A 144,179-nucleotide genomic window follows, 5' to 3' on the forward strand; every position below is an offset into this window, starting at 1 on the left:
GTAGGAAAAAGGCACAAAGGATCACAAGGAAACTTTTGGTGATGATGGATATGTTCATTAACTTGATTTTGGTGATAATTTCACAGGTGTATACATATGTCAAAATCAATCATATATATTTTAAGTGTGTGCGCTTTTTTATGTTAATTATACCTCAAAAAAGTAATAAAAATAAATTAAAATTTTTTTAATTGACCTAAAATTATCCCTGCCTTCATGGATCTTTTAGCCTACATGGGAGAGACTGACAATAAACTAGTAAGTCAACAAACATGATATTTTTAGACAGTGCTTATGCTGTGAAGTTAAAATAAACAAGATAATGGGATAGAGAATAGGGTGGGGCAGGGAGAAAGGGGTAACTATAGATAGGATGGTCAAGGAAGGCCTCTGGGGAAGTGGCATTTGAACTTAGACCTGAATGATGAGAAGGAAACAGCCATGAGAAGAAGTAGAGGAAGAACATTCCAGGTAGAGGAAACGGAACATGCAAAGGCTCTGAGGCAGGAAAGAGTTTGATGTGTTCAAGGAACAGCAAGAAGACTAGCATAATTTGAGTTTAGTGAGCAAGAGGGAAGAGTATCAGGAGATGAGGTTTAGAGAAGTCGGCAAGAGTCACATCATGCAAGGTCTTGTAGACCATGGTAAGGAGTTCAGGATATATTCTGACTGTATGGGTAATCCAATGGAGGGCCTTAGGTACAGATGGGACATGATCTGCTTTATGCTTTAATATTACTCTGGCTGTTGTGTAAAGAACTGACTGCAGGGGGTAAGTGTAAAGGCAGGAAGACCAGTCAGGAAGTGTTATGTTAGTCCAGGTAAGAAACGATGGGAGAGTATACCAGGGTGGTAAAAGTGGAAATCATGAGAAGTGGTCATATGTGGAATTCCTTTTGAAAGTAGAATTGAAAGGACTTTTCTCCTAAATTGAATGTGGAAAGGCGAGGGAAAGAGCAGAATCAATATGGCTCCTGTTTTGGCATAAGCAACTGGATGGGTGGTGGTAGTACCATTTACAAAAAAATAGGTGGGGGGGAGATTAATGTGTCAATGCCTTCCAGCCAAAGACCACCAGGAACAAATCTGTAGTTGAACAAGTTGGATTTATTGGTCATAGCAGCAAGGGAGAATTCACATCATGGGGAACCATGGGTGTCTAAGTAAAAGGTGTTAGAGAGGACTTATTATTTGGTTGGAGCTTATGTTAGGTGATTGTAGGGAGGGTCCAAGGAAGCAAGTGTTCACTCTGGATTGGATGCTATTAGGATTAGGTATCTTAATAAATCTTATCTAGAATGAAGGAAAGCTAGAGTCAGGCTAAAGCTGTGATGAGTAGAGAAATAGCAGTCACTCAGATTAGCTGGGAAAGGAAGATGTTTGGTATTTTGTGAGTTTCACAATAACCTTATTTTTGTCTGTACTTAGATAACATTATAAAATGGTCTTGTTTTGTCTCACTCCATCAGGATCACAGAGACGTGTCTTGTCTTGTCTTGTCATTAGACTAATCTGATGTTGGTGTTCTGTGAGATGGTTTATGTCCAACAGGAGAATAACATGGCCTACCTGTGAACACCAGGCCAGCTTCGAACCGACAGTAAGGCCTAGACGTAAACAACAGACCAGCTCCCAGATGGAAGGGGTTGCTTTTTCTTGCTCAAGTGGAAGAGCAAATTTTGGAGGAAGAGACTCAAAAGCTCTGATTTGGACACATTAACCTCAAGACAGGTTTATATACCCAAGCAGAGATGTTAAGAAGGCAGTCAGATATGCAAGTCCTCATAGAAAATGAGGACTGATAATTGAGCAATAGATTTGACAACATGAAGCTCACTGGTGACTATGTTCATAGCAGGTTCATTGGTGTGGTGTAGATAACAACTCTATTGCTATGGATTGGGGCAAGATTGGAAGCTACCATTACTAAATATTTACCCTGAGCCGAGCACTGTGTTAACTACTCCATCTTCATAACAACCATGGAAGGTAGGTACTATTTCTTACATTCATTTCACAGATGGGGAAAGGAAGTTTGGAAAAGGTTAAGTAATGTTCCTGACATTACTCAGCTGGTGAAAGGCAGACCATAGATTTGGACCCAAGCTGTCTGGCTCTAGAACCCATGCCCTAGGTACTACACTATTCTGCTTGGGTGGATGGTGGAGAAAGTCAAAATGTGGGGGCTCTTGAACTGACCAGCCCCCTGGACTTGCTAGAGGGAAAGCCCAAACCTCTGAGGGATGGTACTAGTTACTTGGGACATGGGATGGAGACTAACCCAGCTGACTCCAGAGCAGCCTCCTCCAAGCAGGGCTTATCATTTGGCTATGGCCTTGGTTTGGTACAGATATATAGGGAGATGGCAGGAAAATGATAGGAATTCCAACCTTACAGTCCTCAGGGGATCCATCCTAGTATTTCTTCCTTCACTCACCTCAGCCATTCCTGGTGTCCTGTTTGCTAATTTAGCCTTCCAGTGGACAGAGGCCTAACTGGGGAGCAGGCCAAGGGCTTCTGTCCCCTCCCACCTGCCCCCATTAATCACATCCCCACCCACATCCCACCCCCCATCCTAGGAAACTCACATGGAAATGCAGGTGCCCTCCCTACATGGCTAAAAGTTGCATTCTTCCAAACACCCCCAGAAGTAGGGGGGATAAAGAAAAAGCCAAAGTTCTGTTCTTGAGCTTACCACAATGGTGTGACTGCCAGAGCAGCCTTACCCATATCAAATTTGAAAGTCCTAGGACAAGCCACGCTTCATACCTCTCTCCCTCACCCAGTGTTTGAAAGCTACCATTAAAGATGCATTCCTTGGATCGTCACTGGAATGAATAGCAGACTAGATGTAAATGAATAAGATCACTAGAGCCGGGCAGCAGGGAAGGAACAGCTTTGGAGGACTGGGACTGAGGATGGCAGGGGGAAGCTTGGAACAGGAAGGGAGAAAATGAGGTAAATACCAATCCCATAGTTTTGCCAAGGGCTGGTCATGACCACAGTGACCCTAGAGGAGAAGCCCCGCGAGAAGAGGAGCGAAATTAATGTGCCCTTTGTCTCCATTCCTTCTCTTCCAGGCCTGCTGGGGCAGCAACCCTAACTAGATCACATCCAGATCATAAAAAGAGCTAAGGGGAGGCCTCCTGTCCTTCCAGGGACTGAAGTGTTTTCATGAATGAACATTTTGTAGGTCAGGTATGTGGGAATTTGGCAAATTCATACTGAAATCCAGTCATTCATGGCTCCCCTAATCCTCCCCAGGGTTCCAAGAGCATCTGACAGTAAGAGTAGGATGTGACTTTAGAAGCTGTGGGAAGTTCAGTACACTCTTCCCCCAAGCACCTTCCCCAACACACATAAACATTTCAAGATATCTCTCCTTCTAAATTCCACTGAAATCCACAACTAGAGATTCTTTCCTTGGGTTTCTCCTTTACTTTGTCCTGAGTGATCTATTAGAAAATGTGAATACCCCTGAAGAGGGAGTCATCTGAAGCAATGATTAAGCCCTGCCACTTCTATATAAAGTAATTTGGCTGCTTGCCTTTTTCTCTCACTTAAAGGGGCACTGTGGCACAACAACGTGAATGTACTTAACACTACTGAACTGTACACTTCTAAAAACGGCTGAGATGGTAAATTTTATGTTATGTGTATTTTAGCACAATTTTTTTAGAAAAATGTTTCTGAGGTATCCCCCTGTCTGCTCTGACTGTACCCTCTTCAGAGAAAGAGGCCCAGGCCACAGCTTTTACCAAGACCCTGCCCTCCCTCAAAACACAGCTGATGGGGGACTGGTGGGGTCACTTGGTCCCATGCTCTGAGGTCTACCACAGCAAGAAGAGTTGGATTAATCACGTTATTTGTCTTCCTGGACAGGCTACAGGTTGTGTTAAGTAACCAAAGAGGCTGAAAAGTGACTTCCCATCCAACTTCTTCTCCCAAAGCCCTTTTGATGGGTGGTTCAAGTTCACCTAGGGTTGGCTCTTGACCACTCTAATCTATTCACTCTTGGTGGTCCTCAGTCATGCACCCTTACCTTCACAGAACATTCTAGATAGCTCTTCCTCCTATCTCCCTCATGAAGCCCACAGCCCGTGATTCTTTCCCTTCATTCTCTTCTCTTATACACGCTCTCAATCCTTGACCTCTGTCTTCAAAGTCTAGACTCTAGTCCTGGTGGATCTCTGAAAATATAGTATTATTGTCATATTTTCTTAAAGGGCACTACAAGCCCTTTACAAGGTAAAGGGTAGTAGAGTAGGATAGTGAGAAAGTTATGCACAGATTCCTAGTCATCCAAAATTTTGAGAATGGGGGAGACAGGCTCAGAAATCTGGGAGCTAGTGGCCAAGTCTCTGCAATCCTCTTCTTTGAGCAATAAGAATAGACTCTACATAGTAGAGAATTTTCTCTTCCCCTCTTCCCCCACACAATTGCCCAAGGGTACTCCCCCAAGGAAGGAAAAGGAAAATATAAATTTAACGCCTTATACTTCTAGAGCTGCTGTCCTTCTCCTAGCCCTTTCCCATATGTTAGCTCACTTGATCCTCAAATCCCCACAGCTGTGGAGACAGGCCCAGAGAGGTTAAGCAGCTCACCCTGAGAAACAAAGCCGGGTTAATTGGCAAAGCCAGGGCTGGACCGAGTTCTCTTGATTCTGGTCCTGTGCTCTGCCCACAACACCACAGTGCGTTTGCTTTAGCCGTCAGGCAAGATTGATTGGAAAGCGGCCCAATCCCTTCTCTTTGTTGATACAAACCATGTGCAGATCTTTGGTGTCTGAAAGAGACGGCAAATTGAAAAGAAGATGGACACTACAAACAAATGAAAGACCTCATTTGTATCCCTCTAGAAAAGTGAATCAACAACACAATTACGTCTGTCATGGAAGGAAAGCTTCCGTTTATTTTTGCACTGTCGATGAACACTTCCAGACATTGGAACTCAAAACATCTCTGAGCCCCACTTTTTTGAAAGCCTCAAGTTACAAGTAAGGAAGCGTGGGTCTTCTTCCTCATTATTATTATGGAGCAAAGATCTGAGCCCGAACCGAAACAGGATCTGTTTACACAGAAGGGAGAAATAGGCCGCTGGGTGGGTTGAAAAAAGAATCACTCTAATTTATTAGAATCACATTAAGGAGAAGGCTAACATTTTCCCAATTTGTACAGTCAGCTGGTGCTATTCAGGAATAGATGATCAAAACTGAGGGTTGGACGAGCCCCTAGTTTTTCTTTTTTCTGTCTTTTGCTGGCCACAATCTGATCGGTTCGATGCTGTAGACACTCCCACTGGTTGGTAGTGTCCAGACTTCTGGGAAACTTCATTATCTGGGACACAGTTGCAACCCTGAAAGTTTTGAAAAAAGCAACTGGGCAGTAAAGCAAATTGCTTTCCCCAGGCCAGTTCACTTTTCTCACTGGGAGAGTTCTGTAGCTACTCTTGCTATATGTTCTTAATGGGTACCCTAATCATCATAAAAAGGTTAAAATGTTTTTAACAGCAGGAATATTTTGTCAATGGGATTTGTTTCCCACAGCTGGCACATTAATGTTTATCGTGGGCATTGTCCCAACTGCTCGCAGCTTTCTTTTTTTTCTTTATTTTTCTGGCAATATATTTTTTTAAATGTCTATGAAAAAATGGTACAAATGTTTATAAAGTTTCAACATCTAAAGCAGTGATTACGCTGCATTATCAAAACAACCTTGTGTCCCCAGTTATGCCAGATAAATGAGAGACATTGTTATACTTGAAATACAAGGCTGGGGACTGGCTCCCCACATACCCCTGGCATGGCTTGATATCTGTGCCTTCCCTCCACATCCCACTCATGCCACCCTGCCTGACACTGAGATGGCTCTCACAGCATCCCCTCTCTTCCTGTCACTGTCTTGGACTGCTGTCCAATCCCTGGCCCCACCTGCAAGGAGGGGGGTGACCTTAGGGCTGAAACTAGGACTGGAGAGGAGCCAATGGGGCTAGGCCAGCATATCTTCAAGGAGTGAATCCTGGGAATGAAAGTAAGTTCATTTAACTTATTAATAGCTCCAGTAAAATACCAGAAGGGCTACAAGGTCAAAACCAATGCCTTGAATGAAACTTGTGTATTATCAATGCATTTAAGTGATCCATAATATCTTTGTCCTGCAATTACTGAGAAACCAGCTGGCATTAAGCAAGTTGGCTTAATGATAAGAGATGATTTTATGTGTGTTTCATGAAGCCCAAAGAGCCATCATCAGGTATAAGCTTTTAAGCCCTAAGCAGGCAAGTTTCTCACGACCTTTTTGAGACAAGGAGAATAAATCAATAAACATACACCTCTAACTTGACCCACCGTTGGTTAAGATTGCTTAATTCAAGCATATTCCCTCTGACGTAAGATTTACACTATTTGGTGGCTTTTTCTCTTTTAATAAGCTACTTCTTTGAGAGAGTTACGAAGGTGGCTTCTAAAAATTAACTTTGATAATAGCTAACAGTGATGGGTATGAGAGGTTTTTATTTTAAGTGTATCCTGAAAAACGGCAAAAGGAAAGTGGGAAATCCTTATTTAGCATTATGATATTTGAAAGTGCTTCAGAATTAAGGAAAAAGGAGAAGAGAAGTAATAAAACAGTTACAACTTTTGAAACACTTGAAAAAACAATCCATTTAGCCATATAAACCTTGTCTTCACCCACAATGACATCTACTGCATTGGAACTGGTTGTATAGATATCACCACAACCTAACTCCCAAATCTAAACAGCATTTCCAAGAGCAAAAAGGATTCCTTCTCTATATAGTCCTGGGTCTCAAGGCTGGGATCTTTGAGAAAAGAGTCTTAGGTTTTTGTTTAAACAAACTTTATTACCTGCCTCTGACATTCCCCAGGTTACAGAGCAGGCGACGTCTGAGCCTCATGTTCCATGAATGAAGCAGACAGCTGCCTTAACAACTGAACCAGTACAGGAGAGGCATTTGGAAGCATTGGGGTGATGCACCCAGCAATGTTTACCCATGGCAGAAGATGGCAAAGCTACTAAAAATCAGGCAAGTTACCTTTGGGATGACAACTGGATGCAAGAAAACCATACAGAAGGGGTCATAGGTCTTCCCTCCTCTTTGAGCCCCCTCCCTCTCCAGTCCCCATTAAGTCGGTTCTATCCCACAGACTGGTCCTAGTCTCCTGCTAGTTCCCTTCTGAAAGAGGGAGGGAAGGAAGAGATGTCTGAGGTCTCTTCATTTTCTTTGTCTCTGTCCCTAAGGCGCCCGGAAGCTGGAGCTGCTGCAGCCGGCCTGGCAGAGATGGCAAGCCCATTGGCTCTGCGGAGTGAGCAGTCCCTGGCAGTCCCTGGAACAGCTGCCGGTTAGACGGCCCCGAGTTCTGATAGACTTCATTGCTTCAGTTCAATGCCAAGTGTTGGATGTGTTGGATTCAGTTCCCAGAGTGCTGGAGCGTGGTGTCAGGGCTGTCTGCAGACAAGAGAGCAGAGGCAGTTTAGTGCAGTTGGATGTGCGGGGTGGGGGTGGAGGCATGAGGGGAGAGGAGGGAGAAACTGGCGGGGAATGCGTAGGGTTGTACTTCTTCCAGGGCCTTCCAGACAAGGTCTCCTGGCCTCTCATCATTGTCTGGGCCTCAGGTGAGGCGAAGCCTGGAAGGGGAGGAAAGGAAAAGGCGGGCGCCGTGCCCAGGGACAAGCGAGATGAGGCGGGTGCCAGCGAGCAAGCTGGGGCAGTGGTTCTAGACCCCCACGGTGCCCTGGGCGAGGGCGGGCAGCCCCCCGGGGGCGAGGCGGCGCCCCTCGGCCGGCGAGCCGGCGGCAGTCTCGGCGTCGGTGGCGGCCGGTGCGCCACCCGGGGCCCACTCGTGCTCGGTGCAGGCCTGGGACGGCTCGTCCTTGGCCTCGACGAGCTTGCGGGAGCGGGTGTAGGCCAGGATGAGGCCTCCGGCCAGGCAGGCGTAGAAGATCATGATGAGCAGGATGTAGAGATAGGCGTCGTCGCCCTTGGCGCTGGTCACCTCGCGGCCCACGAAGGGGTCAGGCACGACCCCCATGCCCATGCTCGGGTCGGGGCCAGCGCCCAGGCCGCTAGCGTTGCCCCGGTGGTGCAGCTCGAGCAGCAGGCGGCTCAGGAGGGTTCGCAGCCGCTGGCTCTCGCTGCAGTTCATGGCTGTCGGGGAGTGACACGGCGGCTCCAGGACGCTGCTGACCTTTCCCCTGAGCGAGGGGAAGCAAGTGAGCGATGGCGGCGGCAGCCAGCGCTCGGGCGGGCGGCGCGGTGGCTGGGGGCGCCGCCGCCCGGGCCTCCTTATCCCCTCACCCCCGCCCCCCTCCCCTTCCCCACCACGCCCCCTCCGGCCCGAGGCCGCCTCTTCCCAGGCTCCGGCTGTCTGCTGCTCCGGGGAAAGGGGACAGCTGGTGGGGAGAGGAGAAGGGGACAAGGGAGGGGGCGAGGCCGGGAGAGGGGCGGAGGGGGCGGGGGCGCGGAATGCGCGAGGCCCCAGGCAGCAGAGGCTGGCAGGGCGGCTTGCTGGGGCCAAGCCTGGACCCTGGGCTGCGGAAGAGAATTCCTTCCAAGTTCTGGCCACCTGCCCTGCAGGCCGGGCTTTGGCCCAGATACAGCATCTGGCCCCCCAATGCAGGCCCTGCCCCGGGGTTCCCTAAGCTCTTCAGTAACAAGGCAGCCGAGACCGCTTGTCCACATCTTATGGCAATTACTCTCACGGACAAGGACCCTGGCCTATCTTTCTAGCCCTCATTCCTTCGCCCTCCTGAGAAGAGCTTCTTGTTCAGAGGATGCTCAGGCCAAATTTGGTGACTGAATGGTCTGCCACTTAAAAGAAGACCAAAGCAGAGTAGCCTTCCAAAAAGGTTTCTGATAGTATCAGCCTCCTTGGAAGTACCCCTGTTCTGATCTCCTATCACTTTTTTAGAGGTGTCCACATATCTTAGCATGTGAGTGTACCATCCATAATGTGACTCTGTTTCCTCTAGGTAAGCCAACTTCCCAGAAATGAGACCAAGTTCTTCCATTAAAAGGGGCAGGGACCTTAAAAAGGCCCTTTGGCTATACTCTCTAGATGTCTCAGGATCTGAAAAGTGCCAGTTCTAGAAAATATGCTCACCAGCCCCCCTGCCCCCGTGCAACATCCAGTTAGGCCAGAACCCAGCTCTGTACCTCTCCAGGGCTTGGTAACAATCTAGGCCCTGCTGGCTTGTGGGACAGCCATTTTTTCCCAGAGGGTATTTTCTTTTAGGGGAAAACAAGATGCTAAGACAAAGATCAATCCAAAGTATGTTACACTGGACACAGATTGGGCTTCACAAAGGAAAAGTGCTCAAAGGACTGATTTGTAGACAGTGAGTAGAAAAAAAATGAAGTAGTACGGGTCAGGTCTGGTTGTATATGGTTGCCAAGTGAGAATAGAAGGAATGAAAGAAAAGCATATGCCCTTAGGCACACCTTGAAAATCAAGCTGCCTGTTTAAGGCCATTCAGTCCAGGGGCCATTCAGTCTGCAGGTGTTATGGGTTAAAAAAGAAAGGTTTTCTGGTACCTCTGCCCCAGCCACCCTTCAGCCCACCATCCACTCAGGGGCGGCAGCCTTTTATGTGTTAGGGTGAGGTTGGCACCAAACTATGTCCAGGGTCTCAAAAAGAGCCTTGCTTTAACAGCCTCTACACAGGTCTCAGAGACTTTCCATGCAACCCTGACCACTGGCTCCCTGTGAATCACTTTGCCTCAATGGCCTCACCTCAGAGAGGGTGAGGGAAGAATTGTTCAAGTGACTTGGCGTGACTAATGCCAGAGGACACAGCTAGGGAATTCTCAAAGCAATACCAACCTAGGGACAATACTGTTAAGCTAAAAGACTCCTCTTATCTGTTAAAACATGCCCAGAAATCTCTAGGGTTTTTTTTGGGGGGGAGGAGAAGCCCCTTCACCATAGCATAAAAATAATCACTTAAACTTGTACTTTCAACAGTCTTACGAGCTAGTAGGATTATTCCTGTTTTCAGAAGAGAAAACAAGTTCAAGTGGTTAAGTGACAGGACTAGAATGATAAAGTTTGACCTTGTTCTTCTCAGTCCTGACAATTACTCTTTTCACATGGGTGGTATCCATGAGCTACCTCCACTTCCCCATGTCTCCCTTCCCTGGAACCTTCTAGAGTCCAGTGTTTTCTGCCAAAACTGCTCTCTGTAAGTAAGTTCACCAACGACCTCCCGGCCAAATTCAAGGGTCTCTGCTCAGTTTGCATCTTTGACCTCGAGGATGAATTTGATACCATCAACCACCCACTCCTTCCTGTAACCGTCCTGCCCTTGGCCCTGCCCTTGGCTCTCGTGGCATTGCATTCTCAAGTTTCTCTTCTTATCTGTCTGACCCATCATTTTCTGTCTCCTTTGTTGGCTCCTCTTCTTTCCTCCTCCCATTAACCGTTGGAGTCCCTGAAGACTCAGTCATCCTCAGCTATTCTCTCTTAACATCCATTTCCTTGGAAAGTGTCTCCTTACATGGTTTCACCTACAACCTGGCATATATTTGGCCAAATTTGAATCTCTAGTTCTGATTCTTTGTTGATAACGTCTCTCAGATCCATTCACTCTTTCCTTTCTTGTTTTATTACCACAAGCATAATCCAAGCTCTCATTACCTCAGGTCACATATGCAAACTGCAGAGTCTCCTGGCAGATCTCCCTGCCTACAGCCCAATCCACCCTGCTTTGGCTAGAATAATCTCCTTTAGCACCACTTCCATCAATTCACACCTATGTTCAGAAACCCAGAGTTGTTCCCATTGCTTCTTTACTGCAGTCCAATCTTCTTTGGGGAGCCTTAAGTCCTCACCACGAATAGACACCATCTCCTCTCCTTTGCACTTGAAAAACAGCATATTCCCAGAGTTCCTCTCCAATACTCTGTGCCTTTCACCTTCCTCAAAATCCACTGACTGAAGGAAGCCTTGCTTGATACCTGGGTTTGTGCTCTCAGAATCTTTACAACGCACCCCTTCTGGTGGTGCCCTAACTTGACTGCAGCATTCAATACAGGAAATTTGTAAAACACAGAAAAACATCAAGAAAAAAATTACCAATAGCACACACACGTGCTAAACACACACACACACACACACACACACACCCCACATCATTGTTTGGTTGCCTATCTTTTTCACTTAACAACATTTTGTGAATTTTTCCTATGTCAATTATTATTTTTTATAACATTGTTTTATTACCTACACAGTATTCCAAACTATGGATCTACCATTATATATTTAAATTAGCTCTTAATGTAAGATTTCTGGTTATTTCCAGGTTTTTGCCATTAAAAGTGTTTTAGTGAATACATACAAGGCTAATTCTAATTCTGTTAAACGAAATAATTGCCAGAGAGAAAGTGAATGACTAATTTACAGAAGACTGGCATGGGACGCAGGAGATGTGTAGAAGGGGTGGAAACAGGAATGGAGAATAGTCATACAATTTAAAAAGGCCCAACCCTAAGAAAAAAACAACAGGTGTGTGTGGGGGGATTCTGGCTTTCTTTTCAGTCAAGGGGCTGCTGGACATCCCTTCAAATCCCAGTCCCAGGCCAGCCCTGGATGGCTGAGATGCCAACCCCCTATCCCCACTACACTTAATGAAACTGCCAATCCATCAGACAAGGATTAGGTCTCATTCTTCCTCACCCATCCACCCCCGCTTTAACACCTGCCCCTACCTGTCAAATAATCATCTGTTTATCCATTGTCCAGAACTCAGTTATTTCCTGAGTGGTAATCAAGTGTGTGGACAAGGGAAGTAATTTATAATCATGTGTTTAGACTTTCAAAAAGTCTTGGAAAAGGTTCTGTTCCATGCCAAGGTTGTTTTAAAAGTACAATGGAGGCGCCATGGGCTAGGAAATGCTTTCGCCATTCCTTGAGACTGTGAGTGCTTCCTGCCAATAGTGCGGCTCCATGGAAGTTGGATGAATTGAACTGAGTTGAGTTTGGCTAGTTACCAAAGGACGGGCACAGATGGTAAGCGCTGTTGGAGTCCAGGAGGCTGGCAAAGCCACAATGGGCTCTGAGGGAGGGGAGGAAAGAAGGCTTCATAAAGCACCAACTACAGACTGAGAAAGAATCATTCATTCATTCATTTATTCAACAAATATTTATTACATGTTACACTGTGTAAGACACTGTGCTGGGTCCTAGAGACACATAGGTGAACAAGTCACATTGGCGAACTATCTGTAGTTTCATAATTCTCACATCCACTTCTTTGTGAACTGGGGAAAAGCAGGGAACCCCAGAATCTGGAGTAGGATGAGCAGTGGATATGAAGGCCAGCCAGAATCCTGGTTTGGAGTGAATTTTGACTCTGAATCCAAGCTTTAGGCACTACAGTCCAAAGCCTTGTTTGAAAAAGGAGGATCCCAGGCGGTCTGAGCTCACTATTATTGCAACCTGCCCTCCCTGCTCCTAGCAGCACCATCTTGAGGGTGTGGCCTGCCATGAGCCACCAGAGTAGCTCCATACTTAAAAGATGGAGGAGAATAAATGGGACAGTTGCTGGGTCCAAGTGGGGCTCCTCAGTTGTTCCATGGGAATATGTGCAGTATTTGAGGGGGACTGGGGTTTGATAAAGGTCACAATATTTGTGGGTTGAAAGGACCTCAGGGGCTTCAAGTGCCTACCTTACAGACTTCTTGGGGGTCTTGGTGGGCTTATGCTAAGGTAACCCTATATCCAGGCCACATACTGGAGCATCAAATATGGTCCCTGATCTCATTTATCGAATGCCAAGCATGTGCTAGGGATATTACATACGTTATATTAATTAATCTTACAACAACCCTGTGAGGTGGGTAGAGGTGATATTAAAAACATTTAATGGCAGTATGTCTTGGGCACTGACTAGTCAGAATGGACAAACAAACAATCAGAATAGATGCTGACTATAAACAACCAGTATAGCCTTACAGAACCACAACAGCATGGGGCAAAGAAGTAGGTGAGGGGCACAGACTAAACAGCTTCCCATTTCCCAGAAGATGAAACCAAGATCTCATCTCCTTGGGCTTCAGAGCTATCCTGGGTCATTCTAAACGTCCCTCCTCCCTATGGCTGCTTCTACCTGCTCTCTGTGTTCATTGCAGGTATGTGAAAAGCTCTCTTGCCTGCCAACCCCTCTAAAGCAATGGTATCTATTGCAGCTGCCCCTGTCTCCCAGCAATTTCCTAAGGATGTCACTTGTTGGCTTAAAATTCTTGAATGGGCCCCATAGGATTGACAAATTATCACCTTAGTGTGGCCTTCAAGACTCTCTCTTCTCTGGCTTGAAGATGCCTCCCAATCATATTTGCAGCAATAACTACCCAACATGTCTTCAATGCCAGACACTTTTTTTCTTTTTTATTATTATTTTATTGAAATATATTTGACATATAACATTGTGTAAGTTTAAGGGATACAATGTGTTGATTTGACACATTTATATATTTGCAATATGATTACCACCATAGTCATATCTAACACTTCTATCATGTCATATAATTACCATTTCTTTTTTGTGGTGAGAACAATTAAGATACTTTTTCAACTAGATGAAATTGCACTCTCCCTAGCAACCCCACAGTGTAGGATAACAGTGATGTGTATGCTTGTCGGATGGTCCCTATAATCCTTTGAGGGCAAGTGCTGTATTCTTCCTCTTTGTATCCCTCACTTAGCCAGGCACAGTGCCTGGCATATAGTAGGTGTTCAGGAAATATTCACCTAGGTCTGAGGTCTGCCTTCTTCCAATAAAGCCTTTTAAGTTTGAAAAAAATTCGCTCCCTGCCAGGTATGGAACATTGTGGTTATGTTCTTTCCAAAAAATTTTATTATGCAAAATTTCAAATATGCAGTAAATTTGAAAAAAATTTACAGTGGATACCTTGTTACTTACCAGCTAGATTCTACCCCTAATGTTTTCCTATACTGGCTTTGCGCATCCCTCACCTATCCATCTCTCCATCTGTCTATCTATCCATCATCTTTTTTTCTTTTTGAAGTTGCAGACATCAGTACACTTCACTCCTAAGCACTTTCCACATACCCATCCCTAACTAGAGTTCAATATTGGCTTATTATCCTTTTTTTCCTTTTGAGGTAAAATATACATACGATGAAATACATAAACATTAATTGTACATTTGCTCAGTTTTGACAAATGTAATTGTGTAACTTAACTCACTGCTAAGATATAGAACATTACCACCACTCAGGAAGGTTTCCTCTCGTCCCTTCCCAGGCAATCCCCTCACTTCACTCCCAGAGACAACCACTGTTCTGATTTTTTCCCATCGTTGATTAGTCTTGCCTGTTATAGAACTTCATGTAAATGGAATCATATGGCATGAACTCTTTTGTATACAACTTCTTTTACTCAGCCTGATGTTTTTGGGAATCATCCATGCCATTCTGTGTATGAGTCCTTCGTTCCTTTTTACTGCTCTGTAGTACTCCATTGGATGATGCTACCACAGTTTGTTTATCCATTATCCATTCTCCTCCTGGTGGATACTGGGCTGTTTCCAGTTTCTGGCTATTAAAAGTGAAGCTGCTATGAATGTTATCCTACAAATCCTTTTGTGGACATATGTTTTCCTTTTTCCTGGGTAAATACCCAGGAGTGGAAATGGTGGGTCATAGGGAAGACGCAGTTTCCCTTTATAAGAAACTGCCAGACCTTTTCCCAGAGTGGTTGTATCTTTTTACACTCCCACCAACAATGTATGAGGATTTCAATTGTTTGTGGTTACTTTTGCAGCTCTGGGCTTCAGTTGCATACTTAGCCTTGTCGTGTACCCATGAAATGCATTTACCCTTATCGTTACAAAAGGGCCAAGCCTGACTGTTCGTAGTCTATTACTAAAAGCCTCCTCTCTATTTTGCTGACTACTAGATGTACATCCAAATTCTAGATAAAATTGCTAAAATGTGAGTGTCAGCTGTATGTGATAATAGCTTTTACTGAAAGCATGTATGTGCCAAGCACTGTATTAAGCACTTTATATGCATTATCTCACTTAATCCTTACAAGAATCCTGTGAGATAGTTACAGTATCATTCCCATTATACAGATGAGGAAATTGTGGCCCAGAGAGGTTAAGTAACTTGTCCAAAGTCACATAGCTTGTAGGTGGCCAAGCTGAGGCTTGAATCAGAGTCTGTAATCTTTATTACCACCATGCTGCTGTATACTATCCTTTGTAGAGAGGCTAACAGAAAAAAAAAAACGAAAACAGCTTCTGTGTTGGAAGGCTCATCTAACACATTTTTCAGCTGAGAATACGGAGGTCCAGAGAGGAGAAGGGACTTGCCTGATGTCCCCATTGGTTAATAGCAGAGCCATCAGAATCCAAGTCTCCTGGCTCCCAGTCAGGAAACCTTTCCACTCCACTGCACAATCTTCTTCAATGCTTTGGGCAATTCAGATTTTATTTATATCTTTTTCATTGTGACAAGAGTCTGAAAACTCTTGAGATCTTTGAAAGAATTGCATGAATCTGAAAGGGTGGAGTAAGGTCAACCTTCCCTTTGGGGCCAAAACATAAGATCAAAATTAAATTGTCAAATTTGTGTCAATTCACGCCTAAACATTATCTTGAAAATGTTTCTCCCACCTACTCAGTCTTCTCTGGAAAGGGAAAAAAAACGATGTGAAAGTTGGGGTATTCTGTGGAACAGAAGAGTCGCCAAGGCACTTTTCTCTTGGACTCCCACAGCACCATCTGGTGGACGCCTGAGGTTTTCGTTTCTCTTCATTCAGAATGTTTTTCAACTTTGACGTTTATTGCCTGTTTCTTTGCCAGGCCCCGCATTAGGCGCGGGGGATCCAGGTGAGACTTGCTTCCTGCCCTCATGGAGCTAACGTTCTAGGGGGTGGGGGCTACCCAGTCCACGACAACGCAGTGTGAGAAAGGCCCTGTTAGAGGCAAAAAGAACATGGTGCTCAAGAGCAGCTGCTCCAGCCTCAGACAACCCTGCATTTGAGTTGTGGCTTAGCCACCTACCAGCTGTGTTACCTTGAGCAAAGTCACTCAGCTTCTCTGTGCTCCAGTTTCCTCTTCTGTAAAATGAAGACAATAGTGAAAGTGCTTACCTGAAACTGATAGGATATTGTATGTCAATCATCCTTCAATAAAAAAATAATAAAAGTGCTTACTATAGGATTTTGTGGCAAGGATTGAAAGATAATGCTTGTAAAGCACTTAGCATAGTGCCTTGAACATATTAAACGCTCAGTAATGTCAGCTGTGGTTATTTTGTCATTAACAATAAGCATACAGTGCTGCGGAACCAAGAAGAGGGGCATTTAACTCAACCTTACAGAGCTCAGAGTAGACGTCACTAAGGATGTGACACTTGAGATGTTTTGAGTAGGAAATAGCCACTCGGACCCTTTCTCCAGGTGGAAAGCAATATCCGCAACATATGGGTAAAGAAAACAACAGGGTTCACCTCCCCTCACCCCTATGTCATGAGGGATGGCACAGCATCCTTTACCAGAGGTTTCAGGGCCTCTGAAGCTGGAAGATGATATAGGAACATTTAGGAGTTATTGGAATCGGGACCCAGACCAAGTGAGAAATTGGTTCCCACAGTGGGTGGGCAGAGCTTTACTTGAATTTAGAGGCTAAGAGAAAAATCAAGACTAAGAGAAAAATCAAGACCAGTTGTGTCAACTACCATGTGTTTGTTTTAATTTTGACATTGTTTTTGGGCAAGAATGCTTCAATGGCTCTTTATTCATCCACGTTATGTTAAATAGGCATGATGGGGCCTGTTAATTTCCCACTGCCTCAAAACATAAACAGTTCTGGGCCCCTCGGCTGCTCTCCGAATTGTGCCTGGCACACACCATGATCATATCTGACTCTATTCATATTGTCTTCCCTGCAAACCCTTAGCCCTTCCACATTATCCAAATTTTACTCATCCTTCAAAGTCTAGACTTTCTCATTCATTAATTCACAAAATATTTTCTTTTTTTAATTGAGTTATAATAAATATATATCATATTAGTTTCATGTGTACAACATAATGATTTGATATTTGCATACAGTCATGCATTGCTTAACGATGGGGATACGTTCTGAGAAATGCGTCGTTAGGTGATTTTGTCGTTGTGTGAACAACATAGGGTGTACTTACACAAATCTATATGGTATAGCCTACTACACACCTAGGATATATGGTACTAATCTTATGGGATCATCCTCATATATACAGTCCGTCTTTGACCGAAATGTCATTATGCAGTACATGACTGTATATTGTGAAATGATCACAATTTAAGTGTAGTTAATATCCATCACCATACATAGTTACAAAATTTTTTTTTCTTTTGTTGAAAACTTTTAAGATCTACCCCCTTAGCAATTTTCAAATATGCAATATGGTATTATTAACTGTAGTCACCACGCTATATATTACATCCCCATGACTTATTTATTTTATAACTGGAAGTTTGTACCTTTTGACCCCCTTCACTCATTTTGCTCACCTCTGCCATCCAGCAACCACAATCTGTTCTCTGTATCTATGAGCTCAGTTTTTCTTTTCTTTAGATTCCACATATAAGTGAGATTATACAGTATTTGTCTTTCTCTCTCTCTTATTTCACTTAGCATAATGTCCTCAAGGTCCACCCATGCTGTCAAAAATGGCAAGATTCCCCTCTTTTTATGGCTGAATATTATTCCATTGTATATATATGCCACATTTTCTTTGTCCATTCATCCATCAATGGACACTTAGGTTGTTTCCATATCTTGGCTATGGTAAATAATGCTGCAATGAACATGGGGATGCATACATCTTTTTGAGTTAGTGTTTTCATTTTCTTCAGATAAATACCCAGAAGTGGAATTGCTGGATCATATGGTAGTTCTATTTTTAACCTTTTGAGGAAGCTCCATACTGTTTCCCATAGTGGCTGCACCAATTTACATTCCCATCCAACAGTGCACAAGGGTTCCCTTTGCTCCACATCCTCGCCAACGCTTGTTATCTCTTGTCCTTTTGATGATGGCCATCCCAACAGGTGTGAGGTGATATCTCATTGTGGTTTTGACTTGAATGAAATATTTTCTGAAAACGTACTGTGTGCTAGACACAGGGGCAGGCACTGGAGATATAGCAGTGAATGAGACAGACAGTCTGTCTACCTTCACAGAACCGATGGTCTGCCTGGGACTACAGACATGAAAACAAAGCTTTGTGACCATGTGTTACCAGTGCTTTCCAAGAAGAGGGATGTATCTGGAATTGTGCTTTCCAATAGTTTTCACCACATAGCACACATAGATAACATATATGACCCCCTGGGATAAATAGATAAGAAAGTAACCTGCCAGGGAGCTCTGGCCACCCCAAGGGCAGAGGGCATCAATATCTCAGGCACATCTTGAATCTCTGGGAGATCTCTGGTCCAGAATCTCAAGCTATGGCCCATGAGATTGCTGTTGCTCTCACCCCACTTTGTCCTTGCAGGCTGATCAGCACAAAAAGGATACTGCTGCAGATGAATACACACTCTTTGTTACTAGCTAGAAGTTGGTAAGAGTTAACTCGCTTCTTCAGCATGGGCTCAGACTGGAGACTCCAAGGAAGCCTTCCCAGAAAACCGGAGCCTAAAAGGATTTCTATCTTTTCCAAATTCCTACATACTAAAGTCTTCAGCTCACAGTTCAGTTTCTAATGCACCCCCATAGTCTGATATTGTGTGCTGACAGCACAAGACCTTCCTTTGTCTCCCCTGTAGCACCTAGCAACACTAAACAAGAGAGGGCCCAGAAGTACATCTTATTAAGCGTCATGTTTTAAGACAAAAGAAATCTTATTGGAACTTAAGAGGGCATTAAAACAGAAATGGCTTTTGCTATCTAAGGAAAGTCCAGTGTCCAATCCATCTTTGAAGACTTTAAAGAGAGAAAGTCCCAAAGTTGCGAGAGAATGAAGTCATACAGCCTTCCTTCTGAAGACAGGATGCTGAATCCCCCCAGCTCCAGGCCGGTTTGGAGTTTTTCTTCTCTGAGCAAAACCAAAGGCCAACAAAGATATCCCACAACCCCAGGAGATGGGGTCGAGAGAGCTGTTGTTTATATCATAAGCAAAAGGGAAGAATTCACAAGCAAAGAGAGCCCAAGGGGCCTCTCTTGCAGAGAAAACAAAGACTCCTGCTGAAATGAAACAGAAGACTCCATATCCTTTCCTTCACTTGGACTCGCTGAGAAAGGTTAATTCTCTCACCATCATGAATCCTGATAGCTAATGAAATGCAGAGCTGGTTTAGAAATGATGCAACCTCGAGGAAGACTAGGAATCAAATTTGACAGATTTTAACTCATCTCACTGCGCTGCTCCCTCAAATAATTCATGTTTCAGACAGTCACTGTCTAGGCAGGAAGGCTTCCCTCTCTGGCCCTGTCCCTCACCCACTCTTGGGGAGCTGCATTGCTACTTTCCTTTGTTGACACGTGCTATTCACCATCCCAAAGCGAATGTGGGCACTGGAGTGCCCTATCCTAAGGAATGCCGAAGATACCAGCTAAAGCAGAACTTTTGGCCATAAAGAAGAAAATATATGTGGACATGTCTGTAATATATATGTATGTATATGTATATCTGATTCTGAGCTCCTTGTAACTCCATGGGCTAGCAAAGAACTGGGAACAAGGGGAAATATCTGACTTCAAAAGAATCATTTTCAGATTTCTGCTGCAAAATCACTCTGAAGAGACATATGGGTGGATTTCAACACATTCTCTCTTCCTTTCCCTTTTCCTTTGTCCCTAGGAGTCTCCTGACGCTTTTTGTTTGATTGATTCCTTACAACTCCAAGGCAAAAATACAAATTAGGCAAAGTTGATGTTTAGCACTTCCAAGTGGCCCCACCACTAGAGCCCATTTCTGATTCTCGATACCCTTAGGAGTGTCCTCCAAGAAACATCCTGCTTCTATATCTCATTCTCTCAGAATCTCTTGGGTTTTCAAGTATCGAAGGAAATAGCTCATCTGCCAAAGCAAAAGAAAAATCAATCTCATACAAACAGGAATGGGTTAGGGGAGCCAACAGTTTAGCAGGAGCCTCCTTCCTTGGTAACGTGAAGACCGCCCTCTCTTCTGTGAATTATTTTGTGGTTTAATCCTAAACAGAGGTGCTAATAAAGGAATTTACACATCTAGAATGAAGGCCACTGTTGGCCAGTGAAAGAGGATGAGGCATGGGCACTGGTTTTTGTTTGTTTTGGTTTTGGTTGTTATTATTGTTGTTAACCTTCCCATAAGATTCCTAAGTGCGGCCAGAGTGAAGAACCACTTGGAGGGATGAGCTTGGCATACTAGACAACACAGAGGTGAAATAGAATTGAGGGTTCCTGTTGGAGAGATAAGGTAAGACAGGTAAAGAGAGATCTTTTTTTTTGTGTGTGTGAGGAGATCAGCCCTGTGCTAACATCCGCCAATCCTCCTCTTTTTTTTTTTTGCTGAGGAAGATGGCCCTGGGCTAACATCCGTGCCCATCTTCCTCCACTTTATATGGGACGCCGCCACAGCATGGCTTGCCAAGCAGTGCGTCAGTGCGCGCCCGGATCCGAACCAGCGAACCCCGGGCCGCCGCAGCGGAGCGCGCGCACTTAACCGCTTGCGCCACCGGGCCGGCCCCAAGAGAGATCTTTTGATTCAGGGACTTGAATACCAAGCTGACATTTTGATTTGATAAGAATATCGTCAACAAGCTGGTATTTTAGGAAGGTAAGTTTGGCAGGTTTACGAACAAGATGGAATATATTGGCAGGGATGGAAAGAAAAGACATGTGAAGAAACTAGTTAGGAGGTCGGTATAATAGTTCTAGGTGAAAGGGGTGAAGGTCTGATCTATGGTGGTAATAGTGGGAAGAGAGTAAGAGATGAGCTTTATATACATGAAGATGTCATGTCTCTCAAAAACTAAGCCCAACTGAGACTACAAGTGGGTACAAACACTGAATACTGACCTACATTTGGGTATTTTAAGTTCACCCAAGTTGCCTGAGCCCCTTCACAGCTGCATAGGTCAGCTTTCTCCCAATCAGGCCCACAAAGATACCCCTCATCAGATGAGCCTTTCACACTCTCCCGCACCCTTAACTAAACACACTTGTTCCAAAGACATCAGTTTGAGGATTAGCACATGCTGGACAGAATATGATGAACCTGATTGGTTCATCTTCTTCTCCCCCAACACACTGAAATACACTCATCCTTCGATTTCTTCTCTGTGCCACCAATCTTACCTGCCCAGGCAGACATGTCTCATCCTGCCCAGGATGCTCCCATGAACAAGATATAGGACATTTCCAGCATGCCAGAAGGCTCTCTCATGCCCCTTTCCAGGCAATAACCACCCTTTTCAAAGAAGACCATTATTGCGGATTATATCACCATAGATCTATTTTGCCTGTTCTTGAACTTCATATAAATGGAATCATAATGTACTCTTTTGTGACTAGCTTCTTTCGTGCAACATAATTGTATGTGAGATTTATGCATGTTTTTACACGTAGCAGCAGTTAATTCTTTTTGCTATGTATTAGTTCCTTGTATGGATATACCACAGTTGATCCATTCTCCTGTTGGTGGGCATTTTTACTTGTTTTTCGATCTTTATGAATAGTGCTGCTATGACCATTCTTGTATTGGACAGAAGTACTTATTTCTCTTGGGCATATACCTGGGAGTAGGATTGCTAGGTCATTGGTTAAATGTATGTTTAGCTTTATGCATGAATAGTCAAACAGCTTTCCAAAATGATTGTACCAATTTCCACTCCCTCCAGCAATGTATGAGAGTTCACATACTTTATTCCACATTCTCACCATCACTTAGTATTGTCAGTTTTTCTGAATTTATTTTGGTGCATAGCTAAGCACCTCTTAATAACTTAGATACAGACCTCATCATATTTGATAAAGAAACCTTGGGGTGATTTCTAGGTAAAGAACAAAGAGTTCCAGAAAGAAAGAAAACCCACTAAAACTACAGTAAATAAAAAATTTTTAAGGGGTAAACCCACAAGGACAGAGGAAATAGAAATGACAACAGTGCCAATATTTTGGAAGCCAGAAGGCTGATGGAAAATCATATCTTAACAGAATACTAAGTGGGCAGTGTGGAAAACAGAACCAACCTTTTTACATTGTGTGGAACGTCCAAAAGGCTCGGGAAATGGCGGCACCAGATACTTCTAAAAGTGGAGGTAAAGGGGCTAAAGCCAAAATAAAGACTGGTTGAAAACTGTTGTTATGGACTGTGCCCCCCACCCAAATGCATATGTTGAAATCCTAAACCCTAAGGTGATGGTATTAGGAGAGGGAGCTTTTGGGAGGTAATTAGGTCATGAGGGTGGAGCCCTCAAGAATGGGTTTAGTGCCCTTATTAGAGACACAAGACCTTGCTCTCTCTGCTCTCTGCCATGTGAAGATACAGCAAGAGAATGGCTGTCTGTAAACCAGGAAGGGGGCAGCTCTCACCAAGAACCCAACGATACTTGCACCCTGATCTTGGACTTCCAGCCTCCAGAACTGTGAGAAATAAATGTTGTTTAAGCCACATAGTCTGTGGTATTCTGTTATAGCAGCCCAAAGACTGAGATGACTGCTTAAAAAAAACACAGATCTGTCACCCACTTCCCTCATCTTTACCACTGGGGTGATGACTGGCCCCCCTCTCACCCCAGCAGAAGACTGAAGCAGGAAAACTGAGGGGACATTGGGCACAGGACAGGGGTACTATACAGAAAACAGGGCAATTAAGCAATTGTACACATGATGAATACAGAAACAACCCCCACCCAGCCTTCTTCTTGCACATGATTCCCCAGAACACAGGTAGTTCAAAATTTATCCTCCATATAAGAGATTAGAAGAGACTTCTCAGGAGAATCCAATTGGCCCTAGAGGGAAAATCTAAAGATATGGACGTGGGGTTTGCCAAACGGGCCAGCCAAAATCACCTTATAGCGAAGCTCTTTTAACAAGTTCCACCTACACTCTTTGACCATCTAGTCAGCTTTCTAGAACTTTCATCTTAAATGAGCAGGCAAGGATTACCAAACCTTCGAAGAACAGAGATAAAAGAAAGCAGAAAAAAGTAAATTGGAATAACTAGGCTCTGCAGGTTTAAGAAAGCTTAAAAAGAAAAACTTAAAAAAAAAAAAACTACCATGAAACAAGAAAGAACAGAAAGGTGCAAAAAAAGGAATATAAAGAGAACCAAAAAACAGCTGTTAGAAATTATAATCATGATAGCAGAAATGAAAAATTCAAGAGAACAGTTGAAATAGAAAGTAGAGGAAATCTCCCAGAGAGCAGAATTTTTTTAAAGTTGAAAAATAGGAACAAAAAGATCAGAGTATTAAAGGATCAGTCCAGGTGATTCATCATTTGAATAACAGAAGTTCTAGAGAGAGAGAACAAAGAAAATGGAGGGGAAGCAACCAACTAAATAATTCAAGAAAATTTCCCAGAGCAGATGTACATGAGTTTCTGGATTGAAATGTCCAAGCACAATGAATAAAAACATACTCACACCAAAGCACATCATTATGAAATTTCAGAGAACACAGAGAAGATTTTATGAACTTCTGCAAGGAAAAACAAGTCTCATAGAAGTGATGGGAGACATCAGAATGGCTTTGAACTGCCAAAAGTAACACTGAAGCTTAATGTCAATGGAATAATGCTTTCAACATGGAGGGGAAATTTTCAATCGAGAATTCTACACTCAACCAAATTATCAATTGAGGTCTCAAATGTACCTCCCATATATGCCTTCTCAGTAAGCTACTATAGGATGTGTTCCATCAAAAAGAGGGAATAATCCAAGTAAGAAAAAGACATGGCATAGAGGAAACAGGAGATCCAACACAGGATAAAGTGAAGGGACCACTCAGGAAGACGGTGAAGGTAAATCCTAAGATAATGGCCCTGTACCCGGTAAAGGAGGGTGAATGATCTAGATCGGAGCAGGTCAGAGGTTCAAGAAGATATTTCCTTCTGAAGGTGAAATTGTTAGAATTCTTGTTATCAGCAAGTCTTGAGAGAAGACATAGACAATTGGTGGAGAGTCTGGGGTTGAATTCTTAGTGACAAGTATACAGAAAACCAAGCAAATGCAAGAGACACAATTATTAGTTCCATGGGGTTAAAAGTGCAGGAAAGGAAAATTAATCAGTTTTCCTACTACATGTTTCAACGCTGAATAGCATAGTTATTATAATTTAAACACTTATTGATCTCTAACTACACATCTATATTGGGAGGATGGGAAGTGTGCCTCTGTACAGTGAGAGGTCAACAAATAATGACAAAACTGAGAAGTAGTAATACAAGCACATTATTTAGATACATGACAGTAAATACCAAAACTATCCACTAAATATTGAAAATGGTTGCCTCTGAGGTGGAGGAAGTGAGGAGGATGAGGGCAGGGGATAGTTTTCTCCCACAGCCTTTGTATGATAGCTGACTTTAAACCTGTGCTTTCCAAACTGTGCCTTGCAAACTCTCTTGAGATGTACTGTCCAACATGGAAATGAAATTAAAAATTCAATGCCTCAGTGACTTTTACCACATTTCAAATACTCGATAGCCACATGTGGCTAGTGGCTACTGTAATAGATAGCACAGATATAGAACATTTCCAACTTCACAGAAAGTTTTAGTGGACAGCACTATTTTGCAGGGTCATGAAATCAATCTAGTGGGTCACAATGAGTATTTAAATAAATGAAATAGACTATAAAGTCAGTGAGCATCTCTTAGCATTGTTTTTTCACAGAAACATTGTCATAAAATATTGTTTTATATACACATAAGTGTTGTGCACAGCATTGTGGATCACAGTAAAAAAAAAGAAGTTTGAAAGCACTGCTTTAAACTGTGTGTGCACAACCCTGATTTTTAGAAAAAGAGACAGAACATGAGAGTGACATAGACTCTTTGTACCTAGGAGAATCCTCACTTCTTGCTTGTGATGGCATCATCCACAGCCTTATATCCCTATAGGAAATTTGGGACCTAGGGCATCATTAAAAAAAAAAAAAAAAAACACCTTGTGACAGCAAAGTCACAATAGGAAAGCTAGAACTGATGGATTTGGGGGACTGTTACACTCCTGATTTCTTCTATCATTCATCTTTCCCTTTTTCCAAAGGGCCTTTTTTTAAAGTCTATTCTTTTTTCTTTTTAAATATGGGAAGAAGCAGGTAAAGCTAAGAGGGTCTTAGGAGATTTGTCCACGGTTACAAAGCTAGTGATAGAATGAGGCCAGGTCTCCTCACCTCGACATCCAGAATTCTTTCCACAAAGTCTTTCGGCCAGGCAATCCTTTAAGGTCTTGAGTGTGCTAGCCAATATGTTAAACAATCTGACTGATGAATATTTTCTGGATACAATAATGATGATGATAGTTAACATAAATAAGCTTACTATGTTCTAAACACTTTACATGAATTAACTCATTTTAACTCGCACAACCACCCTATGAGGTAGATCCTATTATCAACCAACTCCCTTTTGCCAGATGGAGAAAGGCAGCTAAGGGATGTTAGTTACCTCGCCCAAAGTCACAAAGCTGGTGAGTGGCAAAGCCAGGAAACAAATTGAGGCAGTCTGGTTCCAGAGTTCTAACACTGTTTTATATACACCTTCATGTAAGTCAGATAAACTAATTTCTCCCTAATTTTTTTTTTTTTGTGCGGAAGATCAGCCCTGAGCTAACATCCATGCCAATCCTCCTCTTTTTGCTGAGGAAGACCGGCCCTGAGCTAACATCTATTGTCAATACTCCTCCTTTTTTTTTTCCCTTTTTCTCCCCAAAGCCCCAGTAGACAGCTGTATATCATAGCTGCACATCCTTCTAGTTGCTGTATGTGGGACGCTGCCTCAGCATGGCTGGACAAGCGGTGCATCGGTGTGCGCCCAGATCCGAACTGGGCCGCCAGTAGCAGAGCGCGCGCACTTAACCGCTAAGCCACGGGGCCGGCTCCCTCCCTAAATTTTAATTAGCCTAAAGGTAACAGTTATCATTTCTTAGCACCTATGAAGAATCCACACAACATGACTATGTTTCACCCCACAATATCAGTGTTACAAAGGGGTTCTACTCTATTAACCGCATCAAAGTAATAGCTTTGGGCTCAAATACTCCGAACTAATAGATGGGTCTTATACAAGTCAGGTTAACTGCTTAAAGTGATTCCATAAACCTAGAGATGAATACTTTAAAAATACGTGTTTAAACGTTTGTGTAATATTCTCCAAACTTGTGGATTTTATCTCGACGCATAATTAAGCACAAATTGGCTTGATAACATGGGTGAATTTATTTCTTACGATTCGAGTACAAACGTAAAAACAGGAAAAAACAAAGCTTTTCATCAAGAATAAACACAAAAATCTAAGTAACAATCCTGTAATCGTGCATTTTAACAGAAAGCACAGATATGAATACATTCTAATTTGTTTAACTACATTTAAAAATTAAAATATTTCTCTCCAAATCCCAAATACCACAATCTTTAACCTGTTCTCATCTTGTTACCTCAGAAACATTTGTCATATGCTACCAGCAAAATATAGGCAAGGATTATTAATCAGTCTTTATGACCAAAGAAACATTACTCTTTAACTTCTGACTTTTTGAATCATTTATCTGTATTTCAGTTCTTAAAAGCCATATAATTATACCTCCACGTTAGAAAAAAAAAGAACACAAATATCAAGGAGGCAAGATATTTTCATGTAATTAAAGCAAAAGTCACAAGTGTTTGACTTAGAAATGTACATAACTGTAGTAAATTTTTTAAGTACAATTCCATTTGATGGCTGATAATAATAACAGTGAACAATTTAAATAGGTATAAAAATGTAGGATCAAAATCTTGAGGCTCAAATACTTGAAAAGTCACTATGAACATGGAAAGATCTGTTTACAGAAACATGTATTGTTTAGATGAAAAATCAGGGGGTAGTGGCATCTCCTTGGTCCCTTAACAATATTTGGATTTTTGCAAAGAATTAGCAGCACCCAACCTTAAGTGTTAATTACGTGTTTCTAAAGGACCTATACAACAGATTAGTTGGCAGTGTTCTAGCTTTCAGGAGATGGGGAAGGGTCGGGGTGTAAATACCCGAGTATGCATGCACTCACGCATTTAAAATCACCACTCCAAATGGGGAAAAAAATCACACATTGAAAAAGTCTAAGGAAATCATCCTTAAAGGATCAACAGTGGGCCAGGAACAGTAGAAGCTGAACAGTAGTCTACCTGATAATAATGGTTTTTCAATCTTCAAGGGCAAGTTGAGAAGAATGAGAATAGTCACATACACAGACCTTCAGGGAGAACTTGCCTCGAATTTTACATCGCAAAACACCGAACAGAAATCTTTACAAAAACCTTCATTCTTGCTTATATAAGACCAGATGATTTTATCCTTTTCACCACCATATACATAACATTTAAATATCTTCTTTATAAATATTTTAGAGCAAAAAGAATGTATTTCATTGCAGTGGTGGCCCACACCTGTACAAAGCAATATAAGCAACATATATATATATATATGTATATATATAAAATGATTAAGAAAAAAGTGCAAAGAATAACAATATTAAGAATTTTTGCTCTTTACAGTAACTATGGTTCAAGTGTGAATATCTATGAGGGATATATAATCCCAGATTTTAATTAAAGATTCAAAAAGAAGCCCACATGCCAAGTTACTGCACAAATATCAGTCCCTTGAGTAACTTCCCTTCTCCCAAATCCAGCATTTCCAGTTTCTAAACTCTTCTCATCAACAGAAAAAAGTGGTAACAGTGTGTTCTTCCCTTTAACTTCCCAAAATTCATCCAAGTTAATTAACCATTCATAGATTCAAACAAGATATTGGAGAAGTCATTCATCATAACCCGCTTTGCTAAAATTAAAGCAAAATGAAAGGCTTTCTGACATACAAACTACTGATCAAGAATCAAATCAACAGACCTTAAATTACAAGTGTAATTTAATACGAGTACATTTTAAAATCAATCCCTGTTATCAAAGCTAAATTCAGAGTCTAAATCCTTTCCCAGGTTCAGTGCTATGCAAGGGTCATAATTTGAAATACTTATGATTTCATCACCTTTTCTAACAGAGAAAATGCTTCCTGTTAAAATTTGATTAACTTTCTATCATTTTACTCTTGCTCTCAGTCTTCTGCTGGGAACAAACATAGAAAGGCAATTTTCAGCAGTTTTAACATGTACTTTACTCTTAAGTCACTCAAATAATTACAGTTACTGATTTTAGACCTCCAAGTTTCAAAAAAGCAGTTCAATTTCCCTTTAAATATATTTCTAGATATTTTTTTTGGTGTGTTTATGTTGTTTTATTCTTACTTCAGGCACTGTAATTATTCACAATATTACAATGATTCTATGTCTAACCTAGGCAACAATTATGAATCCTAAAACGGTTTCCAAGGTATTGATTCCGTATATTATATTACGATTGAATTTTCCCTTCAAGATAAATGGTTGGGAGAGAATTTTAAAGCCCTGCACCACTTCTGCCTTGAGTAGTGTTAATACATATTGTTGGTCATGCTGAATATTTAAGTTTTTCCTGTACTAGGAAGACAACAGACATTGGAAGCTGCAAATTTCCTCAAACTACATTCTAATCCAACTGCAATTTATTTTGTTCAACACCAAATATTTTTCTTTAAGAAAACAAGTATATCTTAGGCTACTTTTTAAAAACAGAATTTTTGCTCTAAAACTAATAACACAGCTAAAGGGAAACAACTTTTCAATTTCAGCGTCACTAGAACTATGCAAAACTAAGTTAAAGTAGACTCGACAACTATTTTAATCACTTTTGGTTTTTTTTATTACCATTTCTTTAGAATGACATACCTTACATTTTAACAGACAGTTCAACAAGGCTTAAAACTCCAGAACCGAAAAACCACCAGGCCTCCTGCACAACTGTAACTAAGAGAGCAGCATTCTATTTGCCGCCATACATTCGCTCAATGTCTTTGAGGTAATGGTTCTTCAGTTCCTTCCTTTTCAGTTTGAAAGCATCAGTGACCAAACCAGTTTCAGGGGTCCACGGCTCTGGGCTTAAGCGAACCTTGATTGGAATTTCAAATCGCTCCAATTTCACTGAAATGAAAATGGGGAGGTAGGAGAAAGGGAGAGAAAGGGGGAAAAAGGGGGGAGGGTTGGGAGGGTTGGGAGAGTGGGGGAGAGTGGGGGAGAGAGAAGCAATTAATAAAACATGAATTTTGAAGGATTTACCTAGATGATGCAGGCGATGAGGCAAACATTTAATGGCATGTTAGTCAATTAATGATACCACCATCTTACAATTTCATTTTATATTTCTCAAAGTCTACATACATTGTTTCAGTTTGGGTCTGCGGAGTTTTTATTCTAATATATGTATAGACACCCTTCTCTTCAGTCTTGCTATTTGTTGCTCCCTCTGGCTGGGATGGTCTTCCCCTTTATAGCCGCATGGCTCTCTTCCTTACTTCATTCAGGTGTCTGCTCAAATGCCACCTCCTCAGAGAGGACTTCTCTGACCACTCACAACAAAACAGAAACCCCTTTATCTCTCTCTACGCTCTTACACTATGTAGTCTTCAAAATACTAATCACCATCCAACATATTACACATTTGTCTCACCCACGAGAACGTAAGCTCCGTGAAAGCAGAGGCTCTGTTTTGTTCACTGCTATCCATAGTGCTACATTGAGAGTCCTTGATAAATACATACATATTTAGTAATTCACTCGACAGAAAATTAAGCCTCTAGACAACTGCTCTTCATAGGCTTTATTATACATTCAAATAAGAATCAAAAAGGGGATTGTGGGGGCTGGCCCGGTGGCGCAAGCGGTTAGGTGCGCGCGCTCCGCTGCGGCGGCCCGGGGTTCGCTGGTTCGGATCCCAGGCGTGCACCGACGCACTGCTTGGTAAGCCATGCTGTGGCGGCGTCCCATATAAGGTAGAGGAAGATGGGCACCGATGTTGGCCCAGGGCCATCTTCCTCAGCAAAAAAAAAAAAAGAGGAGGATTGGCGGATGTTGGCTCAGGGCTGATCTCCTCACAAAAAAAAAAAAAAAAAAGAAAAGGGGATTGTGAATTTCATCCTTTTAAATAGTATAAAAATTGGCACAGCACACATTGTATTTGAGTTAGACAACTCAATACACGTTGAAAGAAATGTAAGAAAATAAGGACATAGAAGCAATCAATACAGTTTTCAATAATTTTAAATTCAATAAACTCTATTTCATCAAGTTACTTAATATTCATACAAGGTCACCTTTAAAATTCTGAAGGCCCACTAACAGTAAGGTTAATCTACAGATGAGTTTTATTTTATAGGCAATTACTTAAAACAATTTCAAAGAAGCAAATATCTGCATGTTTAAAAACTACTGCTCAACAGCCAAAGTTACTTGAGAAACAACTTGATTTCAGTGACAAGCATCAAGAATTCAAATTCATGCAAGCTTTTGTTCTAATACTAGTCTGAGTTTTATGAAAGCTTGGTTGAATTAGCGAGTTTCTCATTAAAATGAGAGAAAAATATAAAGCTGAATGTCAAAAATAATCTTTCAAATTACTTATTTATTTTTTTTTTGGTGAGGGAGATTGTCCCTGAGCTAACATCCATTGCCAATCTTTCTCTTTTTGCTGAGGAAAATTGGCCCTGAGCTAACATCTGTGACCATATTCCTCTATTTTATATATGGGAAGCCACCATAGCATGGCTTGATGAGTGGCACATAGGCCCGCACCCAGGATCCGAACCTGTGAACCCTGGGCCACCGAAGTGGAGTGCGCAAACCCAACCACTACACCACCGGGCTGGTCCCTCTTTCAAATTACTTAGAATCAATTTCCTAAAAGTAACGCCTGAACAGGTAATAAAAGCACATAAAACTTGCTCAAATTAACCATGTCTACTCTGTTGATACATTACGGCTCAGTTACACAGAGGTGCCCAAAATAAACCCATCTGTTCCCAAGGTCACATCTGGATCTCAAGCAAACAGCTGAATTCTCAACTATAGATTTGGCTCTAAAACCTTTTATTTCATATTACTTTCCCGAGTTAGACAGGTCCTAGTCTAGAAAGACTGAAAAAACTGGGACAAGGCAGGGACATTATTTCAGTCGCACACTAGCAAATTAAGCATCTTCATAAAAGTCCCTATATTTAACCTTTATTAACTAAATTCCTGTTCAAAGCAAAAAAAAAAAAAAAAAAAAGGCTGCATAAGAGGTTTCATTTTGGGAACTCTCAAACACTATCTAGTACCACAAGCTATAGAGAGCACTGGGCAATCCTCTAAGCAGGATAAATTGCCAACAAGTGAGAAAGATGAGGGGAAGAAAAAACAAAAACTATCTCACACATGGCATTTTATCTGAATAACCTAGAACATTATGAAATGTGACCCGCAGGTGGCAGCAAATTTCAATTTTTCTAGCCATTGGTAGTTGTCAAACCATCCCCAAACAATTCCTTTGCGTTCTTCTACTACCTATACTTCGCACTTATATTTAACACAGGAAGGGGCCTGCCAGGAACGAGGTTAGATTTCAGACAGATTTAGCGGAATGCAATCAAGAGTATTCTATACTTTTTTGCATAAGTCTCTGAAATTACAATTTGAAGCAAAAGGTCGGCAAGATAAATCTTTTGTGGCACAGAAAAGCTTATGATTTATACATTTAGCTCATGATTAGTGTTCATTATCCAAATCAGGAATTGTTCAATTACATGTCTCAATCCAAGCACAGGAAATTTATGGGAGCCTACGGGATCCTAGAATTTTATTCCATTTTCCACCTAATTTGTGATCCAGCTTGACTTTCCCCATTACTGTTTTTACACAGTTAAATATGCAATGACAAATTATTCAAGTCACATTCTACTCCATTAGCACATCCAGAGAGTGACTAAGAATAACAGCCTATCGGCCAAAATACTTTTTGAAATACTACATTTAAAGAAAAAACATCAGGATTTGTATCAAAGAAAATTCTGGTAGTCTGGGGACATTAATATAAAAAGTGTGATATTCAATAATACTATAATTAACAAAACCATCTTTAAGAAAAAAACATTAAGTCACTGTCTTTATGGTTATAAAGTAACCTACTATTCAATCTGATTATGTTAATAGGCAACTGTTCTTTAAAACTTTATAGTGTCCAGAGTTAACTATAAGAATGTTCTTCTTGGAGAAAAATTGTTTTTCAACATCGACTTGCTAACTAATATTACCAACTACAGTTTTAAACCAAAATAGAACCTATGTAGTTAATTTTAAAAATAAATAATAGTAGCCTAGTTAGGGAAAAAGGTGTGCTTGTGATCTCTGATAGGAGTATGAACTAGTCCAGTTTTTCTGGGGGAAGAGGGAGTTATTTGGCAACATAGGAAGGAAAAAAGCCTTTAAAATACACATTTTCTTTGACTCAAATTCCATTTCTAGGGATTCATACTAAGAAAATAATTACATAAGAAAATCATTGAGTATACAAGATATGTGTTATACTTGTTTCCAGTGGAGGGAAAAAAGTGCAACTCATCCTGAACGTCCAACAACAGGGACTTAAGTGGATACTCCTATCCTGGAATACTATTTAGCTATTAAAAATGTAATGCAATTTGAGATCTACTGACTTAGAAAAACATTGATGGTGTTGATAGGTTAAGTACATATACCAGAATGTAATGTCACCTCCCCAAGATAACTATTATCAAGTGATTTTTACATTATCCTTTATAATTTTCTGTATTGTCCAATACTTTATAATGAATATACAACCTATTATCAGAAAAATAGTTATTTTCATTTTTTAGGAGGGAAAGCAACAGGTTAAAACTAGGTTAATAGTTCCCAACTGAACATGAAGAGTACACAGTTTTTGTCTGCTCCCCTGGAAAATAATTTAAACAGTTTAAAATAATTTTAAATATTAAGAAGAATTAACTACTTGGAAAAAACTAAAATGACAGAAAGAGGCCACTGGATGAGAGAGTTCAACAAAATTTTAGAAGGCAAAAAGCAAGGACTAGCAGTAACTGGTTGGGAGCCTAGAGAGAGTTAAAAACTACCAACAGAGAAGGATGCCAATGAGAAGCAAACCGAGCTCCTGACCCCGTGCCTCTGAAGACACAGATGAGAGGTACGTGGAAAACAGGAGGGCTGGCCCCCAGCCTGTTCAGAGGACAGTTCTCCCTCATCCTGCTCTTTCTCAACCAGGCTGGAGACAGGTTTACTTTTTGGAAAAACTGAACTAGAGAGACTCTGGACTCAAAGACACTAGAGTGTCTTTCAGGGAGGAAGTAAAAGTGAAAACGGAAGGATTCAGTGAAAGTAAGACCCACCCACCACACCCCTCAGCCCCTTTCCAATTTCCTGTTTTTGGCTACCAGAATACCGGCAGTCAAGCTAATATCTCCCAGGCAAGAGACTGGAGAAGTCTTCTTGGGAGAAATGAAATGACCCAAGACACTAACATTTCAGAGAAGCCCAGTAAGCTTTCCAGTTGCCTAGTACCTCATTCTCAAATCTGAATGGAAAGACAAAGATCAGCAGATGTATGAAAAAGGCTCTGACTAAAGCAAGCAGAAAGTGGAACTTGGAGGAAAGAGAGACAATAAAAGCAGAAGAAAACTTCATACAAGGAATCCCTTTAACAGCCTCAGAGGAGTAAGACACAACACATTGACCGCATCCATGAAAGGTCAACAAGATGCTATTAAAAGAACACTGAGAAAGCAGGAAAGAGCTCTTAAAAAGCAAAATTCTGATATTAAAAATTGGAAATTCAATAGAGAGAAGAGATGATAAAGTTGAGGGACTCTGCCAGAATATAAAACAAAAAGGACGAGATGGACAACAAAAGAAACAAAGATAATCAAATTGGAAGATGAAAGCAGGAGGTCCAACAGCCACGTAAAAGTAGTCCCAGATAAAAACACACACACAAAACTTGGAAGAGAAAAACTGAAAGAAGAGTAAACAACGAAAGAAACAAAGATAAACAGATATTTCCCAGAACTGAAGGGCAGAGATCTCTAGATTGAAAGGCCCACATCAAGTAAGCAGACACAATGATAAACAACAAGAGATCCACACCAAGGCCCATCACTATGAACTATGAACAAAGACTGACCATTCCAAACACAGGCTAGATGACCACTTGGCAGGGAGGTTGTAACATGCAATAAAGAACTAGATAGGTTATTCTACTATATGACACTTAAGGATCCTCCCAATATGGAAATTCATTATATATATTTAAGAGGCAGGTTTTAAAAACTCTGTATGTTATTATTAAAACAAACAAACAGACATCTTGAAGAGCCTAATGCACAAGACATCATTAAACAACTTTTAGGGACTTCAACAGACAAGCAACTTCTTACTTACTGGCATTTGCAGCTTCTCTAATTTCTTTCAGTATTTCAGCTTCCATGGCAGGGTTGTTGCAGATATCAACCCAAGTTCCTTCCACACCCTTCTGCTGTGCCAAAAGTGTCAACCTCTTCTGATTAGGAACCACAAAACTGATCACATAGGACTGGTCACTAAAAAATTAGAAAAGAAAACAAAATAGAAATTAAAACATTAAGAACAATATTCATGAATTATTAAATGAAACAGCACAGATAATTCCAAATATATATTTCTCTTATTTGTTACTGTTTCATTAAAAAGTAACAAGGCCCATAGTATTGGCATAAAGACAGACATATAGACTAACGGAACAGAATAGAGAGCCCAGAAATAAACCCTCACATATATGGTCAAATGATCTTTAACAAAGGAGCTATGACCATTCAATAGGGAAACGACAGTCTCATCAACAAATGGTGCTTGGAAAACTAGATGCCCACATGCAAAATAATAGAGTTATACCCTTTCCTTACATCATATGTAAAAATTTACTCAAAATGGATTAAAGATCTAAACATAAGACCTAAAACTATCAAAATCCTAGAAGCAAACATGAGAGGAAAGCTTCATGACATTGTATTTGACAATGCTTTCTTGGATATGACACCAAAGCATAGGCAACAAAAGAAAAAAATAGATAAATAAGAGTACAACAAAAATAAAAAATTTCTGTGTATCAAAGGACATGATGAACAGAGTGTGAAAAGGCAATCTATGGAATTGCAGAAATTGTTTGTGAATCATACATCTGATAAGGGGTTAATATCTAGAATATATAAAGAACCCCGACAACTCAATAACAAAAAAACAAATAACCCAATTAAAAAATGAGCAAAGAACTGAAACTATACAAACTATTTTCCTAAAAGAAAATGTAGGGGATAAGCTCCTTGACATTGGTCTTGACAATGATCTTTTGGATTGGACACCAAAAGCAAAGGCAACACAAGCAGAAATAAACAAGTGGGACTATATCAAACTAAAAAGCTTCTGCATAGCAAAGGAAACCATCAACTAAATGAAAAAGCAACCTACAGAACGGAAGAAAATATCTGAAAATCATGTATCTGATAAGGGGTTAATATCTAAAATATATAAAGAACTCATACAACTCAATAGCAAAAAAAAAAAAAAACAATCCAATTAAAAAACGTCTGAATAGACATTTTTCCAAAGAAGATATACAGATGGCCAAGAGGCACATGACAGGGTGCTCAACACCACTAATCATCAGGGAAATAAATGGAAATCAACACCACAATGAGATTTCACCTCACATCTGTTAGATTAGCTATTATCAAAAAGACAAGAGATAACGTGTTGGCAAGGATGTAGAGAAAAGGGAACCCTTGTATAGCGCTGCTGGGAATGCAAATCGGTTCAGCCACTATGGAAAAGAGTACAGAGGTTCCTGAAAAAATTTAAAATAGAACTACCATATGATCCAGCAATTCAACTTCTGGGTATATATGCAAAGGAAAGGAAAACATGATATCAAAGAGATATCTGCACCTCCATGCTCACTGCAGCATTATTCACAATAGCCAAGATATAGAAACAACCTAAGCATCCATCAATGGATGAATGGATAAAGATGTGGTATACATATACACACACACACACACACACACACACACACACAATGGAATATTATTCAGCCATGAGAAAGAAGGACATTCTGCCATTTGCGACAACATGGGTGAACTTTGAGGGCATTATGGTAAGTGAAATAAACCAAAGACAGACAAATACTGCATGGTATCACTTATATGTGGAATCAAAAAAAAAAGTCAAACTCATAGAGATAGAGAGTAGAAAAGTGGTTTCTAGGGGATGGGGAAATAGGGAAAGGTTGGTAAAAGGGTACAAACTTTCAGCTATAAGATGAATAGGGTCTGAGGATCTAATGTAAAACATGGTGACTATAGCTCATAACACTATATTGTACAATTGAAAATCAGAGAAAAAAATTTAATGGGCAAAGGACTTGACTAAACATTTCACCAGAGGTGATATACAAATGGCCAACAAGCATATGAAAAGATGCTCAACATCACTAATCATTAGGGGTGAGATATCCTCTCACACCCATTATGATGCTTACTATCAAAAAAATAGAAACAAGTGTTGGTGAGGACGTGGAGAAATTAGAACCCTGCACATTGTTGGTGGGAATGTAAAAATGATGCTGCTCCTATGGAAAACAGTATGGCAGTTCCTCAAAAAATAAAAATGGAACTACCATATGATCCAGCAATTGCGCATCTGGATATATATCCAAAAGACCTGAAAGCAGGATCTTGAAGAGATACTTGCATATCCATGTTTGTAGCAGTATTATTCACAATAGTCAAGAGGTGGAAGCAACTCAAGTTGTCCATTGATGGAGGAATGGATAAACAAAATGTGGTCTACACATACAATGGAATATTAGCCTCAAAAAGGAAGGAAATTCTGACTCATGCTACAGTATAGATGAACCTTGAGGACATTATGCTAAGTGAAATAAGCCAGTCACAAAAAGACAAATACTGCGTGATTCCACTTATATGAGGCATCGGGAGTAGTAAAATTCACAGAAACAGAAAGAAGAATGGTGGTGGCCAGGGGCTGGGGGGAGGGGAAAATGGGGAGTTGTTTCATGGATACAGAGTTTCAGTTTTGCAAGATGATTAGTTCTGGAAATTGGTTGCATAACAATGTGAACGTACTTAACATTAGTGAACTATACACTTAAAAATGGTTATGATGGTAACTTTTACATTTTGGTTTTGGTTTTTTTTACAATTAAATTTTTTTAAAAGGAAGTAATAAAGCCCATGAAAATAAACTATATTAACATATAAAGAAAATGGTTCAATCTCTCAGGTTTTTGATTTAGAAAACTTGTACTAGCTGTGTTACCTTCTTGGGAAAATTACTTATGCTAAATCTCAGTTGTTATGGATGTTAAATGAAATAACTTTTGTGGCATAGCTAAGTTATTTAGCAAGACACAGCAGGTATCCCATAAATAGTTAAAATGTCTGGATTATCTCAAATGATCTTCTAGCTGTTGAATTCAAGAACTTTCAGAAATGTGTAACATTCCCCAACTCTGATGAAAGTTGGATGGTTCCCTTATGATTATATATAATCAAATTCTTTTCTGATTATCCTTTTATTGTAAGAATATGAAACAAATGCAACTTTTAAAAGTTACCTTTTGGCGAAAGCACAGATGTTGTCAATAAGTGGACAGTTCTTCAGTGCAGCTTCTACTTTCCCAAGAGATACATATTCTCCAGCTTGTAACTTCACCAGATCTTTCTTACGATCTATAAGTCATGAAGAATGTTAAGTTACACATAATCCATTTTATTAAGGTATGTACAATTCTGATTTTCTTTCAATCTCATTGCCTTAATCTTTATTCACAAACATACTTCTTTTAAAACTTTGTTATATATAATACTTGCCCATACATATCAGTTAAAAAGAAATCGCCTAGTTAAAGAAGTACTGGCTAAAATGTATTACCCTATACCAAAAGCTTTAATATCTTATTATAATCTTAAACATTATAATAAAGTAATAGAAGGAACAAGGACTTTGGACCATTAGATTTGAACGGTAGCTCTGCCCGTTACTAGCTATGTGATCCTAGGCATGTCAGCTGACCTCTCCAACCCTCAATTTTATCAGGGATAATGATGCCCACCTCATAAAGGCATGTAGCACAATGTCTGGCATACAGAACACGGTCAATAAATGTTAATTTCCCATTTTCCATATTTGACATTATCTTGTTAAAATGACACTGCTCTAAGAATGTGCTGGCACAGAATGGCACAGCTTGAATAATCATCAGGTTGCCTTACAACCTTCGTGTGAGTGCTGACTTGCCTACCCACTGCCTGGGAACCTACTCTACATGCCAACAGAAACCACCTTTGATTCCAATGCAATTAGGATCAAGAAAAAAAAAAGAGAAAGGGTTATTGGTTCTAGATTGAACCATGTTTCCTCAGATTTTCCCTAGCAGATCAAACTTCTAGATGAAGAACTAATTTTCCCAGGAAATCTCAAACTATATTCATGTCAAATATAGGTCCAGAGACAGATTTAAATGAACCACTAGAGATATGACTGAGGAAATTTTATGGCTGGAAAAGGACCTGACTGGGCCCCTACAGAGTGGTCCCTATCAGCTGGTCAAATTTTTACTTTAACTTTTGTCTGATAAAAGTGAACAGCATAAGGGCTATTTTAGAGTAGCTTTTTGAACTTGAAAGTCTATTTCAGTAGGCTCAATATGGGCAATGCCGAACCAAGTGACATTTTCAGAAGAACTTCAATTAATGTTGAGGATTGGTATTATAATTTTCTAAGGTTCAGGGCTAGATAGAGCCATATAAATGGACACTAGGGAAAATAATGTGTCCACACTGCTTCTTGGGAGGGGAGGTCAATGGTGAGGAAGGCCTAACTAGGGTACATTACAGTAGATGGTTATACACAACCACATGTAGTTGACCGAAAAAAAAAAAAATACCTCCTCTAAGCAATTTTTGTTTTCTCATTACCAATCTTCTATTTTCCTGCCCATCCCGCCCCTCCATGCTACTGCTCCTGCTGCTACCATTTACTAAGATGCAGGCACTGTCCTGCTCTAAACATTTTACACATATCAACTCATTTAATCCTAACAAAAACCCTACCAGATCAGTATTGCTGTCCCTATTTTACAGATGGAAAGTGCAGGCAGACATAAGTTAAATAATTCACCCCAGATTTAAACCAGTGGCATCATCAACCCTATTCATGACTTGACCAATATTACCTATCATATATGTTGAAGTTACAAAAACTAAAGAAAAGCACAAAAAGAGAATACACTGACCTATAATCTGTAAACATCCATCAGGATGAAACTCTCCAATATCACCAGTGCAAAACCACCTTTGGCCATTTTCATCCACAGAATAATCCTCCGCTGTTTTCTCTTCATTTTTAAAATATCCCATGGAGATATTCTGTCCACCAATTACGATTTCGCCTCTGGGGTTTGGCTTGTCATGAATTGTATAACCACCTGGAAGTCATTAAAGCAAATTAGTTATTGTTCTAAAACAATATTTACTTGTATTAATTCTTAAAGTGCCTTGCTAATATTTTTCTGCTGATCAAATGTTACATCACTTTATGGGAGAATATTAGTTTATATTTACTCAGATTTATGTGAGGATAGTGGTGACTGTGACTTAAGGAGTACCAGGGAAGTCTCAATAATAACCACCACCAACCACCACCCATCCCAAACCTTCCCAAGACCAGAAAATTTCACACTTAGGAAATCATTAAAGCTTAGGGTTCATAGAGCTCTGTTAAGATAAAATTACCCCCAAGAAGGGTAACACTTGAAACTTTTATAAGTAAATTACTAATATATTGATATGAACGCATTTCAGGTTTTTTCTAAGGAGGTTTTAATCAAAGAGAGCAGGAGGTAAGTACCTACCAAAGGCAATGCCATAAGTGAGAGGGAAAGGGAGGCTATGGGAAATGAGAGCGATTTTATTTTCTTAACTTTGCCTATGGCCAGTCATGACTTTAAAAGTTAAAACATTGAAATAATTGACAATAAATATTAAAATAATTATCACTGCTCATTACCTGTTTACTGTTGAATAAAGCTTACTTTAAGGAAAATATGCAAAAATATGAATTCATAAACTGAGATGTTGATTGGATTTTATGTCATAAAAGGATTAAAAGCAGAGTTCCTTTAAGCTGTTAGCTGCTCTTATAAATTTAAAACTATTCAATATTTCAATATGACAAAATCCATTGTATGTAAAACATTAAGATCACTCCTATCATATAAAGCAAAGGTTCCTTCATAGCAAGGAACTAACTCCAAACACACGTCCAAAAATGGACCCACTCTCCAAAACTGACATTAAAGCACAATACTAGAAAATCAGAAAATAAAAATTAAAGGCTAAATTCTCCTTACCAAGTTTTACTATATACCTTGTTTCTCTGATTCCATAGCCTAATAAATAACCCATCTAATAAAACAATTTTGATGCTGATGCACAATACATATAGACACCTACTACCTATATTTTCTTCAGATTTTCACTGTAAAATTGAAAAGGCATTACCATGGGAGAAAGAAGGAGGACTTAGTCCCAAGACGTAAAACTCTCGGGAACGCAATTGGCTTTTAAATGTGGTTTTTAAAAACAAATGGTCTTCTGCTCATAGAGCACCAACAGTAATGCACGCAATAAGAAAGTTACATAGGAGAAATACTTTTAGAAACTTCAAGTTTATGTCAGAGATAGCCCATTCCTTTTCTTGGGTTTGAACAACCTACAGGATATGTCCTATAAGGTAAATGGTCCTTTAAATTTTCAGTCTATGGCTCCATCCCAAGGTGAATATTCTCTTTTAAAATCTTAAACTTTTTAATTACTCTTTCTTTATCTGACAAGGCTAAGCTGTTAATTATTTTGCAGTTAATGCATACGCTTAGTACTTTTCACAATTTCATCATAGGAAGACTGGCTTACTTTTGCCTTCAGCTGATTTATAAAAAGGATTATCCCCAATATCTGTAAAGCACCAGGCTTCCTCTAAGTGGCTTGCCTTGCAGTTACATATAAAAATTCAATTCAAATATAGCCAGACAGTTGAGTCTCAACCATGAAAATGTTTGCTGGGGTCAAGAGCTAAGAAGTTGGGGTGTGGGGGGGTGTGAGTAATTAGTCGCTCTATCCCCTGAAAATCTGGGGTTTCATTTCCCAGCCAAATCTCCTCACTAGCAAAGTCGAGCTTCAAAGCATAGGATATATATCCTTCTCCAAACCCAGGGAATGCCCCACTAAGAATTTTTTCCACTTTACCATCAAGTATTTCCAAGTTCAGAATCACCACGCCTAGAACCTAGAAATTTTCCTTTCCTCTTGGGAACCTAAAGATGTTACTGAGGAAAAAGAAAGCACAGGGAACAAGCAACAGCAAAGACTCACTACCGCAGACAACCTAACACTTTAAAAAAAGGAAACCTCGAGGCTCACAGTGGTTTTCAGCACATCCAGAATCACTAGTGTTTGTCATAAACTCTTACCTTCCTGCCAGTCTTTTAGCTTAATTTCACAGCAAATAAGAGGCGCTCCAACTCTGCCAGTAGTATAGTCAGTAACTATGAAGGGAAAAAGCAACAAAGATATTAGCATACCACATTTCAGACTTGCACCAATGCGAGACCAGGAACATTGGCATCAGAGCCAGAGTCTGACAGATGACAAAAGAAGAGGCCGTAATGAGAGGAGTGCAAAGTGTGATCATTTTTCAATATTTCATCTTCGTTTTAACAGTGCAATCAACTGCAATGTAGTCATATAATTTTTGTTTCTCATGGCTATATTTTAGATAATTAAGTACAAAAATCTGTTAAAGGAGCAGAGCTTACTCCACCATTATCTACCTAGGATTTTGGGAAGACAGATTTTGATTGGAAGTCCCCCTCCTACCACTCATTGATTGGCTGTGTAACTTGGACATCCAAGCTTTTATTACTTCACATTGCTTAACTTCTAAGCCTCCATTTCCTCACCTATTAAATGGAGAGTGTAACAGGACCTACTTCCTACAGGGATGTGCTGTGAGGATTAAATGAGATGATACGTGGACAGTGCTTAACACTTCTCGGCACCAACTGAGTCTTCAATAAATGTCAGCTGCTATTATCAAACATGATGATGATGACTTGATTATCCTTTTGTAATCTGTGATTACTTCTAGCAATAATCAAGTATGTATGGACAGCCTATGATGTATTTAGCATTAAATTAACCATTGTGAGGAAACTACATAAAGGATAAGGAGACTGCCCTCAATCAGCTTACAAATAAACTACCTGGGAATAAATGCACACGAAACAATTTAGAGAATATTTAAATACTAAACTGCATGGTATTGACGGTGAGCACAATAGTACCTTAGAGACTAGAAATTGATCAATGTAAAATGAAATTGTTGGGAAAGACTTAATTGAAGAGTTGGGCATTAAAAAATGGCCGTGACCAGTTAGCAAAATGGGCATTCTAAGAGAAGGGAACAGAAAAGAGAGAGAGGTGAGAGCAAGAATGCCTATACAAGAAAGACGGAGAACATCAGCTTGTCTGGAAAGAAGAGCCAGGTGTGTATATACATGGGAAATAATGGAAAACAATGATGGATAGGTACAATGATGCCAGGTTAAAGATGTCTTGAAAGCTAGGTTCACCAGGCAGGAAGCAGTGTTTGAGGTGGATGTGTGTAAGTGAAGTATACAGGATCAATCAGAAGTGATATGATAGAGGCAGACACAGTGGTTGAAAGGCTGTTACCTTAGAGCAGTGTGAAGTATAAAAGGTTGGATGCCAAAGGCAGCAAGCAGGGGAGGGGGCAATCCAACGTAGAAAAGCTGATGAAACTTACAGATATTAAACATAAACAATCAGATGAGTTCAAAGCTAATACCCTGAATGATTTTAAGGATGGTAATACCAATTACACAAACAATTTGGCAGTGAAGAGATGGTCTGAGATAATGGCACTGATTTTCGATACAACGTGCTTAAAGTGAAAGTGGAATAAAAAAAATTACTATACCCGTTTCACAACCTAGGGTTGATTTTCCCCTCAGGACTATTTGGCAATGTTTGAAGATATGTTTCACTGTCACAACTAGGGGAATGTGTTACTACTAGTATCTGGCTGCTAAACGTCCTACAATGCACAAGAGAGCCCCCAACAATAAAGAATTATCTGGTTCAAAATTTGAATAGTGCTTAAGTTGAGAAACCCTACTATATAGGTTGTTGAAAATAACAGAAGAGAAAGCAGACAAGAAGTCAAGGCAGGAATACAGATTCAAGAGGGATCATAAAAGTGATACCTTATTCCAAGAGTGCAGTTCTCCAAGGAAGTGATCATTTAGAGAGAGAAAATTAAAGGACCAGGGTGACAGAATACTGAAGACTGACAATGTGGCATAAATATTTACAAGGCTTAAAAATAAAAGGTACACATGATACTCAACTAAAAGTTTCTAAAACTAAAACTATGTACATTTGCACTGAAACTGATATTACTGAAGAGATATAAAATTACAATGGTTCCCAAAGGTATTGCAAATGGTCTTTATTAGTAGTGACTAATATAGAATTTTTTGCCACATTAAAAATGCTTACCTTCAGTAACTGTCCCAGCACCACAGGATTCTGTCAGTCCATAACCCTGACCAATCGGGCAGCAGAAGCAGACGTTCATGAACCGGTGTGTCTGAGGGGACAGCGGTGCTCCCCCAGACAGCATCATCCGGACATTCCCTCCTAGCAGAGCCTTCACCTTTCTAAACAGTATCCTTAATAAAAGGAGGGATAAAGTATTTTAATACATGCATATACTATTCTTGGTGAAACACTAATTTATAAGCTCTAGGAAAGATTTCTCAACTTTAATTGAACATCTAAATTTCAGAACCATGGTGATAATAAAAGGTTAACAAAGCAACAACTAGTAACACCTTGACATATGCTAGATAAACTCTTAAAAATGTAAAAAAAAAAAGTGCAGTGTCAGGAAACTGCTTTGACCCACAGTAAATGAAAGAAAACTATATCAACGGAAAAAAATTTAAAGTTATCTTTGGAACTTTTAGTTATATATCTTCTCTCCCTTTCAATGAAAAATGCTTCCCCATCCCATCTCCATGCCCCAGCACCGCATTTAAAATAACTATTATATTCCTATTTTACTACACTATTTTATGAATACAATAAATCAGAAACCTTCATGCAGAATAAATCTTGAAAATCACTTTTTTAGTTAGAAATGACACTGTTTTTAAACTCAAGTGTCTTGATTCAAAAGTCTATTTTAGTTTTTCTTCATGAGCCCAAACTTTATAATTAAATCTTAAATATTTACTCAATTGTTAAAATTTGTGAAATTGCCAAGATCAGAGTTCAGGGTCCTCTGCTTGCTGTATAAGCAATGAGGCTTAGAAGGGAATAAAAGAGTAAATCAACCTTATGATCCCGGTGGTGATGCTCAAACTAAACTAACTTGCCATTTACTTATTCATCTTCCAGATGTAAAAACTCGACAAGATTTATAGGCTCAAACCACAGAGTCTGCGAAATGTACTTACAGATTGCAAAGTGGTGCATCATATCCCTTTTTGATCTGTTCTAACTTGTAATCATACCCTATCTTGAATAGAGTTTTCTGAATATAATTCATCTCTTGGACTTTGCTCATAACGTTCTTGTAAATTCTATCCATGATTTCCTAAAACGTAAGCAAAACATTCAATAATCTGAAAAAATTTACACGAACACTGAGACCATCTTTAGTTGAAGATACATTATTTACTACATCTTAGGTAAAAGTCTTTAGGACAGTGGACATATTTACTTTATTATATAATTCATTTCACTGACTGGTTCACTATTTCAAAAAGACTAAGGACAAGTATAGGGGTTTCTTCAGTTCTATGCACTAAGTTTACATAAAACTTAAAAAAAAATGTTAACTAGAGTATAAATAATTCATTCCTCTCTCACAGAAATATAACTTTTTAAAAATTATTTTCTTTCAAATATATTCAGTTATTCTCAAACAGCACCAAAATACCCAACTGTGTTGAATCTAATCCTGATCCTCTAAAAGAGGCTCTAATCCTCTTTATTACTAGTACCTTGTGACTCTTTACAGCATGGTAGAAAGCTTTAGTTTCTTACAATTTTTATGTCCCTGTAATTTAGGCATTTCTATTCCATTTTAATAGAAGCTAAGATAACAAAAAAGAATAGGATTTTTGCTCACAGCTCCTTGGAAAATTAGAAGTAGGACTAGGTTTGGGATATACTGACTCCCAAGCTAATACACACAAAACAAAAAATAAAACAAAACAAAACGCCCAGACTATCACTAAATGATGTTTTCTTGAAATTACTTAGCACAAATTAACAAGAATTATTGCATAAGCACACCTATTTATAAATACCTAGTTTTAAATATTTAAAATAGCAATTAGTGTAAATTCAGTTATGCTACAATGAATAACTTTATGGATGCCTCTTTCAATACCAGAATAGAGCCATTCACAAATGAGGACAGCAGAACCATTCCTTGTATTACGCTAAGTGAAATAATTCAGACAGAGAAAGAGAAATACTGTATGCTATCACTTATATGTGGAATCTAAAAAAGCCAAACTCATAGCAAGAGAATAGATTGGTGGTTGCCAAGGGCTGGGGGGCTGGGTGAATGGGGAGATGCTGGTCAAAGGGTACAAACTTCCAGTTAGAATATGAATAAGTTCTGGGGATCTAATGCAACAGCATAGTGACTATAGTTAACAAGACTGTATTGTATACTTGGAAGTTGCTACAAAAGTAGATCTTAAATCTTCTCACTACACACACACACACACACACACACACACACACAAATGGTGACCATGTGAGGCGATGGATGTGTTAACTAATCTTATTGTGGTACACAATACATATGTATATAAGATCATCATGTTGTACACCTTAAACTTACACAATATGTCTATTATATCTCAATAAAGCTGGGAAGGGGCCAGCCCGGTGGCGCAAGCGGTTAAGTGTGCGCGCCCCGCTGCGGCAGCCCGGAGTTTGCCGGTTCAGATCCCGGGCGCGCACCGATGCACCGCTTGGCAAGCCATGCTGTGGCGGCATCCCATATAAGGTGGAGGAAGATGGGCACGGATGTTAGCCCAGGGCCAGTCTTCCTCAGCAAAAAAAGAGGAGGATTGGCAGATGTTAGCACAGGGCTGATCTCCTCACAAAAAATAAATAAAGCTGGGGAGATGAGGGGAAGGCTGCTACTGCATTCAAGCATGTTACAATGTTGTTTTCTCCATTTCCACAAAAGGAATCAATATCGTATAACTGAAATATTTGTCCCAATCTGGATTGAGAAATTCCAAAAGTTTCCTAAAAGGACTTTAACACCCTATAACTATCCCTCTTAAAAAAGTGTATGGGATGTTGGGTGGGAAAAAAAAGCATATGTGAGACAGATGTATGAGAACCACTCCTACTGCTCCTTCCAACACTAGATACCAATCACAGACACAGAAAGGCCTCAATGAGTAAGGAATACAGTACAGTTGCAACAAGTTGGCAGGATTTATCGTTAGCCTATTAAGTCATCATTTATCTCAACCTAATATTATATGATGTTCAGTTGAGTCACTGCTGATAAGAAGTAGTGATTTATTCTGAATTTTCACACTGTGAATATTACAAACTAAATAGATGTTTTATTCTGACTCAAGAAAAGAACAAACTCAGAAAACAGAATCCAGCAAAAATAATTCTCAATGAAAAGATTTTTTTAAAGGCCTATTTATAGAGGAGTAAGAGGAGCTAAGGGTAGCAACAAGGTTTGGTAAAGCATCAATGAACTAGCAACATGGAAGATCGTTTATTATCCCTAGGCTTGAAGAAGTAAGAGAGAAGTGTTACTAGAACCTGGATTGAGAACTGAAGCCATAGGAAAGACTTGCTTACAGCCAATGGGAAAGAGAGTGTTCAATGAATGCCTGATAACTGCCAAAAAAAATCACAGCCCGGCAGGGAAGGAGCAAAGGCAGTAAGTATGCAGACCTTTCTCTCTCTTCCTGCCCTCTGATCGCTCATCAGTGCCAACAACTGGCTGAACCCAACCAGAAATCAGAAGGCAAGCAAGCCCTTCCACAGAAGTTAGTCTCCCAAGACACAAAGTAAAAAAGAACAGACAATGGGCAATTGGAGGATACACAGCTTATCGGCTAACTCCTGTTTATCCTTCAGGCCTAAATTCAGACATTACTCCCTAGACTCCTTGGCCCTTCCCCCTCCCTATGTTCTCTGATATGGCTTACTAGTGACTCCTGTACTTTGGGTAATAAAGCCAACATGTTGTTTCCCCAAACAGAACAAGAACAACAAAAACAATCCTAAATAGCCATAGTGGCTAAGACAACTCTGGTATCAGACTGGTAGAGTTCAAGCTCTGACTCTACCACATGTGGGCTGTGTGACTTTGGGCAAGCGTTTTTCTTTATAAAATGGGGATAAGAGGATCCACCTAGCAGAGTCTTAGGGAGGATTAAGTGAGATAATCTATCCTAAAGCACTTAGCACAGTGCCTGGAACACAGTAAGTATGGGCATACCTCGTTTTATTGTGCTTCACTTTATTGCACTTTGTAGATATTGAGATTTTTACAAATCGAAGGTTTGTGGCAACCCTGTGTCGAGCAAGTCTATCAGCACCATTTTTCCAACCACACTTGCTCATTTTGTGTCTGTCACATTTTGGTAATTATCGCAATATTTCAAACTTTTTCATTATTATTATATTTTTTATGATGATTTGTGATCAGTCATCTTTGATGTTACTATTCTAATTGTTTGGGGCACCAAAAACTGCGCCCATAAGAGATGGGAAACCTAATTGATAAATGTTGTGTGTGCTCTGACTGCTCCGCCAACCGGACAGTCCTCTGGCTCTCTCCCTCTCCTCAGGCCTCCCTATTCCCTGAGAGACAACAATACTGAATTAGTCAATTAATAACCCTACAAAGGCTTCCAAGTGTTTGAGTGAGAGGAAGAGTTGCACATCTCTCACTTTATAATTTTATTTATTTATTTTTTCCCCCAAAGCCCCAGTAGATAGTTGTATGTCATAGCTGCACTTCCTTCTAGTTGCTGTATGTGGGATGCAGCCTCAGCATGACTGGAGAAGCAGTGCGTACGTGCGCGCCCGGGATCCGAACCTGGGCTGCCAGTAGCGGAGCGTGCGCACTTAACCGCTAAGCCACAGGGCTGGCCCGCACATCTCTCACTTTAAATCAAAAGCTAGAAATGATTAAGCTTAGTGAGGAAGGCACTGTGAATGCAAAGGAAAAGTTCTTGAAGGAAATTAAACATGCTACTCCAGTGAACACACAAATGATAAGAAAGCAAAACAGCCTTATTGCTGATATGGAGAAAGCTTTCGGGGTTTGGATAGAAGATCAAACCAGCCACAACATTCCCTTAAGCCAAAGCCTAATTCAGAGCAAGGCTTTAACTCTCTTCAATTCTGTGAAGGCTGAGAGAGGTGAGGAAGCTGCAGAAAAAAAGTGTGAAGCTAGCAGAGGTTGGTTCATGAGGTTTAAGGAAAGAAGCTGTCTCCATAACATAAAAGCGCAAGGTGAAGCAGCAAGTGCTGATGCAGAAGCTGCAGCAAGTTATCCAGAAGATCTAGCTAGGATGATAAACAACAGACTTTCAGTGTAGACAAAACAGCCATATATTGGAAGAAGATGCCATCTAGGACTTTCATAGCATAGAGGAGAAGTCAATGCCTTGCCTCAAAGCTTCAAAGGACAGGCTCACTCACTTGTCAGGGGTAAATGCAGCTGGTGACTTTAAGTTGAAGCCAATGCTCATTTACCATTCCAAAAGTCCTAGAGCCCTTAAGAATTATGCTAAATCTACTCTGCCTGTGCTCTGTAAATGGAACAACAAAGCCTGGATGACACCACATCTGTTTACAACATGGTTTACTGAATATTTTAAGCGTACTGTTGAGACCTACTGCTCAGAAAAAAAGATTCCTTTCAAAATATTACTGCTCATTGACAATCCACCTGGTCACCCAAGAACTCTGATGGAGATGTACAATGAGATTAATGTTGTTTTCATACCTGCTAACACAACATCCATTCTGCAGCCCATGGATCAAGGAAGCATTTTGACTTTCCTGTCTTACTATTCAAGAAATACATTTTGTAAGGCTACAGCTACCACAGATAGTGATTCCTTTGATGGATCTGGGCAAAGTAAATTGGAAATCTTCTGGAAAAGATTTACCATTCCAGACACCATTAAGAACATTCGTGATTCATGGGAAGAGGTCAAAATATCAAAATTCACAAGGGTTTGGAAGAAGTTGATTCCAACCTTCATGGATGACTTTGAGGGATTCAAGACTTTAGTGTAGGAAGTAACTGCAGATGTGGTGGAAATAGCAAGAGAACTAGAACTAGAAGTGGAGCCTGAAGATGTGACTGAATTTCTGCTATCTCATGATAAAACTTTCATGGATGAGGAGTTGCTTCTTATGGATGAGCAAAGAAAGTGGTTTCTTGAGATGGAATCTACTCCTGGTGAAGATATTGTGAAGATCGTTGAAATGACAACAAAGGATTTAGAACATGACATAAACTTAGTTGATAAAGCAGTGGCAGGGTTTGAGAGGATTGACTCCCATTTTGAAAGACGTTCTACTGTGGGTAAAAGTAGAATGTCAAACAGCATCGCATGCTACAGAGAAATCATTCAAGAAAGGAAGAGTCAATCAATGTGGCAAACTTCACTGTTGTCTTATTTTAAGAAATTGCCACAGCCACCCCAACTTTTAGCAACTACCACTCTGATCAGTCAGCAGCCATCAACATCGAGGCAAAAAGATTATGACTCGCCAAAGGCTCAGATGGTGGTGAGTATTTTTTAGCAATAAAATATTTTTTAATTGAGGTGTATACATTGTTTTTTTAGACATAAATCTGCTATTCTATTGCAGATTTAATAGACTACAGTATAGTGTAAATATAACTTTATATGCACTGGAAAACCAAAAAATTCCTGTGACTTGCTTTATTGTGATATTCACTTTATTGTGGTAGTCTGGAACCAAACCCACAATATCTCTGAGGTATGCCTGTACTATGCTACCTATTATTAGCACCATTTTATTATGCTTTTTTTTTTAATGCCATTTGCAATCACATCAGATTCTTTTTTTTGAGGAAGATTGGCCCTGAGCTAACATCTGTTGCTAATCTTCCTCCTTTTTTCCTTTTTTCTCCCCAAAGACAGTTGTATGTCATAGTTGTACATCCTTCTAGTCGCTCTATGTGGGATGCCGCCTCAGCATGGCTTGATGAGCGGCGAGTAGGTCTGTGCCCAGAATCCAAACTGGCAAACCCCGGGCTGCCGACACCGAGCGTGCGAACTTAACTGCTATGCCACTGGGCAGGCCCCTTATTATGCTTTTAATTAGAAGCCTCTCGTTTCAGTTTGTAAATTGCTGAACTCTATAGTGCCCCTAAATAAAAAGGCAAAGGCTACTCTGACCTCTTCTAATTCTTTGGTTATTTGGTAATTCTGTAATTAGATGCTAAAAGTAACCACAAAGTATCTTCCATCTGTAATTCTTAGAAAAACTTGGACTGAACATTTCATTATCTAATCTCAGACTTTCCACATGCAAAAACAATTCTGTGAAAGATATTGGGATAAGATTTAAAGTCTGATCATAATACAAGCAGTAGTGATACACAGTCCCAGTGCTGCTTTTGAAGCCTGAAAGTGCTAGAATATACTTGATTATACAAGTTCAAAACATGGCATTAAATATTTCAGAATTAATCATCACAAGGGTATAAAAACGTAACATCTTATTTTTGTAAAAGGCAGTATTTCACAAAATGATTTTGAATATCTGGAATTAAGCTTGTTTTCTTTGGAAACCCTCTCAAATAACAGTTTTCTTAATCACTCACCATAAGAGTGTCGGGAGGCTTGGATTCTAGACTCTGCTCTGTCACTAACCAGCTCCGAAATGCTGGACACGCTGCCTCAGCTCTCTAGCATAGCCTAGGTTTCCTCATTTTTTAAATTCAGTGATTAAACAAAATGATCTTTAGAGTATATTCTACCTTTAAAATATTATGACCAATTCTTGCATTAGGTAATTTGACCTAGGTGATTTTTATCACCTAATTTTCAAGCATCAGCAAACACTAACAGGCATACATTTCAGAAGTTTGCCATTTCATCTTTCCCAACACTTATCTAAGATTGTAAGGAACATATCTGCCATAATTTCAACAAAGTAAAATTATTTAAAATGGACACAAATATCTAAGAGTATTATTCATTCAAAAGTCCAAGTACAAGCAGTGCATGACATTTATTCTGTACTCACCGGAACAGCTGCCATGAGTGTAGGCTTCAGGACGGTACAGTCTCCTTTGCTTCCTTTTTTAATTTTGCTGGACTACATTTTTTAAAAAAAGTAAATAGGACCAGGGAAACAAATCTTAGCAAAAAAAATTATAATTCAAACATTAACAATAAGAAAGAGAAATTTACACATGGAATTTGATCTTCTACTTCTCTGTGAGTTATCTGTTACAACTATCATAACCTGTAAGTCTGAAGGGTGTGTGCTTTGGTGCTTTATCTTGTAGATTATGTCTTCTAGCACATTTCAAGCCTTCCTTAGAGGAAAAAATCTGATCCAGAATAAAGGAGAATGGGATACTTTGGTAAATTGAGCATTCTTATTAATAACACCAAACATAGCACGGCCCATCCATTTTCAAGAAAAAAAAAAAAAAACCTCAACTAAGGTAGATCGAATGGTGAAACAAAATCGAAGATAAATTTAACTCTTTTTGATTAGCCAAAATCCAAAGGCACATCTCAAAGTCACCACTATGAACATCAATTAATATTATACCGAAATACTAATTTTATAACATTCTGGTTGATAAAATACTGAAGACATTGCCAGTGACCACGTGGGGATATGCACATATATATATGAATGTATACATACTTTTTATTCCTTTCTTTCTTTTCTTTTGTTTCTTATACATATAAATACTATTTGGGATTTCAAATGTCAGATCAGTAGGTAGAAACTCAGTGATAAAGTGGCCCACTGAAAAGGGCAGATAAAAATAAGAAGCTGCTATAACGCAGTTCATTAGTCAGTAAGTTTAGACATATCACATGCTAGCCATGGCTAACATAGGCAAGAGGAAAACCAGCTCTTAAGAAGCAGTGTGATCCACCAGGACCACTAGCTTTGCCATAGAGAAGACTCTGCTCGTAGAACTCAATTGCTTTTACCCTACTTTTCTTTAAGATGGACAAAGGAAATAAAATAACTCCTTGTGCTTTATGTATGTCCAAGTGTGTGCACATTTGCAAGTGGAAACCTACACCCTCACCTGCACACCACACCCAGGAGGGCTGCTCTGTAGAGAGAAAGATGGTCTCTATCTCCTTCGAGTCGGAGCTGCCCTCCACGTGCTGCTGACCAGTCTTTGCTATAGAAAGTGGTTCCAGAGCAGCATTAGCCACAAGGCGCCCCTCCTTGCTTTATGATTCTTAGTAATATTTCAGTTCTTGTCTTTGTTACGATCACAGTAACCTTAGTTATGACAACACTGGTATCATCTGCCGACTTCCAATGCTGTGCCTCTGGCGTCCCACCTTTTTCTGATTTCCTATGTGAGGGAGACTCCTAGGTTTTAGATTCCTACTCAGATTGAGACCCTTTATAATAAAGTTTATTAAAAAGGCAGGTGTGAATGTCCCTGACAGTTTTGTAACAGGCTTCTAATGTACTACTTGGCCTAAGAGACAGCAAGAATGAAGTCAGACCAGCAACAGACTCCAACTGCCCCCTTCCCCTTCACCGAGCCTATTGTTTTCATGGAGGGTGAAAGCAAGCATTGCTAGTATCCAGCTTCTGAACTTCCCCAACAGGGAAAAAAATCATACTGAAAGCTTACTGAAATGTTTTTCACATTTTGAGAACATCTCTGAACATAAGAAAAACCCACTACAGTGCATCAAAACGTAATCATCACAGATTTTTCTAAAAATTTTGTTTTATAATTTAAACCCCAGTCTTATTCATAGGTCTATTTTGACTTTACTAGATCAAGTGCTCTCTTATTAGTTTACTACAATTCTAGCGGATTTTAAATGTGAACTTCTAGCTGAGCCCGTATGGTTAAACACAGAAGCTCTCCACCTTACAAAGTTGCGTTCCTGAAAGTACAAAGTAAGCAGTTGACGAGAATAGAACATTTTCTCATGGAAAAGCCACTTAAAAAGGTGGTTGGATTATCCTTGGGGGGTTATAATGACTAGGAAGGGACACAAGGGACATTCTGGGGTGCTGGAAATGTTCTTTTCTTGATCTAGATGATGACCACATAGGTCTATATATGTATGTGTATATTAAATTTCATCAAGCAGTATACTTAAGATTTGTGCACTTTAACATATATCCCAAAACAAAAGATGGCTGGAATCTCCAATAAATCCAAAAAAAATCAATTTAACTTTTTTGTCTTAGTATTATACAACCTACCTAACCTCTCCCTAAAATGGCATTTCTACAAAAAAAGAAAAGTATTACAGTTTCTAACTGGAAGCACCAAGGGCACAACTTGTTACCAAATGCATGATCCATCAAGACTCCTAAACAAAAGGTAGTATTGCGTGGGGTTCTGAAAAACAACACCTGGGCCTCCAGTGATAGGAGTGGCAGAAGCCACACAGAGAGTCCAGTCATTCCCACCTATACTCAGTTTATCTTTAAGCATTCTGAACCCCATGGCTCCCTTAGAAGCTCTTTTTTCCCCAATGTCTGATTGAAGCTTTTCTATAGCAACTATTCCAAAGAAGCAATTAAACAGAACTGTGGACAGCAGGTATTACACGTGTGATTTCAAATGGGCTTAAAATACACGAGTCACCCTACTCATTGTTGGGCTTCCTGCTATGAACAACAGGGAGAAAGGAGAACCCTGACTCAGGGTAGAAAGCTGAGGGCTGCCTTTGCATATGCTACAGTGCTGTCCAATTGAACTTTCTGTGATGATGGAAATGTTTGGTATCAGTGCTGTCCAATATGGTAGCTACTGAGAACTTGAAATGTGACTAGAGCAACTGAGAAACTGAATTTTTCCTATTTAATCTTAATCTGTATTTCAATATGTGGCTGGTGGCTACTGTACTGGACAGCACAGCTCTAGAGAAAACTCAGAGCAAAACTAGGCCAAAATCCTACCACCATACCTCCCAAGAAACCCATCAATGTTCATGGGTAATATGTCAAAAAGGCTCAAAATAAAAAGTTCTCCAAAATAAAAATCTAATAGAGAAAGACAAGATGAAAGTAATTATTAGTTTCAAAATAATTTTAAAATATGTAGACAAAGCAATGCTAACGAATCCACAAGCTTATTTACTACAGCTAAATATTGCTCATGGAAGCTGGTTTTGAAGTCAAGGAAAAAGTTTTAGCTGAATTAAAATATCTCATGTTTTAGTAATATGTTCTCAGTCAAACAATGTAACAATATGATCATGCCAATATACTGAAAAGCTTGTCACCTGGTCAGAGAGAGTAAGTGGAGAAGAATATCCAATCCTACAGCCATAGGTAAAGCAAGATATCTCTGCTGTCAATTCTAGTACATGAGCCAAAGGCAAGTAGCCAATGTATGTGTCCTTTGGTCTAAAACAAAATAAGAGAAACATTTTAGCCATTCTTAAAAAGGCACTGTAAATTACAAACATCAATAACCTTATCATTTTAATATAGGTTAGGTTTAGAGACTGCCAAACATGAACTCTGATTTCTAAGGCAAAAGTTGAGTTATTCTCTCTTACCCTAGTCCAGGAATTCTCTCACACTGGCCTGTCATGCCAGCTATCAAATTGCTGTGATGCATCATCACTCCCTTAGGTCGGCCAGTAGACCCACTGGTGTACATGACGATGGCCATGTCCGAAGGAGTTGGTCTATTTGGAGGAACGCTCGCTAAACAAATGAAAAAGCACCACATTTTCTTCAGTTTGGAAGTTAAATTGCTAAGCAAAGATATGATTTTTAGATTTTTTTGCATAATGATAGGCCATTTAAAACAAATACTGTCTATTGATAATCAAAAGAAACACAGTTATCAAATTCTAATTAACTGCAATGAGAATTTCAAACTCAATTTGGCCCATTTTCTGGATGTGTAGCTTAATCCCTGTCTGCTCAGGCCTCTTCACAGTGCTGTATACAGAGCAGTGTTGTGGAAAGATTTCTAGGACTTTGGAGAATCAGGAAGATAACAGTATGGTGTATAAGCTCCTCAGGCCTCAGTTTTCTCACTTCTAAAATGAGTCGGTTGGACTCGATTATGGTTCTTAACCACTGGTGAGCATGAGAATCACCTGCAGAGCTTAAATAAAATACCATCTCTGGATTCTAGTTCTGAAAACTCTGATTCTGTATGTCTGGGATGGATCAAAGGCTCCACAGGTGGCTCTCATACACACCCCTGACCGAAAACCACCGGACTTGATTTTTTTTTTAAGTTTTTTACAAAAATAATTTTATTTTAAAATAATTGAACGATGGATATTGACTTAGATAACCATTATACATTTAACATACTATTTTAAGATTAGATTCCAAGTAGCAAGTAAAATCCAAAGGATATCAAACCAAAATTATCTTTTCTACTCTTTTGACTGTTGCTTCCTGAAATCTATACAGGAAATCGTTTTTTGCAAGTGCAGTTAGATAAAATCATAGCAAAAGATCCTTTCTCTCTCTGCTACACACACATTCACTCACTCACTCCTGTAGTTGGAACACTTGTTATATATCTGGCTTGAGGATTCTTCCGGGTCTTCCAGATTTAGTGCTTCTCCCTCTATCTGGATCAGACCATACTTTGATTCTTTTTCATCAAAATGAATCCCACTACTGGGTATTTATCCAAAGAACCTGAAATCAACAATCCAAAGAGGCCTATGCACCCCTGTGCTCACTGCAGCATTATTCACTATAGCCAAGAAGTAGAAGCAACCCAAGTGTCCCTTGACTGATGATTGGATAAAGAAGATGTGGTATATATACACAATGGAATACAATTCAGCCATAAAACAGACAAAATCGTCCCATTTGCAACAACATGGATGGACCTGGAGGGTATTAGTTAAGCGAAATAAGCCAGAAAGAGAAAGACAAACACTGCACGAATTCACCCATATTTGGAAGACAAACTAACACACGGACAGAGAGAAGAGTTTGGTGGTTACCAGGGGGAAGGGGCTGGGAGGGTGGGCACAAGGGGTGAAGGGATGCACTTATATGATGACTGACAAACAGTGATGTACAACTAAAACTTCACAATGTATAACATTGTATAACTAGTATGACATCAATAAAAAAATTAGACAGAAATTTTAGGACACCAAGAGACAAAGACCATGTAGAGGGGTTTGCATACTCTTCATTCCCTATCAAAGGTAATACCTAAACAGTATCTAAACTTCACTTCTTCTGGCCCTCTGTCTGAAGGTAGGAAAGTTTAATCATCTTAAAGGCCCTGAGCACCAGTCCTGTCTTTGCTTATTGAATGATTGGGGGAAGAATATAGAGAGGTCTTACCAACAGATTATATTCACCATCTTGAGCAGGGGTCAGCAGACATTTTTTTTGCAAAGACCAGAAAGTAAATATTTTAGGCTTTGAGGGCTATATGGTCTCTGCCAAAATTACCCAACTTGGCTGTTACAGAGTGAAAGGAGCCATAGACAATTGGTAAACAGGTGCGACTGTGTTCCAATCCAACTTTATTCAGAGAAACAGACGGCAGGCCAACCTGTGCACTAGAGTTGTGCTTCTCGAACTTGTGAGGACCTTTTTTTTCCCCTAATAATTTATGGATGCATGTTTTTGTAAAATACAATGAAAATGAATTACTGGAAAAACTAAATAAAAAAGACATAACATATGAGCTTAAAATTTTTAGATTACACAAATTACATTTCAATAAACATAATTAGAACAGTCATACAGAGAGAAAAAGAAAAAAAGTAGAAAAACTGAAAATGTTGTTACTTGAAAGTAACTTCTAGCCTATTAATAAGGACAATTGTTATTACAGACATAACTTGTCATTTCACAATACTAACTCAACAGTCGAGTGAAATTGCAACTCCCCATTTAGGACAATTGTTATTACAGACATAATTTGCCATTTCACAATACTAACTCAGTCAAGTGAAATTGCAACTCCCCATTTATTAAGTGCCTAAATGCATACTCTAAACAAACACTGTATATATCAATATTTAAAATTTTTAATGTGACAAATTTGATTCTTGCTGTTAATTTATCTTATCTAGGTTACACTGACAACAGTGCTACTTACAAGAGATAATGTATATCTAAACTGTTCCTATGTTTTTTTTAATAGCTTTATTGAGGTATTGACATACAAAAACCTGCATATTTTTAATGTATATAATTTGATGATTTTAACATATGCAAACATCTGTGATACCATCACTACAATCAGGGTAATTAGACATATCCTTCACCTCCTTGAGTTTCCTTGTGTTCCTTTGTTGCTGTTGTTGACTTGATCTTTAAGGTGATTTCAACTCTAAAATTCTAACATGCTAAGTTTTAAAAAGCACACTGGGGCTTCCACTTCAAGACAGTGTATCGTGCTAACCTAGTAACCTCCTTTCCTTCCCAGAATATGCCAAAATGGCCAAGAATCCACAGATATAGTATCAGAATTGAATAAAAGTTTAACAAGATTGTTGGATTTTTAAAAATCAGTTTATATTCTGTATGATACTATAATGGTGACTATGTCATTATACATTTGTCCAAACCCATAGAATGTACAGACCAACAGTGATCCCTAATGTAAACTATACACTTTGAGTGATAACGAAGTGTCAGTGGATGTTCATCAATTGTAACAAATGTACCACTCTGGTGGGGGATGTTGATAGTGGGGGAGGCAGTGAGTGTGTAGGGGCAGTGGGTATATGGGAAATCTCCATACCTTCCCTTCAATTGTGCTGTGAACCTAAAACTGCTCTACAAAATAAACTGTTTTTTTAAAAATTAGTTTATAAAAATGAATTACATTTTTATATACCAGTTAAAATAGAAATTTTAAGCAGTATGATTTACCACTGAAATAATCAAAGATCAAGTTGTACTTAAGTTGGATAATGCTAATCCTCCTTAAAGATATTTACTGTCATAATGTATACACCAAGCAAACCGGAATTGCATCCTTCCTCTGATGACTAATGAAAGTAGCAGCAGTAGATATGTTAAGCTCTTCGCAGTCTAAGCACACAATGTGACACTTCTTGTCATCATCATAACAACTGTCTACTAAAGTCAAGTATCACAAAAAGTATATATATCTTATCTAGTGTAGAGATGAGTGGAACTAGGTGAGATATGTGGTCTATCATGTTAGTGCTCACATAAAATTATGAGGACCAATACGCCATAGTTTTGTGCCAATATCCTTTGGTGAACCAGCAGAATTGGCAAAAGATCCCTACTGATCAGGATTTCCCTGTCAAGTTTACCCCAATCTTGCAGGGTCAACCTAGTGTTGAGAGACAATTCTCCATGGGTCTTGAGTCTCTGCACAACATGTAAGCAGAGGCATTGACTTTGTTCTGGACTATCTTTTCAAGGATGTTTGCACAGTGAACAGCCTTTGAAGACAGAGATAATGTAGCAGGCATGCTTACTGTACAGGACAATAAAGATCATCTCTCTCTCCAGGGAAAAGGGCAGGCATGTTTACCACCCATTATAAAAGGTTCGGGTTCCCTAAACTCAGAGTTCCTCTTCTGTAACACAACTCACTGTGTGTGCACGGTTCATCTAACCCTCTTTGCACTGCCCTGTAGAAACTGGGGTGTAGGGAAGCAACACAAATGCTGATACTCTGGCTAGTGCTATTGCTGTGAGTAAAGGACTGTCCTTCATCTCTGACCCAGGAGTCTTGTGTCTCCAAGAAACTGAGACAGGCTCAGTTATTTGCTTGCAAGTAGGGTAAAATTTCAGCGTCTTCACCATTCTCACATGGGATAGAGAGCTATAATCTACACCTGTTATTCTAACATGTGTTCAGTCTCTAATGGTCAAATATTCAGAAGCTAAACAGAGTTCAACCTACATTTTCTCCTGCCAAAATGAATTCTCTCCTCATCTAGTAGAGTATTGCAACTTTCACACTAAACGTGAGAAAAAAAACTATTTCAATGGAATAAACATCTGTCCTGATGACCAACCGACATTTTGCTACAAGGTACATTCACTTGTTTCAAATGAAATACCAACTACCACCTCAGTGGTAGAATAAATTCTAGAATGAATCTTAGCAAACAGCTTTGCATCCTCATTAAGATGAGACATCATTAAGATCACTATATTTAGCATTTAAAAAAAAAGTTTACTGAATGGAAGGCCTGAGATCTCTTCCTTCTATGAGGTCCAAATTAGGTTATAGTAGGTTACCTGAAAAAAGAAAACGTGGCAGCAATTGCCATCAAGTCTGAGCCACTGAGTACGTCTCGACTACTTAGTAAATTTTAAAACACAGGAGAAAGGGAGGGAAAACCTTAATCGTATATGGTCTTGATAGCTTTCAAACATTTTTAAACTTTTTTCAATCAAAGAACGTCAGTTTTCACTCACATCACTTCTTTTCCTAACCTCCTAAAATAACAAACCTTGAATAGATGAATACGTTTGTTTTAACTGCTTTACTTACAGTTTTCTGGCTTGGATCCCAACTCTTCTACTGATTGCATGCTGTGAATCTCAAATCCTTCAGGGTATTCTGCTTTATTGATAGTCTTATTGTCCACATAAATGATATGTTTAACACAAGTGATATCTAACAATGCAGCCTGTTGAGCAGAATGAAAATCCAGCTATGAAATATGGGCCTGCAATCAACTCAATTATTGAACATTTTTCTGTCCTGGCAGACAACTGTACCATGAATAAAAACAAAATTTCATATTTACCTTAAGTTTACTTTCCAGAAGTTCAACACTAGTAATCAGATAGGTAGCCTCAGATTCATTTAACCCATGAACTACAGCTTCTTTGCCAAGTGTGGCATATAAAGTCACAACTACATAATAAAAAAATAAACACAAAAATTAAATGATAAACATTCATTAGATATTTAAGTCAGCCTTTAATGATAGGTACACTCACAGATGCAAAGATATTGGATTTCATAATCTCTGCTATTACCCTTCAACCTTGCCTCAAACATCCTGGTAGCCCAAAATTTTCTTTACAAATTTTCAGGATTCTAACTTTCTCAACATGAAGAAACCTAGAAATACTGGCAGTGCCACAACTGGTCAAAAATTAGTCAATTAAGATCCTCAAGGCCAATACGTTCTAGCTGAACTCTTGATTCAGGCCAGACGTCTCTCAGCTAGGGCACCCCTGTGACATACACTTTCACTGGTCAGAGCACCAAAGAATGGGTAAGTCCTGGAGAATCCTCAAATTTTGAGGAGATCAAGTCAGAATAGCAGCCATGAATCATGTTCTCACTCCTTCCAAGAAGCCTTTTTAGTGGGTCCAATGTCCAAGCTGATTGGTGACCTCCAAGCTGTAGCTGGAGGGGCCAAGGAGACCCACTCTTTAGGAGCTACCAGATAAAGAAAACATAAACTGAAACTGAGATCAGTTAGAATCAAAGAACAACTGCTAAACTTAGATCAGACTTGGAAATTCAGCTCTAGGCTGGTAGCCAAAACAGCAACATGGTTAAGAACAGCCATTTTCATGAGCTATTGATTGTTGAAGTTGAGTGAAGTGTACATAGGGGATCATTTTCATATTACCCACTTTTGTTTGTTTGAAATGTAAACTCTTGATTCTATTTCATTCAACAAATAATTGAGTGTTTAGTATGTGACAAGCACTGTTCTGAACTGTTAATTTTTAAAAATCATTTCTTGTACAATGGCAAAAGCAAATGCTAAAGAATCAGAAACACACCCAGTTTTATTTTCTGGCCAACATATCTAATGCCAGTTCAAGCTGTTACGGGCTTATTTCACAAGTAAAATGGAATAAGTCAAATAAGAGGCCTCAAAGTGAAACAATGAACTAGAATTATCCTGAGCAATGATTTTGTTGTTTTAATAATTATTTTGTGTCACTTCCTAAAAAAATACCCCCACACCCCAAATGTTTCAGGTACAATTAACTTCTAATTGAAAAGTAAAATTCTAAATTCTAGCCATTAAGCTGCCATTTCCCATATTAGCTCTTATAAGTTACTATCTTTAACATGAGTTAGATATCTTTTAACCACAACATTACATACTCTTTTATGGACATAATTTATGTACATAAATGACTAAAGAACATCTACTTCTAAAACTAGAGGATCTCAGGACAATTTCACATGTAAGCAAAGCTCCCTCTCTCCCCCTCCAAAACCACCAAGCACTTACGAGGAAAGTTGTACTTGAAGCAGGTCTGTGCCGCAATCATCCACTCGGCCCTGGTCTCACAGAAAATGGCAATAGTGCTCTTTGGTTTTAGTCCCAGGGCAGTGAGCCCACTACCAAAGTTATTCACTCTGTGGTTCACTTCGAGATAGTTCATCCATTTATAGTTCCCAAGAATTAACTGTTAAAGTGAGACAGTCTCTAATATTAGTATATTTAGGCAAACAAGCAATTAAAACACTATTCAAAGTGTAGAAGTCTAAAATTGCCCTTAAGTGAATATACAGAAGTTTGAGCACCATCTGAGAATAGTTACCCAGCACTATAACAGAATGCCAGCATATTTAAAGTAACGATAAAGTAAAATGTACCTTCCCCTCTAAAAAAATATAAAAAGCACAAAAATGCTTTACCTTCTTAAAAACCTTTCCATTTGGCTGCATTTCATTTTCTTCACTTAGGATTTCCCTGGTCCCAAGGCTGTCCTTCTTCCCAAACTTGGATACGGCATGATCAAATAATTTATCCAGAGTGTCTGCTCCAGGGATGTCTATGACAGCTAGCGAGTCGAAGTGCGTGACAGAGCGATATGGACTTCCAGGTTTGTCTGAAGTGGGCTTAGCTTTTATTCTCTTTGCCATAGCGTTTTTCTTCTTGGCATTGGTAAGAAAATACCATGGAATAAATATAAGGGCACTGTATATTGTTATTAACAAGTGGACAGGCAGCAAAATAATGGTGAGCACATTTAGTTTAAGTTTCATAGTGGCAAGGCTTCTAAAATGGTGTTTATTTCTTGTTATTCTTTGGCTTCGGAAAGCCTTATTTTGCTGAAGAAGGCAATAATGGAAGCAGCAGTAAGAGTAGCAGTATAGCCAAGGCAGTTCAATTTTAATGATACAGATAAAAGTTAGTAATCTTTGGAAGCCGACAATTAAGTATACCTGCAGGTGAAGACAATGAACCAGGCAGAGAGCAGGAAAAAAAACAAAACAAAAATGTATTAACAAGTTGATAGCACCATTGATTTAAATACGCAGGTCTTTTTTAGTTTATATAATTGATTTGATACAGAAAGCTGAAATAACTGGTCTGAAAGACTGGCATTTTCCATTTTTAATCAATATTGCCATAAACTTCTGAATTTAATTTTTTCTAGGTTTTTAGGTATACTGGTCCTCTGCACATCATTCTGTAAGTCAGCTGAGTAACACTACTTTAATGCTTACACGAATGCATGAATACGATATTTAAGTCTGGCTGAACTTTGGGAGAGTAGGGAACGCCAATAATGAGGTTTCTCTTAAATATGTATATGTAAACCAGACAGCTTTAAATAGGATTTGGTTTTGTATCCAAAAGGGAAAAAAAATCCACCAATTTAGGTTTATTTCTCAAAGATCAACCCAGAAATATTATTCTGAGTTCTTCATTAAGGTAAATTTCTGAGGTAATGCTATTCACTATCTGCTAGCCCCCAAACTGGAGCGATACAATCATAAAATCATTCCCTAAGTGTTCACTTGGTACTCAAAATTGCACCAGTTGCCTGGGAGTTGTAGTATGAAGTCCAAAGTAGCATAAGTCCTGGCCCTTGCCCGTTACGAGTTAACATTTATGAGGCAATCAGCACACAAGATAGATCCAGTGTGTATCAAACTTTGTTGGGAGGGGTGCAGCTAAGCCATTTCTTCAAATAAAAACTCATGCAGATTGCCCATATATAAAACTAAAGTGGAACTGCTCTGGCTGAAGCAGGGACTGGGGGTGTCCAGAGTCCCACCCTGGACTTCCTGGAATCCCACTCCCAAGGTGACCACTGGAGTATTTCTAATGAAAAGCCATGCAGAAGCACATGAGTGCTATGGTGTGCAGTACAAGCAATAAATGCAATAGGAGTTGAGAGGCAGTGCAAAATGGCCAACAGTAATTAGGGGAGGCTTTGTGGAGATAAGACTTAAGCTGGACCTTACGCTGGGCACCTGGAAATGAAGAAGAAAGAATGGAGGGCATTCCAGGCAGGGAACCACATGAAGAAAGATACAGAAGTAGGAATGAAAGGACTTTGGGAGACTAGGGAGGACCAATAATAAGGAGACTAGCCTGACTGGCGTATAGAGTACACGATAGCTAAATAGGCTACAGTAGTACAGGATCTGACAAATCCAGCAAAGTAGTTTTGATTTGATTAGGCAGAAAACTGCGGGTCACTGCAGGTCAGAAAAACAGTGCCGACTGCAAAAGACCTGCAGAAATAGCCTCAAGGATAATAATCTCTCTCAGGGAGTTTGCCTTCAGCTGAGAAAGCTATTTTGGGGAGTAGTAGCATATTTCAAGTATAAAAATTAAAATAATAATTCACGTTGAGGAGATAAATTGAAGCCCATCCTTCCGCAACTCTTGTGGAAATAGACTATTGATCTCAGGATAGCTGCTTGTTTTTACATCAATTGCTATAAAATGGTAGCTTAACCCTGCCTCTGCTTTTGTTCATATCCTCAATTGAGTGTGGTGAATTGAGCAAGAAACTACAACTGAAATGACCTGGGTTTCAGTCTCCATTTCTGTCACTAACTGGCTAGGTAAACTTGAGTAAAACCATCTGTCTGAGCTTCAGATTGGATTAGCTCAGCCCTTAACTTCTTAGAGGTGATGGACCCCATTGAGAATCCAATGAACTATAAAGCCAGTTCCCCTCAGGAAGATATGTAAAATGGTATACACAATTTCAGGGGATTCATGAGTTCCCTGAAATCCATCCATGAACCTCAAAAAGTGACACCAACCCTGAATTAAGAATTTCTGGCCTAGACAATTTCCGGGGGCCCTTCCAACTTTAAATTCTATGACCTACCCTACCTAGAAATTGCTTTCTCAGTCTCTCTTCTTCAAGATAAGGTATGTCAAGTGTTTATCATAGTGCCTGGTCCTCAATATGCAAGATCCCCTCTAACAATCCTCTCCTCAATCAGACATTTCATGACTATCAAAATTCACAATAATCTTTCCTTTTTCTAATTTCCTATATCACTTGAAATGTCTACTACTCATTCTGATTCTTCATTATATTACCATCATTTCCGAATATCTAATCACCTAAGAATAGAGCAGAAACCAGTAGTTCTCAACCCTATCAAACCCAATACCTCTTTCTTATAATAAATATTTTGTAACACTCCTTTATAAACTTTAGATAGTCACAGAAGATGACCTACCTACATACATAATTTTAAAAAATAATTCCTTACTGGTAATATAAAGGAGTACCAAAAGGAAATTAATTCAAAATAAAATAATAATTATTTCAATATATAGATTCTCAGAGACAATACTAAAAGACAAAAACATGTCTTCAAATTGATAAAATGCCCCTAAGGAGTGAGTACCACCTCACCATCAATTGAAAAATTGTCAGACTTGGGGCTGAAGATATATAAAGAAGTAGAAGACAGCTTTTGAAGGGCTTATAATCTAGTTTGAGTAACTGCACTGCATGTGTTTTAGTCATTCATGTTGTTATATACACTTAATCTTTTACACATGTTTGCCTGAAGCCTTGGAGGGAGGAAAATGTCTTCTACTTAATTCTCATAATATAAAGACACATACATGTAAACACACACATAGCACACACAGTAGACAAGGCTCAACGAACATTCAGGGGAGGAGAGATCAGAGAGATCATTTAGTCTAGGGGTTTTCAAGTTCTTTTTGGTGGTGGTGAGGAAGGCATGGGTCATCCATTTGAATAAAATCTTCTATGGACATGAAATCACAAGTATAGATAAAAGCCAAAAACAAAAAGCAGAGCTGCTTTGGTGAGGGAGGCTGTGATAGCCCCTGAAGGGACTCCCAGGAACCTCCATTTCAGCTAAATATTTGAACCACTTATATATCTGATCCCTCCTCTCAAAGAGAAGCGAGTGAGGGACAGTGCAAATTGTAACCGAGGCCCAGTTCCAAATCCGGCGCTCCTTCAAGCACCCCAACCAGCCTCTACCCAGTTTTGCCTATCATCTTAAAATCCTCACTTGTCAAAAGTTTTCCAGGGTTACACTCACGTCTATTGATAAAGTCATTTCAAAAAAAAGAGATGTGAACACCTACTATGTGTAGGTTTTGAGTACTTAATACAAAGATGAGTATAACATGCCCTCAAACCTTTATATGCATGTATGCATGTGCATATGTGTTCATATGCATGGTACTGGGCAGGGAGATCAGTTCAAAAATACATAAGGTAGAATATGATAAACCCCATAATAGAAGCAAGAATAAAATGCTAAGGGTATTCAAAATAGGGGGGAAATTATATCCAGTTTGGGGGGAGAAAAGAGATGAGGGAGGAAGTAGAACCATCAAGAAAGGTTTCACAAAAAAACATAGTATTTGGGGTAGGCATGAAAAGATGAGTATGTTTTCAAAGAGAGGGGACAAAGATTGGGAAATGAGGACAGTCCTATCAGACAGAACAAACAGATGAGCGAATGAATGGGGGCAGAAGAGAGCAGGATGTATCTGAAAAACAGCAAGTAGTGTAGCAGATGCTTTAAGGCTTTCTGTGTAAAATGTTGCTCTACTTTTATGAGCTAAGTCAATGGGAAAATTGAATTATTTCAGAGTCAACTTTACCAGAATGCAGCTATACTATAACAGATACATGCATATGAAGACTTGGCAACTCAAGATTAAACACCCTGCTATTGTATTAAGGGAAAATGAAGTGTTCTCTAAAGAAGAGAAAGTCTGATACCCTGGGCGGTAAGTGGGCTAAACTAAATTAGGAGATCTGGGTTCTAACCTCAGTGTCTACTGTTAAGTGTGACTTTGAACAAGTTATATGACCTCTCACTTTATTTTTTTTTTTAATTTTTTGTTTATTGCAGTAACATTGGTTTATAACATTGTAAAAATGTCAGGTGTACATCATTGTACTTCTATTAATGCATGGACTACATCATGTTCACCACCAAAATACTAATTACAACCCATCACCACACACATGTACCAAATTATCCCTTTCACCCTCCTCCCTCTCCCATTCCCCTCTGGTAACCACCAATCCAACCTTTGTCCCTATGTGTTTGTTTATTGTTGTTATTATCTACTACTTAATGAAGGAAATCATACGGTATTTGACCTTCTCCCTCTGACTTATTTCACTTTGCATTATACCCTCAATGTCCATCCATGTTGTCACAAATGGCTGGATTTCATCGTTTCTTATGGCTGAGTAGTATTCCATTGTGTATATATACCACAGCTTCTTTATCCATTCGTCCCTTGATGGGCACTTAGGTTGCTTCCAAGTCTTGGCTATTGTGAATAACGCTGCAATGAACACAGGGGTGCATGTACCTTTGCAAATTGGTGTTTTCAAGTTCTTTGGACAAATACCCAACAGTGGAATAGCTGGATCATATGGCAGTTCTATCCTTGATTTTTTGAGGAAACTCCATACTGTTTTCCATGGTGGCTGCAGAAGTTTGCACTCCCACCAGCAGTGTATGAGAGTTCCCTTCTCTCCACATCCTCTCCAACACATGTTGTTTCCTGTCTTGTTAATTATAGCCATTCTGACGGGCGTGAGGTGATATCTCATTGTAGTTTTGATTTGCATTTCCCTGATAGTTAGTGATTTTGAACATCTTTTCATGTGTCTGTTGGCCATCAGTATATCTTCTTTGGAGAAATGTCTGTTCAGGTCTTTTGCCCATTTTTTAATTGGGTTGGTAGTTTTTTTGTTGTTGAGATGCATGAGTTCTTTATATATTTTGGAGATTAAGCCCTTATCAGATGTATGGTTTGCAAATATCTTCTCCCAATTGTTAGGTTGTCTTTTCGTTTTGTTGATGGTTTCCTTTGCTGTGCAGAAGCTTTTTAGTTTGATGTAGTCCCATTTGTTTATTTTTTCTATTGTTTCTCTTGCCCGGTCAGATGTGGTGTTTGAAAAGATGTTGCTAAGACTGATGTCGAAGAGCGTACTGCCTATGTTTTCTTCTAGAAGTTTCATAGTTTCAGGTCTTACATTCAAGTCTTTAATCCATTTGGAGTTAATTTTTATGCATGGTGTAAGGTAAGGGTCTACTTTCATTTTTTTGCATGTGGCTATCCAGTTTTCCCAACACCATTTGTTGAAGAGACTTTCTTTTCCTCATTGTATGTTCTTGGCTCCTTTGTCAAAGATTAGCTGTCCATAGATGTGTGGGTTTATTTCTGGGCTTTCGATTCTATTCCATTGATCTGTGTGTCTGTTTTTGTGCCAGTACCATGCTGTTTTGGTTACTATAGCTTTGTAGTATATTTTGAAATCAGGGAGTGTGATACCTCCAGCTTTGTTCTTTTTTCTCAGGATTCCTTTAGCTATTCGGGGTCTTTTGTTGTTCCATATAAATTTTAGGATTCTTTGTTCTATTTCTGTGAAAAATGTCATTGGAACTTTGACAGGGATTGCACTGAATCTATAGATGGCTTTAGGAAGTATGGACATCTGAACTATGTTAATTCTTCCAATCCAAGAGCACGGAATATCTTTCCATTTCTTTGTGTCTTCTTCAATTTCTTTCAGAAATGTTTTCTAGTTTTCGGTGTACAGATCTTTCACCTCTTTGGTTAAGTTTATCCCTAGGTATTTTATTCTTTTTGTTGCAATTGTAAATGGGATGGTATTCTTAATTTCTCTTTCTGCTACTTCGTTGTTAGTGTACAGAAATGCAACTGATTTTTGTATGTTGATTTTGTATCCTGCAACTTTACCATATTCGTTTATTACTTCTAAAAGTTTTCTGGTGGATTCTTTAGGGTTTTCTATATATAAAATCATGTCATCTGCAAATAGTGACAGTTTCACTTCTTCATTTCCAATTTGGATCCCTTTTATTTCTTTCTCTTGCCTGATTGCTCTGGCTAGGACTTCCAGTACTATGTTAAATAGGAGTGGTGACAGTGGGCATCCTTGTCTGGTTCCTGTTCTTAGAGGGATAGCTTTCAGTTTTTCACCATTGAGGATGATATTAGCTGTGGGTTTCTCATATATGGTCTTTATTATGTTGAGGTACTTTCCTTCTATACCCATTTTATTCAGAGTTTTTATCATAAATGGATGCTGTATCTTGTCAAATGCTTTCTCTGCATCTATTGAGATGATCATGTCATTTTTGTTCTTCATTTTATTAATGTGGTGTATTGCGTTGATTGATTTGCGAATGTTAAACCATCCCTGCATACCTGGAATAAATCCCACTTGATCATGGTGTATAATCTTTTTAACGTATTGTTGTATGCGATTTGCTAGTATTTTGTCGAGGATTTTTGCATCGATGTTCATCAGTGATAGTGGCCTGTAATTTTCTTTTTTTTGTGTTGTCCTTGTCTGGTTTTGGTATCAGGGTAATGTCAGCTTCGTAGAATGAGTTAGGGAGCTTCCCCCCCTCCTCAATTTTTTGGAAGAGTTTGAGAAGGATAGGTATTAAGTCTTCTTTGAATGTTTGGTACAATTCACCAGGGAAGCCGTCTGGTCCTGGACTTTCATTTTTGGGGAGGTTTTTGATTACTGTTTCGATCTCCTTACTGGTGATTGGTCTATTCAAATTCTCTGCTTCTTCTTGATCCAGTTTTGGAAGGTTGTATGATTCTAAGAATTTATCCATTTCTTCCAGATTGTCGAATTGGTTGGCATATAGCTTTTCATAGTATTCTCTTATAATCTTTTGTATTTCTGAGATGTCTGTTGTAACCTCTCCTCTTTTATTTCTGATTTTACTTATTTGTGCCTTCTCTCTTTTTTTCTTGGTGAGTCTAGCTAAAGGTTTGTCTATTTTGTTGATCTTTTCAAAGAACCAGTTCTTGGTTTTATTAATTTTTTCTATTGTTTTTTTGGTCTCTATTTCATTTATTTCTGCTCTGATTTTTATTATTTCCCTTCTTCTACTGATTTGGGGCTTTGTTTGTTCTTCTTTTTCCAGTTCCTTTAGGTGCATTGTTAGATTGTTTATTTGAGATTTTTCTTGTTTGTTGATATAGGCCTGTATCGCTATAAACTTCCCTCTTAGAACTGCTTTTGCTGTATCCCATAAATTCTGGCATGTCGTATTTTCATTTTCATTTGTCTCCAGGTATTTTTTGATTTCTTCTTTGATTTCTTCATTAACCAAGTCGTTGTTCAGTAGCATTTTGTTTAATCTCCATGTATTTGTGGCTTTTCTGATTTTCTTCCTATAGTTGATTTCTAGTTTCATACCGTTGTGGTCAGAAAAGATGCTTGGTATTATTTCAATCTTCTTAAATTTATGGAGACTTGTTTTGTGGCCTAATATGTGATCAATCCTGGAGAATGTTCCATGTGCATTTGAAAAGAACGTGTATTCTTCGGTTTTTGGATGGAATGCTCTGTATATATCTACTAGGTCCATCAGTTCTAGTGTGTCGTTTAAGGTCAATGTTTCCTTATTGATCTTCTGTTTGGATGATCTATCTGTTGGTGTAAGTGGAGTGTTAAAGTCCCCTACTATTATTGTGTTACTGTCTATTTCTGTTTTTATGTCTGTTAATAATTGCTTTATATATTTAGGTGCACCTACATTGGGTGCGTAGACATTTACAAGTGTTATATCCTCTTGTTGGATTGTTCCCTTGATCATTATGTAATGCCCTTGTCTCTTTTTACAGTTTTTGTTTTAAAGTCTATTTTGTCTGATATGAGTACTGCTACCCCAGCTTTCTTTTCATTGCCATTTGCGTGGAGTATCTTTTTCCATCCCTTCACTTTCAGTTTGTGAATGTCTTTAGGTCTGAAGTGTGTCTCTTGTATGCAGCATATATATGGGTCTTGTTTTTTAATCCAGTCAGCCACCCTATGCCTTTTAATTGGAGCATTTAGTCCATTGACGTTTAAACTAGCTATTGATAAGTATGTACTTACTGCCATTTTTTAACTTTTTTTTTTTCCCTCAGTGTTTTAGTAGTCCTTCTCTGTTCCTTACTTCTTCTATACAGAATTGATGGTCACTTTAGTTTGACCTCTGTCTGAAAGCTGTAATCTTTAACTCCCCTCCTCCCTCCTTTTATGTTTTTGATATCATATCTAACCTCTTTTTTGTGCATTTGTATCCATTACGTTCTAATCATGGAAATAGATAATTTTTCCTATTTGTGGTCTTCTCCTTTCCCCTTAAATCAGTCCCTTTAACATTTCTTGTAGCACTGGTTTCTTGGTGACAAACTCCTTTAAGTTTTGCTTATCTGGGAAAATTTTGATCTCTCCTTCCATTTTGAATGATAACCTTGCTGGGTAGAGTATTCTTGGCTGTAAGTTTTTTCCTTTTAGCACTTTAAATATATCATGCCATTCTCTTCTAGCCTGTAAGGTTTCTGCTGAGAAGTCAGCTGATAGCCTTATGGGGTTTCCTTTGTATGTAACTTGACATTCTCTTGCGGCTTTTAGGATTCTCTCTTTATCTTTAATTCTGGACATTTTGATTATGATGTGTCTTGGTGAGGGCATCTTTGGGTTTATCTTGTTTGGGGCTCTCTGTGCTTCCTGTACCTGGATGTCTGTTTCCTTCCTTAGGTTAGGGAAGTTTTCATCTATTATTTCTTGAAACAGATTCTCTGACCCCTTGTCTCGCTCTTCTCCTTCCGGGACACCTATAACACGGATGTTAGTGCGCTTGATGTTGTCCCAGAGGTCCCTTAGACTGTCCTCTTTTTAATTCTTTTCTCTTTTACCTGTTCACCTTGGGTAATTTCTTCTAGTCTTTCTTCCAGCTCACAGATCCGTTCTTCTGTATCCTCTACTCTGCTTTTGAGTCCCTCTAATGAATTTTTCATTTCCAGTATTGTATTCGTCATTTCTGATTGGTTCTTTTTTATATCTTCCATTTCTTTGTTGACATTCTCACTGAGTTCATCTATTCTTCTCCCCAGATCAGTGAGCATCTTTAACACTCTTAGTTTGAACTCTCTGTCGGGTAGGTTGCTCATTTCTGTTTCACTTAGTTCCTTTTCTGGGGTTTTGTCCTGTTCCCTTACTTGGAATGTATTCTTTTGCTTCCTCATTTTGCCTCTTTCCCTGTGCTTGTGTCTATGTATTAGGTAGGTCAGCTACGTCTCCTGCTCTTGGATAGGTGACCTTATGTAAGTGATGCCTTAGGAGGCTTCCAGTGTGCTTCCCTCAGTTCTCAATGTTCCAAGGGTGGCCCCTATGTGGGCTACGTGTGTCCCTCTATTGTGGCCTGTTAGCTCTCCCTATAGGTGCCCAGGGAGGCTGAGTTATGCTCCTGGCCAGCTGTTGTAATGCTCAGCTGCTTGTAGTTGTTGTGGGCCCTTCAGTCTCTTTATCAGGTGTGGGGAGCCCCAGCACAGTTGGCTGTAAGTTCTAATACCACATTTGTGTTGCAGTATTTCTTTTAAGTGAGTAGGCCCCCAGCGTGGCAGGTTGTTAGGCTCAGGGCCTTACAATTGCTGTAAGCCTCTAGCCTATTAGGTCTCTTGTCAGCTCTCTGAGGATTGCAGCTGGGTGGGGCTGGCCTCAGGCACAGGAGCACCCAATTGTTTCAGGCTTTGGAAGGTGGGGCAAACCTCCTATGTGGGTCTTTGAGAAGCACAAATCTTCTGCAGCTGACAAGCCCTGTTGCCCACAGGTCCACACACACAGTCAACACAGTCCTGCCCCGTGTGAGCGCCCCGACCTCCCCAAGCAGACCCAGTCTCTCCACAGCGGGAGCCCCACACACTCCGCCACCGCCCCACACTCTCCACCCGCTCCTTGTGCACACCCTACCTGCTCAAGTCGGCTCAGTTGCCAGGCTGCAGAGAATCCAGTCACCAATCTATGCAGGCCCACACGTTGCCTGAGGGCTTGTTGTTGGGTGGGGCCAGTCTCTAGGGTGGGCTGCCTGCCCTGGCTGAGCTGGATTAAATCGGTGCTCTAGCGGGTGGAGCAGACCCTGAGCTAGCAGGCCTCAGGGAGAACTCCGATGGCGTCTGTTCAGCATGCTCACACCAGGCCACAACAATGGCCGCCGCCAATGTCCCAGTCTCTGGAGAGGTCTCATCCCTCACCGAGATGCACTCAGGGCCTATTAGGTGAGTCTCTTGTCACCAAAGCACTGTGCACCTTTCTTTCTGGTGATTTTAGGATGCTTTCTGGAACTTGTGAGTTTGTGTGCGGGCCCTTTAAGAGCCAGTTTTAGTTTCTTTGTGAACCGGGTTTTCTGGGGGTGCTCCCCAATGCTTTAGTAGCAGGCAAAGTCAGATATTATGCCGCTGGTGTCGATTGTGCTGGGTCCACAAAATGCCCACAGTGGGGGCGCTCCCCGGCTCAGGACCCCGCGCCTCCAGGGAGGCTGCGTACCTGTGAGCTGCTCCCTGCGGTCGTGAAGCTGGCGGCTTGTGAAGGCGGCGTTTTTCCTCTCCAGAAGGGAGTCTCTGCCTCTTCCACCTCAGTTAGGATTGTCCGTTGTTGCAGGAGTTCCTCTTATGCAGTTTTCAGTTCTGTCTCAGGGGTAGTTTTTCCACGAGTAGTTGTAAATTGGCTGTGTCCACGGAAGGAGGTGAGTTCAGAGTCTGCCTACGCCGCCATCTTGACTCTGACCTCTCACTTTAAAGTTCTGTTATCAGTGGCATCATGTGTAAAACAGCAGTATTGCTTGTGTTATCTACTTGTTGGGAGAATCCTTCATCTTATCCAGCTTAAATTTCATGGACAATAATAATCAGTCCCTGGAATACACTCTCAACTCGCTGGCCTCTCTCTCTCTCTCTCTCTCACTTTGTTGTACCTCGCTAAACCACAACCTGGTTAAATCCAATTCTCCACCTAAACTACACCTGTACCCACGCAGCTGAATTTGGCTGGAGAAAAACCTGACCGTGCTGAATGGCCCCCTTGAAATCCATGATCCCTCCCTCAAGTGGGGCCTCAACGCTGTGCAGAAACCACAGTGCACTGAACTAGTCCATTCACTGGCTTCCACTCCTGGGTTTCATTCGTTGTTCTCTCTCGTCAGACCACCAATGCTCCTCCTCCGTCCTCATTCTCAGCTGCTGACCTGGCTTACCATTTTGCTGAGAAAACTAAAACAGTCTGAAGAGAACTTCCACAGACTCCCAGCACTGGATCTACCCACCTACTCACATCTGTGGCCACATGCTTTTTTCTCTCCTGTGAGTACAGATGGACTAGCGATGCTCCCAGATAAGGCTAACGCCTTCACTCTTGCATGACACCCTTGTCTATACAAGAAGGACCTAGCAGTGCTGCTTTTCTCTCTCCTGTCTCATTAATTTTTCCTGTTCTACTGAATCGTTCCCATCAGCATCATAACAGGCTATTATTTCATCCTAAAAACCATTCCCTCACTTGTACCTTCTTCTCTAGCTACAGTCCCATTTCTTCCCCTTCTCTTTAGGACTCCTTAAAAGAGTTGTCTATGCTCTCCATCTCTCAGTTCTCTCCTCCTATTTTCTCTTGAATTCACCACACTCAGGCTTTTATCCCCTATCACTCCACAGAATTGCTCTGATCAAGGTCACTGATGACTTCAATGTTGTCAGATCCCAAAGTCAATTAAAGCTCAGTCTTCATCTCTCTTGACCCACCAGCAGCCTTTAACAGAGTCGACCCCTCTTTTCTGCTTGAAACTTCTTTGCTTAGCTTCCAGGAGACCACATTCTTCAGGTTTTCTTCCGACTTCCCTGGCCATTCCTGCTCAGTTTCCTTTGCTGCTTCTTCCTCATCTCCCTGACCTCTAAATGCTATAGTGCTCAGTCCTTGAACGTCTTCTCTTCTTTATCTACACTCATTCCCATGTGATCACATTCAGTCTCCCACCTTTCAGTAACATACAGATGGTGTTGACTCCCAAATTCCTCCCCCTGGCCGGAGGTCTCCCTTAAACACCAGATTTGTATATCTAACTGTTTCCTCAACAGACCCATTGAGATATCAGTTAAGTACCTCAAACTTAGTATGTTCAAAACTGAGCCACTGATTGTCCTTCTACAAACCTATTCCAACCAGTCTTGCCTGCCTCTGTAATTCCAGTTGCTTTGACCAAAAAATCTAGAATCACTCTTTCACTCCTCTCTCTTTCTCACACATTCCACACCCAATTCATCAGCAAATCCTACCGCCTCTACTTACAAAACGGATATAAAATTCAAGTACTTCTCGCGACCTCCTCTACCACTATCCTGATTCAAGCCACTATCATCTCTCACCTGGATAAATGCAATAGCCCATCTGATATTCCTGATTCCACCTTTATAATAAATCCCACCTTTATAATAAATTCAGCAGCCAGATGTAAGTTAGATCATGTCATTCCTCTGCCTCAAAACCTTTCAAAGAATCCCCATATGACTCACTCAAAAGAAAAGTTAGTCCTCACTCTGACCTATGAGACTACAGGATCTTTCCCCTCTCAATTTTCTGACTCCCTCTCCTATGCTTTTCCCTGGCTTATTCTGCTAAACTCCCACCTGCTCCTTGCTGTTTCTAGAATACACCAAGCATGATCCTGCCTCAGGGTCTTTGTACATCCTATTCTCTCTGCCTGGAATGTTCTTCCAAGATACCTGCCTACCTTATTCTCTTACCTTCTTTTTGTCTTTACTCAAATATCACCTTCCCAGTGAGGCCTTCTCCAGCCACTCTAAAATTGGACCCCAACACTTCCAATCGCTCTCTCAGTTTATTTTTCTCCTTAGCACTTACCACTAATACATCATATGCCTGACTTTTCATGTCTATTATCAATGTCCACACTAGAACATAAGCTCCATGAGGCAGAGAGTTTATTGTGTGCTGCAGAATCCTCAGCAACTACAACAGTACCACCATGTGTTAGCTGCTCAATAAATTTGTCAACTAAAATAAGAACACATATGGAATTGCTCTGAAACTATCAAGTAAAAATGTATGCAAGCGCAATAGCCTGAAGACAACCAATCTTAGTCATAAAAAAAAAATCACTCTGGGCCGGCCCGGTGGCATAGCGGTTAAGTTTATGCACTCTGCTTCTGGAGGCCTGGGGTTCGCAGGTTCGGATCCCGGGCACGGACCTACACATGGCTTATCAAGCCACGCTATGGGAGGCGTCCCATGTAAAGCAGAGGAAGATGGGCACGGATGTTAGCCCAGGGCCAATCTTCCTCAGCAAAAAGAGGATTGGCAACAGATGTTAGCTCAGGGCTAATCTTCCTCACAAAAAAAAAAAATCACTTGTCCATGCCAACATTCTAAGAAATGGTAGACTCTTAAAATCCCTGGTAATTAAAATAAGTTCAAACATGTTTTTAGTTGCTTAATAGAAAATATGAAAACTGGAAAAATTGCCTATTGCACAGAAGGAAAAGATTGGTGTTATAAAAGCATAAGGGTTACCTAATTTGTACTATGTGCTTTTTCACAGATGCCTTTCACAAAAGTGTGTTGTCCTTCTATGTATGAAGAGCGACACTGCTGTCTCACTGTTAGCAGGACATGAACTCTGAGTTGTGCTTCCTTGAAATCAAGTAATGCAATTTGTATGTCCAGAAAAGGGCACGGAATCATCTTCAGTTATGGGATAGTTATCGTCCCTGTTGATGTTTACCATTCCAAATGGGAATCAGATTAATAACCACTTATTGAGCATTTACCATGGGCTTGGCACCGTGCTCAATCCTTTAGATACATTATCTCACTTCATCCTCCAGAAAACTCCTTTGAGGTAGTACCCTCATTTTACTGATGATGTAACGGTCTCAGAGAGATAAGTAATTCGCCCAAGGTAACACAGCTAAGTAGCAATTCTGACCCAGGTCTATCTCATTTTAAAGCCCATGCTTTTAGCTATATTGTCTGTGACCTTAGTCATCTTGATATAATCTAAATGGGTAAGAGTGACAAACTTTGTGTATGAAGAAATCCTGGCAACAATTTTGAGCACTGATCTGTCTTACATTTTAAGGCAATTTTATAGGGGAAAAAAAAAGCCCCTCAGGTGTTTAGTAAGTCCTAGAAGTTTTAGTGAAAAATCAGATGCAATTTTATTTTATTTTTTGTTTTAAGGTCAAGTTTAATGTTAAGTATTTCATTCCAGTTACTTCAAACACTCTGATAGTTAGGTTAAACACAAAAAGCATTAGTGATATTTTAAGCTCTAGTACACAAAGTAAACAAAGACTACGTAGTAATTAAAGTCTGAATTGAAAAGAAGAAATCCATCTCCCCCAGAAGCATGTGACACAACATCAATTTAAGGATGAAAGAGAAAAACTAATAGACTGAAGTTGATTAATGCCAAGACAGTTTTTTTCCAAAAGTTTTAGAAAATGGACTAAAGCAAGCAAGGATCCATGCATCTGCCAAGTTCACATAAGCAGTAAGGACGAATGAACTTCACCTATCCTTGGCATAAAACCTTATGAAAATGTAAAAAATATCAATTTGAAAATCAATAATTAACTATGTAAGTGCTACTTTAAGAAATCACATTTTCAAGTCACACATTATTTAAGGGTAATTTAAATACCAAATAAAGTGATAATTTGCCCTCTGAATAGGATTAGCTGTATCCACTAAATATTAAATCAGAAAACAATTATAAAAGTTCCAAGAGATTAAACAGATAAGCATAACCTGTTGCACCTTAAAAGATCATATTTCTACATAGATGTTGCATCACCAAGCTACTTTTGTAAAGGGGTGGAGTGCTTTTATAAAAATCTTATCCTCTTTCACACACTATTAAAAAGTTCCAAATAATTTTAACACATACATGAGAAAGCTCAAATACTATGTTAAAGAATGGTTGCATTTGGTTAATAAAATCAAACTTTATAGGAGCTATATTATAATTAACTTTGTATTTTAATGTTAAAACTTTTTAAAATGTTAATATTTTAAGAAAATAAAAGGCATTAAAAGCAGCTAGCAGGATCTTTGCTATCAGTCTGCAAGATTGAAAATCATGTGAAATATATATCCCTCTGCCCCTTGTAAGTCTCATCTGACTCAAATTGGTAGACCAATCTAATCAATACGAAATAGCTTGTAGAATCAAACTTTAAACCCAGTATACAGTAATTACAATAAATACATTAAAAACTGAGAAAAAGCAAAACAAAAACCAAATAGATAGATAGATAGATAGATAGATAGATAGATAGATAGATAGATAGATATAGAATATATAGATGTCCTATATCAACACATTAACACACTGCACCTGTGCTCAGCTAGTTTGACTAGAAGTGTCTCGCAACTATTACTGATCTTTGGGTGTGTCTCTAAAAAGATTAACTGAACCTGTTTACTTCATCACCTGGAGAGACATTAACTCCTGAAGTCGCCATCCTGCCAGCCTCTTCCCAGCTTTTCCCAGCAAAGAAAGCACCTCAGCTGCCATGTTGAAGATGCTCTTTCATGCTCTAGCACAAGTTCCCTCCCATAATACCTTAAGAACATCCCCAGCATGCATCAGATGTTTTTTCTAGGTCATAGGATGTTATAATTGGGATCCTATCCATATGTGTCGAAATGAAGAGATCTAGGAGCCAACGTTGCTGCCTACACACTTCGCATACACTATTTATATATCCATTCCTTATTTTAAGTGATCGCAACACACTTGATTTTTAAATATGTAGCTTTCTAAAGTTGGGAGTTGGTTGTATATAATTTAATCTAGAGCTTATATTTAAGGAATTTTGAGGATGAATCATGCTAGAAGTGGCACCTACTGACAAAGCATGATGTACAATCCAGCTTTATTAAACATCATGAACAAGGGAAAAAAACTAAGTTCTCGGAGTTATGTGTTTGGAGAGAAACAGAAAGGGTTCAGGGCTGTTGAAGGGGAGCAGACAGCACAATGACAATTAACATTCTACAGCTGCTACTCAAGAGTAACTGCTACAGGTCCCTGTAGACAAAAACTTGCTGAATTTGACAGCCCATCACGTCATGGTGTCGACTTCAATTTTGTCTGTAACGTCTTTCACTTACTGGGTATTTTTCTCAATGGGAACACGGTTATGATTTTAACATAAATTAATAAAAAATAATTGGGTTACAGAACCTAACTTTAAAAGTAATTTACAGTTATAATGAATGTGTTTTGTCCAAGTGAGGAATATACAGACTATATGCATCTCCTGTCATCTTACCTATTTATTATAATAAAGTAATACAACTGTGGGCTGCCGCCAGGAGTGCAGGTTCAGAAAATATCTGTAACCAGCAGTAATAATTCCCACAGGAATATCTCTGTGTTACAAGGAGAATTTTACAACTATACCTTTTGTGCCACATTTGCTAGAGGAGGAGCCAGTTTAATCGGTTAGTTCTTTATTTCATGATGTTAAAAACTATGTAGTAATGTAGTTTTAAACCATTTCTTATGAAATAGCCAAATAAGTCACTACAACTCAGCTACCTGGTCATCCTAATGTGAAACTGTATCGTGGTGTTTTTTGTTTTTTTTTAAAAAAAGCTTACTCTGCCCTTCAGTATTAAACATACCTTATAAGTTTGACTAATAAAAGTACTCAGACTGACAAAATCTGTTGAAGATTGAAATCTTATAGCTATTCAGTCAGCTCTCAAATATTAGCTCTAGTAAAGAAGAGAAGGAACAGATATTCAAAGATAGCAGATAATTCTAAATGTATTTTTATTCTTAACATTTCATTATGGGTGTGTCTCACTTCAGAAAGAAGAATTCTTAACTAAAGAAGGAAGCCACGTGAAGCCAAATACAAGCAGCCATGGAAAAATACTCGTAGAGTTAATGTCTCCATGCTAGCGGTGAGGACTACTTTCCATTCTGTTCTCTCTCCCCATGTTCATTTGTTTACCTGGTCCATGCATGCGTGCTTCCCTAAGGTGAGTGAGGCAAGAGAGATAAGAAAATGAAGTATTTCTGTTCTGAAGCATATTTGGGGAAAGCCAAGGCAAAGCTATGCCACAGGAAGAGGAGTGTCTCAAGCGTCACAGACACTCCAAAGTGGCTGTAAACTCCTGAACACAATTGGCCAGATGTTCCTGCTAATGTTTCTGGCAACTCCTACTCTTCACTTTGGTTGTTTTTTTCTCGTACACATCTAGATGGGCTATAGGCCAATTGCTATAAATGTGTATCTCTGTGTGCAGGGGTTTGTTTGTGTGTGAGAGGGGGAGAGAGATGGAGAGAGAGAAACAGCCTCTCTGGGGATAAATAAGTTAACTAGAGAAGCCTGAATACTACTGCGCTCACAATGGCACCACAGTCTAGTTCCCAAAGGAAACACTAACCTTATTGATATCTCACCTCCTTTGTCAACCATGGGGTAGCATGCTGCCTAAGTAGCTAAATTCAGAGACAGCTAATTCTGGTCTGCTGATGAAAATCTTTGGCCACGTTTAAGATTTTTCTAATGCAGGCTAATCAGTAGACTTTCGTACTTAGCTATACAAGAACATTAAGTCTTTTGAATTTTTTGATATTTGGAATTCAAAAATAGTTATTAGCACATAAGAACTACTAGATCTTCTCTTTCAAGTCCATAACCAATTATAATGAAAACAATTCTCAGAAGACCAGAAATACGAGAGAGGCAGCATCATATACAGGGTTTTGATGCCGGTTCAGCAGCTCGCTGAGCTGTAAGACCTGGAACAAATTAAACAATCTCTCATCTGTTTCCTCATTTGTAAAATGAGAAAGTTGGCTTCAGATTTTAAGATATCACAGACCAGTAAAAGTTTTAAAAAGAAAGAAGGATAGTAAGGGGAACAACATAGCTCCCAATTTTTTGCCAGGTATGGACATAAAAAAAAAAATTTCATAAAATGTAGAACATGTTTAAGTCCCCAAAATTAGAGGGATGTATCTTATAAGAAGAAGCAATCCTCTAAATGGAAAAAGTTTAGCTTTAAAAAACTCATGGCCTGTTGTCCTTATTTTCCTCACTTCACCATGGACCAGTAAAACCTCTTCACTGCCCAGCACTGGTCTAAAATGAATGTTTTGGAACCACTGGACTAGGTCCAAGGTTTAAACACTATGATTCTAATTTTAGGGGCTCTGCTGTATTTTTTATTTTATATTATGGTCTATAGTAGATGCCTCAGTGAAAGACAGTGCTAATACTTAAATTTTTGAAGATCAGAAATATATTTAAAGCAGCTTGAGAAACAGTAACTAGAATAAGCTTCAATTTATTGGGGAAAGTATACACTACTATAGATTTAACTTCATCAATAACAATGAACCATTCACTGGACACTTACTATTAAGCCCATTTTACAGATGTGGAAATTGAGGCAAAGGGAAGTTAATACCTTGCCAAAGACACAACAGCCTGCGTAAGCCTCAGTAGTCAGAAATGGAACTCCAATCTGTGACTCCATTTTTTGGTATTACTCAAAGAAAAAGACCTTATTTAGACTTTAATTATCACTTCTCCTTTTATAAATGAGTGACAGATGGCTTAAATTTTAGAAGTTGCACAGGGTAAAAAGTTTTCCTATTTTACTTTTCCAAATATTGCCCTTTTAACACAAACATAAATATTGGCAGAGTTTTTCCACTATAAAGAGAATCAAGATGCCTGTTAGTACGGTCACTTAATTTTCTCCAAAAGCTGATAAAGTTATAGATTTAGATTTTTTTAAAGACAAATACTTACAGATTTCCTCTTTTTCTCTTAAGAAGAACACGTATATGTTTTGTGATTTCAATCTGCAATAAGAGAAAACGTTAATGGCTACAGTGACAAGAGAAAATAATCCCTTTAAAAAACAAAAAAAACTCAAGTGCGGTTTCACATTACCTGTGCACCTTAGCTCATGACGAGCCAGGTACCAAAGGAATAACAAGAAATGACTACAGATGAGTGGATGACTAGAAGTAGTACTATTAAGATCTCAGAAAAGTAACTGGGCCTGACTCTAAGAAACAGTAATGAAAACTTTATGGGAAAATGGCAAGCTTAAAAAAATAGGCAGAGGAAGTGAACAGACATTTTTCCAAAAAAGACATACAGATGGCCAACAGGTACATGAAAAGGTGCTCAACATCACTAATCATTAGGGAAATGCAAATCAAAACCACAATGAGATATCACCTCACACCTGTTAGAATGGCTATCATCACTATACCAAGAGATAACATGTTAGCGAGGATGTAGAGAAAGGGAACCCTTGTGCACTGTTGGTGGGAATGTAAATTGGTGCAACCACTATGGAAAACAGTATGGAGGTTCCTCAAAAAATTAAAAATAGAACTACCATATGATCTAGCATTCCCACTTCTGGGTATATATCCAAAGGAAATGAAAACAGGATATTAAAAAATATCTGCAGTCCCAGCTCACGGCAGCATTATTCACAATAGCCAAGATATGGAAACAACCTCAGTATCCAACAATAGATGAATGGATAAAGAAGATGTGGTGTATATATATACACAATACAATGTTATTCAGCCATTAGAAAGAAGGAAATCCTGCCATTTGCAACAACACGGATGGACTTTGAGGGCATTATGTTAAGTGAGATAAGCCATACAGAGAAAGACAAATATTGTATGATATCACTTATATGTGGAATCTAAAAAGGCCCAACTCATAGAAACAGAGTAGAGTGGTGGTTATGAGCGGCTGGGGGGTGGGGGAATTGGAGAGATGTTGTTCAAGGGTTCAAACTTGCAACCAGAAGATGAATAAGCTCTGGAGACCTAATGTACAGCATAGTGATTACAGTCAACGATACTGTGCTACACACTACAAAGTTGCTAAGAGACTACATCTTAAAGGTTCTCACCACAAAAAAAGAAACAATAGTTACGTGAGGTGACAGAGATGTTAGCTAAAGCTACAGTGGTAAGCATATTACAATATATAAATGTATCAAATCAACAAATTACACACCTTCAACTTACACAATGTAATATGTCAGTTATATATCAATAAAAAAAACAAAAGAAAAAGGAAATGGCAAGAAGCAGGAGTCATGTTCTTAATGGTTTTATTTCTACCTCTTATTCCCCCACAGTCAGGATAGGAGCCAAGTTCAGAGACAAAGTCTGACCACAGGAAACTAGCCAGTCAATCTACCCAGACACGCCCACCCCCAAATGCCTGCAGGCACCTACTTTCCCATCAAAACCAAAAGTGAATAATTTCCTTTAAACAATGCAAGGCTCTTTCCAAATTCAAATACAGCACTGGTCTAGGCGGAAACATGGCGAGAGCTTCATCTTCCCTCAATGAATATACGCATCACTTGTGTGACGTTCTTCAAGATATATATGCTATGAAGATTTAGGGTCAGTCTACAGTTGAGGATTAACCTATTTTAGACAATGTAGGAAAAACTACTTACCATCTGAATACTCAGAGAAGTAAAATAAGGCCCTTCAGTAATTTGATATTGTTTACTTACATTTCAACACCACTGGGGTGTCCTGGGTGTAATGTTATGACTCTGAAGACAAAGTAAGGTTTTATTTCCATCCATTAGTACTCAGAACTACTTGCATATAATTGTGAAAATAACCCTTCAAATTTTCAAATCTAGACACCTCCATGGAAGTCGTAAAGCAAACATCCATATAACTAATCACCACACTAACTAGCCGGTATTAATTCAGACAGCTACTTTTAGATTGACGAAGGAAAGAATGATTTATACTAACTGAGCAAGAGTATGCCTTTTTTTTTGTTTAATAGAACTACTTTTCAACTTCAAGTTAATATTCACAACCCACTTTTGGGGAGGGAGCGCTGGCAACAGTATCATACATGTGTGAACACAAATGGTTACGATGACTTATAAACAGAAAGCATGCTATTTAACATTTTCTTATTTTTCTCCCAGAGGGCTAACATTTGATATTAACACAAAGAGGGGGAAACTGCATATACAAATTAAAATAAAGTCCAAAGAGCTCACAAAGAGAATGCTGGGGAAGAAAAACTTCATATTTCTATACACAAATGTATATATTTGCCCCACAGATTAATTCAGATAAACTGATAAATGACAAAAACCAACCTTCTATAAAATCATTTAAAGACCTATAGGTGAGAAGAGAATACAAAACCATCCACTAGTTCGCTTAATTTGGAAAATAATTTCGTCAGTAAATATTTGCAAAGGTTAGTTAACACTTGGTCCTTGGTACTACAGAAAGAGAAGGCAGAAGATAATCAAAAGCATCAGAGAATTCTCTCAGCTGGATTAGAGCCCCAGTTTGAACCTCCTACTCATTTGAACCTCACAGCCCTCCATCAATTGGGCAAGATGAAGCAACTCTCAAAGGTTCTTTAATACGAAAGAAAGACATAATTTTTCTCAGTGCCTATAACCTTACAGGACATTTCTTTCATCACAAAAAAAGAAAGCAAACAACGGCTACCCAGTAAATAAATGGGAAGCAAATCACATTTTCTAACCTAGCCTAATTAAGCTTCTCTACACAACAGAAGAACTGACCCTGAGCTCACCTCTCTCCTAGCCTCCCTCCTACAAAACAGCTTCCTCCTCTTAAAGTCATTCTATTAAAATAAATTGAAGTAATAATTTAATATAAAAGAACTAAGCAGATTATCACCATGCAGGTTCTACTTACAGATGATCGGGAATAGGGATGATCTGGCTAAAATTACAATGCAAATTTTAGTCATGCTTTTCACTTTCACGGATATGCAAGTTTTTATAATAGAAAGAAGTTGGAAATCCTTAGCATAGCTAATTTTTAACAGACTGAAGCATATAACATGGTTTGTTTCCACTCAACAATCACCTAGTGGCATGAAAAAAGAGATAATACAGCATCTAGACTTGATCATCTTTCAATTAGGGAATGAGGCAGCACTGAGAAAGCCTTACTCACCGAACACCAGGGCGCAAAACAGTGTCCATGCAGCTAACAGGAGAGTGATTAAGGAAAAAGTGATACAAACACAAAGCAGTGTTGTTCAACTTCAGACAACCCTCATATTTTGAGAAAGACTTAAAAACAAACCATTAATGTGTTTTGTTTTTGCCCTCTCTGTAAATAAGTTAGTCTGTTACCCAATATTTTGAAAACAGTCTTCTAGAAGTAAAGTCAATACTAGACTTGTGATAGCATCTGTTGGAAATGTTTCAAGCATGATGAACCTTCCTCTTGTACTTAATGTCTCAAAGACCAATCTTAATAAGTTTAAAAGAGAATATTTCAGAAATGAGTGGAAAATATTAACAAAGTTCTAAGCACTTAGTGTTCAAATCTGAAAGGAAATTCTGGTAAGTCCCTTACAAACAAATCCCTAAGCAATGGTCTTTTATAAGTCCTGTTTTCGATAAATATATGTGTCACATATTGGCAAGTACTAGTGGATGATAACTGCCATACTAGAATACAGTTCAAAGGTTAGAAATGTTGAAATCAAGAAATAACAAAGGTACAAAACAATATGTATAACTCCATTATATACACATCTATTTGAGTGGGTACATAATCATAGAAAAATTATGCACCAAACATTAATGCTAGTTATCGCTGTGAGGTAGCATTACAGGTGAATTTTATATGTCTTAATATTTTTATATATTTTTGTATCCTTTGTGCTGATTTAATATCTTACAAAATTTCCATAAATCAAAATTGTTTACTTAAAAATGGATATTAAAAAAAATCATAAAGGAACAAGAAAATGACTCATTTAAAACCAGTCAAACTCATTTAAGCCAGTCAAACACTGGAAGATACTGCTCAGAATCTAAGCTACAGCAGAATCTTTTCTTTTCCACTTAAGAACATATGTGAATATGAGTGGTCCAGGAGCCTTAAATGTTCATACGATTGTGGGTCACTGAATTCGTAAACATTAAAACATATTAAAGAAATGTTGTAACCTAAGTAAAACTACCCCAAACCTATCACGTATAGCGCAAAGAATATGGAGATAATTCCAGACTGTCATAGACTAAAATGTTGCTTCATGGGAAAGTTTGGTAACCTAAAACAAAAAGTGTTTTTAGGGGGCCGGCCCTGTAGCTTAGCGGTTAAGTGCATGTGCTCCGCTACTGGCGGCCCGGGTTCGGATCCCGGGCGCACACTGATGCACAGCTTCTCTGGCCATGCTGAGGTGGTGTCCCACATACAGTAACCAGAGGATATGCAACTATGACATGCAACTATCTACTGGGGCTTCAGGGAAAAAAAAGGAGGAGGAATGGCAATAGATGTTAGCTCAGAGCCCGTCTTCCTCAGCAAAAAGAGGAGGCTTGCCATGGATCTTAGCTTAGGGCTGATCTTCCTCACAAAAAAAAAGTATTTTTAAAATATTCACAATATCACAACAAAGCAGTTTAAAAAAATTCAAACATTACAAAATATAAAATACAGAGTTAAAGTATTTTTTTATTCAATCCTATAGAAATAACAGCTTTTAATAGTTTGGTGGGCACTCTGGGGGACTTTTTTCTAGGCATATTCTAATACACACACACAATTTTTAAGCAAAAGTTCAATCAGACGATCTATATAGGTTTGCAACTTTCTTAAAAAAAAAGACTCTCTTACATGTCTTTCTATGTCAGAACATATAATAGATCTACCTAATACTTTTTAACAGTTCTATGGCATTCCACTGTATGACCATATCAAAATTAACCAATCTTACCTATTGATGGACATTTGGGATTTTTTATTTTCTGATCATTAGAAATATAGCAATGAACATCATTAGTAATATATTTAGGCAGTGCCTTCACAGGATATATTTTTAGCAGACTTGCTGGGTCAAAGCATATGATCATTTTAGCTTTTAGTCTATTAAAATTGCCCTCCAGGTCTAGAAGCAGAGATACCCCAGTAGCAATGATCAAACCCAGCACCCAGATCATGCGTTTTCAATTACCATTCTCCAATAAAAGGAACCAGGGCTCTTTGGAGAAGTAGTTGATTCCAGAACCAGGGCAGGAAATAAGTTGAGCCTGGTGTCTTCCAGTGCCAGAGAGTAAGGAAGTATTTTAACAAAAAAAAAAGGTTGGGACATGTCAAAAGACACAGGGGTCAAGCCAAAAGAGCCCCCAATGGTCAAAGCTGGAATAATTTGAGCAACAAAATAAATAACCATAGTATTAAATTATATCCCAAAGAATAAAATAAATATCCATGAATCCATATTAATATAAAAAAATGATTGATTGAAAAATTAATAAATGAGAAGAGACAAATCTTCCTCACAGAAGAATTCTACAATAAATGTGGAAGGAATAAAGGAAATAGAAAATCTCCATTAGAACACCACAGTAATGGGGCTGGCCCAGTGGCGCAGCGGTTAAGTGCACGCATTCCACTTCTGGTGGCCCAAGGCCCACAGGTTCAAATTCCGGGCGTGCACCGACGCACCGCTTGTCAAGCCATGCTGTGGCGGTGTCCCATATGAAGTAGAGGAAGATGGGCACAGACGTTAGCCCAGGGCCAGTCTTCCTCAGCAAAAAAGAGGAGGACTGGCATCACATGTTAGCTCAGGGCTGATGTTCCTCACAAAAAAAAAAGAACACCACAGTAATAATCAATGCAGGCAAAATCCATCAGTGCGTGCTAACACTGGTGAGTGAAAGTTTAAAGTTGAAACTGGGTATACGCATGGTCTCAAAGTATCTCTCCCAAATATGTATTAATATAATAAACTATAAGTATTAATATTTATTAATTGCAAAGAGAAAAAATGTAACTCTATTGTGGAAAAACCCAGTTGACACCACCTTAACCCAGTGATCAAGGTTACCATTACCAGTAATAGGGCACAGGGACATCATGTACCCCCTGACATGACACACTAAGAAGGATATAACATCACTTCTGTGGTATTCTTGCCCAAATTGCATAATTGTTTCTGTGGTATTCTTGCCCAAATTGCACAATCTCAATCTAACCACAAGAAAACATTAGGTAAACCCAAATTAGGAACATTCTAGAAAGTAACTGACCCGTATTCTTCAAAGTTGTCAGCGTCATGAAAGACAAAGACAGAGGAACTGTCATGGATTAGAGGAGACTAAGGAGACATGACAACTAAACGTAACGTGGGATCCTAGATTGGATCCTGGGACAGAAAAAAGATGTTAGTAGAACCACTGATGAAATTTGAATAAAGTCTGTAGTTCAGTTAAAAATACTGTGTGAATGTTAATTTCTTAGCTTTGAAAATTATACTATAACATAACTATGTGAGATGTTAACATTAGGGGGAGCTAGGGGAAGAGTCCATGGAAATGGCATACTAATTTTGCAACTCTTTTGTAAAAGTCTAAAATTTATCTCCAAAAAAAATTTTTAATGCCCTTTAAAAAAGAATATACCATTTCACATTCCTACCAGGAATATATTAATGTGCCCATTTCCCAATATCCCCTCCAACATTGGATTGAACTGTTTGACAGGTACCAAAAACAGTTTTAATTTGCTATTTTTCAATGAACATATGAAAATATTTCACTATATCCAAATTTCTTATATGAGTGATTTGTTCAAGTACTTTGCCCATTTTTTCACTTGAGTATTCATTTTTTCTTAGTGACTCATAAGAGCCCTTTGTATATTAAGGATATAATCCTTTGTCTTATGTATTACAAATTTTTTCTAGTATAGCTTTTCTGTTTTTTTTGGTTCTTTGGGCCAAATATTGGTTTTCAAGTTTTAAGTAATAAAATATATCAATAGTCTCTTTTGTGGCTTCTGAGTCATTTTCCCACTTCAAAATTATAAAAAAAAACACTTCCTAAATCATTCTACGAGGCCAACATCACCCTGATACCAAAACCAGACAAAGACAGTACAAAGAAAGAAAATTACAGGCCAATATCGCTGATGAACATTGATGCAAAAATCCTCAACAAAATATTGGCAAACCGAATACAACAATACATTAAAAAGATCATACACCATGATCAAGTGGGATTTATACCAAGGACGCAGGGATGGTTCAACATCCGCAAATCAATCAACGTGATACATCACATCAACCAAACAAAGAATAAAAACCACATGATCATCTCAATAGACGCAGAGAAGGCATTTGACAAGATACAACATCCATTTATGATAAAAACTCTCAATAAAATGAGAATAGAAGGAAAGTACCTCAACATAATAAAGGCCATATATGATAAACCCACAGCCAACATCATACTCAACGAGGAAAGACTGAAAGCCATTCCCCTGAGAAGAGGAACGAGGCAGGGCTGCCCACTCTCACCACTCCTGTTCAACATAGTACTGGAGGTTTTGGCCAGAGCAATTAGGCAAGAAAAAGGAATAAAAGGAATCCAAATAGGTAACGAAGAAGTGAAACTCTCACTATTTGCAGATGACATGATTGTATATATAGAAAACCCTAAAGAATCTGTTGGAAAACTATTAGAAACAATCAACAACTACAGCAAAGTTGCAGGGTACAAAATCAATCTACAAAAATCAGTTGCATTTCTATATGCTAATAATGAACTAACAGAAAGAGAGCTCAAAAAGATAATACCATTTACAATTGCATCAAAAAGAATAAAATACCTAGGAATAAATCTTACCAAGGAGGTGAAGGACCTATACAATGAGAACTACAAGACATTATTGAAAGAAATCCATGATGACATAAAGAAATGGAAAGATATCCCATGCACGTGGATTGGAAGAATAAACATAGTTAAAATGTCTATATTACCTAAAGCAATCTACAGATTCAATGCAATCCCAATCAGAATCCCAATGACATTCTTCACAGACATAGAAAAAAGAATACTAAAATTTATATGGGGCAACAAAAGACCCCAAATAGCTAAAGAAATCCTAAAAAAAAAAGAACAAATCAGGAGGCATCACAATCCCTGACTTCAAAACATACTACAAAGCAATAGTAATCAAAACAGCATGGTACTGGTACAAAAACAGACACACAGATCAATGGAACAGAACTGAAAGCCCAGAAATAAAACCACACATATACGGACAGCTAATTTTCGACAAAGGTGCTAAGAACATGCAATGGAGAAAGGAAAGTCTCTTCAATAAATGGTGTTGGGAAAACTGGACAGCCACATGCAAAAGAATGAAAGTGGACCATGTGCTATTGCCATTCACAAAAATTAACTCAAAATGGATCAAAGACCTGAAGGTGAGACCTGAAACTATAAAACTCATAGAAGAAAATATAGGCAACACACTATTTGACATTGGTTTTAAAGGAATCTTTTCGGATGACATGCCTACCCAGACTAGGGAAACTAAAGAAAAAATAAACAAGTGGGACTTTATCAGATTAAAGAGCTTTTATAAGACAAATGAAACCAGAATCAAGATGAACAGACAACCAACCAGCTGGGAGAGAATATTTGCAAAACATACATCTGACAAGGGGTTGATCTACACAATATATAAAGAACTCACACAATTGAACAACAAAAAAACAAACAACCCGATCAAAAAATGGGCAGAGGAAATGAACAGACACTTCTCCAAGGAAGATATACAGATGGCCAATAGGCACATGAAAAGATGCTCAACATCACTAATCATCAGGGAAATGCAAATCAAAACAACACTAAGATACCACCTCACGCCCGTTAGAATGGCTATAATCACCAAGACAAAAAACAACAAATGTTGGAGAGGATGTGGAGAAACAGGAACCCTCATACACAGCTGGTGGGAATGCAAATTGGTGCAGCCTCTATGGAAAACGGTATGGAGATTCCTCAAAGAATTAAAAATAGAGATGCCCTATGATCCAGCCATCCCACTACTGGGAATCTATCCAACGCACCTGAAATCAACAATCCAAAGAGGCTTATGCACCCCTATGTTCATTGCAGCATTATTCACCATAGCCAAGAAGTGGAAGCAACCTAAGTGTCCCTAGACTGACGATTGGATTAAGAAAACATGGTATATATATATATACAATGGAATACTACTCAGCCATAAAAAAAGACAAAATCGTCCCATTTGCAACAACATGGATGGGCCTGGAGCGTATTATGTTAAGTGAAATAAGCCAGAAAGAGAAAGACAAACACTGTATGATCTCACTCATATGTGGAATATAAACCAACACATGGACAGAGAAAACTGGACTGTGGTTACCAGGGGCAGTGGGGGTGGGGGGAGGGGCGTGGGGGGTGGGCACAAGGGGTGAAGGGAGTCATATATATGGTGATGGACAAACAAAAATGTACAACCCAAAATTTCACAATGTTAGAAACCATTAAAACATCAATAAAAAAAAATTTTTAATGCCCTTTAAAAAAGAATATACCATTTCACAATCCTACCAGGAATATATTAATGTGCCCATTTCCCAATATCCCCTCCAACATTGGATTGAACTGTTTGACAGGTACCAAAAACAGTTTTAATTTGCTATTTTTCAATGAACATATGAAAATATTTCACTATATCTAAATTTCTTGTATGAGTGATTTGTTCAAGTCCTTTGCCCATTTTTTCACTTGAGTATGCATTTTTTCTTAGTGACTCATAAGAGCCCTTTGTATATTAAGGATATAATCCTTTGTCTGATGTATTACAAATTTTTTCCAGTATAGCTTTTCTCTTTTTTTTGGTTCTTTGGGCCAAATATTGGTTTTCAAGTTTTAAGTAATAAAATGTATCAATAGTCTCTTTTGTGGCTTCTGAGTCATTTTCCCACTTCAAAATTATAAAAATTATTGCCTTATATTTCCTAAAAGTGTGATTACCAGGTCAAAGATAGATCTTTTTTGGATGTGTGTGGGAGAGTGGGGTGGGAAAAAGGCTCTTGATACATAACTACAAAATTATTTTCCAGAAAGGCTGTACCTATTTATACTCCCATCAACAGCACTGAATATTTTACTATAAAATAATTTTAATCTTATTAATTTAATAGGAAAAAAATCTACATTACCTGCATTCCACCCAAGAAATCACTTATTACCTAAAAAAAAAACTATGTCATTCACATTCTCTGAAGTTCTCTAGCTTCAGAGACTTCATGCCCCCTTACTATCCAGAATTCTGCTCAAAAACCACCTTTACTAATACCTCGAGCTAAAATTTCTAGCCTTCTTTTGAACTTCTACAGCTCTTCTCTAATAGCTCTAAACTCGTATTATATTACCTTCTATTATTTATGAATTTATCTAAATCATTAATCTAAACAGTAAGCTCATTCAGGGCAAAGATTGTGTATTCTGTATTCCACTTTGACTTGGAAATAGCATCAAATATTTATTGGAATGGATAAGGGAAATAAACTAACACTCATCAGAGAATACAGCTGGTTTAAGTCATTATTTTTTCCTTCACAATTAATATCAGCCTTCACTTAATTTGTAACTATTTTTAGCCTAGGATTTTTTTTACATTATCATCTTCAGCAGATATTTTGGGAACGTACTTATGATAAAAAACTACCATTATATTTTAGGACGATGATAATCAGTTTTAGCCAAACAGAAAATCCTTTTTTCTCCTTATAACTCAAAAATTGTTTCTTTTCAGTGCTGGAAGAACATATAAATCGCATTTCCATGACAACAATGGGTATTTCTTTGCATATTTAAATCTGTAGTATTCTGGGATAATTTCTTTGTTTCACTTTCTCAGTTTTGAAGCAACGCTTATTTTTACTGCACCCATTGTCTTTACCCAAGCTCAAAGACAGAGTCTAGTTTGAATGCCAAGAGAAATACTCCAAGTCTAGCTAAGAATTCTGTCATGACCCATTTTGTTATATAATTCTCCCCGTAATTAGTATGGTAAATTATACACACACACACACACACACACACACACACACACACCTAGTTTTACCATTAGTACGGTAAATTGTATATATACATACATATAAATATATACACATATACACACATATAAATATATACACATATACACACAAACATATATATGTAAATTGTGTGTGTGTGTGTGTGTATAAAAATAACAAGAACATAACCTACAACGTAAGAACCAGACTTTGAAGGATGTAAATTATGTTAAAAATTTAATATGTTAACACCTTAAGGGGCAGTTGGGGCGAGTCTTCTATGAATAGAGTCTATCGATCCCAACTGACTCTGTTCGCGGAAGACTCACCCTAAACTGTTCAGAGAAAATTGAGAACAAGGGAGTGCTACAGAGGGATAAGTTTGGGAGGGTCGGGGTGGAGGGGGGCCAGGTGGGGACATGTGTGTGCACCTTGATAGCTGTTTCGCGCCGTAGCAATTCGCGCCATAAAATGTAACTGTCTGAATGTTTTGAATTAACCAATCATGTAAAACCGCGCCAACCTTTTCCCGCTTTATGCTCCCAAATCCTATAAAAGAACTTGCCCCCTAAGGCTCGGGGTCGACCCCTCTGTCTCCTGCGAGGGACACGAGTCGACCCGGAGCTCCGCTCAATAAACCTCTTGCGTTTGCATCAAGTTCGGTCTTCTGTGTCTGTGGGCCCGCGTCATCCCGAGACCTGGTGAGTTGGGATTTCCCTCCCCTTCCCCTTGGGAATCCAACATTTGGGGGCTCGTCCGGGATCCACGCGGTAACCCCAGACTCCGAAGACCCCTTGGAGGTAGGCCTGAGTGACTGAGTGTGTGAGTGCGTGCGGCGCCGCAAAGTATTGTTTTATTGTTTTGGTTTCAGTATCGGGCAGCCGCCGCTTCGACCCGTGAGGACCGAGCGGCTGCAGTGGCAGACGTGCTGGGAACTGCAGGCTGCAACCCTGGGGGACGCCCCAAGGGACAAGGGGAGTCAGGAAAGCCTGACTACCCCCTTTCAGGTAGAAAAAGAAACGGCACTCTTTTTCCCAGGGAGGACACGAAAACCCCTCCCGTCTGAAACCGCCTTCGGTTGGCTTGTACAGACACCAACCGGGCAAAGTTGTTTTTGTCTTGCTGTGTTTTTGATGTTCATTGTTCTGTTTTTGTTCCTTACGTGGACCTCATTTGACGGGATGGGACAGACTATGACGACCCCCCTCTCTTTGACCTTAGACCACTGGACTGAAGTGAGAGCGAGAGCGCACGAATTGTCGGTAGAAATAAAAAAAGGGCGTTGGCAGACTTTTTGCACCTCTGAGTGGCCCTCCCTCAATGTGGGTTGGCCCCCTGAGGGGACGTTTAATCTAACTGTTATCCTCGCGGTGAGGGCTATTGTTTTCCAGGAGAGACCGGGGTCCCATCCTGACCAACGACCATATATTACAGTGTGGCAGGATCTGGTGCAGAACCCACTCCCGTGGGTTAAGCCATGGGTAAAAGCAGAAAAACTAAGCCCCCGAGTCCTGGCGCTGCAGGATGCGGAGACACGGCAAAAATCGAAATCAACTCGAACAGCGGAGTCGGAGACCCCTTCGGCCCCCCCCCCGGGGTCTACCCTGAGATTGAGCCTCCTCCCGAATGGCCCCCTTTCTCGCCTCCCCCTTACCCCTCCCCCGCTCCAGGATCGCAATCAGGACGGAGGGCGACTGGCTCGGGTCCCTCCGCTGGAACCCGAAGCCGCCGCGGAGCCACTCCGGACGGGCCTGATACCACGGTGGCGCTCCCGCTAAGAGAGTATGGAGCCCCTGCGGGGCCCAACCAGCTGTCACCCCTCCAGTACTGGCCTTTCTCTTCCTCAGACCTGTATAACTGGAAAAATAACCATCCCCCCTTTTCAGAAAACCCCGCCGGATTAACCGCCCTGATAGAGTCCCTAATGTTTTCCCATCAGCCCACTTGGGATGACTGTCAACAGCTCTTACAGGCACTCTTCACCACGGAGGAGAGAGAAAGAATCACACAGGAAGCAAGAAAGAATATCCGAGGCACCAACGGGCAGCCGGCAACGATAGCGGAAGCGGAAGAAGGGTTTCCACACAACCGGCCCAATTGGGACTATAACACGGCTGAAGGTAGGGAGGCGCTGTCCGTTTATCGCCGAGCTCTAGTGGCGGGTCTCCGAGGGGCCGCAAGGCGGCCCACCAATTTGGCTAAGGTAAGAGAGATCCAGCAGGGGCCCACTGAACCTCCCTCCGTTTTCCTAGAACGATTGATGGAGGCTTACCGCAGGTATACGCCCTTCGACCCATCCTCGGAAGGGCAAAAGGCCTCTGTCATTATGGCCTTTATTGGACAGTCTGCCCCAGATATAAAAAGGAGATTACAAAGGCTAGAGGGGCTGCAGGACTACGACTTGCGGGACGTGGTAAAGGAGGCTGAAAAGGTGTATCATAAAAGAGAGAGTGAGGAGGAAAAGCGAGAGAGAGAGAGAAGGGAGGCTGAAGAGAGGGAAGATAAGAGAGATAGGAGACAAGAGAAGAAACTGACCAAAATACTGGCCGCAGTGATAAAGGCGACAGGGCCAGATCATAGGCAGTCAGGGAACCTGGGCAACGCCCCACGACCAGGCTCGCGCAGACGACAGCCCTTGGACAAGGACCAATGTGCCTATTGTAAGGAGAGAGGACACTGGGCAAGAAAATGTCCCAAGAAAAGGGCCACACCCAAGGTGTTGTCCTTGGGAGAGGACGAAGAATAGCGGGGACGGGGCTCGGGCCCCCTCCCCGAGCCTAGGGTAACCCTAACTGTTGAGGGGACCCCTATGAGTTTCCTGATTGATACTGGGGCTGAATACTCAGTACTGAAGCAGCCTTTGGGGAAATTAAAAACAAAGAAGTCCTTGGTTGTCGGAGCCACTGGGCAGAAACAATACTCATGGACCACTTCCCGGACAGTGGACTTGGGGAAAGGAAGGGTGTCCCATTCCTTCCTAGTAATTCCTGAATGCCCAACCCCGTTGCTAGGTCGAGACCTTTTAACCAAACTAAAAGCCCAAATAGATTTTGCTCAACCTCAGCCTACAGTATCCTGGTCCGCACCTACCACCATGATATTGGCCCTGGAGCTAGAGGAAGAATATCGGCTCCATCAGCAGCCTAAGCCTAGAGCTCGGCTCAATACCGATAAGTGGCTGATCGAATTTCCAACGGCATGGGCTGAAACCGGGGGACTAGGGACGGCTACGAGAATTCCCCCAGTCGTGATAGATCTTAAGGCCGGAGCCCTCCCAATAAGGGTGCGCCAGTACCCAATAAGCAAAGAGGCCAGAGAAGGAATTCGTCCCCATATCCAGAGGCTGCTTCAACAAAGAATCCTAGTTCCTTGCCGGTCTCCTTGGAACACCCCTCTCCTGCCTGTAAAAAAGCCTGGAACTAATGATTATAGGCCGGTCCAGGATTTGAGAGAAGTAAATAAGAGAGTGCAGGATTTACACCCTACCGTGCCAAACCCATATAACCTACTCAGCTCCCTCCCCCCATCACGAAAATGGTACACTGTCTTGGACCTGAAAGATGCATTCTTCTGTCTACGGCTTCACCCAAAAAGCCAATTACTTTTTGCTTTCGAGTGGCGCGACCCTGATATGGGGATCGCTGGACAACTGACTTGGACAAGACTGCCTCAAGGGTTTAAAAACTCCCCCACCCTGTTCGATGAGGCCCTCCACAGGGATTTGACTGACTATAGGGTTAAAAACCCTCAAGTGACTCTTTTACAGTATGTAGATGATCTACTGTTGGCGGCGGAAACCCCGGAAGACTGTGAAGAAGGGACCAAGCGCCTCCTGGCCGAGTTGGGTGAGTTGGGATACCGGGCGTCGAAAAAAAAGGCACAGTTGTGCCAGGAAAAAGTAGTCTACTTAGGCTACACACTAAAGGACGGCCAAAGGTGGTTAACCGACGCACGGAAAAAGACTGTGACCCAGATTCCGGCCCCAACCTCCGCTCGCCAGGTAAGGGAATTCCTGGAGACAGCCGGCTTCTGCCGATTGTGGATCCCTGGGTTTGCTACCCTGGCTGCTCCACTGTACCCATTGACTAAGGAAAGTGGGAACTTTGTCTGGACTCTAGAGCACCAAAAGGCTTTTGAGACTCTAAAACGGGCATTATTAGAGGCGCCCGCGTTGGCCCTACCAGATTTGACTAAGCCCTTCACCTTGTATGTAGATAAAAGAAAGGGAATCGCCCGGGGAGTCCTAACTCAAGCCCTTGGGCCCTGGAAGCGCCCAGTCGCATATCTATCAAAAAAACTGGATCCGGTAGCCAGTGGATGGCCCTCCTGCTTAAGGGCAATCGCCGCCACTGCCCAGCTGGTAAAAGATGCAGATAAGTTAACTCTGGGCCAACAGATAACCGTAGTAGCCCCCCATGCCTTAGAAAGCATTATCAGACAGCCTCCAGATCGATGGATGACTAACGCCCGGATGACTCACTACCAAAGTCTGCTCCTAACTGAGAGAATTACCTTCGCCCCACCGGCCATCTTAAACCCGGCCACACTACTGCCCGAAGCAGATGATGAAATACCTGTTCACCAATGCGGCGACATCTTGGCATCAGAAACGGGGACCCGACCCGATCTGCCGGATGAGCCATGGGCTGGGGCCCCTAAGTGGTACACCGACGGCAGCAGCTTTATGGCAGAAGGTAAGAGGATGGCTGGGGCTGCTGTGGTAGACGGGAAAAAGACTCTGTGGGCAAGCAGCTTGCCGGAAGGGACTTCTGCACAAAAGGCTGAGCTTATCGCCCTGACACAGGCGTTAAGGTTAGCTGAAAATAAGACTGTGAATATATACACGGACAGCAGGTATGCCTTTGCTACTGCCCATGTTCATGGGGCTATTTATAAACAAAGAGGGCTGCTTACCTCGGCCGGAAAAGATATCAAAAATAAAAAAGAGATTCTGGGCCTCCTAGAGGCTATACATTTGCCTAAAAAGGTGGCAATCATCCACTGCCCAGGTCATCAGAAAGGCACCGACCCCATAGCTCAAGGGAACCGCTTAGCAGATTTGGAAGCCAAGCGGGCGGCACTAGGACCTATGGTCCTGACTCTCCAGGGAGCTAAGGTCAACAAAACTGTCTCCGGTAGAGAACTAACTAAAAAAGAGAAAGTCCTTTCCGTTGCAGAAGGGCGAGAATATCTATCACATCTACACCGGCTAACCCACTTGAGCCCTCAGAAACTAATTAAAATTATTGAGGCCTCCCCGTACCAGGTACCAGATTTGAGAAAGGCGGCTGAGGAAATTTATAAGGATTGTAGAGCTTGCGCTCTCACAAATGCTGCAGTTACCAAATACCGCACTGGACATAGACTCCGGGGAGATAGGCCCGGAACCTTTTGGGAGATAGACTTTACTGAAATCAAACCGGCCCGGTATGGAAATAAATATCTTCTAGTATTTGTAGATACCTTCTCGGGATGGGTAGAGGCTTTCCCCACCCGAAAAGAGACTGCCTCTGTAGTAGCCAAGAAGATATTAGAAAAAATCCTCCCGAGATTCGGGATCCCAAAGGTAATTGGATCTGACAACGGTCCTGCATTCGTTGCCCAGGTAAGTCAGGGACTGGCCAGTCAACTGGGGGTCAATTGGAAATTACATTGTGCTTATAGACCCCAGAGTTCAGGCCAGGTAGAGAAGATGAATAGAACAATTAAAGAGACCCTAACTAAATTGTCTATGGAGACCGGCGGTAGTGACTGGACAGCCCTCCTGCCCTTTGCCCTGTTCCGCGTCCGGAACACCCCACAGGGACCCTTAAAACTTACACCCTTTGAAATCCTCTATGGGACCCCTCCCCCTTTGGCACAAATAGGGATACATGACCCTGACATTATACCCTCTATACCCTTGTTAGCCCGCTTGAAAGCACTCGAAGCTGTCAGGCGCGACATCTGGAGCCAACTAAAGGAAGCCTACCAGCCTGGTGACCTGCTCATACCGCACCAGTTCCAGGTTGGGGACTCTGTCCTTGTGAGACGACATCGGACGGGGTCGCTAGAACCACGCTGGAAAGGGCCCTACGTGGTGCTCCTCACTACGCCTACAGCAGTTAAAGTGGACGGTATAACTTCTTGGGTTCACGCCACACACGTGAAGAAGGCACCCCAGAATGCAGCAGATCTTTGGAAGGTGGAAAAGACTGATAACCCTCTTAAGCTGCGTTTGCGTCGTGGGGACGGCAGACAGACTGTCCAATCCTAACCCCCACGCTCCTCAACTGCTCACGTGGCAAGTCGTCTCCCAGGTAGGAGATATAACCTGGTCAATCCAAAAAACTGCTTCCCCTTGGACATGGTGGCCAGACTTACACCCTGACCTTTGTAAACTGGCTATAGGAACCCCCGACTGGGATTTCATGGGTCGACGAGGGGGGGGCAAAACAAGCCGGAAGATGCCACTCCCCCCCTCGCAAGGGTAAACTAAAGGCATACCCCTTTTACGTGTGCCCCGGTCACCACAGACCTCGTTCAATTGACTCCTGGTGCGGGGGCAAAGAAGACTTCTACTGTAAAAACTGGGGATGTGAAACCAGTGGGACTACTTATTGGGAACCCTCCTCTTCTTGGGATTTAATCAGGGTTAGAGCAAATTATAGCCACCAGATGAGTCAGGGCTCAGAATGCAATACCTGGTGCCACCCCTTAACCATTCAGTTCACAGGGAAGGAAAAAACAATTAAAACCTGGATCGGGAATGGTCATTCATGGGGAATAAGATTGTACAAAGAACGGTACGATGATGGCCTGACCTTCTCTATTAGATTAAAAATAGAACCCCCCGCCAGCAGACCAATAGGGCCAAACGGGATCCTAGCCGATCAGAGGTCCCCTCTGCCCCAAAAATCCCCCGCCAGCAGACCGATAGGGTTAAATAGCCCCAAACCCCCCCCAGGTAAAATCCATAACCCTAAATGGGGCCGTAGATATGGTCACCAGATCTGCTCTGCGACCACCATCTACGCCACCTCCCGCAGTACCTACTGAGCAAAGATGGCACAGACTGTTTAACTTAATATGGGGAGCTTACTACGCCTTGAATGATTCCAACCCTGAAATGACTGAATCATGCTGGCTATGCCTAGCGGTCAGCCCCCCTTATTATGAAGGAATTGCCACCATGGGGGTCTATAATAACACCCCAGACCACACGACTTGTCTTTGGGGCAAAGAAGGGCGGCTAACCCTAACGGATGTGTCGGGGACCGGTTCAGGACTATGCTTAGGAAAAATTCCCCCAGGCTACCAGGCTCTATGTAATAAGATTGAAGTCAGCCTTCCGACTACTCCTGGTCATTTTTTGGTACCAGGACCCAATAGGTGGTGGGCCTGCACCACGGGCCTAACCCCCTGCATCTCAACTAGTGTATTCAATTCGTCACAAGATTTTTGCGTGCTTGTGCAGTTGGTGCCTAGAATTTATTATCATACTGCCAATAGTTTCGAGGATGAATTTGACCAGAGATCCAGATTATGGAAAAGAAAACCAGTATCCCTCACCCTGGCTGTACTCCTGGGACTGGGAGTTGCCGCGGGCGTAGGGACTGGCACTACGGCCTTAGTCACAGGAGAAAGGGGATTAACTGCCTTGAGCAATGCTATAGATGAAGACCTCAGGACTTTAGAACAGTCCATCTCTAAATTAGAAGAGTCCCTCACCTCCCTGTCTGAAGTAGTGCTCCAGAATAGAAGAAGATTAGATCTGCTGTTTTTAAGAGAGGGAGGACTCTGTGCAGCTCTTAGAGAAGACTGTTGTTTCTATGCAGACCACACAGGGGTGGTCCGAGATTCAATGCAAAAATTAAAGAAGAGATTGGACATGAGGCAGCGAAGCAGGGAGGCCCAACAAAGCTGGTTTGAATCCTGGTTCGCTAAGTCCCCCTGGGTGACGTCCTTACTATCCTCCCTAGCAGGGCCTTTGTTAATTCTTTTTCTACTTTTGGTTTTTGGACCGTGTGTTTTCAATAGAATCACTACTTTCATAAGAAAAAGAGTCAATGCAGTGCATGCTATGATGCTCCAACGCCATTACCAAGCTCTCCCACGCCATGAGCCACTAATAGTAGACACCAAAAACTAAGTTCTAAGATTAGAACTAGGGACAAAAGAAGAAGTGGGGAATGAAGGATGTAAATTATGTTAAAAATTTAATATGTTAACACCTTAAGGGGCAGTTGGGGCGAGTCTTCTATGAATAGAGTCTATCGATCCCAACTGACTCTGTTCGCGGAAGACTCACCCTAAACTGTTCAGAGAAAATTGAGAACAAGGGAGTGCTACAGAGGAATAAGTTTGGGAGGGTCGGGGTGGAGGGGGGCCAGGTGGGGACATGTGTGTGCACCTTGATAGCTGTTTCGCGCCGTAGCAATTCGCGCCATAAAATGTAACTGTCTGAATGTTTTGAATTAACCAATCATGTAAAACCGCGCCAACCTTTTCCCGCTTTATGCTCCCAAATCCTATAAAAGAACTTGCCCCCTAAGGCTCGGGGTCGACCCCTCTGTCTCCTGCGAGGGACACGAGTCGACCCGGAGCTCCGCTCAATAAACCTCTTGCGTTTGCATCAAGTTCGGTCTTCTGTGTCTGTGGGCCCGCGTCATCCCGAGACCTGGTGAGTTGGGATTTCCCTCCCCTTCCCCTTGGGAATCCAACAACTTCACCTGGGACAGAACAATAAACTACACCCATATAAATTCCACTCCTTACTTACAAAGTTGTAGACTTTCAGAGCCAAAATAGGCTTTAAAATGAGGGTAGTGAACTAGTCTCTAAAAACAAACTCTTCTCCCTCTCCTCTCCAAATGACCATAGAAGCTAAAATAGGGTCTACTTTCTAGAACACTAGGAAAGCATCTTATGTGCTTCCCTATATAGTAAAATTAACAATTTCTTTCTAATCGGTAGTGATTAGTTTTACTTTTAAGATGAATACGAAAATATTAGAAACCAACAAAAAAAGTGCACTATCCCTATCCTTTCCATTACCTAGGATTAAATTAACAGCAGTATCAAGAGGGAAAAACACATTCTCCTTAAAAGCTCTCAATATATCAATTGCATTTAAACAATAATTTTTAAGTCACAAACATCAATAAATCCTACTTTTAAGGTCTGCCTAAGATATAGCTTAACTATTATAAAAACAAAAACACGGAGAAAAACGTTTTAATAGATGAAAATTGTTACACTGGTAATTCTCGACTCAGGACCAACAATCTTACGATACTGGTTCTTAAATATTTTGGACAAATAGATTGCATAGCAAACTTTGGACTTACCAAATCTCTTCCTTCCAAGTTTATTCAAGAAGTGTGTTGATAAATACACCAGTGAGTCTGCATTTACAAGGCTTTCATTAAAATACTAAAGACCTGAACAATAGTTGCAACAAGTGTTTGTTCCTTTAAAGTGGTCTTGACCAGAAAGTACTCCTGTTTAACAATCAAAATGTTTCAAAAATTTGTAGAATTTTTGCCAGCAGTTACATTTTGTTTCTAAAGACAACAAAAACATGAGTCTTAATGTACGCACAGAAGGACTAATATAATGAGCAGTAAGCACTCATGGAGCAATAATTTTAGGAGAAAAAAATTAGCACTTTCCCCTACATTAAAGTTGAGACTGATAAACTACTTCAGAAAGGAAAAATATATTTTTAGAAACACAGACTCTTAGAGCTAAAATATGGCCTGTTTCAATGATTCTCAAAGTATCTGGGGCCACCAGTTCCTTGCAGTACTATTTATAACATTACATCCCCCTTTTCACTTCTGCCAGAAATAATTTTTATTTACTAAAACAGACAGCAATGTACTGGGGTTCCAGAAAATGTGCTGCCAATTAAGAATAAAGAAATTACTCAGTGCAGCCAAATGTATACAAAAAGGCACTTTATATACTGTTGACAGATGTGTAAATTGGTACAAGCTTTATAGAAAGCAATTTGGCAATATGCATCAGGAGGCCTTAAGTCATACCTCATGACCTAGTAATTTCACTTTCTACTTCTAGGAATACCCTAAGGAAATAATCAGAGATGCACACACAAAAAAATGTAGACAATAGTTACCACTGTGATATAGATAACAGAAAAACTAGAAATAACTTCAAATACCCAAAAGGAGATTGGTAAAATAATGATGCATCCATTAAATCAAATACTACACAGTCATCAAATGCAGTACTGTCAAAGAATATTTAAGGATATGACAAAATGTTCAAGATATATGAAGTGAAACTGGTTTAAGATGAAACAAAGTACAGTATCAACTTTTTCCAACACATGCAGGCTACAAGCCAAAATGTTCACCTCTGGGTTGTAAAGTTATAGGTGATTTTTAGTTTTATCCTTATATTTTTCCTACATTTTCTGAAACTTCTACAGCGAATATATTTACTTTTATCATTTAATAAGCAAGTAGAAAATATAGCACTAGTCTTTCAATTAATTCTAGAGTGTCTGTGTATGTGTGTGTTGATAAGTGACAGTGAATATGGCCCATAAGGCATTTCGCCCTACTCAAGTGGTGAAGTGATACTGTAAAAAGAGCCAAAAGTTGCCTTCAACTGCACTACAGAAGATCAGACACTACTGTTTTTAAACTAGACTCAAATTCTTTTGCTCCTATCATCTACGAAGCTAAACAAAATGAAGTTTCTTTTTTCTTGCTATAACTACAATGTTAAATGTTTCCTAAAGCTAAGCGTCCTTGCGGTCCCCTATGTCAAATGTGACTAACAAAAACTGACTACTACCAGCAAGTGAATAGACAATATCAAAAAGCCAGACAATCATGAGGGGTTCTGCACAGATGGAAATATAAACAATGTCTCTAAAGCCCAGAGTTCCACTCACTTATCCTATCAAAACAAACAAGAACTCAAATGCCAGAGGATATCTGCCTAAGATTTAATAAGTACCACGTCATACTTGCACTGTTCTGTCCCATAAGGAAAATGTTTTTCAGCTGACGAGACCAGTCCCCTAAGGGGAATTGAGGCCTGCCCTCGGAAAATGTGTCGCAAGCAAAAGGCACCAGGTGGTATCACTTCTTTGCTCTCCACACAGGCGATGAGAGGGATTATGAAGGGAGGGGATTGCAGGAGTTAGCTCTCCATCAGTGCCCTCTTGTTTACAACCTGAACTCTGAGACCAGCTACTGGAACTTCAGAGGGTATCATCTTACCTAAGACTGTCTTGCTTCAGACATTCCAATCAACTGTGCTATTGCATTACCAATGCGTACTAGCTGACTTCAAAAAGGAGGAGGAGGCAGAAAAGGCTGAATCATTTCTTTCTCTGCAAGTTTTCATTTCAAAATGTTTTGGGAAACAGTCAAGTATGGTTCGTAAGTAATCTCATTTCCTGTAAGGCCCACACAGCTATGAATGTGTCCTGCAGTAACCTCGACGGGGCCTAGCAGCACAGAGTTCACAATAGTAAAAATTACAAAAAGAATACAGCTGCTACACACGCAATTCCACTGCAATACACAATAATACATTTACTTGAAAATTCATGTTTTTACTCCAACGTAAAGGGAAACCTATCTGTGGCTGCTGGTTAACACAAGTGGGTTGAGCCAGTGCTTCTGAAGCTAAGCTCACAAACTTGATCCCCGTATGAACTGGTTAAAACAAGGATGATCGCATTTCCCAGCCTGCCAAGGTCTGTCTTCTGGTTTACACTGGTTGTGCAGCAGAATTATTATCAGAGCGTTCCCCCCTTATTTTTGCAAAAACCTCCCTAGTGATGACCCAAGTAATAACCCTAACTCTGATCCCACAGAGAACAAGGCAAGAATGTACGGCTACGTCAGCAGAAGCCAACTTTCACTACTGGAAAGACATTTCCAAATGAGCAAGTAAATAAAAGAACCAGCTTTGTGCCATTAAATACACACACACACACACACACACACACACTCTTTTTTATTCCAAGTGCTTCAACAATATCAAATTACAACAATCTTAGTTTATGTACAACTGAATATTTATAAGCCAACTTCTAAAATCTAGATTAAAACCTTAACTGATAACTTCAAATTGAAGTCGATTCCTTATTTTACAAAGCACACACTTGTATTCTAAGGACATAAAGGATAAATCAGATCCACTGTAAGAAAATCTCTCCATTTATAGGTTTCTAATTTATATGACTTTTAAAATCTATAGTCCTATTTAAGTTGTGTTTGCCCCTTAACTAACTTTAAAAGTCAGAGAAAAGGATATTGCCAAGTTAACTTCAGCAAACAAACAAAAATTCTAGCCCTGTGGGGAATACATATCTCATACTCATTTTCTGTAAAAAATACAACCAATTATAAGTGGCCATCTATGATTCTCTGGAAAATACAGTTTAGCAACCTTAGAGTTGCATATCAAATGAGGTATTTGATTCCCAGTCAATGATAATAGACTAAAGCAAATCAGAGAGTTTCTGGGCTAACCCAAATGTTCTAAGCTTAAGGAATTTTATAAGCTACAGCTCTTGGAATAGTCTGTGCCTAGTAGAGCCTAACACTCAGTTTACTAAGAAAGATTTTATTTAACTTGGCCCATCAGAAAAACGACCACAGATTAACAGGATAAGGTGCCATGCTTCCTTCGAAGGCTCAAGAGGTGGACAATGAAGCTCCAATATAACACAATGCCCTGCTGAGAGGCAGTCTACTACGGCAGTTAGGAGCCAATATGCTGCAGCCAGATGGCTTGGGTCCAATTCCTGGCTGTGCCACTTACTAGAGCTGGGTGACCTCAGGCAAGTTATTTAACCTCTTTGCCTCATTTGCCACAACTCTAAAATGGAGAGACTAACACTACTGCTACCTACCAGGACTGTTGTGAGGCTTAAATGAGTTCATCTCACAGCTCTAGCCATCATAAACTTCTTTTAGTTTCTCAAAAGCACCAAGCTTCATCTCTCACCCCTGCGTCTAGCACATGCTTTTCCTTCTGCCGAGAACATTCTCTTCTGCCTTTTTCTGGCTTCCTTTAGGTCTTAGTTTAAATGACACTTCTAAAAAGCCTTCCTTGACGTCCCCACGTTATGTCAAGTGCCTCTGCTATCTGCTCTCCAACCACCCATACAGCACAGCACTTCAACTTGTTCAAGCTTCTGTTCCCCTGCTGGGCTGTAAGCTCCCTAAAGGCAGAGGCCATGTCTGTCCTGATCGCCACTATAATCCCCAGAAGCTAGCACAGTACAGGTACAAAGTTGGTGCTTACTAAATAGTTCTTGAATGAACACAGGGTGAAATAACAAGTCATACTAAAGAGAAAGGAAACAAAAGAATGATTTCCGAGTTACACCTTTCACTCTAGGTAGAAGTTTATGCCTCTTCATATCCGACATACGTAGCAGTGCTTCCTCTCGGGTATTGAGAAGCTTGAAATTAAACATCAGAAGTGCCACATTCTGACACAGTACGAACTTTACGCCCATTTTGGGTAGGAAACATGACTTCATAAGCAGAGCAAATAACAGTTTGTTCAGTGTGTTTACACTTATTATTTCATGTCTCATGTTCCAAAGCCTTTATTTAAATAAGGCTATCACAGCAAAATTGTACGGCTAGTGTATCTCCTTGAATATTATCAGCTAGGCTAAACGAAATCCATAAGTGCCAACGGCATAGGTGGGGAGAAGAAAAGGAAAGTGAGACCACGAACATGGAAGAGCATAAAAGAAAAAAAAAATGTCCAAGTATTTGATATGTTGGAGAGTGGTAGAGCAATATCAGCTGCTATTCTATAAGGTACCACTAGGTGGCACCAGTGTCCCTGGCTATCCAATACAGCTATGGAACCAGGAGACAGTCATCAGGTTTAGGTTGAACGCTCCGAAGTCTATCTTCAATATACTGACGGGCAAGTGCAATTCACTGGAGTTCAAGTTCTCTGCATGTGTCATCAACATGGGCATAGCTCTTAAGGATGTTGTGTTTATCAGAGACACCTGGAAGGTGAGTTTGTCAACGTTTTTGCCTGGCCAAAATGTTTCAGAGTCAGCACACCATTCTAAAGGCAGAGATTCTTAGTAGAGTGAGAAGCCAGGGAGTCTCAGTGGAGTGAGTAGAGGGGAAAGGGATCAGAAAAACCTAGAAAGCTTTCTCAAACTATTGGTTGAACAATATAAAATTGCCGATAGTCAAAAATCGGTTACATACAAAAAACAGCAATTTCAAATTGTTCAACCTAATACACACATACTTAGAATCACTGGCTTAATGAGCCATTGTTACTGATAAAAGTGTACCATGTTTCTCAGGCTTGTTGGGGGGAAGAAGGTTAAGAACACATGCAGAGTTTGGCCTTAAGCCATAAAGAATTAACTGAGCAAAGAAATGGAAACAACAAAATATCTAAGGATAGGGAACAGATTAAACTATAACTATACTGAAAACAGCAGACATGGGAAGATGTTAAAAAAAAGTAAATGCTACATTAAGTGTAAAAGAGCAAATTACAAAATAGTATATAAAACATATTTTATAACCTATCTTTTAGGGAAATCCCAATAGTTTTTTGGGGAATGGATTAACAGTCTTTTTAGAAAAAATATGGAAAGATATACACTAAAAATATCAGTAGTTGTCTCTGGGTAGGGGGATTACCAGTACTTTGTTTTGTCTTTTTATCTATACATGTCTTCTAAACTAAGCATGTATAACAATTTTGGATCCTGGAACAGAAAAAAAAAAAACTTTCATAGAAAAACTAGGGAAATCCAAATAAATTCTATAGTTCAGAGTGCTGCACCAACGTTATGTTATGTAAAATGTTAACATTAGGGAGAGCTGGGTAAAGATATACAGGACCTCTGAACTATCTTTACGAATTTGCTATAAATCTAAAATTATTCCAAAATGAAACATTTATTTTAAAAAATAAGCCACGGATTAAGATCACATTTTAAAAATCTAGAAGAAAGAATCCATTTTGTTAAGAGATCCCTACATATAAATATGTTAGAATAAAACTTCTTTGGTAGTAAGTCACTATGCCTTCTAGAATGACGAGAAAGTTGTCAAGACTATTACATAACACGGCCTCTCCTAAACATGAAAGTGATGTCATCCTATTGTGCACAGACTCACTGAAGCAGGAAACAAATGGCTGAGTCTCTCCTTTCCTCAGTTTTGTAATCATCATTGCTGAAGACTAACCACAATAATAACATTTTTATATGAGGGAAGGAAGTAAAAGCAAGTATAGCTGGTTAACAATCCTTTTCCTTTATAATATTTTTAAAAATCTAGTTTCCCAAATTCTGGACAGTTACAGGTGCATGCACATGCGTTTGTTTAAGAAATATTCAGTGAGCATATACAATGCCCTGTCCTCATGGAGCTTACTATTCAACAGATAATATTTTAAGTGGACATGAACACAGAGCAGATATATAGGTAGACTAGGAAAGGAAGATCACCCATGAGGCAACTCTCAACCCTATAATAACAGCCCAACCAGACAATTATATATACTTTTTAAAAAGCTAATAATAATAGCTACCCTCTTGGATTATCCAGTTATACCTGTTACTACTCAGGTATCAGCAGGCTTGCCTAAAAATGGATTTTTTTAAAACTTTTTTAAACTTCCTTCAAATATTGGGGCAAGGAAAAGTATGCAGAGCCAAAGGATGAAAGGGAGATTCTGAAAAAGAATAAAGGAAAGAAAAACGCAGAGCTAAAAAACACAAACAGAAAACAAACATCTCGATCAATTTCATCTGCAGACTACTAGCCACCTAGTATAGACAACACTGCCTTCTGGTTATACTACTACTCCAGCATGTGTAAAATTTGGAATAGGTTAGTTCCACTGTGGAACACACCCAATGGAGGTTTCATTACTTGGAGATTTCATTACTTAAGTATTTAAAATGTCTCAATATACGTCACTTTTGCATAGGATGAGATCCAAAACAAGAATTTCAAAAACAGATTTAAAGAGAAGCACCAGGGGTACTAAACTCGCAAACAGAGCAGGAGTCTTTTCCCATCTCAATGAAATAACTGTTTAAGGAAGGGGAGTTGTGTATCCCCATACAAAGCTCAGCCAGGAAACTTGGTGCAATTTCAAGTGTTCATATTTCCTACTTGTAGATATCACCCATTTATTCCTAAAGCATGTAACTTCTGCTGCATCTGCAATGTAATTTGCCTTTAAGGCATCCCTTTACAGTTATTTCTGTGAATATTTAATCTAAAATATATCATCTTTAAACTAAGTGATAATTCAATCCTCCTTGAAGTATCTGCAACCAATGTGAGCAGGAGTGAAAGGTAAGAAGGTGGTTTGCTTGCTTATGTGTATGGGGCAATCTGCTGTTTACTCCTCTTCAAAAATAAAACTAAGGTCAACAAAGAGGAAGTTTCGAAAACAAAAGTTCTTTGTTACCATATATCTTGATGTCTGATGGTTATGTGACAGTGTCTTACAGGCCAGATGATTAAAGAATACGGAAAGGTATTATGAAAATGCTCCCAAGCCCTCCATCTTATGGTTTCCAGGGCTGCTATGCCTGAAAGTAGAAGACAAAGGCAATGAAGTTCACCGCCTGGTGCCAAGCCCAGGCAACATCCTGATCTTTCAGCAGCAATAGGGCAGTGCCGGTAAAAGCAAGGAAAAAAAAAAAAAGTCTAGCAATAGCAGGACATGGCCCCAGACCTGGCCAAGTACCAAACTCAACACAAATTCTAAAAGTTTAGAAGATCATTCCACAGAACAATTTTATACAATTCAAATATGTAACTGTGCAACTTTGAAACATCACTGATTTTCTCTCACACGGGAGGGCGAGGTCAGCAGCAGAAGCAACAAATCTAAGAACTGATTTTCCATCCTCAGCATATTCCTAATCACTCCTTCCAATGCAAAAAGCAACATTGGCTCATGGTCTCATGAGAAAATGTTATGACATCTAAAAGAGAATGGACAAATAAAATGACCTCAGTGTTACATCAGCTAGGAAAGATGTAAAATTAGAGAAATCAACTCTATATGGAAAAAGAATCCTTTCAACCAAAATTAGCTGCTTCAAAATGAGTTGCCTGCATCTTATTAAAGTCAAAAAACTAAAGTAACATGTATGTGTTATATAATAATAAATCCCGCCTTTGAAAAAGACAAATAGAGTTTTGATTCAATTTTGCACATTTCCGCTGGAGACTGTGATATCATCAAATTACACAATATACTCTTAGCTTAAGGAACCCCATAGGCTACAACTTGTTTTTCAAATATGTCTAAAGTACAAACTGGAGTTGAGATTCCTGGTTTTCAAAACCCAAGGTACACTCTGGCTATAGACCATACGTCCACCGGCACCCCCTACTCCTTTGGTAATGCCCTGGAATAGCATCCACCTCCTCTTTCCTGCCGGCAGTGCCCTAAGCAACATGACCCTTCACTCAAAGGCGGCGGGGGAGAGAGGCGGTCAACAGTCTTCCTCAGCTGAGGACAATTAGAAACAAGTTCGGAAGCAAGCACTATGTCCCTAAGAGGTTTAAAAAACTACAATCTTTAGGGTCAGGGGCTTTTTGAGGGGGAAAAAAACTGCTGCAAGTGTCTTTTTAACCCCACTGAGTACTTTGTACTCCTGGGGTTGAGAATCATCTCTCATTCAGTTCCACCCACCTAGTCCCTAACGAAATGCTATAAAAGTGAGGTGGGGGAATTCCATTTCAAAACAGGAATAACAATGGAGGCGGGGGATTCACCGTGGAGGTTTCCATTTTGCAGTTGTCTCTTCTCCAACTGGGGTAAGGGATACCACCTGTAAAGAAGTCCATTCTTTAGAGGCTATTTCCTAAGAAAGCTACTCCCCTACTTAATACTCATCTTAATACTCAACAATCTCTCAGTGGCCAAGAGAATATTAAAATTAATGTAAATATGTATATAAATTAAAAACCTGCTTCCACATAAAAACCCTGGCCTTTATACTTAACACTAAAAACAAAATCTAGGTAAAGGAATCCAAAAATTTCTGGGGGAAATTTGAGTTATGTAATATCCTTACAAGTAAAGTCATTTCACTTAAAAATGTGTAACATGTAACTCTATTTGAATGACTATGCTAATACTGACATTTCTTTCTATTTGGGGAAAACAACACTACATAGCTCCCCCTCTGCAGGTTGCTGTCATTCACCAAGAGTGAGCCTGAACCATGCCTCTTCTAGTTTCCAGGTTATGGAAACTACTTGCCTCACAGAAATTCTAACCTCCTCCTGGTAAGAAACTGCCTGGGCACAAAGGGAATCCCCAATATTTTACCAAAGACTCTAAGCCGTCCTAGACTAACCTTGCAATTAACTGACCAAATCCTGAAGGTTTCTGTGGTTCCACGTATAAGAATACCATTATCCCTGGCCTGCTTCTCTCTTTTCTACTCTATTTGTCTGAAACACATTCATCTGACAATTGTTTATAGCTAGTTCTGCCCAGTTCTACCCCTCAGTCAAGTTATGATTTTTCAACTATTCTTTTAAGCTACTACTCAACTTAGTATCTTTCAGTGGTCATGTGGAACACAGCATTTTTTACTTGGATTCATCTCATGAGATGTTAGTGCTAGTTCTGGCTTCTCTTCTATTTTCAAAGCCACAACTGAATTTGAAGCTCATTCACCAAGTTCCTGTTTCCTGTCTGAGGGAAGTTTTCAGCTTTCAGTTCATTTGAGAAGCCAAAATGACTACTAACATATTCCGAGAATAATGAATGATCACCATCTCAGCTAGCAGCTCTGCCCATTTCCCCAGGCTTTCTTTGATGACTCATCACTCAGATACCCCCAGGGGAGTGGTCCTTCAAAACTCTTTTTTATAGTATTGAAATACTTTAAGCACATATTAAAGGTAATAAACAGAACACCTAAGAGAAAACAAGTATTTCACCATGCCTTCCACTGCACTAACTTCATTACAACCACTAGAATCCACCATTAATGTTTTCAACACCTCTATAATAGTCTGATCTCACATGCCCTTTCACTAATCAAGTGAGAAATAGGGAACCTCTATCCTGACTCTCCTGTAAAAATCTGCTAACTTGACAGCACCTATGAGAGAAAAATCCTTGCGCTGCGAAATCAATTCCAAAAAGGCCAAGATGCACACTCAGCCTTGGAGAACAGGGATGCTGTTTCAATCGCCCTAACAAAAAATGCACCCCTGTGTTCATTGCAGCATTATTCACAATAGCCAAGACTTGGAAGCAACCTAAGTGCCCATCAAGGGACGAATGGATAAAGAAGCTGTAGTATATATACACAATGGAATACTACTCAGCCATAAGAAACGATGAAATCCAGCCATTTGTGACAACATGGATGGACATTGAGGGTATAATGCAAAGTGAAATAAGTAAGAGGGAGAAGGTCAAATACCGTATGATTTCCTTCATTAAGTAGTAGATAATAACAACAATAAACAAACACATAGGGACAGAGATTGGATTGGTGGTTAGCAGAGGGGAAGGGGGGAGGGAGGAGGGTGAAAGGGATAATTCGGTACGTGTGTGGTGATGGGTTGTAATTAGTATTTTGGTGGTGAACATGATGTAATCTATGTAGAAATAGAAGTACAATGATGTACACCTGAAATTTTTACAATGTTATAAACCAATGTTACTGCAATAAACAAAAAATTAAAAAAAAAAAAAACATGAGCAGCTACACTGGGCCTTCACATTAAGACCATCGTCTACAAGGTAGAATCTTCATTTGTTAAATACTCTATTGAATTCACAGAAAATGATTAAAGTATCAAAAAGTCTTCAGTGTAAAGTAAGGTATTTTCACCTCTAAGTCCCATGTATAAACCCAGAAGAGATTATAATGAGCCTTCAGTGGATGTGCTTAATAGATGTTTCTAAATAACATAAGACAGCAGAATACATATATACTCGCCCAAATCAAACTTGGGCCTCCAACACAGTTCTCCTAATATGCCATTTTATATACTATAGACTGAGATACCATAGACAAAGATTCATGTTGCTACAGATACCTAGATTTTCTGTACTTTTGTAAGTTGTAAAAGAATACAACTATGCCCACACCTTTACCAAAAATTAGTCAGAGCAGTTAGTTTTTCTTGGAACCAAATAACTGTTAAAGCTCAGCTTTAAAATCTTCATTAAAACCAAACTCCACACAAAAAGGATTTCTAATGACATTTTAATATATTGCACTTACGCATCATTACTAGTAACTATAATTTAAATCACATGTTCATAGTTAAATTCAAAACAGAACTGAATTGGTTCAACATCAAGAATTTTTAAAATCGTTGGTTATTTACTTTTGGTGACCATGACTTTTTTTTTAAGATTATAGTTTGTCCTAGAAACCAGTTATTTTAACTAGAACACTGTATTTACATGGCACAGTGTTGTTCTTTTTCCACCAACATGTCTTTTTCACTTACTCAAAGTTACTGATCATGAAAGACGCTCACAATATAGCGTCAAGTTAAAGAAAGCAAGTCACAAATCGGTATGTACCATAAAAACCCATTTTTGAAGACAGAAAATACATGTTTGCACATATGCATGCACGTGTGCATATGTGCACACGCAAGCATCCATACATGTGTGGATTTTGGTATTTTTTTGTGTGTTAGGAAGATCAGCCCTGAGCTAACATCCATGCCAATCCTCCTCTTTTTGCTGAGGAAGACTGGCCCCGAGCTAACATTCGTGCGGATTTTCCTCTACTTTATGTGGGACGCCGCCACAGCATGGCCCGACAAGCGGTGCATCCGTGTGCGCCCGGGATCGGAACCCAGGCCAACAGCAGCGGAGCGCGCACTTAACCGTACCGCCACAGGGCCAGCCCCCAGATTTTGGTATTCTTTACCAAAAAGTTATACAATTTGCACTCTCTTTAACAGTCTATGACAGTGCCCATTTTTTTCTAAAAGTGGATATTACAGTCTTTGCAATACATTTGGTGAAAAATGGTTTTCATTTCCCTAATTACTATAGTGAATTTGAACATCTTTTCTTTTTTATTCACCTTTTTATTTCTTTTTCTGGGAAATGCCAATTCATAACCCCCTGCCACTTTTTCTAATGGGTGCCTTTTTCCTATTGATTTTTAGGAGCTCTTTACATATCATGGATATTATACAGCAGAAGCCTTTTTATCTAATGTTATTTGGAACAGTTGATTAGTTAACTGAAAAGGTCAATTAAGGTGAACAATCATAAAAAATATACACATGACAAACATTTCATTTTATTTTCATTTTATCAGTAATAAATGTACATTCATTTATCAAAATCTTGATATAGGGCCAAGAGGCCAAGACCTTTTCCTTTAACTCCAGGCCCACTGATTATAAAGAAATTTAAACTGAATTCTTAGATAACATAGAACTTCACAAAATTTAAAAGACACTTGGCAAAGCACTATGAGTGAAGAACCCTCTTTGATTTTGATATTTATGTTATACAAATCTTTGCTTATACCTAGTTGGACAGTAATAACTTGCTTTCATCAACTCTTTCCATTTTTGTTATAATGAATCTAATGTAACTATCACCCAACTTCAGTAATTATCCATACATGCTGAATTTTCTTTCTTTTACATCTGTATGCACTCCACACCTCCACCCCACCATATAATTTCAAGCAAATCCCCCACGTCATAACATTTCATCTGTAAATTTTCAGTAAGATCTTCAATTTCCCACTACTCATATTTTATTAAGTTATAAAATATGATAATAAATTACATATTTACAAAAACAAGAACAACCAGCATATATAGGTTCAATAATAAAAGCCTCTGTTCTACTGGTGGGTCCACAAGCACACTGGCCTACTAGAGACCAATCTACTAATAGCAAGTGTTCAGCACACAGTGTATTTTACAAAGGAAATGAAGAGCATCACTTAACGTGGTGAGTCAGTTAAGTAGAAGTCAATTAAAGTTTCTACTGCATATGTAGAAGATATTTTCCCCTGGTCTGTCACTTGCCTTTTTGTTATGGTGTTGTATGCTTTCCAGAAGTTTTTTAAATATATACTTAGATTTTTAAAATACATCCTTATTTATTTAGTTTGTTTTTTATTGCAGTCACATTGATTTATAACATCATATAAATTTCAGGCGTACATCACTGAATTTCAACTTTTGCATAGACTGCATTCTATACAGTTCACCACCAAAAGTCTAGTTTCCATCCATCACCATAAATATGTTCCCCTCTAACCCCTTTCGCCCAAGGTTCTGCACAGCAAAGGAAACCATCAACAAAACGAAAAGACAACCCACCAACTGGAAGAAAATATTTGCAAATCATATATCCGATAAGGCGTTAATATCCAAAATATATAAAGAACTCATACAACTCAACAAAAATAAACGAACAACTGGATCAAAAAATGGGCAGAGGATGTGAACAGACATTTCTCCAAAGAAGATGTACAGATGGCCAACAGTCACATGAAAAGATGTTCAACATCATTAACTATTAGAGAAATGCAAATCAAAACTACAATGAGATATCACCTCACACCCATCCTTAACTTATTTTTGTGTATGATGTGATGCGGGGATTCATTTCTTTCCAAATGTATAGGCAACTGTTCTAACTCAATTTCCATTTTCAATATCACCCCTAGGGAATTTAAAAGAACTCAAGTGTCAACTTCTAACTTACAAAAGGAAGCTGTGCAAACAAAAGAATAAACTAACAGTCTAACTTAGCTAGATAGGCTCAAACTACCATGTATTTAAAGATCTCACTAGTTTTGGGAGGAACAGCAACAGCACTGCCATGCCTGGCTCTCTCATTACCACTCCGGCTCACAAGAGGAACTCCAAAGGAGATCTCACAACTGCACATGCCCCTTTCTGAATCTCACTAGCTGTCATTCATTCACACTGAAATAACCCACACTTAAGGACATCATCATCAACCTGCCCAACTCTCCAACCATTCCTTAATGCTGCTCCTAGACCACAGCACCTCGTAGCTTAGTAAGGAAAATGAACACACTCTTCTGAACCACAATTTCCCATGGAAATATAACTAAAAGGTACTAAAAGTCCAAGTAAAGTTTGTTCAATTTCCTTTATAACATAGATACTCAATAAGTTATAAGGTTATTTTATCTCTTGGCAAACTTTTTCTATAAAGGACCAGAGAATAAATAGGCTTTTATGGTCATAAGTTCTGTTTCAACTCTGACATTGTATTTTGAATGCAGCCAGACCATACAAAAATGAATGGATGTGGCTATGTTCCAACAGAAGTTTATTTACAAAAACAGGTGGTGGGCAGGATTTGGCCACCGGCAGTATCTTGCCAGCCGATGGATCTTTTTCAAATAGGAATCCACTACCCTGGCTATACACTTCTTTAAGCAAATATGGTGACACCGAAGAGACAATAATTTCAGTACCACCTTACAGAAATGAATGCTCTCAAAATCAATCACTAACGTTTTCTTATAAGTTGGTCTCACAATATGAGTACATAAATTTTTCAAAATAAAAAATTAAGTTGCCTTAAAGCTAATGCTTATTTTAAAAGATAATTAAAATAAATATTAAGTAGCTACTATAAAAGGAAAACATGCTGTCTAGACAGACAAACTCAACCATCTTCTCTTCAGTATTCTGATAATCAACAGTGAGCAGAAAAAGCCTACTAGATCCATGGTCATGATCCACAACTTCACTACTCAAAATGCAGAAGCAGCCTTTCAAAGTACATTTAAACAACAACACAAATTTGTTCTTTAGATTACTTACCAGAAACCTTGATAAAAAACTACACAGTTCTGCCAAAATATTTTTAATTTAGAAAGTGAAACCAAAAATCTCCTTGGCACGTCATGTGGCTATTCACTTTTAAAATATTAATGTTAACGTTTCATTTGAGAGCCTGGTCAAGTAGAAATTATATTTTTAAGGCACGAAATGATGGCAGCCATTTTAATATAGTGAAAGCAGGTATGACTATGTAGCCACACTCTAAGCCATCAAGGCCACTCGTTCACAGAATACATTTGAGCTCCAGAATTGTTGAATGAAAAAATGTTCACACTGCTTACAGAAATACTGGATTTTACACAGAACAGCAAGGAATAAAATTAAATAACAAAGGTACATAAGACCCCTTGACACCAAAAGCACCTATATAAGGAAAAATTTGTAAACTGAAGATTTTCATTCTGCAAAACTCCCTGTAAAGAGGAGGAAAAGACAAGCTACAGACTGGGAAATATACTTGCAAACCACGTGTCCAACAAAGGACTAGTATTTAGAACATATAAAGAACTCTCAGAACTCAACAATAAAAGGAAAAAAATCCAACCAGAAAATGGACAAAAGACATGAACATACATTTCACTAAAGAGGATACAGAGATGGCAAATAAGCACATGAAAAGATGTTCAACATCATTAGCCATTAGGGAAATGCAAATGAAAACTACAAGTTATCACCACACATCTATCAGAATGGCTAAAATAAAAGTGACAACGCCAAATGCTGGCAAGGATGAGGAGCACTCATACATTGCTGGTGGGCATGTAAAATGGTACAGCCTCTCTGGAAAACAGTTTGGCAGTTCCTTATAAAACTAAACATGCAACTACCTACAATATAATCAGCAATTGCACTCTTGGGCATCTATCCCAGAGAAATGGAAATTTACATCCACACAAAAACCAGTACACAATTGTTCACAGGAACTTTATTCATAATAGATTAAAAAAAAAAGGGAAACAGCCACATGTCCTGCAATGAGTGAGTAGTTAAACCATAGTCCATCTACACCATGGAATAGAACTCAACAATGAAAGGGAACTATTGATACAAGATACATTCCCTGCGTGATACTCCAGGGAATTATGCTGAGTGAAAAAAAGGCGATCTCAAAAAATTACACACTGTATGATTCCATTTATATAGCATTCTTGAAATGACAAAATTATGGGCATGGAAAACAGATTAGTGGCTGCCAGAGGTCAAGGAGGGACAGAGATGGCTGTGGCTACAAAAGGGCAACACTAGGGATCCTTGTGGTGATGGAGCTATTCTGTATCTTGACTATGGTGGTGGTTACACAAATTTACACATGATAACACTGCATAGAACTAAAAAGACACATGCTAATGAGCACATGTAAAACTGCCGATCTCTGAATTGGGTGGATGGATCATATCTATTTCAATTTCCTTGTTGTGATTTGATACTACAGTTGTGCAAGATGTTACTACTGGGAAAAATTAGATAAACGGTATTATTTCTTACAACTGTATGAGAATCTACAACTATCTCTAAATAAACAGTTAAAAGAGAAAAAAAGAAAAGAGTATATAAGCAATCAGTGGCAGGAGTGGAAAAATAAAGCTTTTATTTTTGCTAAAGTCTCAGTAATTTAAAGTCAAGGAAGGGGAAAAAAAAAAAAAGGAATGCCAAGGGGCCGGCCGGTGGCGTAGCGGTTGGGTGCGTGCGCTCTGCTGCAGCAGCCTGTGGTTCGGATCCCTGGCGCGCGCCAACACACCACTTGTCAAGCCATGTGGTAGCGGCGTCCCATGTAGAGTGGAGGAAGATGGGCACAGGTGTTGGCTGAGGGCGGGTCTTCCTCAGCAAAAGGAGGAGGACTGGCAGATGTTAGCTCAGGGTTGATCTTCCTCACAAAAAAAAAAAAAAGGAATGCCAAGAAGAGAGTCTACAGGTTACAATTAATACAATCATCTCCTCCTCTCCTGTGGAGCTTTAATATTCCCAGGATTTTATGTTCCTGATTTGACTGTTCATAAAAATAAACTGTACATACATCTATCCCTCCACAACCCCTACTACCATCACCACCATAACTCATACGATAGGGATTGTCTTCTTAATCATCATATCCTTGTGGCCTGGCACAAAATAAGTGAGAGATGAAGGAACAAGATAAGTTGAATGAATGAATAAATGAATGAATGAGATGCCTGCATATTCTTTTAAAGTTCCTAGTCAATTACAGTTATATGGCAGAATATACATATTCCCTTGTACACATTCTCTTACAAATTTCTAAAAACCATGAACGTTAAAAAAAAAAAAGGTGTGGTATGCATACATTTCACTTGCAAGCAGAAGTTAACAATACCTTTTGTAAAATGCTTCCCAATTTATAGACTTCCACATACAGTAATTCATTTGATAAGGATGAATTAAGAATTATGCGTATATAGATTAGAACTAGTATATGCAGATCTTTGAGAAAAACGTTCTGAACAACTGGTATAACTAAGGATTTATGGCACAGCCTTAATGCAAATTGCATCACATATATATATGTATATAAATTACATATTTTTTTTTCAGTATAAGAACAAAAAATTCAAATTGGGGGACTTATGGATCATTCTGCCAACCATCAAGATGCTGTTACAGATTCAAAAACCAAGAGAGGTAAAGTGACTTGTTCAAGGTTACACAATTAGCTAGAGCTGGAAGTGAAACCCAAGCCTCTCCAGAGTCCCAATTCATTTCCCTTCTCAATGAATTGTGCAAGACTCTCCTTTCTCCACCCACCGATCCCACTCCTACCTAAAACACTCACACAAAAATCTTAATCTGAATCACTGATTTTTTAAATAGGATTTTTAGGGGAAAAAATGGAATTTACTCAAGCTGTCAATTGTTGCATTACACGTTCTGTGGATTTTTAGGTGTCAAATTCCTTCTCATATCAGAACAATAAGGTACTTTATTCTGTGGTCTAAGTATACTAACAGTTGAATGTTTCATCCTCTACCTAAATGGCAGAAAGGGTGTTAATTCTTATAGCAATCTCACATGTCTTACACTTTAGCAGCTTCAGTAGAAAAATGAGCTATTTTACAATTCAAGGAAGAGGACTGACACTATTAAGATCTTGATGGACCCGCTCACCGCGGTACTGTAATTACATCTCCACTTGCATGCAGCCTTATGTACCAAGAACAGGTAAAACTATTTGTTAGAGGCAAAAGGAAAAAATAACTAAAGTGACAAGCAGCTACCGGGAAATGGGGCTTTAATCAGGTTAAATCTCCATCTTGCAGCAACATGTTATTAAGCATGAATTTAGAGGTCCTAGAACCAAAACACTAGAAGGAACATCCTCATTTTTGTAGATGAGAAAACTAAGGCATTGATTAAACCATTAACAAATAAAGGAGACTGCTTACTTTTTCAAAGGGATTCATTTCAATGCCATTTTGCCCCTATTCTGCATCTCACCGTTGTTTCTTAGAGCAATGATTGAATTTTTTTAAGGTGAAAAGAACAGACAGAGCAAATTCATTACCAGAGGGTGAAAAAAAATCCCGTTGAAGGAGGAGATGCTGGAGTGAAGAGGAGAAATGACGTCTTATTTAAAATATGTAACCCCTTGATGGGGGTTAGGCAATGAATCATATTCTCCTCGATTTTTCTATGTGCTATAGACATCAGCTACAGTTCTTTCTGTAGGGCACTCAAATGAGAGGAAGAGGAAGTGAATAAAGCTAACGCTAAATATACAGCACCCACCGAGGATAGGGATGTAGATAGAAAGAACAGGAAAAAATAAGAGCACGCTTCTGCTAGAATCCAGCCGTTTTCTAACATAACTAAAGATACATAGAAGCTAAGAAGATATTGGAAACCAGAGCATCCCTCAAATTCGAAGGGCGGATGCTTCTAGGACCAGAGAGACCCCCTAGCCCTCAGATACAGGGCGACCCGAGGGGACAAAATGGAGTTGAGGTCTAGGGGCGCCCTAAAGGTCGTTTGGAGGTCTGGCAAGCACTTGACGCACTCCTTTGGAAACCAGGGTCGTGGCAAAGCGCAGTACCTCGATCGGGAAGATGCTTCTGGCCCTCGGGGGCCCGGCAGAGAGAGGCAGAAAGAGATAGGCCAGGGTCTCGAGGACCCCCGACTTCAGCGAAGGAGATACAGACACCTGGGGAATCTTCCTGGCCCCAGGGAAGGCGGGCGGGTGGATCGCCCCGGCTCAAGAAGAAAGCGAGCTGATTCCGGGAACAGGAATGTCCTCTCAACCTCCTCGGGGCTCAGGTGTAAGGCGGTGGCGCCGCTGGAAGTGGGGCCCCGAGTGCCACCGGGGAGGGGTGCGAGGGCCGCAGCCTCACCGGCTGCGCTTACTCACCGGAGGAGCTGCCCGCGGCGTCTTCGCAGCCGGCCGGCGCCTTGCACTCGGGGAGCTAGCGGAAAGGAGCCGCGTGCCCGCTAGCGCTGGGGCGAGGAGGGGCGCGCCGCGGAGGCTGGAGAAAAAGCCGCAGCGGCGCGCGCGCACCCGGGCGGCCGGCGGAGGCGGGGCGAGGCGCGGCGCGGCGCGAGCCCGGAAAACACGCACCCCGAGGGGCGGGCGGAGCGGGGGCGCGCGGTGGTGTGGCTGAGCCGGCCGAATCGCCGGCGGCCGACGGCTCGGCCCACCCACGCCCCCGCCTCCGCTTGCCCCGCACGTCAGCTGAAAAGGCGGGGCCGAGTGGGCTTCTCGGGGCGAAGGAGGGGTGCTGCGGGGGAGTCGAGCCGACTAACGGCTCCTCACAGGCTCACCGCAGGTTCTAGCTCGCGCTTCTGAGCCGTTGGGCTGGGCTTGCTGGCCGTGTTATCGGGTGTGTTTTCGGAAGGTCCTTGCGCCTATCTGATTTCAGCGAGGTGCCTAAACGGCCCACGCCCGCACCTGTGTTGCTTCCCAGGACTCCACCGCAGGATGCAAGGTCCCCTCGGGTCATCTTCCAGCTGCCCTTTAAAGATAATCATCTTTGGACTTCACTGCTCTTCCTTTAGAGAGAGAGCTTAACATTCTTTGAATAAAGGCATCCTGCTCCTCCAAGCCTGAGCTAATGCCTCTCTTCCGTTTATCTACCCTCTGTCTGCGTCAAGACTCCCAGTCCCTCCCGCTTATGAAACATCACAAGGATGCAGGGTTTTCACTTTATGCCTTCCATTTCCACGATGGTGTAAAGGGAAAAGAGCCCACAACTGATAAGGAAAAGTCACCACAGCACTGTGACATCTTACTGGCCCTGATCATTGCTTCTGAGCCAGTTCTACGAATACTGTTCCCGAGAAACTCAACAAATTGCTGTTAAAAATAAAATTCTGGCGACTTCAAAAGGGACAGAACATAATTCCAAATGAGCCACGACAAACTGTCAAGAATATATCACGAAAAGAAAGCGTCAGTTTTCTTCCAGTTCTCTGATGCATAATGGAGGACTAGCTTCCTCTTCCTGCTGGTAATGGATATTTATTTCATTTCACTTGCTATTTTCTATTTTCCTGTAGAATTACTGGAGATAACAACATGTGTGTGTGTCTCACCACCTCAAATTACAGGCTAGAGTCGTTCTTAAACTTTAGCATGCATCCAGACCATCTGGGGTGCTTGTTAAAATACGGGTACCTGAAGCTACAACCCCCAGACATTGTGATTTGGATCTGAGTGGGGCTGGGAAATGTGAATTATTAATAAGCATCCCTGGTGACACTATAGGTGGTTGGAGGCCCACAGTTGGAAAGCATAACACTACAGCTTTTGTATATTACTACTCTGAAGTGGGATTACTCATCCAATTTCCAACAGGCCCACCCACTTATATATAATATGCCTATAAATATTGCTATGGCAGTCATGTAACTTCCTTTTTCAAGACTGACCTAGAAAGTTCAAGACTTAAAACAACAAGTTTAATTGTCATGTTTATTTTATGAGATCTTGTTGTAATGCTAGAAATAACTAATCATTTGTCAGCTATGTAATTCACTGGGTACCTGCAATGTACAGAGTCCTGTCATCTACAGTAGGGGTAATACAAAAGAAACCGAAGGAATGATCATCCCTGCCCTCAACAAACTTAGTGTCTAGTTGTGGAATTAAAATACAGACACAATACAGACCCAGTGTAGCATAAAAAGCAATGTGTTGGATGAAAAAGAACTTGCAATTCGAGTCCTTTTGTAGATTTCCTTTACTATCAGTCACTTAGGCCAGAACTTTTCAGTTAGGTAATTTCCACTGAACACCGAGTCTTGAGGGCTTACTGAAGTTCCCCCAATTTTACAAGGTATAAAGGAGAGCCTGAAGCTATCAGTTTTTGTTTGAATGTATGAATGTGTATACATATATACCTATGCAAATGCATGTGTGTATAAGATAGAGACAGATATATTTATTAGCCCAAGAAACTACTTAAATTTTCAAGACCTTAATCACAAGCTATTTACTAATGCTGACAGTTCTGGCTACCTTTATCACGTACCATATCTCACCTTTCCTCTACAGTTAACCACACCCAGGATGAAGAGGAGAGAAGAGCTACAGCTCCAAAAAGGAAACCAAGTGTATAGAAATAGTGTAGACTATTTCTAGCTTTTCTTTTTTCACTTTTTCAGGGTCAAAACAAACCTTGCCTGGGGCTGGCCCCGTGGCGTAGCGGTTAAGTGCTCACACTCCGCTGCTGGCAGCCCGGGTTCGGATCCCGGGCACGCACTGAGGCACCGCTTGTCAGGCCATGCTGTGGCGGCGTCCCATATAACGTAGAGGAAGATAGGCACAGGTGTTAGCCCAGGGCCAGTCTTCCTCAGCAAAAAGAGGAGGATTGGCATGGATGTTGGGTCAGGGCTGATCTTCCTCACACACACACAAAAAAAAGCCTTGCCTAATTTCTTGTCATTAGAAACTCTCCAGAACTACTACCAGGAGCAAAACATTCTCCCAGCCAGCTGTCTGACATTTTAGAGAGAACATTTGCACCACTGTTTACTAGTTAGGAAGACAGGAGATTATTAACCCTATTTTACAAATGGAGAAACAGATGCAGGTTAAATGACTTGTCCAGTCACACAACTAACTAGTAGCAGAGCCTGGATTTCCTACCACAGTTCTCATGACTCCTAGACCAGGGCGCTTGCCACGACATCAGGCTTCCTGGGTAGTAAGTCCTACCCAGAACTACCAAACCAATTAGAAACAGAAGAGATAAACATATGGAAATGGGAAAGAGTTAGGAAAATGTAGAGCACAGTTGACAGATTCAAAACACAACATAAAAAGCACTGAAAGCAGGAAAATTAAACTCTTTGAAGTCAAACAGAGTTTAACAGGACAGCTCTGTTAGCATGTACTGATATTCAGGCCTTGCCCATTTTACTCTCCTGTAACAAGAAGCTGAAACAGATAGCCAGGCTGCTCCTGACATTAGTTATTTATGGAAGGGCAGAAAACAACTGTTCTTTATTGACTGTGTAACAAGCCTTTGCGTGTTAACATACTTCGCAGGTTTGTAAAATAATAATTTCCTCCTGTGGTCCAACTACAAGCAGTAGGACCTTATAATAATATTTGTATAGACAAGTTATGTTATGTTTTGTCATTAACAAGACCTTGTTTTTTTCAGACCCAACAACCAGGCCAAATATTGTCTTCAGTGGCACGTCTGAAAACACTGATGAAATCAGAAACCTAGACAGAAGATGATCTCACTGTGAACATAAATAATAACCGAAGCTCCTATTTTCAAAAATGGTCAAAGGCAGAGGACCTAGATCTAAATGTTCTTTTTTGAGAAATGATTATTTTATCTTTTCAAATAACCATTTCTTTTCATTCCAGTATATTTTACAGGTTTTTTAATTAATTGAAAAACTAAAACAAATGGAAATACATCTAATGCATCTGGATGGGAAGAGACAGTATTGTAAAAACTCAACTCTTGCCAAATTAATCTATAACTCAGCACAGTCCAAATCGAAATCCCAGCAGAGTTTTAAAGGAACTTGACTTCAGTGTCTCTCACTAACTCATTCTTTGTCTTTTTAAACGCAAACTCCTATCCCCTCTAAATAAAATCCTCTACAGTAGCCTTGCAAATTGCTTTAGCAACCTTTCTAAAAAGGAAAAAGAATGAATAAAAAATTCATATTATCCATAAGGCCAGAGGCAAATGAGATGGACTGTGGCTGTCATTAAATCTGCCAGAAGTTACCTTTGGTATGTTTTTGCCCACTTTCTGTAGTGATTCTAGCCTAGTAAAGATAGGGAAAAAGATAGGTCATCAATATCATAACTCACCTTCAATCTCTCTTTATTTTCCTTTCCCTTTCACGTGCAAGAAGATATGATTTCATTTCCCATTCTTAAAAGACAAGTCAAATGAAAACAAAATTTTAAAATGTCCCTTACTTGGAATCATTGACTATTAGAGCTGGGAGGCCACATAGAGGTAGAGTAGCTGGAGGGAAACCATATGGGCTTTGGACTTGGACCACCCTAGACCGAGTTACATAACCTCTTCAGAGCCTCAGCCTCCTCATCTGTAAATTGGGGATAACAATGGTACCTCATTCATAAGGCTCTTCTGAGGGAGGATTAAATGAAATCATGCTCATAAAATGCCTGGCTTATGGCAAGTGTGTAGAAAATGGTGGCTATTAATTACCAAGTTCAACCTCCTCATTTTACAGATGAGAAAAAAGGAAGCTAGAACCAAAACTCACATCCTTCCATTATACCACACCGTCTTTCTCCAGATTCTCCTATTTATTGAATGACTTTCTTTAAAGCCAAGGACTAAATTCCTTGAGAAGTGGTCTACAGCCACCGCCTTCACTTTCATTCACTAAATCACTCTCTGACCTCCAGGCTAACCTGCATTCCCTTCAATCCTCTAAATATACCCTTCGCTAAAGCCTATGAAATGGGCAAACCCCCTCATTATACCTAGATATTCACTCTGCTTAAACCTTTGAACATTTATTCAAAGCAATCCTTCAAACTAAAATGCTGTAATAAAACTGTCTCCTTCACTTGGACCAAATATGGCACCTGGTACAGGCCAAGTTATTGTTATTCAAATGGAAAATCTTTAGCAACATGTTTGAAAAATAATGGTCACCAATTATTGAGTACTTACTATGTGCCAGGCACTGTCCCAAACACTTTACATGTATTATTTCATTTTACCCTCATAATACACCTATGAGGTAGATGCTGTTATTATTTCAGAGGAAAATGTGCATATGGCTGAATAAGTAATGTTTCACATGTCCATCTCATTATCACATAAACCCACCTAAAAGAGAAACAAACTCTCTTTTTGGAACATCCGACTTCTGTATTAGACCCAGGGGCACCCCCTCCTATGAAAAGACATTTAAAGCAAATACCTTGAAAGTGAACTCATAGATTTTTGAGAGTCACTTTTAGCTATAATATGTATCTAATTCAGAGAATTTATACAGGCAGCTTTCAGAATCAGTGGCTAACCTCAACTTTCTACAAGCTCATTTCAATGCTACTTATGAACAAGTTCAACAAATCTGATTTTGTTGCCACTGTGCAAAATTTAGGTATGGCAGTCTAGATCAGCTTATGAGTCAGTTCCTCCCTATGACTGTTTTCTCTCTTTATTGAGCCATGGTGCAAATTAGCCCCTATGTGAAGGTGTCCAAACTCTTTGTAGCTGTACATCACTGTACATGGGCTAATACATTCCTGAAGAGCTATTTATAAAGCAAATTTTCACACAGTAAGCCCTACTTTTCCACTGATTTTCTCTTTATTATTATTATTTTTGTGTGTGTGTGAGGAAGATCAGCCCTGAGCTAACATCCGTGCTAATCCTCCTCTTTTTGCTGTGGAAGACCAGCTCTGCACTAACATCTATTGCCAATCCTCCTCCTTTTTTTCCGTCAAAGCCCCAGTAGATAGTTGTACGTCATAGCTGCATATCCTTCTAGTTGCTGTATGTGGGACGCGGCCTCAGCATGGCCGGAGAAGTGCTGCGTTGGTGCGCGCCTGGAATCCAAACCCAGGCCGCCAGCAGCGGAGCATGCGCACCTAACCGCTAAGCCACAGGGCCGGCCCTTTATTATTTTTATTACAAAAAGGACATGTTCACTTCTTTTGTTCAAGTAGAAGTCTATAAAGTAGAAGAATCTCTGATCCCACTCCACAGAGACAACAACTGTGAACGATCTAGTATATGTCTTTCCAAATGTTTCCCGGGCGCATAGATGGTGACATATACTTATTTTTTCAAAATGAGAATATATTCTACGTGTTGCTCTATGAATTGCTTTTATTCACTTAATAATATATCACAAACATCATTCCATGTCTTTATGTTTGTATGTAGATATCTAAGGAATTATACCTCATTCTTTTTTTACTATTACACAGTATTCCATAGTATGGTTATACAGTAATGCACTAGTCATATCCCTATTGATGAACATTTGGGATTTTTACCTAATTTTTCACAATACTCCAATTAATATCTCTATGCATATATCTTTGTGAATTTGTTCAAGCATCTCTATAGTGGATCCCCATAAGTGGAAATGATGCTGGGTCAAAAAGTATGTACATTTTAAATTTTAAAAGATACTGTCGAATTGTCTTTTAAAAGGGCCAAACCAATTTACACTCCTTCTTAGAGTGTATAACAGAGCCATTTTCCTCATATTCTTGAAAACATTGAATATTATCAATCTTTAAAAATCTTGCCAGTCTGATAGGCAAGCAATGCTATCTCACTGTTGTTTAATTTGCTTTCATTGAAATGTTTAATAACTTTGTATACCTTTTTCTAAAAGTAATAACTATTCATCATAGAAAATATGGAAAACACCAAAAATATATAAAGAATGCTTTTAAATCCATAATTCTGCTGCCCTGGGAGAGCCACTATTAATATTTTGATCTATTTTTTACCAGTTTCTTCTTATGATATTTTTTCCAGTATTGGAACCATTCTGTATATATGGTATTGTGTGCTTTTTTTCACTTGCCATTTAACATGAGCTCTCTCCCATGTTATTAAAAATTCTTTAAAAAGTATGTTTAGGACTGCATAATATTCTAGCATATAGATGTCACATAATTTATTTAACCAGTCCCCTATTGTTTGTGGGACATGTAGATTGGTTCCTAAATTTTTCCAGTACTATAAATGATGCTGTTATGAACATCCTTAAATATGAATTTGCATGTCTCTCTAATTACTTTCTTAGAATAACTCCTAGAAGGCCGGCCCCGTGGCTTAGTGGTTAAGTGCATGCGATCCGCTACTGGCAGCCTGGGTTCTGATCCTGGGCAGGCACCGACGCACCACTTGTCCAGCCATGCTGAGGCCACGTCCCACATACAGCAACTAGAAGGATGTGCAACTATGACATACAACTATCTACTGGGGCTTTAGGGGAAAAAATGGAGGAGGATTGGCAATAGATGTTATCTCAGAGCTAGTCTTCCTCAGCAAAAAGAGGAAGATTAGCACGGATGTTAGCTCAGGGCTGATCTTCCTCACAAAAAAAAAAAAAAGAATAACTCCTAGATGTAGGCTTGCTGAATCAAATGACAAATTTCAAGGTAACTAACTCATGTCACCAAAACCCTTTTTCTCTGATTGTCAAAAGAAATTGAAAACAATAATTTGTAGTAATAGTCTCATTGATAAATAGACCTCAGTAAGGAGACAAATGCATTCATTGATCTGCTGTAAAATCACAAAGGTAATTTTAAATTAAATTAAATATAAAGATTCTTGAATTAGTCACAACACAAAGTAGCGTTTATGTCAGGATAGAGAGGTTATTTCTTTTGTTTAGGATTTGAGTTTGGGAAATTTTTTGGCAGGAGTACAATATTTTAACATTGTACTGGGAAAAAAATATCGAGGGAGAGACAGCTTAATTGAACAGAACACACTAACCTGAAAAGTCCCTTCAGCTTCAGTCACACCTCCCTCCCCCACACCTCATACTCGACCCTGTTTCCCAGCATTTTGCAGAAGCTGCTGCTTTTTTGGAAATAAACAAGCTGACCTAGGGCTGAAAGAAAGAAAAAATACAGAAACCCAAGAAAAGCATTGATGCAAAGTACACCTGTAAATTAACAGAAAAGAAATAGCCAAGAGGTAATAAAAATATCAAGAACAGGTCTTCAGATGATACAGATCAGATCAGTTCCCTGATAAAGTTCTGTGATTATAAATTTTGATAAAGCCTTTATCTTATCTACTTCAGTTTTTTGTGTGTGTGTGAGGAAGATCAGCCCTGAGCTAACATCTGATGCCAATCCTCCTCTTTTTTCTGTGGAAGACTGGCCCTGGGCTAACATCTGTGCCTATTTTCCTCCACTTTATACGGGATGCCGCCACAGCATGGCTCGACAAGCAGTGCGTCGGTGCGCGGCCGGGATCCGAACCGGCAAACCCCGGGCTGCTGCAGCGGAACGGGCGCACTTAACTGCTTGCGCCACCGGGCCGGCCCCATCTACTACAGTTTTTAACATGAAAAAAATGTCTAAAATTGGAAATAAGTACGAATGCAAAGACCACATCAGCTACTCTCATCTGAGAGGACCAGTTTCACCCTTTCCATTGGCTTTGTATTTTAATGCCAAGATTATGAACAAGCTCATGGTACGCTGTACCTAAATGTAACATAACACTTCCCAGATAGATCTTAAACTTTTGACTCGTCATCAGGGATTAAAGTTGCCAATTGCACTCTCTTGGCAGTGAGATGACCCAGAGCTACCTGGGTCCTGTGTTAGAAGGCCTAGAGGGAGACCTCTATGGTGGCAGGGCAGAATCCCCTTACCATTTAGAACTTTTCCTACAAGTGAAGGGGGGAAAAAAGTTTCAAAACCCAGCATCTTCCTGCAAAAAATAAAATGCATCATCAGATTAAGTGCAAGTCAAGGTGTCCTCATTTGAGGTCACAGGAGTTATGGAATTTAAGACTGGAACAGCTCAGGAGACAAGAAATGTTTTAGCCACTGACTAGGAAATAGTGCTATGTCCTGTCTGAGCCAGTTCTGCTATATTTGACAAACATCTACGACGCACAGTGCAAAACATAGATTAAGAAACCTCAGGGCAGAGGGCAGATCATCACATGTACAAGTGTACCAAGGCATGTCTTCAGAACTTGTCAGTCTATGTCCCTGGGTCTTGTTTTTTTGCTTTTTAACTTATTCTGTTGATACAGGTTAGAACTGAGGCAACAGTTTTAATTTCTGTACATGCAAACAAAGAAAGAGTATGCATTTGCCTTTGAAATTTAAAGTACATAACACGTGAACTTCTCAAATAGAATTTTAGAGCTGTAAAGGACTTTCAAGATAATCTGAAGTCTAATCATTCATTTACTTACAAATGAGGAAACGGAGGCTCCAAGTGGTTAAGTAGTTTATCCAAGGTTACAAAGCTAGTTATTTCAGAACTGGGGACTGGAACAAAGATCTCCTGATTCTCTGCTCAAAGCTCGTCATAATTTGCCACATTGTCTACCTCATATCCATTTCCCAGAGGTTTGACAATCCAACCATAAGCAAAATTACCATAACCACACTTATTAAAGTGCTCTGAATTGCTTGGATAAAAACCACCAGGAATATCTCAGGAAAACAGGAAGATATGGTCTGTTCAATTGATGTGGAACATGTCTGAGAAAGCAAGCAGAAATTTTGAGGGAAAAGATGATTTCTTCTCCTTTACCAAATTTGTTAAGGAAAAAAAAAAGCATATTTTTCCAATATATTTGTCAATTATCTGCATGAACTCAATCTACTCTACAAAGGTCCACTCCAGGTTGCAACCTCCTTCTTACCCAATGGATCCATGGAGTTGATAGTCAGATTGCCTCCATCTACCATCGCCTTCCTTATTTCCTGCCTGCCACTTTTATGACATTCCTGCTATTTCATTTAACTGTATCAGCAGATATTCAAGGCCCGAAAGACCTGATATCAGAAAAGAAGTTTCCGGTGTTGCAGAAAATGTGACATTCTCAGGGGTTGGGGCCAGGAAGACATTTAGGGCATCTGCCAAATATAACTTTGTAACACTAGCTCTCTCATTCTCATTTGCCTCTGATCTTTCTATCTTCTGCACTATATAAAAGAAACCGTATAAGTTCAGAAATAATCTACATTATGTTATAAACCAATGTTACCTCAATAAAAATAATAATAATAAAAAAAGAAATAATCTACATTGTAATGACCAATAAACACATGAAAAATGTTCAGCATCATTAGTCATTGGGGAAATGTAAATGAAAACCACAATGAGGTACCACTTCACTAGGAGGGCTATTAAAAAAAAGGAAAACAAGTGTTGGCAAGGATATGGAGAAATGCGAATCCTTCTACATTGCTAGTGGGAACAAAAAATGGTGCAGCTGCTGTGGAAAACAGTTCAGCAGTTCTTCAAAAAGTTAAACATAGAGTTACTATATAATCCAGCAATTTCACTCCTAGGTATATATCCAAAATAATTGAACACAGGTACTCAAATACATGTACACTCTTGTTCATAGTAACATTGTTCATAATAGCCAAAAAGTGGAAACAACCCAATCAATGTCCATCAATATATGAATGGAGAAACAAAATGTGTTATAGCCATACAATGGAATATTATTTTTCCCCAAAAATGAAGTACTGATGACAGGGCCAGCCTGGTGGTACAAGTGGTAAAGTGCGCGTGCTCTGCTGTGGTGGCCTGGGGTTCGCCGGTTCGGATCCCGGGCACGCACTGACGCACTGCTTGTTGAGCCATGCTGTGGCAGCGTCCCAGATAAAAAAGTAGAGGAAGATGGGCATGGATGTTAGCTCAGGGCCAATCTTACTCAGAAAAAAAAAGAGGAGGATTGCATCAGATGTTAGCTTAGGGCTGATCTTCCTCACCAAAAAAAAAAAAAAATAGAAGTACTGATGCATGTTACAACATGGATAAACCTTAAAAACAGCATGCGAAGTGAAAAAGGGCAGACACGAGAGGTCACGTATTGTATGATTCCATTTATATGAAATGTCCAGAATAGATAAATCCATAGAGACAGAATGTAGAACAGTGGTTGCCAGAAGCTGAGGGGAGAGAAGACACTGCTTAGTGGGTTTGGGGTTTTTCTTTGGAGTTATGGAAATGTTTTGGAACTAGATAGATTTGGCTATTGTATAACATTGTGAACGTACTAAATGCCACTGAATTGTTCACTTTAAAATGGTTAGTTTTACATCATGTGAATTTCACCTCAATAAATGATGATAAAAAGTCTGCATTGAAAGAACAAAGCAAAAGATTATAAACTTTCTATTTTCAAAAGCTCACGAAATGAAGCATCAGAGAAGACACTGCTGATAGCAATATCTCACAAAATAAAACTGAGTAGATAAAGTTCCCTGGGGGTAAAATTTCTGTTCAGTGAGTTGTGGGGTGTTTTTCTTACTTCTCTTGGCTCATTTCCCAAGAGTGAATGTTTTCTTTATCCACTTGGGACCCTAAGTCCTAAAAACTAACAGCCTCAGCATTGATGTTTCATCTCCTCAAGGGTTGTTCTGCTTCTCTTAAATGGGAAAAAAATCTAGAAATAAAATTTAAATTATTTTTAATTCAATACTAAATTCATTATTACTTGAATAAACTTCATTTACATGTGATATAACATGCATAACCATTTTATGATCTAATTAAATTTACATACTGTGTAGTGTGCTCCTAAATGATGAAGCATTCGAACTATAAATGGTTCTTTTAAAATATTCTATATTTTGAAATTTTAACTCCCTAATTTCCATTTTCTTAAAGGCTAAAGAAGCAAAAAACATTTCCTACGATTTCAGAATTTCCAGAAATTTTAAATCTTTACTCCAAACTCATTCATCCACCCATTCAGTCATTCAACAAATATTTACTTAACTCTGACTCTGTGCCAGACTGGGGATGGGGCACACAGATACAAGCTGAACTAAAGAGACACTGTCCTTGATCCTGGGGAGTTTGTATGCTAATGCAGAAGACAAACAAATAAGATAACTTCAGAAAGTGGTAAATGCTACGGACAACATAAAACTATGAGATCAACAGGATCTTTCGTGTGGAGGTGTACTTTATAGGGTGATTAGGAAAGGCTTTGCTGAGAAGGTGACATTTGAGCTCTGAGATGGGAATGATGAAAGGGAGCCAACCCTGCCCAGGGTTGGGGGAGGAGTGGTCCAGGCAGAAGGATCAAGTGCAAAGGTCATAAGGCCAGTCTGGGCTTGAGCCTTGTGCAGCTGGATGGATCAAGGGAACCAAGGGTAGAGGGGCATGGAAAGAAGGCACAAAGGTGGGGAGGGCCTGGTTTTTCAGGGTTTTATAGGCTAGGATAAGAAGTTTGATATTACTCAAGTGCACCTATGCTCTGAAATGTCTTTCAACACCAACAGTAACCTGGCCAAAGCAGTAGCTAAAAGGGGTTGGTGACACACACAGACACACACACATGCACTATTTAAAAGGGGATCTACGAAGACAACTACACCCCTCTCTGGTTGTAAGAAATTATTTTGATCAACCGGGAAGATTGTTCGCTTCTCCTCTAGTCCAGGGTTTCTCAGCCCCTGCACTATTGGCATTTGGAGCTGGATAATTCTTTATTTGGGGAGCCGTCCTGTGCATTGTAGCATGCTTAACAGCATCCCTGGCCTCTACCCACTAGATGCCAGTATCACCCCTCCCCCAAAGTTGTGATTCCCCCAAACCATCTTCAGATGTTGCCAAATGTCTTGGGGGGATGACCTTGGTTGAGTACCACTGTTCTAGTGCAAGGCAAGGAGGTGAAAAGGTGCCGTGTACAAGAGGTAGACTTTGAAGGAAATGGCATTTTGTTTTTAATTTCGCCTTTCCCACGTCTAGGCTCATTCCAAAGACTCTCTTGATTCCTGAAACTCATACACGGGTGTTAAGTAAATATCAGTAAATTCCTTCAATGCAGACTACCAATCTGTACATATTGAGCCAAATTTTTTTTCAATAGCAGGGTGGTAAGTGGAGGATACCACTGGATTTGAATAGTCTGGGTAGCTGCCTCAACTTTCCAGCTCCTTTTGTTTACACAGAGTCTTAGAGAGACTAAACCTCCTACTTTATGTCTACATAACACCAAAAGAATTATTCATTTTATGCGTTCCAACAAAGATCTCTGAAAATACAACTTTTATTCACTGATTTCAATTATAAAATTAGAGCTGCATTTCCATATGCAACATCTAACAGAGTAGAACATCAGAAGCTCTAGAACTGGGGTTCTCAACCTTAGTGCCATTGACATTCCGGGCAGACAACTCTTTGTTGTGGAGATCTGTCTTGTGCATTATAGGACCAGAATCCCTGGTCTCTGCCCACTAGTGCCATAAATGTCCCCTGGAGGCAAAATCTTCCCCAGTTAGGAACCACTGCTCTAGGTCAATGAAACCATTTACTTTTTTGTTATAGCACTTGCCACCCTTTATAATATTTTACCAACTGCAGGTTCTTCTCTATGTTGTCAGCAACTCTTGATGTTCAAGAATTTTTCTTAAGACTTTAAGATCTCCTGAGTCTTCATCTACAGCTTCTAGAATTTTCCTTCTCTCCCCTTTTGTCTGGCAATTCACAATACCAATTGAAGTGGGGTTCATTGTCATTTCCCTCATGGATAACAATATCTAACATATCAAGTCTGTAAATTCTTCTACTTCAAGACATGGGGTAGTAGTTCAACCATTTGTTTCTTTTTTATGGTTTGAAATCTTCATAGTGAGATGACTAATTTAAAAGGGCTACTTGCACTTCTTCACTGTGGCAATAACTGTAGTTTGAGAATGATATTGTCTTCATGTTAAGGCTGCTTTGCCTGGAAAGATATTCCACTGATTTATGGAACAGAGGCTTCAGCCTTGGATATGAAATAGAATTAATTTAAGGCAAAGAGGTCTGCCAAACTCAATGTCATCAATTACTTTCCATAGCATTTTGGGATGAAAAATCATCTTTAGTGGTTGCTCAGCCATGAATACTAATTAATTTCTGAATCTAAAGATCTAAATACTAATTAGTTCTTCTGGATCTAAAGATGAAGGAACAAAAGAGTTTGACTCAATATTGAAATTAAACCTGAAAAAATGAAAGAGAGCAGTTAGAAAGAAGGACAAAGGGAATCACTGACTCTTTCAAGATTGAATTCTCTTTCTGAAGTGGTGATTCCTTTTATACTGCTGTTTTCTTCCTCTGATATGCTCTTCCTATTCCCACCCTGGCACTAATAGAAACACAGCCTACTTTTTCATTATACAGTCATGCACCGCATAAGAACATTTCGGTCAACAATGGACCACATATAGGATGGTGATCCCATAAGCTTAGTACCGTATAGCCTAGGTATATAGTAGACTATACCATCTAGGTTTGTGTAAGTATACTCTATGATGTTCACACAAGGATGAAATCACCTAACCATGCATTTCTCAGAACGTATCCCCATCATTAAGCAACACATGATTGTATGTATAACAGAGTATCTTTGTTCGGCTAACGCCAGTGCTAGAACTTTGAAAGCAATCAGGTGATATTTTCTCCTATCCATTTTTTAACCTATTAACATAAGACTATATGCATGGAGACTTTGGGGTTTGGGCTGAAGGAGGAGTGATAGCTTGGGTTTTTGTTTGTTGTGTTTTTTTTGCTGGGGCACATAGAAGAAGAGAGAGAGCTGGAAAGAATAGAGAGAAAGGTAGAGTGTTGGTGCTCTGGCTAGCCCTTTGGATTCAAGACCCAATGGGGAAGATAGAGCCAAAAGCAGAAGAAATCATTTTCGTGAAAGACCTTCTGTTGTTCTGGGCTCAAATAACGCTGTTTAGGGCCAAACTGACAAAATTAATATAAAGTTGGGTGAGGGGCCCAGATCTCGGTACCTCAAGGGCTGGAAGCTCAGTGCTTTTTGTACAAAAGGCATCAGCAACAGAGGCAGTGATGAGGTGCCTTGACTAGTAGGCTGGACTATGAGAACATGAATGAGCTTGTTACAAGCATGTGTGGCAAACTCTCCTGCTGAGGATGGCCAGAAATAACTGGAGAGTCTTTGGAAGGGGGTTAAATTCCTCTGTGAGCAGGTGGGGCCTGGCAGCTGATGAAATTTGGAGAGTAGTGTTCATGTGATCTCATTTCACCAGCTGGAAAAGTCTGTGATATTTGTGTTACATAATTCTTGTTGTCTAGGCCTCACTTCTAATAAGAACTAGGACTTCTTGAGCCTACCTCCATCGTAGAAGAGTACTGCTACAAGCCTAAGCCATCATTCCCCTCCCAGATCTAAAGGAATTTTACTGCGGTTTCCATTGAGAGTCCTTCCAGCTATCTTATCTAAGGTCATAATAACTGGCTACAGCTCTCATCCTCTGTAAATTCCCCAGTTAGTCTTCCTCAGATAATTTCTTAAATCAACAAGGACACTCCTTTAGTAGAGTCATCTGGCTTTATCTCCTTATCCTTTATCTAAATACCCCTTTTATTAACACTTCCTACAGGGAACCACTTGCTTCTTTCAATGACCAATGTTTCTTTTTATGAAAGTGGGTCTCTTCAAACCATTACTTTGCTGAAAATTCAGACTTTTGTAACTCTTGGATAAATATAACATTATTTTGCTCCTTGTCTCATTTTCTTTGAACTGTTAAGTCAACATGGGATAACAGGCGTTCATGATCTTTGCACTGTGGCAGATACAGAAAAAATTCCAGTGAACACCAAGATTTCTAGACTATATATTACCAATGACAAAAGATTTAGCACAAATTTCCTGGACCCTTGCCATATGTCTTGCTGCTAAGATTCATATGAGATCCATTTAAGATTTCATAGTAATATGGTCAGTTATATTTTAGATATCAGTATCTTGACCATACCTCTCTATCACTAAGGATATGAAAGAAGGTTGTGTAGTAGGTTCGTTTTTATCTTTGGCAGCTAGGACTAATAATGCAACAAGGAACTTGGAAACTAGTCTTTGGAGTAAACTTCCAATGTGTTTCTCAATTATCATGTAATTCATACAAGATCCAATTGTTCCTGTAGTCTGAGTCTGTGCCATGGAAAATATTCACACGATGATGTGCAAAGTATCAAGAAAATAAATACGAATATTATTAAGGTCATATACTAGACTATGTAATGGAAATGTTACATAACCCTAAGATATTCATAGAGATAGATGACTAAAAACTAGTGATAAATCCTGCTATCTAGACAAAATTATAAAATCAATGTCTCAGGAGATTAAGTAAGCAGAAATAGTTGTAAAGCAACATCAATCTTTAGATCAAGCCAAAGATCTGCAGAGTTGAGTCTAGGGTTTCCTTAACAACGAATCAGGGGCCAGCCCTCTGGTGCAGCAGTTAAGTTCGCGCGCTCTGCTGCAGTGGCCCAGGGTTCGCAGGTTCAGAGACCAGGCACGCACCGTCGCACTGCTTGTCAAACCATGGTGTGGCGGCGTCCCATATAAAGTAGAGGACGATGGGCACGGATGTTAGCCCAGGGCCAATCTTCCTCAGCAAAAAGAAGAAGATTGGCATCAGATGTTAGCTTAGGGCTGATTTTCCTCACACACACAAAAAAATAAAATAAAAATAATGATATCATCATTGCCTTTAAAATCAAATGAAAAACCAGGATCACCAAAAAAAGTGGTCTTAAAATGAAGGTAAGTCGAATTATACTAGATAAGATGCATATTCCAACATTTGTACATAGTGAGTGCAAGTTGGGTAATTATAAATAGGTAGCTCCTCTCCCCAAGAAAATGTCATAATGTTAAAGTAAGGCAAAGCTCCGAGGATTTTCCCATTACTATAGAGTTTCAGAGATCCACAGTAGTAGACATGCCAACATGGAAAACAACAATCAAGCAAGTCATCAACAAGCAGAAGCTGCTATGCGCCTTCCACTGTACTAGGTGCCATGGAGCATGTGAAAGAGACATAAGATATAATCTCTTATTGAGGAGCAAGACTTGAATACATAAATCCGAGGAAGCTATAAAATAAAACAAATGGGCTACATGCTGTGGTGCTGACTAGAAGTGTCAGAACAAGTCCAAAAAGACCAGAGAAGAGGAGAGTTTCACAGAGAAGTCTGGATTTGAGCTGGATGGACACTGAAGGAGGGCAGAGAGGATTCCGGAGTGCTTCCTTGGAAGAAGAGACAATATGAGCGGGAACAGAAACTGGGCATGAACATGGCATGTCAAGGAGAACCTGGAGACTGGCCTGATGGGAGTAGAAGATTCATGTTAGGGAAGAGTTAGAAGGAAGTTTGGGAGAGACAGACTGCAAATTGGAATAGACCTTTAGAGTTGTAAATTGTGAAAGGCTACAGAAATGGCATTTAGATCTCCTTACACACATGAGTGTAGAGAGGACTGCATCACTTATGAGACTCTTCGGTCTCTCTTCCACACATGGAGGACTCTGCCAACAGTGGCACCTTTTAACAGTACAAGAGGAGGTGACGATGATGCAGATATGGAGCAAAGTAAACAAAAAAGAATGGCTTGAGGTGTAGTCCCTGTCTTCTGAGAGTGAACCGTTATTGCTCCGCCCATTGAGGTTGAAGTCCCTTTCTTATAGAAAACTTAACCTTTACCTGGGGACAATAATAGCTATTTGATCAATTGTACAGTTAATACACAATGAAGTGCCTATCTTTCTAGCCTGCCAATATTTCAGTAAGCAATTCACTCTTTTTTTTTTAATTTTTTGTTTATTGCAGTAACATTGGTTTATAACATGTCACTCTTTAACATAGATCAGATTACTTTCTTTTGTTTTTAAAATCTTTATCTAAGCATTTCAGAGATAACATCTACATCCAAAGGTGACAATAAAAACCCAACGGGCACTTCTGGTTTCCTGTCCAGCATGTAAGGAACTTTTAAGTCACCACTCCATCCTAACAAAAAGTAAAAAGCTGAACAAACTGAAAAATCAACAACTCTTCTTAGATCCACAAAAATAGTGAGGTCACAGGGCAAAATTATGCCCTCAAAATTGAATAGACAGTCAGATACAGAGTCACAACTTACCTAAGCAGAAACATCCACAGGAACCAGTACTTGGGTAGGAAAACCTGAATTGTAATTGATGAATTACTGGAGGCTTGGTGTGGACAATCTGTGAGTTAAACACTCCAGGTGGGGACCCTACACTTTTGTGAGCGTTACCTCCTGGAGCTCTACCAGGTTCTCACAGTGAAGAAAAGAAAAAAATCCCCTCAGGCTTCTGGCAGGGATGGATTGTGGATATGAGGTCCACCCGTGGGCCCCTCCTTGGAGCTCCTCTGAGTGTGGGTCAGAGTCCCACTGGAGTGAGGTGAAATTGGTAACATAACTATTTTGAAATAGGCCAGAGCATTCTGTTCTTCTTAACAAGGACTGCCCTCAAGGAATAGCCTAACCTATTGGGGTTTCCTCAGAGTCTAACCAACCTGGGGGAAAGGAAATACATACTCAATTTCAGCTTGCTCTAGCCTTACATGCGGGGAAAGGAAAATCCAAATTTCAGCTCACTCTAGCCTTCTACATAGGGAAAGGGAAATACCCAGCTCCACCTACCTCTAGCCATCCTGTTCTACCTAAGCTGAGGGAGGAGGACTGAGAAACACTGGTGAAGTTTATAGCTCAGGGGTACAGGCTCATTAAAAGACTGAGACCTCATCACAGGACTATAGAACACTTCCCCTCCCCCACACCCTACCAGCACATCACTAAAGGTGTATTTACTGGAGATCTTTTCATTCAGTACATCATGTCTGGCTTTCAAAAAAAAATTATGAGGCATGCTACAGTTTGAAGAGACAAAGTAAACATCAGAACCAGACTCAGATATGGCAGGGATTTTGGAATTATCAGACCATGAATTTAAAACAACCACGATTAATATGCTAAGGGCTCTAATGAAAAAGTAGACAGCATGCAAGAACAGATGCGTAACGTAAGCAGAGAGATGGAAATTCTAAAAAAGAATAAAAAAGAAATGCTAGTCATCAAAAACACTGTAACAGAAATGAAGAATGTCTTTGATGGGCTTATTAGTAGACTGGATATGTCTGAGGAAAAAATCTCTGAGCTTGAGAACATGTCAATAGAAACCTCCAAAACTAAAAAGCAAAATAAACCCAAAGCAAACATAAGGAAGAAAACAATAAAAATTAGAGCAGAAATCAAAGAAATTGAAAATAGGACATTGATAGAGAAAATCACCAAAACCAAAAGTTGATTCTTTGAAAAGATCAGTAAAATCAATAAGCCTCCTGCCAGGCTAACTAAGAAAAAAAGAAAGATGGCACAAATTACTAATATTAAAAATTAAATAAGGGACATCATTACAGATCCTATGGACATTAAAGGGTAATAAAGAAATACTATGAATGCTATGCCCACACATTTCATAACCTACATGAAATGGACCAATTCCTTGAAAGACACAATCTGCCAAGAAGAAATAGACAATCTGAAGAGGCCCAGATCTATTAAAGAAATTGAAACATTAATTAATAAGCTTGCAAAACAGAAAGCACCAGGGCCAGATATGTTCACTGGTGGAGTCTACCAAACATTTAAGGAAGAAATTATACCAATTCTCTACAATCTCTTTCAGAAGATAGAAACAGAGGGAATACTTCCTAACTCATTCTATGAGGCCAGCATTACCCTTAATAAAAAACCAGACAAAGATATTACAAGAAAAGAAAACTACAGATCAATATCCTTCGGGAACATATAAGCAAAAATCCTCAACAAAATATTAGCAAATCAAATCCAACAATGTATAAAAAGAATTCTACACTAGGACCAAGTGGGATTTATTCCAGCTATACAAGGCTGGTTCAACATTTGAAAATCAACTAATGTAATCCATCACATTAACAATCTAAAGAAAGAAAATAACATGATCATATCAATACATGCAAAAAAAAGCATATGACAAAATCCAACACCTCTTAATGGTAAAAACTCTCAGCAAACTAGGAATAGAGGAGAACTTCCTCTACTTGACAAAGAACATCTACAAAAAACCTGCAGTTAACATTGTACTTAATGGTGAGAAACTAAAAGTTTTCCCACTAAAATCAGGAACAAGGCAAGGATGTCCACTCTCACCACTCCTTTTCAACCTCATACAGGAAGTCCTAACTAATACAATAAGACAAGAAAAGGAAATAAAATGTATACAGATTAGGAAAGATGAAATAAAACCATCTTGTTTGAAGATGACAAGATTGTCTATGTAGAAAATCTGAAAGAATCAACAAAAACTCCTCCTGGAATTAATAAGCAATTATATCAAGGTTGCAGAACATAAAGTTAATATGGAAAAGTCAATCACTTTCCTATATACCAACAATGAACAAGTGTAAGTTGAAATAAAAAACAATACCATTTACATTAGCACCTAAAAAATGAAAATTTAAGTTTAAATCTAATAAATCTAGTAAATGAAAGAAATCAAGGAAGAACTAAATAAATGGAGAACTAGTCCATGTTCATGGATAGGAAGACAGTCTTGTCAAAATGTCAGTTCTTTCCAACTTGATCTATAGATTCAGTACAATCTCAATCAAAATCCCAGCAAGTTATTTTGTGGCTATTAACAAACTGATTCTAAAAGTATATAAGAAAAGGAAAAAGATCCAGAATAGTAAACACAATATTGAAGAAGAACAAAGTTGGAGGACTGACACTACCCACCCTCGAGACTTACTCTAAAGCTATGGTTGTCTAGACAGTGTGATATTGGTGAAAGAATAAACAGACAGATCAACGGAACAGCATAGAGAGCCCAGGAATAGATCCATGAAAATATAGTCAACTTATCTTTGACAAAGGAGCAAAGGCAATACAATGGAGCAAATGTAGTCTCTTCAACAAATGGTGCTGGAACAATTGGACATCCATACACACAAAAAATAAATCTAGTTACACTCTTCACAAAAGTTAACTGAAAATGGATCATAGACCTAAATGTAAAATGCAAAACTGTAAAACTTTTAGAAGATAACACAGGAGAAAACCTAGATGACCTTAGGTATGGCAATGATTTTTTAAGATACACCACCAAAGCCAAGATCCAGGAAAGAAAAAATTGATAAGATGACTTCACTAAAATTAAAAGCTTCAGTTCCGTAAAAGACAATGTCAAGAGAATGAGAAGATAAGCCACAGGTGGGGAGAAAATATTTGCAAAAAACATATCTGATAAAAGACTGTTGTTCAAAATATACAAAGAACTCTTAAAAGTCACAATATGAAAATGAACAACTCGATTTAAAAAATGGGCAAAAGACCTGAACGACCAACTCATCAAAGAAGATATACAGATGGCAAATAAGCATATCAAAAGATGTTCACATCATATATCATTAGACACACGCAAATTAAAGTAACAATGAGATACCAGTACACACCTATTAGAATGGCCAAAATCGAGAACACTAACAACACCAAATGCTGGTGAGGATGTGGAACAACAGGAACTCTCATTCATTGCTGGTGGGAATGCAAAATGAAAATGACACACTTTGGAAGACAGTTTGGCAGTTTCTTACAAAACTAAACACACTCAACATATGATTGAACATTCGCACTTTTTGGTATTTATCCAAATGAGTTGAAAACTTATGTCTACATAAAAACCTGCATGTGAATGTTTATAGCAGCTTTATTCATAATTGCCAAAACCTGGAAGCAACCAAGATGTCCTTCAGTAGGTGAATGGATAAATAAACTGTGGTACATCCAGACAATGGAATATTAGTCAATGCTAAAAAGAAATGAGCTATTCAGCCATAAAAAGATACGGAGGAACCTTAAATGACTATTACTAAGTGAGGGAAACCAATCTGAAAAGGCTACATACTGTATGATTCCAACTATATGACATTCTGGAAAAGGCAAAACTATGGACACAGTAAAAAAGCTGATGGTTGCCAGGGGGCGGGGGCAGGGTAGGGAGGGAGGGATGAATAGAGTAAATGTGGGTGTATTAGGAGCTATTGCAGTAGTCTAAGAAAGAAGTGATGGTAGGATTGTGGTAATGGAGATAGAAAGAAGTGGATGGATTCCGGAGATTTTTAGGAAGTAAAATAAGCAAAATTTGACCAAAAAAAAAAAAACAACAACCAGGTTTCAGAGTGGGGGAGGAACAAGCAGGTATCAAAAGATCCCTATGTACAACTGGATAGAATGGTAGGGCAATCCAGTGAGATAGGGAAGGCTGAAAGAGGACCAAGTTTGGAGAACAAGTCGAGTTTGAGGGGGCTTTGGGACATCCTAGAGGAGAGCTCCAGTAGGCATTTGGATATACCAGTCTGAAGGTCAGTTGAGAGCTCTGAGCTAGAAATATAAATCGGGAGCTCATCTGCGTGCAAGTGGTAAATAAGCTGTGGATGTGGGTAAGCTTGCCCAGGGAGAACGTATAGAGTGAGATGGGAGACAACTGAGGACTGGGCCTCAGGAAAAGTCAACATTTGTAATGAAAAAGTAGCTGTGACAACACATGGATTATCTCTCCACTTCTGAATTAGAAATCCTGAATTCTTTCTTTTGCTTTGTCATTCAATTACTTGATAATGTCCAAAAAATAACTCTCGGCTCTTCAAAACAGCATTCCATTTGTTGAAGAGGATTGCACCATTTTTATGAGGGGGTACTTTTACTTTTTACCACATATCATTAGGAAGATGCTAGTAAGTATACTGCTAAATTGAGAATATGATGGCAGAAATTTAACTTGTATTATGTAACTATTAAGCCTTATTTGTAGACAAGTGGGACTCAGAGAGAGCTGCTACGCTCCTCCAGAGTGATTTCTGCCAGGGTGGGAAAAGGATAGCCCCTGTACTATTGCGATCTTCAAGGTGGTGGGGTTCTACATGCCCAGCCATTCTCTGAGTAGAGCTATGCTTTCAAAGTATATAGGGTTCCGGTCAATGACCCTGCTCTGGGAGAAAGAGAAAGAGAGAGAGAGAGAGAGAGAGAGAGAAAATCAAGGTCTCCCCCCAACCCACAACTTCTTACTCAATTCCGTAGTGCATATTTTTATGCCCTTGGGAGCTAGGAGTAATAGCTAGAAGCCAGTAATTTGGTCAGTTCAACATTCTGACCTCTGAGTCAAAAAAGTTACTCAATAATTCTTTTAGCCAGTGATGAGGGGGTGGTGTATTCAGAATCAGGAGTCTCCAGTTCTGATACTGAGTCATATGCTGAGTGATCTTGAGGTAAACCATATCAACCCCCTCCATTTTCATATCAGTAATACCACCCGTTCTCACTATCTCTTGGGGTTGTTATGTGAGTCTGATGAGATCACAGATCTGAAAGCATTTTGAAAATGTCAGACATTATCATGCCAAAATGTAAGCCATCTACCCAGAGCTAGTCTGTCTTTAACAACATACAACTTTGTTATACCATACATGTATCAATTCCTGTTCTAATTGTCTTATTTCCAAATCATGTTTCCTTTGAAAATAAAGGCTTCTGAGCTACTGAGATATATGCTAGCTGCCTCTACCACGCAAATATCTAAATAAAACGTTGCTATATTATATCAGTGGTCTGGTTTACAGATGGAAACTCTAAAACAAAAAATGTAAAACCAAGATTAGTTTGTATCATAATATGAGTGCAAAGGCCTTGACTTGGCCTGCCAGACCTGACATTATCTAGTTCCCAATTATTTCTTTGACCTCATTTTGTACCACTCCCCTGTTCCCCCACTCTGCCTTAGCCCTTTAGCAAAGGCC

At 39.7% G+C, this 144,179-nt stretch overlaps 2 protein-coding genes across 6 annotated transcripts; both read right to left on the reverse strand.

The window, feature by feature from the left end:
* Positions 1-6,487: 6,487 nt before the first annotated feature.
* Positions 6,488-8,242, reverse strand: KCNE5 (potassium voltage-gated channel subfamily E regulatory subunit 5). The gene has a single exon (XM_058535284.1). It carries the CDS (start codon positions 8,162-8,164, stop codon positions 7,736-7,738), a length of 429 nt encoding a protein of 142 aa, XP_058391267.1. The 5' UTR covers positions 8,165-8,242; the 3' UTR covers positions 6,488-7,735.
* An 18,140-nt stretch (positions 8,243-26,382) lies between these two features.
* Positions 26,383-120,833, reverse strand: ACSL4 (acyl-CoA synthetase long chain family member 4). Of its 5 annotated transcripts, none has more exons than XM_058536495.1 (16): positions 120,713-120,833; positions 81,395-81,447; positions 62,152-62,682; positions 61,742-61,919; positions 60,284-60,393; positions 60,025-60,163; positions 55,094-55,244; positions 54,815-54,938; positions 51,600-51,671; positions 44,753-44,892; positions 43,791-43,963; positions 41,681-41,755; positions 39,446-39,637; positions 37,766-37,880; positions 34,537-34,694; positions 26,383-29,235 (listed from the first exon to the last, which is right to left on the reverse strand). In XM_058536495.1, the coding sequence occupies exons 3-16, from the start codon at positions 62,500-62,502 to the stop codon at positions 29,078-29,080; spliced, it is 2,136 nt and encodes a 711-aa protein (XP_058392478.1). In that variant the 5' UTR covers positions 62,503-62,682; positions 81,395-81,447; positions 120,713-120,833; the 3' UTR covers positions 26,383-29,077. The 5 variants fall into 5 exon arrangements, with proteins under 5 accessions (XP_058392478.1, XP_058392481.1, XP_058392480.1 ...); XM_058536498.1 differs by having other exon boundaries at positions 62,152-62,388; positions 120,713-120,831; XM_058536497.1 differs by having other exon boundaries at positions 62,152-62,391; positions 120,713-120,831.
* Between the last annotated feature and the right edge of the window lie 23,346 nt (positions 120,834-144,179).

This window comes from Diceros bicornis, chromosome X (assembly GCF_020826845.1).
Source record: "Diceros bicornis minor isolate mBicDic1 chromosome X, mDicBic1.mat.cur, whole genome shotgun sequence".
In the NCBI taxonomy this organism is placed as follows: domain Eukaryota; kingdom Metazoa; phylum Chordata; class Mammalia; order Perissodactyla; family Rhinocerotidae; genus Diceros; species Diceros bicornis.

What these genes read in the sequence shown, in the direction of transcription:
- KCNE5 (XM_058535284.1), bottom strand. Translation starts at nt 8,164, where the DNA reads ATGAACTGCAGCGAGAGCCAGCGGCTGCGAACCCTCCTGAGCCGCCTG.
- ACSL4 (XM_058536495.1), bottom strand. Translation starts at nt 62,502, where the DNA reads ATGAAACTTAAACTAAATGTGCTCACCATTATTTTGCTGCCTGTCCAC. An exon ending in CACTTACTCTCTCTGACCAG is followed by an intron (nt 51,672 to 54,814) that starts GTGACAAGCTTT and finishes TAAAAAATGTAG; the next exon opens with TCCAGCAAAATTAAAAAAGG. An exon ending in GATGCACCACTTTGCAATCT is followed by an intron (nt 43,964 to 44,752) that starts GTAAGTACATTT and finishes CCTTTTATTAAG; the next exon opens with GATACTGTTTAGAAAGGTGA.